This window comes from Myodes glareolus, chromosome 12 (genome assembly GCF_982192425.1).
Source record: "Myodes glareolus chromosome 12, mMyoGla1.1, whole genome shotgun sequence".
Classification (NCBI taxonomy): Eukaryota; Metazoa; Chordata; class Mammalia; order Rodentia; family Cricetidae; genus Myodes; species Myodes glareolus.
Window position 1 is genome coordinate 17404765 of NC_142037.1, and position 140582 is coordinate 17545346.

Sequence of the window (140582 nt, forward strand, 5' to 3'; positions counted from 1 at the left end):
AAAGGAAGACCAGGGCTATACGAAGAAACTGTCTTGAACGAATAGATAGATAGATAGAAAGATAGATAGATAGATAGATAGATACATACATACATACATACATACTTTACAGAAACAAAGCCAACCCAAAAACAGTAGACAGGAAGAAATCGTTAAAATCAAGGCAGAAGCTGAAATGTCACCTGTGGTGGGAATTGCTGGTGTTTTACTTCCATCTTCTCTAGTCAGAGCCTGGTACCAACTAAAAGCACAAGTGGGCCACGTTTAAAGATTCTCTACTACTATATAGCAGTCAGGGACAGTGAACATTAGACTTGGGGCACAAATCATATGAGCTGTCGGCATTACAGCAGCAGCTATGAGATGAGAAAGATACTCAATAAATACAGTTGTAGGTGCCAGACCCAGGAGGAAGATCAAGGCTATTGCTGCCACGGTACTAAAGTGGCCAAGACCATCGGATGTAGGAAAAAGAAATGATTTTTTTTTCATTTTTTTCATTTTTTTTCAAATGTTTGCCCAGGCTCTTGCTTCCAGTTTTATATATTGTCAAGAGTTTCTGCCTCGTTGAGAGATAATTATTTCTACTGACAAAGACCTAGGAAGACTTAAAATATGTCCTTGAGGCATGGGAATTTTCCCCCAGGAAGGATGAGTAATTGCATAAACCATTTCAATAGCTAGTGGAAACTAATAAAGCTGACGTTATTTCCATTAAAAAATCAGGGTAATTCCCAGGAACCACATTGTGGCTCACAACCATCTATATATAATGGGATCTGATGCCCTCTTCTGGCATGATGGCATACATGGAAATAGAGTACTCATACGCACAAAATAAATAAATCTTTTTTAAAATGTCAGGGTAGAAATTAATGAACTAGGAAAGAACAATATGGGCTGGAAAGATGATTCAGTGGTTACGATCATGTATTACTCCTGCGGAGGACTCAAGTTTGGTTCACAACGCACACATCGGACAATCACCTGTAACTCCAGCTCTAGGGTACAACTGCAGCTTGAGGGAATTCAACATCCTCCTCTAACTCCATGAGCACTTTCATTCACATACATGCCCACACAGAGACATACATGCAGGCAAAATACTCCCATACACAAAATAAAAAAATAGCTAAAACAAAGCTAGAGATGAAAACAGAGACATTGCAATAGATACCAACGAAACTCAAAATCATGAGGACATGCTTTAAATACCTATACTCCAATAAATTAGAAAACTTCAAAGAAATGGATTAGTTTTTGTATAAAATAATTTTGTACAAAATATTAAAGTTAAACCAAAAAGAAACAAGTAATTTAACTAGATCTCTAGCCAGCAATAAAATTGAAGCCATAGTAAAACATCTCTCAACTAAAAAAAAGTCTGGGACTCAGCCCACGTGGGTGAAAGACACCCACAGACCAGCCTGGGTCCTCACGGTCCAGGCTGGCCGAAGGCATTCACGGTCCACACCACCCCCAACCTGTGCCTTGAGGCACCAGGCAGGTAAGTGTCAATATGATGAGCAAATATATGGTGGCGAAATAGGAAAGAGAAGCAGAGCGGTTCATGTGCTGTGGAAAGAGGCAGAACCGAAGAAAGGGCAACAAGGAGCAGGCCGATGTGGGTCGCCTGTGTGCCATCTGGGACCAGGGTGATGTCTGGGCCTGGGCTGCTGCCAAGGGCCGTGTCAAGTTCATGGCCCTATCACAGTCAGGGTCTGTGCCAATGTCCATGACTCCTGTTACCACTGAGGGCCATGCAGGTGCCCAGAGTCTGGTCAGCCACCTGAAACCATGCTGGTGTCTGAGGGTCATGTTGCCACCTGGGCCACACTGATCTGGGTGGCTTGTATTGCCGCAGGAGTCATGGTGACAACCGGGCCTTAGCTGCCACCAAAGGCAATGTCTGGGTCCATAATTCTGCTGCATCTGGGGTCTGTGCTGATGTCCATGGCCCATGTTATCACGGGGGACCATAGGAAACGTGTGTTAAAATCTGAGGGCCATGCTGAGCTCACCCTGCCCTTCACTGGCCCTGGGAGAGCTGGCCCTGCCCCTCTCTGGACACTGCAGTGGGAGAGCTGGCCCCACCCCCACTTAGGAGAGATAAATCCAGCCCTCACCACAGGCTGTCTCTGCCCCTCACCTGAGGTGGGAGCTGTCCCAGCAGCCCAGACCGACCAGCTCAGGTACCAACCAGGCACACATCCTGGGCCATGGGTTGGCCCATCCAAACATCTACCCATCTATGACCTTCTAGAGCATGTGAAGGGACTGGTTCTGCAGACGGATAGCCGCAGAATCTCCATGACTCAGGACAGCAGCAGGACATCTGAGAGGAGTTCCACTGAGGGTCCAGTGATGATGGTGTGCCAGAAACCAGAGGCCTTGAACCAGATTAATGATTCATTGCGAGGCACAGCTGCAGGTGGGGCTGATTGGACAAGGGATACACTGTGTGACACACCATAGCTCCCCGTGCCACCAGGATGAAAGAAGGGGTGTTGGAAAGATGAAGGAGCAAGGTGGTTTTTTGTTGTTTTATTTTGTTTTTAATTAATTTGGGGGAAGTTCTTTGGGAAGGATTGCAGAAATGTGGGGCAGATATGGAGGAATGGGAGGTGAACAGGCTGGGGAGCCTGATTAAAAATTCCCAAAGAATCAATAAAGAATATAAAGGATATGTTATTCCATAAATAAAAATTAAAAAATAAAAGTTACTGAGGTCCTCAAAGATGCACAGCTTTGCCAGGCGGTAGTGGTGCGCATCTTTAATCCCAGCACTCAGGAGGCAGAGGCAGGCGGATTTCTGTGAGTTCAAGGCGAGCCTAGTCTACAAGAGATACTTCCAGGATAAACTTCAAAGCTACAGAGAAACCCTGCCTTGGGGGAAAAAAATGATATACACAACTTTGTATCATGGAGTATAAACCTTCCATGTGGGGCGACCCCCAAAGACAGCCAGTGCTCTACCCAGCCAAATGTAAGGCACTGTTAGAAATTCATGTGACTGTGTTTTGCAGGCTGTTGGGAGTTACTGTCCCTCTGAACCGTGGGTTCGAGGACTATTTTACTCATTTATACTCATGAGCAGGTAACATACGTTACATAGTAAACCATCACATGTTGCTTAAGCTCACTGAGACACTGGCTCTGAAGGCAAGTTTGGCCCCCACTTCAGACCCGAGCACATTCGATTTTTAGAGTTCCTTTCAAGTCCCCTTGTCTAGAAAGCAGCTGGACCCTGAGCTGTGTGAGAAAAGGAAAGGAGAGCAAAGATGGAAAATGTTGTGTCCTTGAGAGTGGGGGTAGCGTGAGCCATCTTTGATCCCATGGATCAGAGCCCCGGCTAACACTCTTGGTTCCTGGGGTTCTTCCTCAGTGGGTTGCTGAATGGTGGAAGGGTCTCATCCAGGGCTTGCTCTTTTATTTTTTTCACTCCTGCTTGTTGTACACTTAAGTAAGCTCACTCATGGGAAACCCAAAGTTTGTGGATCATTTAAATGATTTAGAATCGGCAAGTGCCACCTAACTCTTCTTCCTTTGATTCCAGAATATTATATTTCTTCTCTGTCCACTTTAGGAAACACTGTGGAGCTCAGCTGGTCTTTAGGAGGTCCACAACTTTAACAAATGAACATTGCTCTCAACCAAAGTCGTAAGATTACAATAGACAGCAAATCACATGGTGCTTTTCTGCCCCCCAGAGGCCATTTGACTTCAGGCCCGGGGTCAGGGGTGGTTAGAATTGAAGAGGCCTACCCATGTCTATCCTGACCAAGAAGCATTTTAGGAAGCCAACTGATCCCAAAGCCCTTCTAAAATGAGTGCTGCATTCCAGGACTGACCCGAAAAGTCTCTTCCCATTCCCCTCCAGCCAGACCAGTCTCGCTATGACAAGGTTCCTGCTTGCTCTGGGGAAACACTGATGAGAACAGAAATATAGAAAATCAAGACTTGAAGTGGCTCTGTCCACACACATCCAGAGTGGTAGTGGCTCACCCTTCACATTTTTTCCCCACCTGTTTTTATTGATTCCCTTCCTTTCTTCCCACTAAATCAATGGTTCTCAACCTTCCTAATGCTGCAACCTTATAGCTCAGTTCCTCATGTTGTGGTAACTCCCAACCCTAAAATTATACTTATAACTGTAATTTTGCTACTGTTACGAATCATAATGTAAATATCTGTGGTTTCCGATGGTCTTAGGTGACCCCTGTGAAAGGGTCGTTCAAGCCCAAAGGGGCTGTTGATCAACAAGCTGAGACCGACTACGCTAAACATAATTAACTCTCAAGCATTAATCACTTTAAGTTATAAAACATCCCAGCACAGTGAAATGTCTTCAGGTGCCAAATTCTTACTTTGAACATCTTGAAGAATGTGAGATTCTCACTAAGGAGATGGATGAGTATCAGGATGACTCTTCCTCTTTCCTTCACGTCCTTGCTTATTCTGAGAAGGAGGCAGTATAACGCAGAAGAGGCAGACACAGTAAGACAGGGAAGCAAAGCAGATGTTGATCGAGGAGAAGGCACTTGGAGCTAGACCATAAAAGTCAGCAAGTCAAAAAGAAAGCTGGAGAGGAAGCAAACCACGTGATTGAAACGCTGGTAATGTCCAGGAGGTTGAGAGCGTAAGACTGCTGTGGAGTAATCCTTTTGTACACTGTGAGGATGTGTCTCATTGATTGGTCTAATAAAAAGCTGAATGGCCAATAGCTAAGCAGGATTTCCAGGCAAAGAGGACTCTGGGGAGAAGAAGGCCAAGATGCTAGGAAACATAAAGCAAGCAGGTTTTACAGCATGGAGATGAGGCAATAAAGCCACAAAGCAGAAAGTAAATTAGTAGAAATGGGGTAAGTTATACGAGCTAGTTAGAAACAAGCCTAAGCTCGATTTCTCAGAAAATTAGGAAACAACCTACTAGCAATACCACTTTGGGGTATATACCCAAAAGATGCTCAATCATACCACAAGGACATGTGCTCAACTATGTTCATAGCAGCATTATTTGTCATGGCCAGAACCTGGAAACAACCTAAATGCCCCTCGACCGAAGAATGAATAAGGAAAATGTGGCACATTTACACAACGGAGTGCTACACACAGTAAAAAATAATGACAGCTTGAAATGTGGACAAATGGATGGATCTAGAAAACATCATATAGAGTGAGGTGACCCAGACCCAGAAAGACAAATATCATATGTACTCACTCATAAGTAGCTTTTAGACATAAAGAAAAAAAAACCTACAATTCATAATCCCAGAGAACCTAGACAACAAAGACGACCCTAAGAAAGACGTACATGGATCTAATGTACATAGGAAGTAGAAAGAGACACGATCTCCTGAGTAAATTGGGAGCATTGGGACCATGGCAGAGTGTAGAAGGGGGGAGAAAAAGGAAGGGGAGTGGAGAAAAATATATAACTCAACTAAAAACAAGAAAAGAAGAAAGAAATAAAGAAAGAAAGGAAGAAAGGAAGGAAGGAAGGAAGGAAGGAAGGAAGAAAGGAAGGAAGGAAGAAAGAAGCCTAAGCTAAAGTCAAGCTTTCATAATTAATGTAAGTATCCATGTTGTTTTCTGTGAGCTGGAAGCCTAAAGAAAAATCCGTCTATATAAGATAACATATGCGACACGAGTGCCAGACCTACTGATAATCAACACAGAAATTTCCATGAGTGGAACTGGAGAAGACCAGGAAGAAAAGCTGAAGCACTAAATTGGAATTGGAAGTATTGATGTTAGTTTATGCTTGGCAGATGATGAGAAAGATGGATAGAGAGGTAAATAGAATCAATGTGTGTTTGTGATAACCCTAATCACAATGAACTTTCTGAGCACTAAAGATTTTGGTTTATAAATATCATCCTCCAAAAAAAACCCTCAGAGAAATGACCAATGACCAACTCCAGAACTGGGATGTAAGATGAGCTTGAAACATCGCATCATCTTGAACAAGAAAGGCAATTCTCAAAGGAGGATGGGGAAGCGTTCAAAGGGCCTGGGACTCAGATTGACAGGATTTCACTGACTAGAACTGTCACAGTTTGAACCTCATACTAATTAATAATGAGAGTAACGATCCTAATCCATCAACTAACACAGAATTTGGGATATTCATGTTGATATGAACAAATTAATGAAGTTATTAAATAAGAAAACTATTGGGACTGAGAATGTAGCTCAGTAGGTGCTTGCCTAATAGCTCCCGCCAGTTCATTTTAAAGGTGAAATGGGGCAGCTGGAGAGATGGCTCAAAAGAGTATTAGCAGCTCACAGCTCGCTGTTACTCCAACCCAAGGCCTCTGATGCCCTCTTCTGGCCTCGGTGGGCACTAGGCATGCTCACAGTGCACATACATGCATGCAGGAACTCATGCGTATACAAAAAATAAAAATTTAAAAATCCGTTTTGAAGGGGAAAACATGGTGGCACATACCTATAATCTCAGCACCCCGATCATCCTAGGTGCAAGGACTGAGGCAGGTGAGAAATGTTTGCAGGGCGTCCTGGTTTCTTTCCGTTATTGCAGTAAACACTGTGGCCAGAGAAGCTTGAGGAGGTGAGGTCCTCTCTTCTCAGGTGACTCTAGTTTGTGTCAAGCTCGCAAAAAACAAAAACAAAAACAACAACAAAAGCAAAAACCAGCACACAGAACAACAGGATAGCGGCATACTCGTAAACTATTCCCACAAAAATAGTACTTAACTGCTCATGAGGAAATGAACTTAGCCAATAGCAACTTGACCAAGTGATCAAGGTTAACCTTCAGCAATAGGGAAGGTGAAGAAGATATAGAATCAACTGGGGGCCAGGGGGGTGGGCAAGCAGGGGTTCCTCTTGCCAAAAAAATTCATGACCTGAGACTAGAAATGAAAAAACACAAAACAAACCCCGGCTGAGTGAAAGGGTAGACTTTTTTAAGCTGCCAAAGTCATAAAAGACAGAGACAGAATCAAGAACTATTCAACACTAGTTGACGTGCCAACCTGGATAAGGTAAATTTCCCAAGACCTCACCATTAGATGAAGACTAAAGAAAAACACCTGTTTCTGAGAGCAGAAATAAGTCTTCTCCAAGGATGAGTTTCCTGATAAATTATCCAATTCCAAGTGGGTTGCACTAGACACATATACAAAGAATGCTGAATGGACTAGTGTGTGTGTGTGTGTGTGTGTGTGTGTGTGTGTGTGTGTGTGTGTGAAACAATAATCAAAGAAGAGGTCATGAACGTAAGACGGAGTAGGAGGACACAGAAGGAGCTGAAATGGGAGAAAGATGTGGAAACAATGTGAAAGGAAATGGTGTACGTGTATAAAATTCTCGAAAACTTTATTTAAAAAAAAGAATAAAAATGTAGACATATTTTTCTTTGGGCCACCAGCTCACAAATAGACACAGAGATGTATCATTAATTATGAAAGCTTGACCTTAGCTTAGGCTTTTTCCTAACTAGCTCTTGTAACTTAATTAACCTATTTCTATCAATCTACGTTCTATCACGTGGCTCGTTTACCTTTCCTCTGTACTGTATGTCGACTTGTTCTGTGTCCCGTCGTCGTCTTCCACATGCCTAGATTCTTCCCTCTGACTTCCCCTCTCCGCCTGGAAGTCCTGTCTTTTATCTCCTGCCTAGCTATTGGCCAGTCATCTTTTCATTACACCAATTACAACAACACATCTTCACACAGTGTACAAATAACGCACAACATAATTCTAAATTAAGAAAGATTAAACAGGGCTCTCAAGAGACATCCCAGTTGGTAATTTACTTGCCTTGCATACAGGAGGAGTTGAGTTTGATCTAGTCTTGCAGGCCATGCACCTGACTAAGGGACCATACCTTGGGAAGGGTAATCCACCTAACACCAGATACCTTTTTGTTATTGTTTTATTGAGCTATATATTTTTCTCCACTCCCCTCCTTTCCTTTCCCCTCTCCTTATACCCTCTCCCATGGTCCCCATGCTCCCAATTTACTCAGGAGATCTTGTCTTTTTCTACATTCCATGAACACTAGATCCATGTATGTCTCTCTTAGAGGCCTCTTTGTTGCCTATGTTCTCTGGGATTGTGATTTGTAGACTGGTTTTTCTTTGCTTTATGTCTAATAGTCACTTTTGAGTGAGTACATAGGACATTTGTCTTTCTGGGTCTGGGTTACCTCACTCAAACTGATGTTTTCTAGATCCATTCATTTGCCTGCAAATCTCAAGAAGTCATTGTTTTATTCCACTTGTAGTACTCCACTGTGTAAATGTACCACATTTTCCTTATCTATTCTTCGGCTGAGAGGCATTCAGGTTGTTTCCAAGTTCTGGCTGAAATTGCCTGGCACAAGTGAGAACGAAGCACGAAGCACACAACAAACAAACAAACAAAAAGTTAAGAGTTTATTAGAGACGTGAACAGGCCTGGGGAAGTCAGTGTGGAGAAAGAGAGCGTGAAGATGCCTAGCGCATGCGCACAGGGTTGTGGAAGGGATTGATGTAGCTACGTCATACACAGATGATGGAGCTCACACATGCGGGCACAAGGGCTTATGTAGCTGCGTCATACGTAAGTGATGCAACCATGCCGCACGTAGGTCACACAGGGCCTTTTACGGTTCCCCGGGGGGCTAAGTATTTTGCCTGAGTGCTTGTCTGCACATGTGTGGCCCTGGAACCTAGAAGTGCCCGCCATTGCTGTGTAGCTGGAATCATAACACTGGCTACGACAAAAAAAAAGCTGCTGTGAATATAGTTGAACACATGTCCTGTGGCACGATTGAGCATCCTTTGGATATATACCCAAAAGTGGTATTACTGAGCTGTTTCCTAATTTTCTGAGAAATCGCTATACTGATATCCTAAGTGGCTGTACCAGTTTGCACTCCCACCAGCAATGCAGAAGTGTTCCCGTTACCCCACAACCTCTCCAGCATAAGTTGTCATCACTGTTTTTGATCTTGGCCATTCTTATAGGTGTAAGATGGAATCTCAGAGTTGTTTTGATTTGCATTTTTCTGATGCCTAAGGGTGTCGAGCATTTCCGTGTCTTTCAGCCATTTTAGATTCCTCTCTTGAGAGTTCTCTGTTTAGGTCTGTACTCCATTTTTTTTATTGAATTATTTGTTCTTTTGATGACCAATTTCTTGAGTTCTTTGGATATTTTGGAGATCAGTCCTCCATCTGATGTGGGGTTAGTGAAGATCTTTTCCTATTCTGTAGGCTGTCATATTGTCTTGTTGACCATGTCCTTTGCTTACAGAAGCTTTTCAGTTTCAGGAGGTCCCATTTATTAATTGTTTCTCTCAGCCTCTATGCTACTGGGTTTATATTTAAGAAGTGGTCTCCTGTGCCAATGTGTTCAAGTGTACTTTCCACTTTCTCTTCTATAAGGTTCATTGTGGCTGGCTTTTTGTTGAGGTCTTTGATCCATTTAGACTTGAGTTTTGTGCATGGTAATAGATATGGATCTATTTTCATTCTTCCACATGTTAATATCCAGTTATGCCAGCACCATTTGTTAAATATGTTTTCTTTTCTCCATTTGTTGTTTTTTTCTTCTCTGTCAAAAATCAGATGTTCAAAGGTGTACTGATTAATATCCAGGTCTTCCATTCGGTTCCACTGGTCCTCCTGTCTGTTTTTATGCCAATACCAGGCTGTTTTCAGTACTGTAACTCTGTAGGAGAATTTGAAGTCAGAGATTGTGATGCCTCCAGAAGTTCTTTTATTGTACAGGATTGTTTTGGCTATCCTGGATTTTTTGCTTTTCCATATGAAGTTGAGTATTGTTCTTTTGAGGGCTATGAAGAATTTTGCTGGGATTTTGATGGACATTGCATTGAATCTGAAGATTGCTTTTGGTAAGACTGTCATTTTTACTATATTAATTCTACCTACCAAAAGAGCATGGGAGATCTTTCCATTTTCTGGTGTCTTCGTCAATTTCTTTCTTCAAAGATTTAAAGTTCTCGACATACAGGTCTTCCATTTGTTTTGTTAGAGTTACTCCGAGATATTTTATGCTATTTGTGGCTATTGTGAAGGGTGATATTTCTCTGATTTCTGTCTCAGCCCATTTATCATCTGTATAAAGAAGGGCTACTAATTTTTTTCAAGTTAATCATGTATCCTGCTATATTATTGAAGGTGTTTATGAGTTGTAGAAGTTCCTTGATAGAATTTTTGGGATCGCTTATGTAAACTATCCTATCATCAGCAAATAGTGAGAGTTTGACTTCTTCTTTTCTGATTTATATCCCCTGACCTCCTTTTGTTGTCTTATTGCTCTAGCTAGAACCTCAAGAACTATGTTGAATAGATATGGAGAGAGTGGACAGCCTTGTCTTGTTTCTGATTTCAATGGGATCGCTTTGAGTGTCTCTCCATTTAGTTTGATGTTGGCTGTTGGCTTGCTGTATATTGCCTTTATTATGTTTAGGTATGTTCCTTGTATCCCTGCTCTCTCCAAGACCTTTATCATGAAGGGATGTTGTATTTTGTTGAAGGCTTTTCAGTGTCTAATGAGATGTTCATGTGTCTTTTTTTTTTTCTTCAGTTTGTTTATATGGTGGATTACATTGACAGATTTTTTTATGTTGAACCATTCCTGCATCTCCAGGATAAAGCCGACTTGATCATGGTGGATGATTTTTCTGATGTGTTCTTGGATTCTGTTTGCCAGTATTTTGTTGAGTATTCTTGCATCAATGTTCATGAGTGAGATTGGTCTGTAATTTTCTTTCTTAGTAATGTTTTTGTGTGTGTGTGATTTGAGTATCACAGGTAACTGTAGCCTCATAAAAAGAGTTTGGTGATGGTCCTTTTGTTTCTATTGAATACCACATTCCTTTAAGCTGCTGTGATTTCCCTTCCCAGAATCCTGTTCTCTGTGCAGTCACTTTATGGAGCTTTGGTAAATCTTCCTGTCTTTTATAATGACTCAGAAAAGAATGCTTTCCTGTTTTTCTTTCTAGCTTCGTTCTTAGCATGCTTCCACTGACACTTTGGGATTCACTCTTTCTCTAAGTTTCATTGCCCACTGGATGTGTGCCTGACCTCCAGGCCAACTTGGACACTGTGGCTTTCTCGCCTCTTCTTCATCTTATCTGGGCAGCTGTTGAGATTTATTTGGCCTGCTCTGAAGTTCTTCTTTTAAATTCTAATAAAATTTTCTTTGATATTCTTTTGGTTCTGGTTTTGTTTTTCAAGACAGGGGTTTCTCTGTAGCTGCCCTGGATGTTCTGGCCTCAAACTCACAGAGATCCATCCATCTGCCTCTGCCTCCCAAGCGCTGGGATTAAAGACATGTACCACTGTCACCCAGTTCATATTGTTTTTGGTGGCAGGGACTGGGGAGATATTTTTATGTTTTTGCCCGTTTGCTTATCTGTGCACTGCAGTGCACACCTACATGTTTGGAGCCCACAAGTAGGCATCAGCTCTCCAGCTCACAGTGAGGGGCCACAGTGTGGGTCCTGGGACTCAAACCTTGACTTGTCTTCCACCTTGAACCATCTTTCTGGCTTTTTGATATTCTGGTGTAGGAGTTTGTGTGTTGCTTTCATTGGTTAACATTGGTTAATGAACAAAGAAACTGCCTTGGGGGCTGAAGAGATGGCTCAGCGGTTAAGAACATTGCCTGCTCTTTCAAAGGTCCTGAGTCCAAAGGTCCCAGCAACCACATGGTGGCTCACAACCATCTGTAATGAGGTCTGGTGCCCTCTTCTGGCCTTCAGGTGTACATAGAGACAGAATGTTGTATACATAATTAATAAATAAATAAATATAAAAAATAAATAAAATAAAATAAAATAAAATAAAGAAACTGCCTTGGCCTAGTTGATAGGGTGAAACTTAGGTAGGTGGAGAAAATAGAACTGAATTCTGGGAGGAAAAAGGGCAGACTCAGAGAAACCATGGATCCTCCGCTGGAGATGGACTCCAGTTAGACTCTCCGGTAAGCCACTGCCACATGGCGATACACAGATTAAAGGAGATGGGTTAAACTAATATGTAAGAGTTAGCCAATAAGAAGTTAGAGCTAATGGCCAAGCGTGTTTTAATTAATACAGTTTCTGTGTGGTTATTTCAGGTGTAAGCTAGCCGGGCAGCCAGGACAAACAAGGGGCCCTCTCCTTACAATAATATTCTTTTTTTTTTGCACATTCTTAAATTCTTTTATTAACAAGAATAAGAACCTCAAAAGGGGACCCCAATTTTCCTGGTAGCAAAATGGTAGGATCAAATGTTAGAGGCGGGAATAAAAATTCCTCTTCCATGTGACCCAGGAGCTTTCCTAGTGACCCTAAAGAAAAAGACTCTGAAGCCTGAAATCAACTTCAACAGAAAAAATAGTTCTTTCATCGCTATGAAGAGCAAGCAACCTTCCCAAGGACATGAGGATCCTACAACGTACAGACGGGGAAGCCAGGGTTTTAGAAGAGACGGGGATGGAGGTAGGAAGTAGGCAAGAATTTTTGTGGCTTTTCTGAGGATGAGCGGTTGGGTGGACACCTGAGGCTTTTCTGAACCTGAGGATTTAGTTTGGGTTGGGCTCCTTTATGAGAAAGGGCGGATATTCTTCTCGGGGGGGGGGGGGAGATAGGAGATCCCTGCACAGTCCTCTGGACTTCCTTGTCAGAAGGCGTGATCTTCTCTTTAGGGGAGAAAAGATTCCTTAGTTTACAGGGCCACACACACAGACCTTCAGGGATGAGCTTCATACATCATCATAAATCCATCATTGTACTTGCAAATTTTTGGCTTATTTTTTAATTTAACTTTATTTATTATTGTTAATATTTGCATGTGATGTGTCCACATAGTAAAATTCAAACTCCAAATTATTCAGTGCTTTCCCAAAACCTGATGCCATTTGAAAATCATTTTTAAGCTGATACTTCAATGAGGTGATAAATCAAACTCAGAGAACAATTAATCTCTCGGGTCATTTCACGGATTTTCCCACAGCCCTCTCCCCCAAGGGAGTGAGTTTCTTTTGTCTCACAATGAGAAGAATCACTCCAGTAGTGGTGGGGTAGGCATGACAGCAGAAACAACTTGACTTGTGGTCCCTGGAAGGAAACAGAGAAAAGGCAATGTCAGCCCTCAGCTGGATTTCTCTTTCTCCAGTTCATGAGAGGGAGCTGCCCACTTTTGGGACAGGCCTTTCCCTTCCAAACTTCCCAACTTCTCTGCAAAATCCCTCATGCACATACCCAAAGGTTTATCTCAGCAAGGTAAAGTCTTTCCTTACCTAACCGACGACCAAAATTAGCCATCACAAGCCAACTTGGCACCCACACACATCACTTTAAACCACAATATTCCACTCCTGACTCTTAAGTCTCATGTTTATTCCACAATTCAGAACACTTTTAATCCATCACTGGGGGTCCCTTAAGTTCTCACAGTTACACCACTATTCAAAAGTCTAAGTTCAAAGTTTTCTCTGAGATCCAAGATATTCTTTTGCTGTAAACAGTCTTCGTACACTATAAATATGTATTACTCTCAGTGGTTAATAAAGAGCTGACTGGTCTATAGTTGGGCAGAAGAACCAGACTAGGAGGACACTGGGAATAAGAAGGGTGGAGTTTGATGAGCCTTGGGGCGGCACACAGATTAATAGAAATGGGCTATTGAAGTTATAAGAGCTAGTCAGTGACAAACTTAAGTGATCAGTGGAGCATATATAATTAATAATAAGTCTCTGTGTGGTTATTTGGGAACTGGCTTTCTGGAAAGAAAAGTTTGTCTACATTCTTTTAGTTTCAAGTCCCTATAAAAATAAAGGTGTCACACACTTTTAATTCCAGCACTCAGGAGGCAGAGGCAGGTAGATCTCTCAGTTCAAGGCCAGCCTGATCTACAGAGCAAGTTCCAGACAGCCAGGGCTACACAGAAAAACTCTATCTCAAGAAGGAAAGAAAGAAAGAAAGAAAGAAAGAAAGAAAGAAAGAAAGAAAGAAAGAAAGGAGGGAGGGAGGGAGGGAGGGAGGGAGGGAAGGGGGAAGGGGGAGGGGAGAAAGAAAGAAAGAAAGAAAGAAAGAAAGAAAGAAAGAAAGAAAGAAAGAAAGAAAGAAAGAAAGAAAGGGAAAGGAAAGAAAGTTAAAGAAAAAAATCAAAATGCAAGAGTTACCTTCCGCAGAGCACAGGTTCTGACAAGACCATAAGAGGGTGTTGAATCCACCGGAGCAGCACTTACATAGGCATTGAGAGACAATTGACATGGGTGCTGGAAACCAAATTCAGGTCCTCTAGAGGAGCAGTGTGTGCTCTTAACCACTGAACCATCTCCCATCCTCAGGGCCCAGTTCTGTTGTCCGTTTAAGCATCAATTGGACAGAGCTGTGTGCCTTCAGGAGACGGCTTTCTAAAGACACTCTACAGGTTCTGTTATTGTTATTGTTGTTGTCATTGTTGCTTACTGTGGAATATTTATTTATACTGTGTGAAGATGTGTCACTGTGATTTGGCTTAATAAAAGGCTGAATGGCCAATAGCTAGGCAGGACAGAAGGGGCAGTACTTCCAGGGAGAGAGAGGACTCTGGGAAGAAGAGAGGTGGAGAAGCCAATGAGACACTGAAGAAGTCAGACATAGGATACAGAAGAGAGGTGACTAAACCCCGTGGCAAAACATAGATTAATGAAAGCAGGGTAATTTAAGTGATAAGAGTTAGTTGGGAAAAGGCCTGAGTTAAGGCCAAACTTTCATAGGTTATAAGTCTCCATGTCATTTGTGAGCTGGTGGAGCAAAGTTCAGTTATAAAGTTCAAAGAGAAAGTTTGTACAGTTGTAGTTGTTGTTGTTGTTTTGGGACACTATTGGTGGTTTTATCCTTTCTTTTTTGTCATATATTTTTAGGATCGAAGTGGTTATTTTAGGGTAGTTCTTCTTTCTCTTTCTCTTGTTCTTGAGACAGGGTCTGACTCTGTCCTCTAGGTTATCCTGAACTCCTTTTGCGGTCCAGGCTGGCCTCATGCTGTGGTGGACCTCTTTCCTGAGCTTTCCCTCCTGGGATTATAGGCAAGAGCCACCACACCCAACAGGTTTTCAGTTTTCACGCTGGAGCCTTCAGTGGCCAATGCCCTACCCTCAGGCACGTTCTCCCTGTGTAAAGCACAAATGTTCCCCTTAACTCACCAATATCTCTAAAAGTTACAACCACTATGTCCTCATTCACCACGTCCAAAACGTTGAGTTCACTCTCCTTTCTTTCTTTTTTAAATATTTATTTATTATGTATACAATATTCTGTCTGCATGTATGCCTGCAGGCCAGAAGAGGGCACCAGACCTCATTACAGATGGTTGTGAGCCACCATGTGGTTGCTGGGAATTAAACTCAGGACCTTTGGAAGAGCAGACAATACTCTTAACCTCTGAGCCATCTCTCCAGCCCCCCACTCTCCTTTCTTCACCAAACTGCACCTCTCTCTCTCTCTCTCTCTCTCTCTCTCTCTCTCTCTCTCTCTCTGTGTGTGTGTGTGTGTGTGTGTGTGTGTGTGTGTGTGTGTGTGTGTTTGTGTGTGTGTGTCCCCATTGAAAATCTGAGTATATACAATGAACAGTAACCATGCCACAGTTGAATGCTAAGCTGTCTTGAAAGACCCAACAGAAAGAAGTCAATCGTTTTGGGGGCTTTTTAATTTGCTAAAAGTAGATTCTGGCCTAGCTTCTAACAGAGTCCTTGCTCTCCTCCACAACCTCATGAGCAAACCTTAATAATCACTAAGCTGGCCTTCCAACCCTCCACAAAAATAGCCCATTAAGCTCTGCTGACAACCTTCTAATGCGTCTGTAGCCCACAGCTCCAAATTCTCCTGCATTCCTCCAAAAATTTAGTTTTGAAAGTCTAAGAACCTGGTTAGATTTATCACATCGGTGGCCCCACTTCTGCTACCAGTTTCCTGTTGGTCTCTTTTCTGGTGGCTGTGACTAAGTAGCTGACAAAAGAAACCTGAGAGGGAATTCATTTTGACTGACAGTTGGGATGACTCTAGTTCATCATGTCGGGAAGGTAAAACTAAGTGAGTGTCTCCGTCCATGAGGCCTTGTGAATTTTGGAGGAGATACAATTAAATCTATTCACTATTTTAAGAAATAATTGGTATGTTGTTGGTAACACTCAAGCAAAAAAACAGGGCAAGCACCTTGTTCTTAGACTACTGTCTTAGATAGGGTTTCTATTGCTGTGAAGAGACACTATGACCATGCATACTCCTTTTTTAATTTTTTGTTTATAAATTTATTTATTTTTATTTTATGTGCATTGGTATTTTGTCATGGGTGTCTGGTCCCATGGAATTGGAGTTACAGGCAGTCATGAGCTGCCATGTGGGTGCTGGGAATTGAACCTGGGTCCTCTGGAAAAGCAGTCAGTGCTCTTAGCCACTCAGCCATCTTCCCAGCCCCAACCATGCCTACTCTTATAAAGAAAAACATTTAATTGAGGGGACTCACCTACAGTTTCAGAAGTTCAGTCCATTATCATCCTAGTGGAACATGGCAGCATGCAGAAGACATGGTGCTAGAGCTGAGAGTCCTACATTTTGATCAGCAGGCAACAAGAAGTGAACTGAATGATTGGGTGTGGCTTGAGCATATATGGGACCTCAAACCCCGCCTCCACAATGACGCATTTCCTCCACAAGGCCATACCTACTCCAACGAAGCCACACTTCCCAATAGTACTATTTTCTATGAGCTTATGGGGGTCAATTACATTCAAACTACCACATTCCACTCTTTGACCCCCAGGAGTTTGCAACAATATCATAATACAAAATGCGTTTAGTCCACTTCAAAAGTCTCCATAGTCTATCCACAGTCTCAACCATGTTTTAAAGTCCAAAGTTCAAAGTCTCTTCTGAGACTCGTACAATCTCTTAACTGTAATTCCTTATAAAATCGAAAATCAGATCACATTCTTCCAAGATATAATGGCACAAGATATGCATCACCATTCCAAAACACAGGGAAGGGAGCATAGTGAGGAAATACTGAACCAAAGCAAGACCTAAAACTAGCTGGGCAAACTCCAAACTCTGTGTCTTCGTATCTAATATCAAAGCACTCTTCGGAACTCCCAACTCCTTTCAGGTTTGTTGACTGCAACATACTTCTTTCTCTTGAACTGGTTCTACTCCCTGTTAACAGCCTTCCTCAGGAGGCATCCCACACCTCTGGCATCTCACACTAGCTTCTCCATGGCAATCCAGACTTCACCTTCACTACTTCACACAATGGCCTCTTGAGGGACACCATTGACACATGCTCACTGGCCTCAGTGGCTTTCCTTAGTCATGGAGGAATATCCCATAATCCCTTTTTTCTGTACTTAAAGCCAGAACCATGTAGCTGAAGTTGCCAAGATCTGCTGCTTTCTGGGGCTGGATCATGGCCCTCTTGTTTAATTGCATCTTCACCATCTCTCTGTTTTCCATGCTTTCCATCACTGCCTAAGCTTGGCTGTCCTGGGAACTTGCTATGTGAACCATGCTGGCCTCAAACTCAGAGATCTGCCCACTGCTGGTCTCTGAGTGCTGAGATTAAATGTGAGTACACCACACCAGGCCCTAAACTTTTCTTTTAAAAAAAAAAAATATGTACTTATTTATTATGTGTACTGTATTCTGTCTGCTTGTATGACTGCAGGCCAGAAGAGGGCACCAGACCTCATTACAAATGGTTGTCAGCCACCATGTCGTTGCTGGGAATAGAACTCAGGACCTCTGGAAGAACAGTCAGTTCTCTTAACCTCTGAGTCATTTCCCCAGCTCTAATTACATGTGTATCATACCATGGATATTATTTCACAGCCCACTGAGTCTATGTATAAATTTTTAGTCTTTTATTCCCTGTGCCTTAGTTTAATGGTGTCTATTGTCTTCAAATTCACTTTTTTCTTTTATAGTCTAATGTGCTATTAGTTGATCTAGTGAGTGAATTATTAATTTTCAAGCATTCTATTTATTTTCTTTCTTTTTTCCAAGATATGTTATCACTACGTAGCTCAGACTGACCTCAAACTCACTACACAGCCAAGGATGACCTTGAAGTTTTGATCTGCCTGCCTCTATCCAAGTGATGGAGTTACAAGTACGTGCCACCATGCCCGGTATATTTAGTGCTGGAATCAAACCCAGGTTTTTGTGTATAATGGGCAAACACTCCACCATCTGAGCTATATCCCCAGCTATAACACATTGTGTCTTTGAGAGAGAGAGAGAGAGAGAGAGAGAGAGAGAGAGAGAGAGAGAGAGAGATCTTCTCTGTGTAGCTTTGGAGCCTGCCCTGGAACTAGCTCTTGTGAACCAGGGTGGCCTCGAACTCACAGAGATCCACCTCCCTCTGCCTCCCTGGTGCTGGGATTAAAGGCGTGTACCACCATCACCCAGACAATCTCTGCATTTTCCACTTAGTTTTTATTTAAATTCTCTGATTTTTGCCTTGGGCTCTCATTGTATTAATTTCTTTTAAATTATTTTGCTTTCATCTTGGTTTTTGTTTGGCTGGATTTGTTTTGAATTTGGTTCTAGAGAGTAAATCAAGAACCTCATACATGCTAAGTATGGTTTTGTCACCCTTTAAACTCTGAAACAGGGCTGTTTCAACATCATTTTCTGCTAACTCATTGTCTCTGTTATTTCTGGGTTTGTTTAATTTTCTCTGTTCCTATTGATATTTTGGATTTTTTAATAATTTATTTTTATTTCATGTGTATGAGTGTTTGCCTGTGTGTATGAATGTGTACCACATGTCTGGTGCCTGATGAGATCAGAGGAGGGCGTCAGATCCCCCAGAACTAGAATCAGACACATTATGACTCACTGTGTGGGTACTGGGAACCACACTCAGATTCTTAACCACTGAACCATCACTCCAGCCCTGGCCTTTCAGTCCTTTGTGTGTCTATTAAATTTTATCAGCTATAAAATAACATGAGCATTTTATTGTTGAGTGTCTACATTGTATTGTGTTGCTTAAAGTAATGTTCTGTTTTGGTTGGGGATTTTGTGTAGATCAGATTGATCTCTTTTTTTAAGAATTCGTTTTGTTTTGTTTTTGTGCTTGTTTGTTGAGCCAGAATGTCACTATGTATCTCTGGCTGTCCTGGAACTCACTATTGAGTCTGGTGTACCACGAATTCTAACTGGTCTCAATAATAAAAACCTGGAGTCATATATGGGGTAAATGCTGAAAAATCAGAGAAGTAAAGGAGCCTTTCATGAGAGAGACCTTTTACCTCTACCAAACCCTCAAACCGAAGTGAGCAAGATCCTGTCTCCACGAATCCTCAGACCAAATGCTCTGAGCTCCTATCTCCTCCCACCTTATATTCCTCTCTCTGCCAGCCTAGTGCTGGAATTCAAGGCCAGGTGTGATCCCAAGTGCTGGGATCACATTTGTATAAGCTCTGTTTCTCTTTTAGACAAATTCAATCTCAGTAGCCCAGGGTGCCCTTGAACTCACAGAGATCTGTCTGCCTCTGTCTCCTGAATGCTGGGATTAAAGGTGTGTGCCACCACTGTCTGGCCTCTATGGCTAACTAGTGTGGCTAGCTCCACACTCTGATATTCAGGTAAGTTTTGTTTGTTACAGCATGAACAAAATATCACCACATTCTGGTCTCCAACTCACACAGAGATACTTGCCTTTGCCTTCTGAGGATTTGGATTAAAGATGTGAGCTATCACATCTGGCTGAAAAAAAAAGTTTTTTGTGTATGCATGTTGTGCTTGCGTATATGTGTGTGCACTATATACATGGCCAGTATCCGCAGAGACCAGAGACGATATTAGATTCCCACATGGGTGCTGGGAACCAAATCCAGCTCCTCTGCCAAAGTACAATACTTAACCACTGAGCAATCTCACCAGCTCCTGTAGGACCTGGGTCTACCCTTGCTCCTGGGGTGTATCTTGAGGACAGTTTCTGGGTCTGTCAGCAAAAATCCTGTTTGTTCCTGTGCTCCCTCTGCCTCGCCTGGTGATTAGCTGTAGGGCATTGTTTCATCTTTGGTATGGTAATTTCCCACCTGCCTACACAGAAATCCTTGTGCAGCAGCTAGGTATATAAAGATTTCCCCAAAGCTGAATAAACGGCATTCGGCTGATTTCCTTTCGAATGACCCAGGTCTCTTGTGTGTTCTTTCAATCTCCAGGCCGTTGCCCAACTCGCGTACGGTACAGTGGTGTGCGAACTGTACTGAGGGGGTAACACAGAATTGGGTGTTACAAGTTCCTACTGATAAACTTGTTTATATTTATTTAGTCCACAATTTTAAAATCACAAGCATTGGTGAGTTCAATATTATTTTCTTGTCAGGTGGTATTATTAATTAAAAATGATCAGCCTATAGCTTAGGCTTGCTATTAACTAGCTCTTACAACTTATATACACTCATTTCTATTAATCTATATGCTGCCATGAGGCTCATATGATGATCGGAGATGTTGAGTTCAAGGTCAACCTGGGTTACGAATAGAGAGCTTGTCTAAAAGAAAAAGATATGTAATTGGGAAAAATAAATCATTGCTGAGAAAGGTAGGGTTGATCATTTGAGTTCTCCACATGCTACCAGACCGGAGCTGCTAATTCTCTGGGGGAATAAACACTTCTTTAACCTTTAGCTGATATTTAACACACACACACACAAACACACACACACACACACACACACACACACACACACACACACACACACACACGTTCTCTGAGGCCAGAAGCAGTCATGGGATTTCTCTGAGCTGGAGTTAGAGATGTTTGTTACATGCGTTCTGAGATCTGAACTCTCATACTCACCATGGAGAAGCAAGCACTCTTAACCACTGAGCCATATCCAGCCTCTAAATTTATTTTGTGACTTTTATTTTGGAATGTGTGTGCATGCTTCCTCCTCAGTGTGGGGGATCACAGGCAAGCAATGCCATGCCCGGCTTGCTTCACCTTACACTTTAAGGAGGCTTTCAGTTTCAATACACAAAGAAATCTACAAATAGTTGATAAGAAGCTCGAAGCAGCAGATCAATGACGTCATGTTCAACTTTCATCTTTAGTCTCATATCCTAGAAACTGCCTTCCCCACAGTTCTGTCAGATTCCAGGCTACCTTCGAATTTCACAGGATCTGTAATCACAGTATTATCTTACACTAAGAATCCCATGTCACTGAACAAGGGAAAAAACAAAACGTGCCAAGAAGAGATACGAAGGCTGTTGTTCTGTTATTTCTGGTCGGCGATTTTGCTTCTTTGCTTTCTTTTGGTGACAGGGTCTCTCTTTCTTGTAGTCTAAGCTGGCCTTAAACACACTAGGTAACTCAAATTAACTTCAAACTCCTGGCCATACTCCTGCCTCGGCCTCCCAAATGCCTGGGACCATTCCAAGCACGAAGGTTATTTTTAACCCAAGAAATCAGGGGATAATTACGGTTTATAAAATTTATAAAGGGCAACATAGGAAATATGCCATGTTTACTCTGCCACTAAAAAGAGGTCACCATCGCGTCTCTTAACTTCAATCTCTTCGCGATCTTGTAGCCGAGGTCCCCTTTTGAGGCTTCTGAACCACTTCAAATATGACCGCCTTAGCTTCATTCTCCCTCGCCGCTGTGACGTCATAGCAGACTTCCTGCCCATTTCCAAAATGGCCTCTCCCGCAGCTTCAAAGTTTTGAGTGCGCATGCGCGAAAGTAAGCGATCTCTTCCCGGCAAAATGGCGATGAGTTTAATATGTGGCCGCCGGGAGCTTCTGCGCCTCCTACGGCCCCAGCGTTCGGTAAGGTTGCGTCTATACAGCCGGCATGCTTCCCTGTTCCTGTCACCTGAGTTGAGGTCACTGTAACCTAAGTGTCGTGACCTCAGGTCGCGTGAGGACGCAGCAGGGTTACGTCCAGGGGTTGGTGGCCCTGTTTCTCTTAGCTGTCTGGGAGCTGTCTTCGACCCTGAGCCCTGACCTCTGAGCCCCATTGCCTGGCTTCAGGAACGGGGTGCGAGAGACCAGGGCCCGGGCTGCACCCTGCATGCTCCGGTGCACGCCTTCGGGGCCTGCAGACTGCTCGAGCAGAATTGCAGTGCCCCGACTGCTGCAGCAGGCTGTCTGCGGGACAGCGGGGACGCTGGGACTCAAGGGGTTCCCTTCTCCTTTCACACGGTCAGTTCCACAGCGTCGCAGGGTCCCTGAAACCGCTGGCCACCGAGCTCCTCATCGCAGCCCGCCTGGGTAGTGGGCGGCCACACTCTGCTCTTCTCGCCGCCCTAAGTCCTCGCTGCATCAGTACTTCTGCCACCTTCTTTGCAGAAGCCCAGGTAAGAAGTCCCCACGGATGCCAGGAGAGCAGCTTCTTGGCCAGTTTCTTTTGTTCTGTGTTTTTGTCATTTTGAGATAGAGAATGTGTAGCAGAGTTTTTTTTCACACTCCACGCGGTTCCTAATAATATTAGCCTCTCCGTTTGGAATAGAAATAGAGTCTCAGTAATTCAGCAGGAAAACTCTTGAAAGTACATGAGAAATTTGTGGGGCTGGTGAGATGGCCCTGCAGTGCAAATGTACTTGCCTTGCAACTCTGGGAACTTGAGTGCTAATCTTGGGACCCCAGTAAAGGTGGAGCCAGTTGTGATAGAGTCCCTGGAATCCCAGCACTTGGGAGGCAAAGGCAGACAGATCTCTGAGTTCAAAGCCAGCCTGGTCAACATAACAAGACAGGGCTACATAGTGAGACCCTGTCTTAAAAAAAAAAAAAAAAGTAACCAAGCAGTGGTGGCGCTCACCTTTAATCCCAGCACTCAGGAGGCAGAGGCAGGCGAATCTCTGTGAGTTTGAGGCCACCCTGGTTCACAAGAGCTAGTTCCAGGACAGGCTCCAAAGCTACAGAGAAACCCTGTCTCGAAAAATAAAAAATAAAAGAAGTAAAGGAGAAAAGCGAAAACTGGCTCCACAAAGTTGTTCTCTGACTTCCACACATGCCATGGCGTGCATGCCTACCCACATCATGCATGCACAATAATACTAAATTAATTTAAATTTTGTGTTATATCTAAGACACTGATTACCAGAGTGGTGGCAAGCCAATAATGTGAACTGTGATTATGGGTGTGTGTATTTACATACTAATATTTGTGATTCTGTGAATACTGTTTCTTAGAAAACTAGGTTTTGTTGATTTTTTTTTAAGATTGATTTTATTGTATGTATATGTGTGTGACTGTGTACATGTGATCATGGGTGCCCATGGACACCCAGAAGAGAGCAATAGAGACCCTGAAGCTGAAGTTATAAGTGGTTGTGTGCTGCCTGCTACAAGGGTGTTGGGAGCTAAAACTGGATCCTCTACCAGAGCTCTTAACCCTTGAGCCATCTCTTGGGGATATACTCTATAATAGAGCTCTTGGTTAGCATGCACAGGGCCAGCCTGAGCTGCAGAGCAATCAAGATCCTGCCTCCAAAACTCACCCCCACCGTCCCAAAAAAAGAAATTGAAAAAAAAAAAAAATTGAGTTGACTTAAAAGAGGAGCTGTGGGCTGCGGACTAACTTGGTGGTCTGTGTACTTGTCAGATGTGGGTGGGGCCCTGGATTCAGTGCCCAGCACAAAACAACAAAAAGAATCCCAAGCGCTGTAGTTTCAGAATATGAAAAGGATGGAATATCCCAAAGTCTGGGAAGCGGGACATGAAAAGCAATCTCCCTGCCTCCCCTGGGGGAAACCCTGAGACACTCTAGTTCTTATATACTAGTGGTAAAAGCAGGAGCGTGCAGACCTCCTTGGACATCTGGAAGAGCAAGAAGTCAAAGCAAGAAAATGTAACCCAGAACTGGTTAGTATCAGGGAACCTTGCCTTTTGTGCGTCCCACTTATGATGATACTTGGTCTCCTTTGTCACAGGTCCAAGCACCCGCTGTGGTTCCTGCTACCCCCGCCCCTCCTGCGGTACCTGAGGTGGCCTCTGGAGGAGCTGCAGATGTGGCCCAGGGCGCTGCAGAGCAGAGCTTCGCTGAGCTGGGACTTGGGTCCTACACCCCTGTGGGACTCATCCAGAACCTCTTGGAATTTATGCATGTTGACCTAGGCCTGCCTTGGTGGGGGGCCATCGCCACGTGTAAGAGTGCATCCTGAGGAGGGCAGAGGAGTGGGGGCAGAACCTCAACGATGGCAGTTCTGTCAGTGGATTAGAGACAGGTGCAGACAGCTAAAGGTCAGAAAAGTAGATAATTCAAAGAGAGATAATACGCCCAACCTTTATTTCCTAAAGAGCATTGGAAAGGCAGGTGTCATGTATGATTCAAAACATACAGCTATTTGAATGTGACCCGGGAGTTGGAGTAGGGAATCATATATATTAAAAGTAATGAAGCTACCCTGACTTAGCAGAATAGAAGGTTGGGTCAGGTACTTACACTCCCAAATTAGAAAGCTGTTCTCATTGCTCTTAAAAAAGCTGAAACTGTGTTTTCGTCCTGTTTCTTCCTGGGGAGACCAGTAGGACTTTTTATCATTAAAAACTAGGTTAAGTGTAGAAATGTAGCTCGGTGATAGAGCACTCGCCTGTTGTGCCCTAAACCAGCCCGGGCTGCATAGTAAGACCCCAGTGCTTGGGAGGTCAATGGGATGCAGGCGTCCTTAGTTAAATAAAGAGTTCAAGGCTAAGTCGCTGTTGCAGTGTTGTGCAGGGACACCATGATCACAGCAACTCTTATAAAGGGAAGCATCTAACTGGGGTCTTGTTTACAGTGTCAGAGGCTTAGTCCTTTGTCGTCATGGTGGGGAACATGTTATCATGAAGACAGGTGTGGAGCTGGAGAAATAGCTGAGAGCTCCATCCTAATCTGTAGGCAGACAAGAGAGAGAAGTCACTTTCTGAAACCTGAAAGCCCACCCTCAGTGACACACTTCCTACAACAAGGCCACACCTCCTAATGCCACTCAAATAGTGCCACATCCAATAAGTAAGCATTCATATATGTGAGACTTTGGAGGCCATGCCTGAGCCTCATAAAATTTAGCCTTTAAAAGGGTTTTTAAAAGCCAGGTGGTGGTGGCGCACGCTTTTAATCCCAGCAGAGGCAGAGGCAAGTGGATCTCTGTGAGTTTGAGGCCAGCCTGGTCTACCAAGCAAGTTCCAGAACAGCTAGGACTGTTATACAGAGAAACCCTGTCTTAGGAAAAAGAATTTTCAAGAACTTTGAGCTAGATGTGGTGGTATATACCATTAATACCTGGAGGAGAGGGGCGGAAGGCAAAGACTGGAGGATCTCTGTAAGTTTGAGGCCAGCCTGAACTATATAACAAGTTCCAAGCTAGCAAAGGTATTAGAAACCCAGGGAAAAGGGGGTGCTGGAGATGACTCAGTGGTTAAGAGCACAGCTGCTTTTGCAAAGAACCCAGGTTCTATTTCCAGCACCCACACGGTGGCTCACAGCTGTCTAACTCCAGTTCAAGGGGATCTCATGCCTTTTTGTCCTTCATGGGCATACATACCGACAGGCAAAACACCCATACACATTAAATAATACTTTTTTTTCTGTATGTATGCGTGTTTGTCTGGATGCATGCCTGTGCACCATGTGTGTGCAAGGCCTGGATGCAGCCAGCTTGCAGCTGTGAGGCAAGTGCTCTACCACTGAGCCAAATTCTCAAGCCCTTGGTTTTTGAGGGTTTTTTGTTTTTTTAAGATTAATTTTAAGCTGGGCATTGGTGGCACATGCCTTTAATCCCAGCTCTCAAGGGGCAGAAGCAGGCAGCCTGGTCTACAAGAGTTAGTTCCAGGACAATCTCCAAAGCTATAGAGAAACAAAAAAAAAAAAGATTTAATGTTATGCATGCACTAAATTTAATATTAAAAACCTCATGAATGTGTGTGCATGCATGCATTTGCCTGTATATCTGTACACTTACCTGCAGAAGCCTGGAACTGGGGTTACAGGCAGTTGTGAACTACCTCACAAGGGTACTGGGAACCAATTCAGGTCCTCTGCAAAAACAGCAGTCACTCTTAACCACTGAGCATTCTCTCCAGCCCACCTCCTTGGTTTTTTGAAGTAAGGTCTTACTGTGTGGGACAGTAAGACTTCACACTCTTGATACTCTTGGCCTCTCTGGTGCAGAGATTAGAAGCATACCTTCCGTTCCTGGTTTCAGTCCCTTCCGTTTATGCTAAGTATATAAACAACTTTCACATGCCTGTGTGTTCTTTGAGGGATCCAGTGAACCCACTTCTTTCTAGTCTTTGACCCTCAGCTAAGATGACCTCAGTGTAACTGCTGGTGATGGCATTGCTGCATCAGCTTTTCTCATCATACTTGATCTTCCTGCATTTGACACACTAGAGCTTGAAGACTTACCCTTTGGCTTTCGTGACAATCTTTCCTGTCCTCCCCCTAATGTCCTGTTTTCTAGCTACACTTGCCTAACTCCACCCTTCTTCAGGATGGTACTCCAGGTTGTGTCCTTGCTTCCACAGATAGCGTAAACTAAGCCTTTGTTGGTGTGGCCGGTAGTCAGGAGTGTGTAAGGAAAGAGGAAAGGTTAAGCCGCCAGAATGTGGTGGATTACTACTTTAGGGACTTGTAAAAGTGACTGGCCAGCTTTGTTCTAAGCTGGGTATAATGGCAAATAACTGTGCTTACAGCACTAGGGAGGCTGAGAGAGAAGGCTCATGAGTTCAGGGCCAGCTCTATACACCAAGACCCTGTCTCAGAAAATAAAATCATGCTTTATCCTGAGACTCAGTTATGCAGAGGTGCTGAGCAGGGTGCAGGTAAGGTAGATGTTCTGCCTTTATCAAGGGTGACTTCATTTGTGTATTTTCGTCTGCAGTGAACAGTTGAGGAAAAGATCTTCACTGATGATAGAAAGTTTGGAGCCTATTGAAATACAAAAGCAACGTTTGCTTGCTGGCAGAGGGTAGTGTTTTTTTCAGAGAAACAAAAAAAAAAATCCCTGCTCATCTGCTTAAAGAAGTTATGCTGAACTTCTGTGGCAGCAGTCTGAGCCTTGAAGAGCTGGGTGGACCCTGTCCTTACTTCTGGGCCCCTTGGGTGACAGCCTCAGTGTGGAAAAGACTGGAATAAGACTTAGAGCGAGGACCTGAACCCTTCATTCTTCTAGCTGCAGGCAAGTTTTCATTTCACTCCAAGCCCATGTTGTATTTTCCAGGTACGGTCCTCGCCCGCTGCCTCGTTTTCCCACTGATTGTGAAGGGCCAGCGAGAAGCAGCCAAGATCCACAACCACATGCCGGTGATACAGAAGTTTTCCACCCAAATCAAAGAGGCCAAGTTGGCAGGAGACCAGGCTGAGTGTGAGTCGGCTCCAGGGCAAGTGTGGGAGAGAAGCACATTTGATGTGAGACATTGTGCTGTGGGAGAGGGGCGGGTGCTGCAGTTGGGTGGTTCTGGCAAATGTAAAGGTTTATCCTTTCCTTGGGAAGGCCGTGGGCCCAAGATGAAGTTGTTCACCTTCACTGATGTCACTTAACCCAGTGACTCATTCCCCTCCCCTCCCAGTTTACAGGGCCACCATAGAGATGACACGTTATCAGAAAAAGCATGATATTAAACTCTTCAGACCGCTCATCCTACCTCTCACGCAGGTGAGCACAACTCTTCTTCTGCTTATCCATCCCGAACCCAGCAAGCTGCCTCCTGCTTCCCATGTCCCAAGATCCCCAGAAAAGCAGGGGATGGTGGTGTGCATGGCTTTTAGTAATGGTGTTATGAAAATGTACCCGTTAGATGTGTTGACTGTTTATCCTGTGTAACAGGCCCCCATCTTCATCTCCTTCTTTATTGCCTTGAGAGAGATGGCCAACCTGCCTGTGCCCAGCCTGCAGACAGGTGGGCTCTGGTGGTTCCAAGATCTCACGGTATCTGATCCCATCTACGTCTTGCCACTGGTAGTCACTGCCACAATGTGGGGTGTCCTTGAGGTAAGCTGGGGCTAGCCAAGTGTGAGACCCGCCAGTTACAGGGAGAAGGGATGAAGGGTATGCAGAATGTACCTTCCATTCCCTGGAAGAGTAGAGTTGACGGGTGAGAGATTGGAATTCACTGTTCTTTTCCTCGACCCGTTTTGGGCAGCTAGGTGCGGAGACGGGCGTGCAGAGCTCTGACCTCCAGCTCATGAGGAATATTATCAGAGTGATGCCGCTAGTGGTCTTGCCCGTGACCATCCACTTCCCCTCGGTAGGTAACGGCTTTGTGCTGCCTCCAAGTCCTTCTGCCTCGTGCCTCTGAACAAGCTGACTCGGCAGAGCTCTGAGCATCTTCTCTTCGCTCACGCAGGCAGTGTTCATGTACTGGCTCTCCTCCAACGTGTTCTCCCTGTGCCAAGTGGCCTGCCTTCGGATTCCAGCCGTGCGCACAGTGCTTAAAATCCCCCAGCGTGTCGTACACGACCCTGACAAATTGCCTCCTCGGGAAGGCTTCTTGAAGAGCTTCAAAACAGGTAAGGGGTATCAGGCGGGCGGTGTGGTGCAGTGAGGAAACCTGTAATCCCAGCAAGGAGGGAGCCGAAGCAGGAGTGCACTGCCTAGCCAGCCAAGCCTCCGTAGTGGGCTCCAGACCAGCCTGGCCTATGGAACTTGAGACTTTTCTCAACAAGGAAAGGGTGGGTAGGGAGGAGGGGAGGCGGGGGTCAGAACCAGGAGAAAGTGGCCTAAAAATAAGAGAACTTCTCTCCTCACACAGGCTGGAAGAACGCTGAACTGGCACATCAGCTCCGAGAGCGTGAACAGCGAATGCAGAAACACTTGGACCTGGCTGCCAGAGGTGAGGAAGCCCTTCAGGCTCGATTCTCTCTTCCATTTCTTCTTTCTCTCTGTTGACTGAGATTTGTTCTCTCTTCTCCCAGGTCCCTTACGACAGACTTTTACCCACAACCCTCTGCTACAGCGTGATCCGAGTCACCCTCCCAACAGCACCAGCAGCAGCCCCAGCAGCAGCAAGCCAAAGTCAAAGCCTTGGAATGACACTCTCGGCTGACTGCTGTCCTGTGCTCAGTCTGACAAGAACTGCATCTTCACAGACTCCTGCACACACACTTGATGCTGTGTCCTCGCCCCAAACCTGGGAACTCCAGGATTTGGAAGTGTCTGTTTTACAAATTGTTTCTACCACAGACTGAAGAGACTTCCTCCTGTGTATAAAAGAGCACTGGAGAGGCAGGCAGCCTTCTCATCCAGAGCTAGTAAAAGTCTGTCTTGTCTGGGCTTCTTGATGTTTGTTAAATCCGGAAGGGGAATGGTGCTTCAGAACCTCACTCGCTCTTGCTCTTGGGAAGGAGCGTTGGGTTTGAACCTGAGCTTCAAAGCTCAGACCTGCCTCCCACATTGTCCGTCTGCATCTGCGTTTACACTGTAGACATACGATAGGCAAGACTGTATGGCGGTCTCTTGTACTGGGGACTGACCCTACATCTCCAGCCCTGAGCCATGTTTCCTGACCTACCCCCCCAAGATTACCTATACAGTTTCTTTAAGAAGTAGATGTGCTGGAATTCTGAGTGGTGATTTGGAAGAATGAAGGGGGAATGGCTCAGCAGGTGAGAGTTCAAATCCCCAGCACCCTTGTGAAAAGCTGGGCGTGGCCCTGTTCTTACATCTCTAACAACCCCAGTTCTGTGGGGTGTGGAGACAGGAGGATTACTTGGGCTTGCTGGCCATCAGCCTAGCTCCAGGTTCAGTGAGAGACCCTGTCTCTAGGGAATAGGGTGGAGAGTGACAGACAGGACACCTCCTGTCTTCCGGCCTCTGCACATGCACCACACAAGAAAAGGGGAAGTTCTCATACACTAGCTTCTTACGTTTATAACACTGTAGTGTGACCGTTCACGTGTTTTTATAGAAATTGGCTTTATAACCTTTTGGCAGCTGGCTCCTGAGGGAGAACTTGACTCATTTACTTTCCTAGTCTGTCTTTAAACTGCTTAAGTACCCAGAGTCACTAAGTAGAGTAAAGCCACTCAGACTGTAGGAACATAACCTTTTTATTGTTTTGCAACCATGACAGTTTTGTGTCCCTCTAAAGGAGACAAGTTTGGAGCATTGTTGGTCCTTGTAAAGGAAAAGAGGAGTGGGTAGGCACACCCAGGCACTTCCAGAACCAGGCTCCAGAGGTGGCCTGCTTCCTGCCACAGTCTGCATTATCCCCTTATAAAGTCTGAAACAACACATAGCAAAACAAATTAATTTTCATCCCTCAAAAGCAAGTTCAAAGTTGAAGCTGCCGAGACTGGGCTCCTGGATGGGGACCTCCAAAGAGGTCCTGGCCAGTGGGACGTAAGAAGCACCCGTTTGTCCACATCTCAGAGTTCCAAGCTCTACTTAGACTTGCGACCCTGTTGCTTGGGCATCTCTCCATCTTCCAAATCCAGTTCTGTAGCAACCGACATGCAGAGGATCTGGAGGTACCGTGTGGTGGAAGCTACAAAGAGAAATCTGAGTTAAAACTGGAAATGGGTCCAGGGGGCTGAGTTCAGTGGCACCAAAGGGGGCCGGGCCTGAAACAAGTGATTCAGCTAAGCCGTATGGTTAATAACCGGTGCCAGTTGTGGTAAGGGGGACTAGGTCTGCAGGAAACGGCAAGCAACAACAAAAAGCCCAGTCTATTGAGGTAGCTGAGCAACTGGGAGATCCAGAGCTTACCTACGATCCTGCGAAGGCAGAGAGGCCGCTTGTGCTCGGGGACCCTGACGATGAGGAAGTAGAAGGGCAAGCCTGAGAGGGCAATGGCGATGCCGATGAGGGAGTTGATGGTGTCGCTGTAAAGCGGGACGGCCACCAGGAAGATGGTGCAGAGGCAGAAGACAATGGGGAAGAAAAGGCTGAGCTAAGGGGACAGAGAACAACTGTGAGTTAGCCCGGCATGCTCTTGGCTGTTGTTTGGAGGTGGTCTCACTTGGTGGCCCAAACCCATAAACCCATAACCCTGCCTCAGCCTGAATGCTAGGATTGTAGGCATGGGTTGCTACACCCAGCTTGGAACTGCCGACAACCTAGATAGTCCTAACCCCCTGAAGATGCAAACACTGAAGGGCTGGAGATAAAACGCCGTGGTACAGCACTTGCTGGACATAAGTACTCGGCCTCCTTTCTGTCGTGTGCTGCGGGCACCGCCAATTCCTAGCACTGTTTGTTGGTTACCTTAGGGCAGTGGGGTGAGACTGCAGAAGGTCCAACCAAGGCCTGTGCAAGACAGGATACACCACTGAGCTGGATCCCCAGTCCTTGCTAGGTTGTTTGTTTGTGGGGTTGTTGGTTCACTGGCCTTTACATGCTACCATGTCTGGTACCAGAGGAAATCAGAAGATACTGGATCCCTTGAAACTGGAGTTACATTTGTGAGCCTTCATGTGGGTACAGAGAAACCTGAATCAACTACTAAAGCCATCTCTCCAGCCCCTGTTGTTAGTTTTTTAAAGATTTATTTATTTTCAGCCAGGCAGTGATGGCGCATGCCTTTAATCCCAGCACTCTCGAGAAGCAGAGACAGGCGGATCTCTGTGAGTTCGAGGCCAGCATGGTCTACAAGAGCTAGTTCCAGGATAGGCTCCAAAGCTGCAGAGAAATCCTGTCTCAAAAAAAAAAAAATCTATTTTCATTTTATGTGTCTGAGTGTTTTGCCTGCACATATGTGTGCCTAGAACCCACAGAGGATCCCCTAGAACTAGAATTACAGACAATTGTGAGTTGCCATAAGGGCAGTGGGAATCAAATCCAGGTACTTTGCAAAAGCATCAATTGCTCTTATCCACTGAGCCGTCTCTCCAGCCCAACTCTTGATTTTGTTAAATGCAAATTTGGAACTTATTTATTTATTATGTACACCATATTTTGCCTGCATATAACCTGCAGGCCAGAAGAGGGCACCAGATGTCATTACAAATGGTTATGAGTCACTATCTGGTTGCTGGGAATTGAACTCAGGACCTCTGGGAAAATAGCCAGTACTCTCAACCTCTGAGCCATCTCTCCAGCTTTGTTTTTTTTGAATTGCAGATACATGCCACTGTGCCTGATGTAGGGAAAGGATAAACTCTTGGAAGGCGCCTGCAGCAGCAGTACTAGCTGCACTAAATGGAACAAAGGTAGGGTAAGGGAAATGGATTACCTTGAGAGGGCGAGGCCGGTCAGGTTCCTTCCAGCGCAGATAAAGCTGACCCACAATGGAAAGCCCCACAAAGAACCAGTAACTGAAGCTATAGTAGTTAATGAGCTGGAAAATGTCCTCCACACACAAGTAGAACAGTGCCAAGATGCCCTGTTGATGCAAGTCCAAGTCAGTTCCTCTCAGGCCCTGGTTATTCTAAGTGCCTTCTACCATGCTTAGCCCCTCCCAAGTCCATCCCAGGTCACATCTTCACAGTCTCAACGTTTGCCTTTTGCTCCAAACCCTGCAGCACCCTTGGTACTTCATTCCTCCTCTATTAAAAGAAACTTGTCTTTAGTCAGGTGGTGGTGGTGCATGTCTTTAATCCCAGCACTAGGGAGGTAGAGGCAGGTGATTCTCTGTGAGTTCAAGGCCAGTCTAGTCTATAGGAGTTCCAGGGCAGCCAGGGCTACACAGAGAAACCCTGTCTGAGGCAGGGTGTGTGTGTGTGTGTGTGTGTGTGTGTGAAAAGACAGGTGTGGTAGCACATGCCTTTAATCCTAGCCCTCAGGAGAAAGAGGCAGGCTACTTCACTCTGTGAGTCCAAAACCAGTCTGGCCTACAGAGTGAGTTCCAGGGCAGGAAGAACTGCTATACAGGGCTGGAAAGATGGCTCAGAGGCTAGGAGCACTGGCTGCTCTTCCAGAGGACCCCGGTTTAATTCCCAGCACCCACATGGCAGCTCAAAACTGTAACTCCAGTTCCAAAGAATCTGATGCCTTTACAGCAATGCATATAAAAATAAATATAAATAAATTATAAGAAAAAATAACTTATGCAGAGAAACCCTGTTGGGGTGGGGGACGGGGAGATACTTGCCTCTCGTCTAAATTTTTAGTGCATTCTTCACACCTTCACCCAGTTAACTCTAACAGTTCAAAGTCCACAGAAGTCTTGGGCAAACCCTCCCTGTAATGTCCCCAACTAACATGCCAAGTTCCTCTATGACAAAATTCCACAAAGCTTTATCGCAGGACTTTGAGATGCTGCCTCCCTTACCTAAAGCCCGTCTCGGCAACCCTAACCATCATACTCCATCTTAAAATGCCCTCCTCCACAGTTTTTTTCTCAGCCAACTTCTGCCCTCTTGCAAGTGACCATTTCTTCTCTTAAAGGGTGCATCGCAGACCATCATGGCAGTTAATCGTTACAGAGTATCTGCATGCCCTACTCCTCACCTTAGACCACAGGACTTAGCACCTCTCACAGAAGTTTGAGTCTAGGAACTTCATCAGTGATTGGCACAATGCATCAGTACTTTTTAGGTCAGAACCCCCTTTCTGGCTTCAAGAACCTAGAGTAGCTACGTCTAGTACTACCACGTCTTCCCGCAATCCGGTTCTCTGTGTCATCCCCGAGATCACTCACATTGAAGAGAAGAGAAGGCACTGGTGTGAACCGCTCAACATGAATCATAGAGATGGCATCAGGGAGGTGGCCTTCTCTTGAGCCCACAAATAAAAGCCTGTTGAGGTAAAATAAGAGAGGCTGACCAAACCGTGGGACACATAGGGCAGCCTGGGTCACCTGTCACCTTAGCCTCCCTCCGCAGTTCCTTCAAAAGGAGTGCAGTACGGAGCTTAGAAGTGGAGGCTGCTAATGGTAACAAGAAGAAAGAGACTGGGGAACACTGGCCACTGAAATGCCAGCACTAACGTTTGACTGTCTCCACCAAAGCTTTTCCTGATACCCTCTCTGTCAGCAATGAATGACAGTCCTACCTAGAAGCAGCCACAATGGAAGCATTGAGGCCACCAAAGCAGGACAATGCAACTGCCACCGGAATTGTCCAGTTGAATATTCCGAAAATCCGATCCGCAAAGGTCTAAGAGAGAGGCATAGAAGTCATTAGCAGATCCTAAAGGGGATGGAAATCACGCACAGGCGCGTGCCCAAATCCACCATCAAGGGCCCAGCGCTCGCCACAGTGAAGGCAGCAGGCCTCCTTGCAAGCCCGCTATCCTAAATGTACTCCTATCAGGCTCTCTACTCCCTTTCCAGGACGGAAGCTGGAATATTCCAGAAGCCCGCAACACACCCTCATCATGCTAGTGAAAATCCTTTACCACAGCAACAGCTTCACTCGCCAAGATGTCCTTCATGTCGAGCACGCTGTAATAGGCCACGTTGGTCAAGAGGTAGATGATGGTGACGATGGGCATGGAAATGCCGATGGAGAGGGGCAGGTTCCTACAGCCAAGCAAGCAGACAAAAGGATGTCAGTCCTACCGTTACCGTTTTATCCCCACCTCTCAGCCCTCAGACTCTGCCACGAACGCAGATGTCTGTGCTCCCCAGTTCCTTTGCCTTTGAGGTTGCCTGAAGCATTGGCGTAAGCTCTGAACTCTTAAAAACTAAAAAGGAGCCGGGCGGTGGTGGCGCACGCCTTTAATCCCAGCACTCAGGAGGCGGAGGTAGGCGGATCTCTGCGATTTCGCAGCCAGCCTGGTCTACAAGAGCTAATTCCAAGACAGGCACCAAAGCTACAGCAAAATCTTGTCTCATGAAAAAAAAAAATAGAAACTAAAAAGTAGTAGGGGGAAGAAATGCTCCTGTAGTAAAGTTATGCAGGAAAAAGTGACGTTGCATGCAGTGTTATTTGTAATCCCAACTGCTCTGGAGGCTGAGGTAGGGGGATCCCAAGTTGAAGACCTGTGTGGACAGTTTAGAGAGACTGTCTCAAAATAAAACAGGCTTGAGATGACTCAGTGGTTAAGAGCGCCTGTTGCTCTTGCAGAAGACCTGAGTTCAATTCCTAGCATCCATAGGGCAGCCCACATTCTTCTGTAACTCCAATTCCAGAAGAACTGAACCCCTCTTCTGGCCTCTGAGGCACTGGGTATACATGTAGTACACCCATCTGTGCAGAAAAACACCCACACGTAACTTTTCAAATAAAAGGGCCAAGGGTAGAGCTTGCTGGTAAAGAACTTGTCTGGCATGCCTGAGGTCCTGGGCTCAGGCTCCAGTGCCACCAAATAGACAACAACGAAAGGCAGAATTGACCCAGAGTTGTGCTGTATCCCAGCATAACAATACAAAGGTGGGCGCGGTCTGTTTCTATGACCAAATGGTCGGGGTCAATTGTCTCTGAGCACTGGGAAGTGTGTCTTCAAACTGAGAGGTAGAAGAAGCAAGAGGCAGGCTGTGGAATCTCACGTGTTCAGCAGAAAGACAGGGATGTCATTTCAGAGAACTCTAGGTACCATCCTAACTGACCGCCAAGAACAAGACACAAAGACCCCTCAAGGTCTCTCGAGCACCAAAAGATCACTGTCTATACAAATGCCCTTGACAATGAGACCGAACAAACCTGGACTGCATCTGGTTTCTGGAAGTGGGAATTGAATCTAGGCTCAAGGGCACATGCTAACAAATACTCTACGTGAGCTATAACCCAAGCCCTCTTTTTTGTTGTTGACAGAATCTCAGTTAAGTTTCCCAGAGAGGCCTTGAATTCACTCTATACCTGACCTTTGAACTTGGGATGCTCCTGCCTCAGCCTCCAGAGTGTTTGGGTTACAAACCTTCACCATGAGGCAGGATTGCCAATAATCCAGTCATTCCGCTTCTGGCCAGTAGGTGGAAGCACCACTCCCTAGCCTCCACCTGGATCTAGTAGCCCTGCTCCTCCATAGCCAGTAAATGTGTACCACGAAGGCTTTTTGTTTTTCAAAGTCAAAAGTTGATTGGTATGGGAACTGTTATAATTAATGGAAATTATTTCCTGGCATATTTTAGTTTCTAGGATCATAATATTTTAGAGTCAGGAAAGGCCATGGAAATTCTATAATTCAACCCCTTAATTTTGTATTAAAGAAGCAGGCAAGGGCTAGGGAAATGGCTCAGTCGACAAAGGTGCTTGCCTTGCAAGGAGGGCCTGGGTTTGAACTCAGAGCCCACAGGCAAATGCTGGGTGGGCTGTGGAGGATATTGTGCACTTGTAACCCCAGAAGTAGGGAGATGAGGATGGGAGGAACTTCTGGGGTCCCATGGCCAGCCAGCATAGCCTCATTAGCAAGCTCCAAGCAAGCGAAAGAGCCAGTCTCCAAAGAAAACAAAGAAAGGTGGAGGCCTGGAGAAATGGTTCAACAGTTAAGAACATGTGTTCTCCCGGGTGGTGGTGGCGCATGCCTTTAATACCAGCACTCGGGAGGCAGAGACAGACAAATCTCTGTGAGTTTGAGGCCAGACTAGTCTACAGAGTGAGTCCCAGGCTTCAAAGCTACAGAGAAACCCTGTCTCAGTTAAAAAAGAGAGAGAGAGAGAGAGAGAGAGAGAGAGAGAGGTTCTGTGAATGTTCATGGTGTGATTCACAACTGTCCATAACTCTGGCCTCTTCTGACCTCTGGATGCTCCTCCACCAATGTGGTACATACCCAAGCACTCAGGCACACAGATACATGTGAGAATAAATATATTTTTTAAGTAGACAGTACCTGAGGAATAACACTCACATGGTTTCCACAAGCATGTGTGCACACACGGCAGACACATACACAAAGAGAGTACCAGGTAAGCTGGGCATGGGCAGGAAGGTTACAAATTTGAGGCCAACCTGGACTACATACATAGTGAGATGATGTCACAGAAAGAAAAAAAAAAGAGTCTTAATAAAGAAAAAAGGAAGGGCCAGGCATGGTGGTGCACACCTTTGATCTGCACTTGGGAGGCAGAAGCAACCAGATCTCTATGAGTTTGAGGCCAGGGTGGACTATCTACATAGTGAGTTCTAGGCCAGCCAGGACTACGTTGTGAGAGCTTCTGTCAAAACAAAACAAAGAAAGAACATGGAACAGCATGCAGAAAGGAGGGGCAGTTGTTAGGACCTCTAACTAATAAAGGTAAGAAAGGGAAGACCGATTCCAAGACCTGAGGCCCCCAGTACAGGGCTCACTATTGTGCACGACTCTGAGGCAATGCAGAGCAACCCTGCCAGGGCGATCCGGTGAAAGGCTGGAACGATTCCACACTGGCGGTGTGAACTGGGGCAAAGAGAAAGGCTCAGGAGAGAGGCGGAAGAAGGAAGTCTATGACCTGAAGTTAGCTACGTGGGGATGAAGCGGAGTGGAGGTCTGAAGACAGATAAGGCATTGCGACACCATTCTCACAATGTTGCTCAAATTAGTTTACAAATTTGAGGGCAAAAGTAATCCTCTTGCTTCAGTCTTCAGAATAGCTTGGCAAGGACCTTGGGTGCTTCAAAGCAGATAGAAGCAGGAATATAACCTGCTTTATTTAACGTAGAAATCAATCAATGTACAAACTTTTTCCAAAAGGATTACAAAGCATCGGCAAGCGCACATCTTAGCCTAGCTACTACAATCATGGACAAGTACGTCTCTAGGTCTTGACTCTGTTAAAATCAGGCTGATGAAATGAATCCCAGAGTGGAAAAGGCATGAAGGCCAGCTTGGAGAAGCTCAGTCAGCGAGGGCTCGCTGGTCCGGAAGGGTGATGGTACGGTACCTACCGCTCAGGATTCCTGATCTCTTCGGTGACATAGTTAAGGGTGTCCCAGCCCGAGTAGGAGAACAAAGCTGAGTACAGCGCCAGGGCAATGTCTCCCATTGCAAACGATGAACCCTCGAAGGAATTCTCGAAGTGACTCGTGGCTCCTGGAAGGTGAGAACAATGCAAGACAAGAGTTAATGGCCAATCCTGTGAAGGGGAGAAGGCATGCGGTGATATCAGCAGATCCCCGCAAGGGGACCACCGAGGGGTGGCAACAGAAGAGCCATCAGCAGACAGCCGCCGCCGTGCAGAGAGCCATGGCTGTGGTCTTGCCAGGAAGAACTCGGGTGAGTCCAGGATAAGAAACTACCACAGAGCCGAAAGGGGCTGGCATTGGGTGTTCTGCTCTTTGCTGTAGGCTGCCTAGAGTCCTTGCCACTGTCTAACCCTAGACAGGGACAGCACGGGAAGGATGCCCAGGTCAATGGAGCTGTAGGACAGGCTTCACACCTGGAAACCAGGTAGGAGGGAGCACAAGGAGTGCATTTCTGACTGCTCACTTCCAGGAGCAGAAATGGCAGAGCTATAGCACTAGGCCCAGCAAGCTGTAAAAGCCATTCCCTGGGGCGAGGCAAGCAGCCTCCTTGCCAAGGTCAGTTTCCTGGAGGAGGCAGCAGAGTAGAAACTCAAGGACCAGCTTTGGAGTCAGTCTGTGGGGCACGTGTTTCCTGTCTTCTAATTTACCATTAGGAACTTGAGGAAGATCATCTGGGTAATCTGTCTGGGGGCTCTGTTGTTTTGTTTTAAAATAGGGTCTCACCGTGTACCCTGGCTGGTATGGGACTTGTTATGTAGACCAGCCTGGCCTCAAATGCAGAGATCCACTCTACCTCTGAGTGCTGGAATAAAGTACCCAGTTTTGCTTTGTTTTTATTTTGAGATAGGGTCTTCTGTGTCTCAGGCTGACCTCAAATTATCTATGTAGCTGAGTGTGATCTTTAACTCCTGCTCCTCTGACTGCTACCTCATTCTGCCCAGCATAAGACAGGTCATTCTGGGGCCTGTTTCCTCACCTATATAAAAGGAATAACAATAGTGCCTAACAAACACGGTATTTGGAGACTTAAATAAGGACAAGTTATCAGCTCCTAATGTTAAAGTAAGGCCAAAGTTGTAGATCTGAGATCTACGGCTTGCCTAGCATGGTCAAAGACTCTGGGTTTGATCCCCAACACTCCAAAGGAAAAGAAAAAAAAAAAAAAAAGGAAATGCTTAAAGAAAGGCTAGTTGCTAGTTGGGATTGTTTTCCTTACCCTGGCCAAGTGTAACAATGCCTGCAATGATAACCGCAATCAGCGCCAACACTTTAGCATAGGTGAAAATGTCTTGGACCAGGGTTCCCCACTTGACATAGGCACAGTTAATGAACGTTAAGAGACCTGAAAGAAAAAGAATACCGATGGTGACCTACTCTTCCCACCCGGAGGGCCTCAGACTCCAAAGCAACGTTTCTAGCACGAGAAGTCAGCTGTGTATCTGTGCTGGGCCTGTTCGCCCCCCATTAGCCTCAGTGTCAGCACTGCAAGGCTTCACTGAACATGAACACCTCCTCTTCCACAGCGACACTCCCAAACCCTAGGAACTCAAACTGGAGTCACAGAGCAAGGTGGCAAAATTCCTGGTCACAGACGAGGGAGGCACCTGGGAGTTGTACAGATTAGTGGTGTATTCTGGTCCTAGACTCTTTAAAATCAGTCTCTCCTTTCTATGCATGTGTGCATACACACACACACACACACACACACACACACACACACACACACACACACAGGTCTAGTACCCGACATTCGGCTCTATACTGTTGCTATTAACCCTGACAAATCCTGCTGTAACTTATTCAGTGCCTAGGCCAGCAGGTCAGTGTGCCTGTCCAAGGACTACGATGAAGACCAAACTTCCTGTCCCCTGACCACCGACCCCACTATTTGTTTTGTGCTTGGTAAAATTCTTGTAGCTAAAATTGTTATGCCCAAATCCGTGGGGTCCCCACAAAAGCCAGCAAAGGAGACTGAGTCCCATACGTAAAAGCAAAGAGCCTTTATTTTAATCAAGTTTGCAAACTCGGTCTCTCTGCGTTGTCCAATGTATTGGAATATCCAGAGAGCCCTGAGCTCAATTAGAATTGGGTTTTTATAGTAGTAAAGGTGGGGGTGAGGGAGTCTCTGAGGTTCAGGACCCCTGATTGGCTGATGTTTGTCTAGGGGTGTCCTGGTGAGGTGAGCTGGCAGGTGACCCTACCTACAGCGGTTGGAATGTCAGGCATTTCCTTTCGATGGTCTGCCCTTGGGTGGGGGTCAGGTTATCTCAGCTTGTGGTTCTTTCCTGCTACCAGGTATTGCTTCAGGGTAAACTACTGAGACTCAGGCCTCTTTAAATTTATCGAGAGTCCCAGGTGATAATGTTTGGAAGTAAAGAACTTCCTTTGGAAGACCTGCCCAGACTTAGATTATCATGGCTGACTCCCAAAAAAACAACTTCTTGTAGAAAGAGGGCCGGGCACTTTTCCTTCCTGGACATTCCTCCAGCCCTTCTACCCTTCTACCTGGATGAACTCAGAGAAGTTCACAGACCATCCTCTGAGTACGTGTTCGTAACAGGGCATGACAGTCTCTCACATTTCCCTAAAAAGAGCCAATCTCTTTCATCAAACACTCAGAGTAGTGGCAGGGGGTTCAGCTCAGTGGTAGACAGTGTGTTGAAATGCCTGAAGCCCTAGGCTCAAATCTTTTCACCCAATAAATAAATAAATAAGAATCTCAGAAAAATTCATTAGCCCAAAAGTTACAATCCAATACTTTGGAAGAAATTCAAGAAGGGAAGCCCACGCATGCTGTGAGGCTGGCTGGCAGCCCAGGGCTTCTGGATCCGGAGGAAAGAAAGGGCAAACAATCCAGAGACAGGGAATCAATGCACAGCTTCTTCTAGCTCAGCAACTGGAAACCCCCGCGGAGTACCCGACTGGCAAGTCTCCCCACCAAGGCTCTCAGAGAAAAGCTTAGCCTTGTCAGTGAAGAAAGGGGAACCCAACACAGGTCTTGTTTGATCCAAGCCATCAATCCAATTAAAACAACAACAAAACAAACAAACAAAAACAAACTTTCCAAGCACAAGGGCAGTGGCTCAAGGCTTTCAGCACTTAGAAGACTGAGACAGGAGGATTGCCTAATATCAGATCCAAAGGAGAATCGATTCCCCAAACTGCAAAAAGCTGTCCAAATATCCGGAAATGAGCTCAACCTGAACCATAGGAGGATTTCTGGAGGTTAGATAAAAGCCAACATTCCTCAAGCACTTGTGAAGCCAGTTCATGTCCACCAAAAGAAGTCATTTCCCCTACCTGTGGGACCTTATCAGCATCCTAAGGCCTCCAGGCTCCCTCAGTGTCTCAGGTACCTGTCACACATTTCAAAGTCCACGCAAGTATCCTAACTCTTCTCACTGTTCTCCCCTACCCTAAATTCCCTCTAGTTCACCTGCTTCCCTCTCCCTTCAGCTAGTTGTACTTCCTATAACTATTCTCGCTGTGCTCTCGCTCTCTCTCTCTCTCTCTCTCTCTCTCCTGCTTCTTTCACTCTTTTCTTATTCTATCCCCTGCTATCCCTCTCTTCAGACAGCCCAGTGTACATCCAGTCTCTACTCACATTCGGTCTACTTCTTCCTCTCTCTATTCTGGTCTCTCTCTCTCTCTCTCTCTCTTTCTCTCCTCTCTCTCATCTACAAGGAAAACCTTCCCCTTGACCACACCATGGAGCAGTCATGTTGTTAGTTTACACACCTACAAATTTTAACTTGAGGCCAGCCTGGATTACATAGTGAATCTCAAGGCAGCCTGGGCTACAGAGACCTTGCCTCAGAAGGAAAGCAACCTCAAACCCCTGAGTCCAGGCAACACCCTCGAGGTTTGCTGACTTCCTGTGTTTGTTAGCCTCCAGTTTCATTCTCATTCTAGCCCAGAGGCCAGTGCACTAAGAAGCAGGGAAAATTAGCCATCTTCTATTCCAATCTCCTTCTAACCGGTGTGTGGGTGTCTGTGCACGCACACGTGAGTGCATGCACATGTGTGCGTGCTCACTAATGCGGGCACATATGCAAGCCAACGTCAGGTGTCTTCCGCGATCACTTCTTCGCCTTATGTTTTATTATAATTATTTTTTTAAAGATTTATTTATTATGTATACAACATTCCATCCATGTATGCTTGCATGCCAGAGGAGGGCACCAGATCTCATTAGAGGTGGCTGTGAGCCACCATGTGGTTGCTGGGGATTGAACTCAGGACCTCTGAAAGAGCAGTCAGTGCTCTCAACCTCTGAGCCATCTCTCCAGCCCCCTTATTATAATTATTTTCATGTCACAGCACCCCATGGAGGGCAGAGGACGACTGAGGGAGACAGTTATCTCCTTCCACTGTGTGGCACCTAGGGATCAAACTTGGGTTTGGCGGCAGGAGCCTTTACTGACTGAGCCAGCTTGCCAACTCTCCGCCCTCCTTTGCGGAGATATTCTCGCTGCACCGGGAGCGCATCGCCATCTCCCCAACCTGGCATTTTCAGCAGGTGCTGAGGATCTGAACTCAGGTCTCCTTGCTTGAAGAGCAGGCACTCTGTCCGCCCGGTGAGCCGTCTCCCCGGAGGGGGCCCTTCTGCTTCCATTCTATTAATCACTTACATTGTTTTCTAATTTTACTGAGGGGCTTTCCAGTTCTATCAAATACATGTCTTCGTGCCTAATAGACATGACAACAAACAACCAAACCTTATCACAAGGCTGAGCAAACATGTACCCATCTCCAGGTCAGCCCAGTGCTAAGTTAATAATTAAAGGCACAAATGGACTGACTCTTCAGTAATCCCACAGAATGAAGTGCCTTTCTCTTGCGCTCCACCGGCCTGCCACAGGCTGATCTTCCTCAGCAGTCACCCAGCCCTTACTCCCCACTGGACTTCCACCCTCAGCTGCCTAGAGCAGGTCTCCCCGCCCTGTGATCTCTAATCCTTACCTTCAGGCTCTGCCCTGACTTAGAAACACAACACAAACCGGGTTTCCTTAAGAAACACCAAGCACATGTGCCATAGGCCTGACCGGGAGAGTGGGAGGGATCCCCTAGGACTGGAACCACCCGGCAGAAATGAGGACATTCTAAAGTGAAACTTCTGTCCCTCCCAACGTGGCTAGCCAACTATTGAAGTAATGGTCTCCAAGAAGTTGGAATTTCCCTAGGAGTTTCTCTCATGCTGGGAGAAGAAAAAGGCTGGGGCCTGGTGCCAACGGGAGGAAAATCTTGTCACTCGAAGAGATTTCACACAGTTCTGATAACTTCTCAGACCACTTTGCAAGAGAGACTAGAGCTAAGACAATGAGGGGCCAGGATGGACTAAATCACTCCATTACTGGGACCACTTAGCTGTGTATACCTTTTACCCTCTATTTAACTTAGCTGTGTATACCTTTTACCCTCTATGTAAGTCTAAACCTCCTGTTAGGATCTACTGGATCTCTTCACTTGTTCCCTTCCCAGTGCAGCCATATGGAGTCAGTCTCCTCCCTCCACTTCTACTCTTCCTGTGTCTCTTTGAGTGGCCTACTACAGACCAGGGTGGCCCAGCCTAGCTCTGTAAGGTTTCCAGGGCCCAGCATCTTCCCCTAGCAACTCTGGTAACATAACAAGTTCCTGGTTAGGCTGCAGAGTAACTATAGGTCACAGCATGGAACTGGAATAGATATAAGGGAATCGTTCTAGTTCACAAAGTCTGCAGTTCTACGCCACGGGGCTCTTGGTTCAGCTCTGTTCATGGACAAAAGCACAGAAAAGTAGCAACAGACAAGTCACTCCCCTTTCTCACTGCAACCCCTGCCAAGAGAATGTGGAGCAATGGTTCCCAACCTCCTAATACTGAGACCTTTTAATGCAGTTCTTTCTGTTGTGGTGACCCTGCAACTACAAAATCATTTTATCGCTACTTCATAACTATAATGTTGCTATTGTTATGACTGCAATGTAAATACCTAATATGCAGGATATCTGATATGTGACCCATGTGAATTGGTCATTCGACACCCCAGCCCACCCCCGCCGCGGGGGTCGTGACCCACAGGTTGAAAACCACCGATGTAGAGGTTGTTTCTGTTTTCATCCTTACTGCTTCTCCACCCATTCACTTCATCCTTCTTGTTACATCCATGTTCCCCCCCCACACCTTGCTTTTGTTTCAGCCACAGACCCAGCATGGTGCCCTGCTCTACTCTGTGGGGAGGGAGGCTCAGTCTGGATGCTATACAGAGAATGAGGCACTGAGAACTGCTGTCTTGCCCCTTCCACAGCTCCCTGCTTCCTCCAGAGCTCCTGGCCCTGGGAACAGGAAATGAATAAGGCAAGGCAAGCCTCGGTGGCTGAGCAGGCTCTTTGTCCCCACCCGCAACAGATACAGCTGACCAGAGTCCCCAGAGCTCGGCCAAACGCATGGCTCTTGGAACACAGCCCAGCCTCCTGCCTCAGAGTCAGAGACACGAGAGGAAAAGTGGGGGTAGGAGAACACAGATGTAACTACAAGTTAACCTCCAGACAGATGCCTGAAGCTTCTACCTCTGGGAGTAATTCAGTCCCCACCCAGCACTGAGCCGAGTCCATGGGAGGATTGCCTAAAATGACCTTTAACCTTGACCCAGCTGCTACACCATCCCTGCTTTAACTTCATGCGGGGGAGGGGGGAAGAAGCAGCTGCTGCACAGATGTTACCCCTGTAACCTGAAGAGGGACTCCAGGACAGGACAACCCAGCAGACACAAGGTCCCCAGGGAGGAGGCTGGCTCTGCCACTGAGGTACAGAAACAGCCCTAGAACAAACCAGAAATTCCTAGCTCAGGTTGTTCGTAAGAGGAACAAAGAGGAGCCTAGCAGTTAAGAGCACCTGCTGTTCTTGCCAAAGACCCCGGTCTGGTTGGCCTGGTTCCCAGCGCCCACACAGTGTCTCACAGCTACCCACAACGCCAGTTCTAGGGGACCACACACACTTTCCTGAGCTCTGCAGGTCCCTGCATGCAGGTGACACAGACACACACTCAGGTATACATAAAATACTTTTTACTCAAAAAAGGAACAACGCCTTTAGCTGCTGTGATCGACGCCCAGGTTTGCTCCAAATAGTCTAAAGTCCCACAAACACACTGTAAGTCCTTATCCCGTAGCGATGAACCCTGAAGTCTTTATAAGTTAAAGGTTAATGGTGCCTTAGATAAGCTTCAGGAGTCTCAGGGCAGCGGCGGCAGTGACGGTTGGCACTGTGCTCATCCTGCCATTGGCTCTGCGGCTGCATTGATACGTGTCTGCGTTTCTCAGTGACACGCCCTTCTTAACTCAGAGAGAGGCGGGGTCTGGCAGAATGAAATCAATACTAGCAAAGGATGCTCAAGGAGTCGATGCTTCCTTTTCCATTTTGTACATATTTTGTCAGCTTTATTAGGAAAGCAAACAGTTTTTTTTTCTAATCTGATAACGTGCCCCACATGCCACAATTCCAGAACTGCTCTCTGGTCCTGCATCTGCCCTAGCCTGTTTTCCTCGGCACGACTTGTCCTTCACCAGAGGCATTTATCTTCTCTAAAGTGTTTACTTCCTTACTTTTATATATGTGTGTATGTATATGTATGTGTTTGTATGCGTGACTGATTGTCTGCGTGGACACCACACCAGAACAGGTACCTGGGAAAGCCAGAGGATTGACTTACAGGCAGAGGCAAGCCTCTCATTGTAGTGTAAACCCAGGTCCTCTGCAAGAGCAGGAAGTGCTTGTAGTTACATCCGTGTTGTGCCCTGATTTTCATGCACAATTACAATAGCAGACCTGGTTGGACGTGATGGTGCGGGTCCTTAGTCCCACCACTGGGGAGGCAGAGGCTGGTAAACCTCTGATTTTGAGGCCAGTCCAGTCTACATAGTGAGTCCCAGGCCAGTCAAGGCTACATAGTAAGACCCTGCCTCAAATTAGAGAGAGAGAGAGAGAGCACTCTAGAAAAAGTGTTGCAAATGGAACCTGAGAGTCCAAGAGTGTTGTTAGTAACCCTTTTCCTTAAGGTAGGAAGACGCACTTACGAGGCTGGCATCTTCACGTCCCTCCTATGATATGGGCCACATCTCTTAACTCCCCGCATGCAGGCGGAGAGAGAGCTGGGAGTGCTCAGCGGAACTGCTCACTACACTAGTTAGAAAACAAAGAAAGAAGTAAAATCTCTAGGTAGGCCTCAGCATCTTGGCGTACTGAAATTTTCCTCTTGCCACAACCAAAGACTACAAATACGACCTCGACGGAAGGAGCGGGCACACCTTTTTCTGGTAGAGCCTCATACAAACCTCTCTTTCGGATCGTACACCCCAGTTCTAGCAAATCCATCCAATTATCGTCTCTTACTGTTCGACGCTAGCCGAGTACCAAAATGATTGCTAGTGTCTTCTTGGAGTAAAAAGTCAAAGATGCTTCTTGGTCTTGCTTATGGTATTTGTAGGTACAAGTCATCGGCTTCTTCCTGATTGACGGAGCAATTCCTCCTGCCTTATCCATCTTGTTGTGTAGCACCAGATAGCTTCGAAATACTCATGATTTGGGGCTAGGAGAGGGTTCTATGAGCAGGAGTGCTTGCCAGCATAAGGACCTGAGTTAGTCTCCAGCACCAACCTCAAAAGTCAGGCACAGTGCACTGCAACCATGCCGTGCAGGGCACAGCTAGGAGGACCCCTGGACTTCCGGTCACCAGGTCCAGGTTCAGTGGGAGCATGTTTGAAAAGCAGCAGGAAGTCATACAGAAGAAAATCTGCCATGGACAGGGCATGCATGCCCACAGACATGCTCACCTTTTTTCCTGCTTCTCCTTGCCTCCAATTTCAGTTTAACGCTCCCTTAAACACATCTCTTCTATCGCATCTCAGCTTCTTAGGTAAAATCAGATATAAACATCTCTCTATGCTCTATTCCCTGCCCCAACTCTGTCTGGCAGGAGGGCTTACAGTCAAGCACTGTGGGGGGGGGGCATCCTTTTTTCAGAAGAGGGCATCGGATGCCCTGAAGCTAGCCTTATAGGCTCTTGTGAACAGTCTGACAAGAGAGCTGGGAACCAAAGTCTGGTCCTCTCCGAGAGCAGCAAGCACCTTAACCACTGAGCCACCCTCTTTCCAGCCCCCTGCTCTGCTTTCTTCATTCCGTCACAAACACGTCCTTCAGCTGACAGGCAGGACAATGAACACTCCACAGAATTCAGTTTGGGGTCGTGAGTGTCAGCGCGACCAGTGGCTTTTATTATTTTTTTTGGCATCTTCTAATAGGTGGCATCATTTCCCCATAGTAATCTGCAGAAGGATTCTAGTCTACAGGCTTAGCTGTCCCGAGCACAGTCTCCATCACACTGTGCATCCCTCCACTAGGTCAGCTGTACGTGGAGTCAGAGAGCAGACTCGGGGAAGCATCCATGCCCTGTGTCTGGTATGGTCGGGCCTCCTGAACATTCTACATTGTTTTTCCAGAAGGCCTAACTTAAGCTATCTGGAAAAGCCTCGTCACTGTTTCTTTGACTGTCTCCTTTCCTCTGTTAGATGCATGCTTTCTTCTTGTTGTTTGTTTGTTTGTTTTGTTTTCCTCCTAATGCCACTTTGGATCTTGGGGCTGACCTCAAATTCACTGAGTCTGGCTTGACTTCCCGATGCTCTTGCCTCCATCTCCCCAGTCCTGAGGTTACTGCTTGTACCACCATGTCTGGCTTAAGATCACATTTTTCTTCCTGGCTTTCTCACATGATTTCCTCCCAGGTGCTAGCCCAGCTTCAGAAGAGTTTCACTGACTCAGGCCTCATAAGTGAAGAAGACACAAACACAAAATGACCATGGGTCACTGAATCAGACCCCTCCCCGTGTTCTTCCTGAAACTCAGTCAGCATTTTAACCCCCAAGGCTCTGATATCTCTGAGGAAGCAAGCACAGAATTTGTACATCCCTTTTCAAAGCAACTAGCGGGCAAGCAAGACAACTCAGTGGGTAAAGGTGGCTGCACCCAAGCCTGACAACCCAGATTTGATTCCCAGGACCAGCATGGTGGAAAGAGAACCAGATCCCACAGTTTTCCCCTGACCTTCACACCCTGGTACATGTGCGCGCGCGCGCACACACACACACACACACACACACTACATAAATAAAAAGCAATTTTTTGAAAGTAGCCTAATCCTTAATGTTTGCTGAGCTCTCAGTTCAGTTCAAATTCTCAGAAACCAGGCATGAGGCCTGGGCAGACCTAAGAATCACCTGCTAGATGGAGGCTCCTGGGGAGTTCTGATTCAGGAAATCAGGACAGGGTTTCCCAGAGCAATATGGTGATGGGGGGGGGACATCACATACACACACATACATATACACACACATACACACACATACACACACATACACACACATACACACACATACACACACACACACACAACTACTTTCCTTTTCATCCAACAAAATAATCACATACAGACCAACTTGGAGCAGAGCATGCCTGACCTCTCACTTACCTTGGGCCCCTCTGTCCCTGCACTCACTGCTGCCACTGGACAAGCTCAGGTGCCACCCACAGCAATGAAGTCAGATTGTTAAACCTCTGTGTCAAGTTGTTAAAGCTCCAGGTATCCATGACAACACTGAGAACTACTCTTCTGCCTCCTACAACAGGAGACCCCCAGCAGTGGTTTGGCTTCCTCAAGTCTTGTCTTCCCACAGACTCCCATCTTCTCTGGGCAGCTCAGATACTTTCAGGCAGGGAGTCAGCAAGGAATGCTTTGGGGTTTGTTTTTTTTTTTTTTTTTTTTAATTCTCTGGATGAGCTGAGAGTGGTGACCCATGCCTTTAGTAAGGCAGATCTCTATGAGTCTGAGGCTAGCCTGGTCTATATAGCAAGTTTCGGGTTACAGAAATGGCTCAGGATCACTAGATGCTCTTTCAGAGAAACCAAGCAAGTTTGATTCCCAGCACCCACATGGGAATTCACAGCCATCTGTAGCTTCAATTCCAGGGGGTCCCATACTCTCTTCTGGTCTCCTTAGGCACCAGACACGAACAGAGTGCAGAGATACACGTGCAGGTAAAACACCCATACACACGAAATAAGCACTTTTTTTAATTCTCTGGATAATTCCACTGTACCGCTAGGATTCAGGCCCACTGTCCCGAGCTCCTCTCTCAGCCTCCTCTAGACCATTCCCTTGGTACTTCTGAGGTGGAGACAAAGGTAACAGAGAAAAAAGACCAAGAATAAACCCCTAAGAGCTGTATCAGGGGCTGGAGAGATGGCTTAGAGGTTAAGAGCACTGGCTGCTCTCCCAGAGGTTGTGAGTTCAGTTCCCGGCACCCACATAGAGGCTCACAACCATCTGTAATGAAATCTGGTGCCGTCTTCTGATGTGCAGGCAAAACACTGCATACATAGTAAATAAATAAATCTTTTAAAAAAAAAAAGCTATATCAACCAAACTCTCGAACAGCTCTGCCCCTTCATTTCTGCTCCCAAATTCACACTGATCCTATACCAGGAATAACTCAAGACTCTGATGCCACCCTAATTGTTAAGGTGGCTGTGGGACATGACCTCATCTCTAACTTAAGATGGCTCTTGAGAAAACCTTTCCAAAATAGAAAAGTAACTTCCAAGTAGGAATTCAAGGGGCAAAAGTCAGTCAGATGCCCCACTGTCCCACCTTCATTAGTCACGAGCTCATGAGATCAGTCATTCTAGTCAGGAAAAACTGCACACATGGTCAAAGATCTCAGACAGACACGCACAGAGATCCGAAGTCCTTCACAGGGCACTGTCTGCGCCAGTCAGCTCCTGAGGAACTGTCTGCCCTCCCCTCTGCCAGTCCACTTCCACAGAAGCCTCAGGTCTCAGTCCGACTCTCAAGAGTTCACAGCATGAACTGCCTTGTCTCAAAGGTGCTGAATCTCAAGTTCTATCTTCTGTATAGTCAACAAACCACATCTCCTGGAGCTTCTATTAGCACATACAGTTAGTTCAGTAGGGCCAAAAGTGAGGCACGCGTAGGGCCAAAAGTGAGGCACGCAAAGACATCTGCCTGCTCCCCAAAGAACGGTAGGTACCCTGTCCACGGCCCTCAGCAAACGCTGCTGGATGACTGGGGCAGTAGGTGAACTAAAGACATGTCCTGTTAACAAAAGGGGAAAAGCTAAACCAAAATAACCAGTTTACAGTGAGCGAAAATAGGCTAACAGTAACCGGAGCATGCTAGCTCTGAGAAAGGGCCAGTCGGACAGGTACTGACTTCTGGGTGCTCAGCCCAACTCGGCCGAGAGAAAACTCCACCTCTGCCTCTTCTGCAAAACTGACAGAAGAAAGGCTTCAGCTTTCTTTTCCTCTTTTTTTTATTGTTGTTGTTGCTGCTGTTGTTTGTTTATCAAGACAGGGTTTCTCTGTGTAGCCCTGGCTGTCCTGGAACTTGCTCTGTAGACCAGGCTGGCCTTGAACTTACAGAGACTCACCTACCTCTGCCTCCAGAGAGCTAGAATTAAAGGCGTGTGCCACCATGCCCAGCTTTCCTTTTTGAAATTATTTTATTATTTTACATGTATGTGTGTTTCACCTGCATGTGCACCATGTGTGAGCCTGATACAGTAAGCAACAAGAAGAAGGCACCAGACCCCCGAGAACTAGAGTTACAGACAGTCATAAGCCAGCATGAGAGTGCTGGGAATTGAACCTGTGTCTTCTGGAAGAGCAGCCAGTGCTCTTAACCACTGATCCATCTCTCCAGCCCCCTCTACTTTCTTTTCTGCTCTCTGGGATAGTACAAAATTAAAACTGTTTTTAGGTTTTAAAAGACAGAATGCAGAAAATAAAATTTTTAGACACTAAAAAAAGTGGATGGCATGCCTTACTACCAAGTATGTTCCAGGCCCAGTGAATATGTACACATATTTTCTAATTTAGCCTGACAATAGATTTTACTTTTAAATTATTTTTATTGCATTTACTTGCTAGGGATGCATGCATAACACACATATTTAGGTCGAGGGCAATCTGCAGGAATTGATTCTCTTCTTCTACCACATGGGTCACCATCAAACTCAAGTCATCAGGATCCAAGGCAAGCTCTTTCCCTGGCACTGAGCCTTCTTGAGATCCAGTTGTAAGCCAGGCGGTGGTGGCGCACACCTTTAATCCCAGCAATTGGGAGGCAGAGGCAGACAGATCTCTGTGAGTTCGAGACCAGCCTGGTTTACAAGAGCTAGTTCCAGGACAGGCTCCAAAGCCACAGAGAAACCCTGTCTCGAAAAAACAAAAACAAAAACAAAACAAAACAAAACAAAAGAACAAACAACAAAAAAAAAACCCCAAGAGATCCAGTTGTATTGTCATTATCTTAATGCTGAGAAAAATCACATCTTTCAGTCAGCAATCAGCCCCAAGTCTATGTCCCTTTCCCCACACCACATTCTCCCTTTTGTACAAACATGTAGGCCTAGAGGAGGAATTCTATGATGATGCAGACTGCACCTGCGGAGAACCACAGCAATCCACACAGCTCTGAGAAACCAGAATAGCCACCCTCAGACGGAGCTGATTGAAAAAGTAATCCTTTTTAGTAGCCTGAACTGGACTAAGAATTCAATGATTCAACAAGCATCCATATTGAGTTCCCACTGTGCTTCAGACATTGCAAACCTGGCCTTCACAGAAAAACAGAACACAGGCAATTCTAAGAACTGAGCACCAGGAAAGTCCCTGAGAGCAAGCCTCCTGTCTGGAGCTGCAGGGCATAGAAGCCGCGGCATGCGTCAGTATTCCTCCCAGAGCCACAGCATGTCACTACCCCGAGGATGGAATCGGCAGTGAGTAAAGACACCCACTCACCCAAAAGGCTGCCCAAGCCATAAGCAGCAAACAGCTTCAAGTTCTATTAGCCATACCGGCCTGTGCCGCAACAGTCCCACGGGGGGACTGTGCCTGCCAAGGGCCAATAAGGAGCAGAAATTCAGTTTGCTGTTTTGAAATTATTGCTGTCTGAATGGGGAAAAGATGAAAATGCAGTTGAAATACTGGTCATGCCTCCAAGAGATAAGGGCCTTATTCTAAGAAGTGAAAACCCCAAACCAATACAGTTGGCTTAAGATTAAGCCCAGTCCTGCCTGACTCTTTGCCCTTAACCACTATGCATGGATACCTCCAAAGGGAGGTGGCTATCTCCAGACCATTCCAAGAAGAGCAATTACTAAGGGCACCCAAAGCCCAAGGAGGTCTTTATTCTTCCCACTGACGGCCTCCTTGCTTTCAGAGCCAATTCAGGTGTGGAAGCAAGGGGCTGACATCAGGTGTTACTTCTGGTGATTTCCACCCTATGTCCAGGGACTGAGCCATCTCTCGGCCTTTCCTGGCAAGCCAGGCTGGGTCCTTAGTCATGAAAGATCTCTACTGATCAACCATACGCCTAGCCTCTCCCTCTGCTCCACCCACCCCACCCAAAGCACACACACACAGACATACACATATTCACATCTTTAATTAAGGTGGTGCACACCTTTAATCCCAGCACTCAGGAGGCAGAGGCAGACTATCTTCATTCCCTTCCCTACAAGGCAGTCTTGCATCACGTGTCCCTTGTCCATCAGGCCAAAGTTTCCTTGAGCTCCTGCTTGGAATCCGTTCATTCCAAACGATGCTGCGTTCCTTCCTCACGCTCCTTCCTGAAAGACTACTCCGAGTATGAACACACCACCTGTCCTTAGAGCACGCTGCCCTTCCTCTGTGTCCCTCTTTCCCGCACTGCCACGGTGGCTTAGAATGGTTTCTGTATCCACTATGAGCTAAATAAAGACGAGCCATTTAATGGGCCTTTGCCTTCCCTGGGCACGGAACAGAAGCAAGCACACAATAGCACTGAGTAGTAGATGAATATTCTGAAATCCAATTCCAGCCTCGCTGCCTCGAACCTGCTTTAGGAGAAAGCCCACGTGGGACGACGTCACCAGTGGGCTCCCTGTCACTCACTCTTACCCAGCTCAGGCTCTGGGAGAATCAGACGCTGCTGCTCCCTGGCTGTTTCTCAAACCCCTCTCTCCAGTGCCATCTCTCTGTCTCCCCTCTGGACAGGTTGTCCTGGGTCATCATTCCTTAGATTCTGTTCTTTGTCCTCCCTTCCTACCACCTGGCCCAAGGTCATCTCCTCTGTGCCCAGGGTTTCTATTACAACATGATAAGTATAATAGCAGCCAGCTACCGTGATCCTAGAAACATGATGAGTCAATTACTGCTAGCAGGACCGGAGAGACGGCTCAGCAGTTATGAGTGCCTGCTGCTCTTTCCAAAGGATCAGCGCTCAGGTCCACTGGGCAGCTTACGACTGTTTGTAATACTAGCTCCATGGGACCTGACACCCTCTTCCAGCCTCTGAGTGTACCCAAACCCATGTAGCATACATTTATACAGACACACATACATAAATTTAAAAAAATTAAGCTTTAAAAATAAAATCACTACTGGATGGTGCCGGGCACAGCATCTCCTACTCAGCATATTGAGAACTAATCCCATCAATTCTCTCGAAATTCCTCTTCCTCCGATACGTGATCAGCATCAGCACTCACCGTTTGTCACCCTCAGCCCCAGCCAATATCTAACCAATGGCAGATCTAACCAGACCCTTATCCCCAAACCATGATCTTAGGATTCTAGTCCAAGCCACAGGATCAACTAGCATACATAACTATCTCTGCTGTGGCCTGTGTACTTAAAAAAACATCACAGATTCAAAAGTACAAAGTTTCAGGCTGGAGAGATGGTTCTGTGGTTGAGTACACAAGCCGCTCTTGCAGAAGACCTAAGTTCAGTTCCCAGCACCATATCAAGAGGCTCACAACCACCTGTGACTCTGGTTCCAGGGAGAACCAACACATTTGGCTTCCACAGGCACCTGCACGCTTGTGCACATACCCCACCACACACACACACACACACACACACACACACACACACACACACTTTTAAAATAAAATCTTAAATAAATAAACTAAAAACTTTTCATGATAAATTAAAGAGAGGCTGGAGAGCTGGATCCTGAAGAGGAATTGTGTCTAGCTCTCAGCACCTACAGGGCAGCTCACAAACATCTGTAACTCCAGTCCCAGGGGAGTTTGACACCCTCTCCTGGCCTCCGTGGACACCAAGCATGTACATGGTACACATACATACATGCAGGCACTTACTCATATAAATACTATAAAACCCCTGGTGCAATAGTGGCACAAAGGTTATGAAGGTAACCAACTGCTTTATGATTGAATCTGATGCCTAGTACTATGAACCTAGTCAAAAGCCCACAGCTGAGGTGGTCACAGGCCCTCAAGTGGAACCTACTACTGTTGTCCTACTAAATGGTCAAAGTGCTGAAAATAGGTGACTACTGAGTATTCATTTTTAAATGAGATAGCTGCATCAATCCCTCTTCCCAAGGTCAAAGGAACACCAAGGAAGAGGGGGAAGGAAGAATGGAAGAGTTGGAGGTGGAAGATAAGGCTGTGAGATGCTGTCTTCCGGTCACGACATGGACACTGTTCTCATGAGGTCTCTGAAGCTATGGCTGCCTGCACAAGACCTGGACAAGCTCCATCATTCCAACAGACAACACTAACTGGACTCCCTGGCTTACAGAAAAGAGAGAGAGGAGAAGAAGAAGGGGAGGCGATGAAGGGAAGACAAAGACGTGTGTTCCTGAGGGGAGAGGGGGCTGGGGTTAGACGGGATCAGACACATTGTTTACACATATGAAACCGTCAAGGAATTAATCAAAGATATTTCATTTAAAAACACTAACAACGGTTGGAGAAATGGCTCAATGACTAAGAGCATTTGTTGCCTTTGCAGAAGACCCAGGTTCAATTCCTAGCACTCTTATGCCAGCTCACAACTGTCTGTAACACCTGGTCCCAGAGGCTATGATGCCTTTTCCTGGCCTCCTTGGGCACCAGGTACACACTAGTTAGTGTTCACTCCTAAAAAAATAAAATAAAATTAACAAGCCAGTTGTGGTAATTCAGCACTCCAAAAGCAGAGACAGACGGATCTTAGAGCTCCAAGTCAGCCAGGACTATACAGTGAGACCCTGCCTTCAACATAAAAGCAAACAAGCAAAAGTTGTTTACATATATGAAATTGTAGAATAATTAATAAAAGACACTGCAAAACCCTCACTGGTTGCACTAATTACAACCTCTAAACTGCTCTCAGAGCCATCGTTTCTGTCCATCCAAGTGCCATTTCCCTAGCTCAGGTTCTCTCTCTCTCTCTCTCTCTCTCTCTCTCTCTCTCTCTCTCTCGTGCTTGGGTGCTTTTCTGTTGGCATATTTGTGTACCACATGCATGCCTGGTGCCTGTGGGGTCAGATACCTGGATACTAGAGTTTGGCAGCTGTGAGTCACCGTAGGTGCTGGAACTAGAACCCATGTCCTCTATAGAGTTTGTAACTACTGAGCCATCTCTCCAGCCCCTGAGCTTCCTAATGGTATATCTGCCAATGGCCTTGCCCTTGTTCCAGGTCAGCTATATTGGTCCCGTTTAATCCTTGCCCACCCCCATGCTTTAGGGTAACTCTGACCCCTCAGGAAGGTTCAAGCCAAGTTCTAGCCCCATGCTTAGTTTGCTCCTTCTATCCCACAGTCTCCTATAAACACCCATACCCTACACTTTTTCTCACCTGTGTGTCTTTCTACTACTGCCTTACCCTGTGTCTAGAAAGTCACATACCCCCTTTTTCAAAAGATTTAATGAGTACCTAGAAGAAGAAAATGCTAGAGAGCCAACAATAACCAATACAAAGTTCTTATTCCCATAACGTTTGCATTGTAGAGGAAAAACCAGACAATAAACAATAAATCTTTGATGCCTGGTGGTAATGAGCGGCACAGAGAAAAATGAAACAGAGGGCTGGGGTGTGGCTCAGTAGGAAAGTGTTTGCCTGGCATGGGTCCCAGTCCTGCAAAACAAAACAACAAAAAGACGAGGAGATACAGAAAGAAAAGAGGGACCCAGTGAGATGGCTCCGTGGGTAAGGGCATCTCTCTCCACGCCTAATGACCCGAGTTTGAGCCCCAGAATTCACATGATGGAAGGAGAAAGAGAACTTATTCCTGCATGCTGTCCTCTGACCTCCACACACGTGCTATGGCGTGTGTGTACATACACACACAACATCGATAAGTGCAATCTTAATTTTTTTTTTAGGGAGGGGCTAGAGAGACAGTTCAGTGATTAGGCACACTTGGTGCTCTTGTAGACTTGCCATTCAATTCGACCCACCCACATGGCAACGCATACAGCAGCCTGTAACTCAAGTACCAAGAGGTCTGATGCGTCTTGGTATACCCTCTGAGTGTACCTGCACACACTTGGCATTCACACCACACACACACACACACTCAAAAATAAAAATACTTAGTACAATGTTTTAAAGAAAGAGAGTGAAAAACAAGACAGGAAGGGAAACTGAGGTGTTCCTCTTATTGTGGTTGGTTGGTAGATTTCTGGTGTTGAGGGTCAGACCTGGGGCATTACACATGCTAGACGCATGCTCTACCACTGAACTTCACCCCAGTTCCACAAGAAAGATCACTATCACAGGTCTCCGGAAAGGTAATATTTGTACAAAGCCATACATGGAGTGGGCCTGTGCACATCGAGGGGGAAGAGCCTTCCTGGTAGAAGGAATGAACCAAACCCAAAGCGGAAACACACTAGGTAGCATTCAGGGAAAGCAAGAAGAGAAAGAAAAGTCAGGGAAGCCAGGCAGCGCAGAACATTTAGGTCAGGGTAGAAGAAACCTGAGTGCTTCAGCCTAACTTTGACCTCCCCATCTTTCAGGTGTGTGCCACCACCATCCGCACCACCCCACCCCCCATCTTTCAGGTGTGTGCCACCATCATCCGTACCACCCCGACCCCCATCTTTCAGGTGTGTGCCACCACCATCCGCGCCACCTCGCCCCCCATCTTTCAGGTGTGTGCCACCACCATCCGCGCCACCCCACCCCCTATCTTTCAACACAGATGCAGACACCATGCTGTGAGTCTCCACCCCTTCTAGAGCCTGCCACATAACCTGCTTGACATAGATTTGCCTGGATTCTCTGCCACACTGCCAGTTGCCTTTCATCTCTGTGTTTTATAAAGCCCACTACATTCAATGTGTTTGTCAGCTCAGATTTTCACTCGTTGTCATGATTCCATGATCGGCAAGCAGCTTCCTGATGAAGATTTTGTTTCCCAGTGACTATGGCTTTCAGTCCGCTAAAGGAAGGAAATGTCTTCACAGGGAGCAGACGCATTTGGTCCCTAGCAATTATACACATTGTGGGTGGCTTGAATAGGTATGGCTGGCCCTCGCAGACTTACGTGTTTGAATACTTGGTCCACAGGGAATGGCACTATTAGGAGGTGTAGCAGTGTTGGAATAGGTGTGGCTTTGTTGGAGGAAGTGTGTCACTAGGGAATGGGGCTTTGAGGCCACAGAAGCTCAAGTCTGCTGCCTGCAGACCCAGACTCAGAACTCTCAGTTCCTCCCCAGCACCACATCTGCCTTCACACTGCCACGCTTCCCGCCATGATGAAAACGGACTAAAACCTCTCAAACTACAAGTTAGCCCCAATTAAATATTTTCCTTAATAAGAATTGCTGTAGTCAAGCTAGAGAAAGGGCTCAGTGGATAAGAGGACCCAGGCTCAATTCCCAGGAGTCACATGGCAGTTATGGCAGCTGCCCATAACTCAAGTTCCAGGGGATCTGACACCCTCACACCAATGCACATAAAATTAAATAAATTATTTTCTTTTAAAAAAAGAGTTGTTGTGTCATGCTGTCCCCTCACAGCAAAAGAAACCTAATCCAACATGCTCACCACTGTAACTAACACCTGACGCATCTATTTCTTTTGAAAGCAAACATGACTCAGCTCCCCAGAAAATGACCCAGCTCTGGGTCATAGTGACCCATAAGGCATTGCATATAGAAATAAGGCAGGATCACAACTCTATAGGAAAAGGATTTGATTAGGGCTAGATAAACAGCTCTTACTCCCTATAGCATGGACTAATGTCACCCTATGATATCTGTGACATGGTCTGACCTGGCTACAGAATCAGCAATTTCTTTGCTCGCGTGTCTAATGACTTAATATGCACAATTGGAAGAAAAGGTCCATTTGGGACAATGAAGAGAACTCTCTTCGGGTAACCTTTCAGCGTGGATGTTATGGGCTTCTTCCACGACAACTCACATATATAGACAGAGAACCAGAAAAAAAAGAAAAAAAAAAAAAGAAAAGAAATAAGGCAGGATAAAGGATTGGGGGAATGAAGGGGAAATGAGACAGAAGCAGCCCTCACTCCAGAGTCTGGTTGAGATCCCTCACCAGCTGAAGGTTGAGAATTTTGACACGACTGAGAAAATTGACCACAAAGATTACCTAAAGGAACAATATTCTTTCCAAATAGAAATAATTCAAATGTTAAAATAAAGCTGGACCATGCTTACACAATCTTTTAATTTAACCTCTTTCTTTACCCAGATGCAAACCTGTCATTTTTTTAGGATCTCACTAATAAGATTATTGACTTTGTTTATAACCAAAACACACTTCTTAACTCCCTTGCAAGTCATGAACCACCCTATGATCTCATTATCCAAAAAGGAGGGGGAAGTTCTTGGCAACTCTTTGAACCATGTAACTTCAGAAACCATGCAAATTATATAAATGGATACTGTTGAGAGCTCAAGAGCAAACTCTTCTGGAGAGGTCCACCCACATCTGGGTAAATAACCCCTTTTCCTGAGCATCCTTCCCTCCCTGCAATGGTCACGCTCAAACCTATGTTAAACCTTTTCTTTAGAAACTCCAACTTTAGGGGGAGGGGGCTGGAACAATGACTCAGCCGTTAAGAGCACTGGTTGCTCTTGCAGAGGACCCAGGTTCGATTCCCAGCACCCACATGAAGGCCCACAACCACCTTCAACCACTTTCAAGTCATCTTCTTGACTCTGTGGGTACCAGGCAAGCAAGTCGTGCACTTTACATACAAAACAGACAGGAGAGATGGCTAAGTGGCTAAGGGCACTTGCTACTCAATTATAAGGATCAGAGTTCAGATCCCAGCACCTACATCAATTGACTCACAAACACCTCTAACTCCAACTTCAAGGTATCTGACACCTTCTTCTGGTTTCTATGGGTACTTGCACATACATCTGTGTACACAGATTTACACACACACACACATATACATAGACACACACAAATAGATAAAAAAAAAACAAATGAATGAATAAATGAATGAAATCTTTAAGAAGAAAAGAAACTCCAACTTTCAGACTGGGGAGAGGACTCAGGAACTATTGTGTGTGCTGGACTTCCAGGGACCTAAATGTTATTCCCAGTACCACTTCAGGCGCCTCACAACCACCTATAAGTCTGGGTCCACAAGGATCTAATGCCTTTGGCCTGTTTGGGTACCTGCATACACACGTATCTATCCACATATGTAAACCCACATGCACATAATTAAAAATAAAATAAATCTTTAAAAACATATTATTATTGTATAGCGAAGAATAAAAATACACACACCTTTAATCCCAGAACTCTGGAGGCTGAGGCAAGTGCACTTCTATGAGTTTGTTTGAGCCTGGTATATATATATATATATATTTTAAATTCTGTATTCCAAGCATAGTATCACATCTTTAATCTCAGCACTCAGGATACAGAGGCAGGTGGATCTCAGTGAAAGAGAGACCAAGATGTGTGCATATATATGCATGTGCACATATATGTATGTGTGTGTGTGTGTATACACAAGAAACGCCAGCTTTGCTTCATACTGACCCATACTGAATTACTTTCCATGGTGAAGCTGAGAGTCCTGGCTCCACCTGAGTGGAACTCTGCAAAGAATTCTCAGACTACTGCAGCTGCAGTGTGAATCTTACATATTGCAGTATGGATCTGAAGAACTGTAGGAGCCCAGCACAAGCCTGGAAGCCTCTACTTCATCACTTAGTCCACCTCCCTTACTTCAACAAGTGTCCCCACCACGCTGACCTGTTCACGGCCAAGCCCCTTGTTCACTTCTGAGAGCTCCCACACATGTCTCATTAAAGAAGTCCCAGCAGTTTATCCAGCCCTGCACCTCTGTCCCTAAGACCACTCCTTTTCAGTACTCTCCATGGGAACTCAGGTTTCTTTTTTTTAATTTTATTTCTTTTATTTTATGTGCATTGGTGTTTCACCTGCATCTATGCTTGTATGAGGTTGCCAGATCTTAGAGTTACAGACAGTTGTTAGCTGCCATGCGGGTGCTGGGAATTAAATCTGGGTCCTCCGGAAGAGCAGTCAGTGCTCTTAACCACTGTACTATCTCTCCAGTCCCAGGACTCAGGTTTCTAGTCCTAAACCTTTCTCCCCATCGTCTGCCTCACATTCTTTCCAAAAACACTCTTCACATAGCTACCAAAGTTCTCCTTGGAGCCAACTGCATTCATTTCAGTACCTCCCTCCTCCTTCAACTTCATTGGCTTCGAGAAACCAACAGCTCCCTTACCGCTGAGACTGAGCCCATATTGGGCACCAGGCAGAACCATCTTCACCCTGAGCCATCTCCTTGGCCAGCCCACATTCCAACTACCTAGGATTCTCTGAACATTCCACAAGCTGCAAATGCGGTTTTCTCTGAGAAGCTGTGTAGCTCTTCAGCTCAGACTCGTGTCTGAACTGAGCATTGTTCTCTGAAAAGCCTTCCTAAGTTCTCCTCCCACAGAACATTCTACCAGGAATGGTAAACACTTGTAATAACCAGCAATTGGGAGAGCAGCCTGGGCTACATAGTAAGACCATTTCAAAGCAAAAAGCAAAGCTATGGTTGTCTTACTGGCTTCTCTCACCTCTGCCACCACACTTCCAATACATGGCATGCTATATGACAGCATCTGTCTCCCTCCTGCCATGTGAGTTCTTGATGAAAGGGTTATGCACCATTATCCTTTCCCAATACCAAATAAAATATCTAGCACATAGTATGCTTACATCATGCTTTCTGAAGAAGAGAATGGATGAGAGCTGTATATTAAAGCCTTTCTTGTGTTAAACATGAAGATTTAGCTTGAGTTTTCACATAGGCTAACCAAAATGTCCTTCCGGGCCTCTGCTATGGGATAATCCTTTTGTCCACTGAGAAAATTTGTCACTTGAATTGGTTTAATAAAATGCTGACTGGCCAGTAGCCAGGGAGGAAGTATAGGCAGGGCAACCAAACTAAGGATGCTGGGATGAGGAAGGGCAAAGCCAAGGGAGACACCAGCAGACACAGAGGACATAGAATGTGTAGAAAACAAAGTAGCAAGCCATGAGCCACGTGGTAGAGGGTAGATAAGAAACATGAGTTAATTTAAATGTAGGAGTTAGTTAGTAACAAGTCTGATCTATTAGCTGGGCGTTTTGTAATTAATATAAGTCTCAGTGTGTTTATTTGGGAGCTGTTGGTGGGACAGAAACTTCTGACAAGAGGCCTCAGCAGCTGACTTGCACGATGAGCTTATGCAACAGTAACTGAAGAACTGAAACCATGAATCATGTCAGTAAATTCTTACTCTCTGCCCTTCTGAACCATCTTCCCAATCTGTATCTCTCCCTGAACAAAGTCCAGCTGCTACCTGTAATGGTCTGCTCTGTCCCTTTAAGAGACAAGCCATGCCCACTCCTCTCTCCCATCTGCCAAGGCAAGCTGATCTTTAGTTTCTAGCCTGAGTCCCTTCCTTTTCCATCTCCCTCTCAAAGAGGCAGCTTCTGTCTCTCTCTTCTCCCAACTTCTCCCCTTCTCTCTCTCTCTCTCTCTCTCTCTCTCTCTCTCTCTCTCTCTCTCCTCTCTCTCCTCTCTCTCTGTCTCTCTCTCTGCTCTTCTCCCCTTCTCTTCTTTCCCCTCCATAACCCACTAAATAAATATCCAACCTCATTCTGCATGGTGTGCCTATTCATGTCTCTGTCTCTTGCCTGTTGTGTGGCTCCCTGCCCAGGACCAGCTTCCTTCAGAGACCTGTGGTGTGGTCTCATGGCATGACCATCCGTCTGCCTCTCCTCATGGGACCAGATGCCCCATCGAGGTCTTTCACCCACCACGCAGCTCCTTGCCTGGAACTGGCTGCTCTCGGGACCCTCTGCCTGCTGCCTGCCACCACTTCGGGGACCTGCAGCATGGTCTCAGGACCTGCTGCCTGCTGCCTGCTGCAGCCACTTGGGGATCAGCAGCATTTTACTTTTACCATAAAGCTACCTATGTAGCATCTCATGGATGGGACCACTCTCAAACTGCAGGAAAAGTCAGTGCCTACAAATACCTGACAGTAGCTTCAATCATAATAAAAATCAATACCATACACCTGAGTTCAACGTATGGCTTTCATTGAATCTTTCTTACAGATGGGTTTTGCTTTTGTTTGTTTAGAGACAAACTATCACTCACTGTGTACCCTTGGTTGGCTTAGAACTCACTGTGTAGACCAGACTGGCCTTGAACTCACAGAGTTCACCTGCCTGTGCTTCCAGAGTGCTGGGATTGAAGGCACACCCTGTTTGTTTTGGGTTTTTTTTGTTTGTTTGTTGGTTTGGTTTTTGGCTTGTTTGGTTTTGAGACAGGGTCTTGTTAGGTATTCTGGGCTGACCTTGAACTCATGAAACTTCCATTTTCACCTTCCAAATGTCGAACTGGGAGACAAGTGCCACATGCCCAGCTGTTTTTCACCAAATCTCTGAAATATGTTATTGAGAATCCATGGGCTCAAGTAGTCATCCTGCCTCTGTGTGTGGACAAGTGACGTCACAGCAGCAGGATTCCCTGACTCTCAATTCCTTCTTACCTTGTACTGGAGGCAAAGTCACTTCCCCTTACACCTCGAAGCACACGGCTGCTGAGCTCAGCCTCAAACACACGTGGAGCACACTCTTCACTCTACAGGGTAGTCTTAAAAGCACGCCCTGAACCCACATGCAAACCCCGTGCCTTTTACTCACTGGGGAAGTCCAAAGATTCTTCGTAACTGTGGCTGCTTTGCATGTTTTCTTGTGCATGTGTGTGTGTGTGAGGGTGTTCAAAGGTTTGAGGACATTTCTATTCCTAAATTAGAAACAGCAAATTAGAGGGGAGTGACAGATGTAGGTGGGCATAATGCCAAAATCAAGGAATGACAGGCAGCTGTCACAGACGGCATACACAGGAAAGATTAAAACCCAGAGGACTTTAAAGTGAGGCCAGCAGTCGGTAGCCACTGAGGAAGCAAATGTTCTTCCCTACCAAGGGGCCTAAGAAGACCTCACAGTTAGAAAAGAAAAAAAAATGAGATGTGTTTAGGATCACCCTTCGTTATTTAGCAAGTCCCTGTCTTGAAAATAAGGGAGGGAAGAGGGGGAAGCTGTGCAGTAATAACCCTGAGTCATCAAAAGAAATGTCAAATTACAAAGGCAAGCAAATGCACCACTGGTTTTAAGAAGATGTCAGCAAAAGTGGTTAAAATAATAGCGGCCTGGTGCTTACAGTGATGCAGTCACCTTAAAAATATCACTTACGAGAATAACCCTCTCTACACAAGCCACGTTACTTTATACCGCATTCAAGGAGCCTGAGACCAATAAAAATTGAAAGGGGTTTCAGCAGTGACCTACCAGATCACATGAAAGTGACACAAGAGAAACCACAGGTCACATCTGAGGCCTCGGGACAAGGCTTCCTTCCCCAAGAGTGCCTGCCGGCCTTCCTAACACTTGCCTTGCATGACAAACATCCCCATGCAGGGATCAGTGTCTGCCACAAACATGGGTATGAAAATTGTAAGAAACTGTTGGTTGTAAAGCAGGGGAATGGAAGAAGCTGGGGAACGAGAGCAATGAAGCGAGTGGAAGAGAAGAGAAAATAAGAGTTGGGCTTTTGCTAATTGTGCAACAGGGGTCAGCCCAGGGAACAGCTGCACTGGTGTAAAACTCCCGCACACGCTGGGCTGCTGCTGCTGTTGCTGCTGCTGCCGCCACCGCCGCCGCTGCTGCTGCTGCAACTGACAGAAAGTCTGCACTTCACAGCTGGGGATCAGAGCAATCTCCAAGGTCCTAGGCTCACCCAGGCTGTAACAAGGGACCAGGGCAGCGGTTTTCAACCTTCCTGATGCTGTGACCTTTAAATACAGTTCCTCATGTTGCGGTGACCCCCCCCCCAGCCATATAATTATTTCTTTGCTTTTGGATCAAGATGTGAGGTCTCAGGTGTTCCTGCTACCATGCCTTTGCTCAGCCATCATGGATGGTAATTCTCTGAAATCATATGTCCGATGAAGTGCTTTCATTTATATTTTGCCTTGGTCACGGTGTTTTGACAACACAGCAGCAAAGGAGCTGATGTAATCTGTCAATCTGAAGTGAGTCTTCAGGAGTCAGTTCAAGACTATATCCATCTAGCGGAATAATAATAGTAGGGCACCCCAAGGCCATTGGTCTCTCCAGTCAGAGGTCATGGCTCTGATAACAGTACCATGGGATAGGTGTTTTTTTTTCAAATGTGTATGAGTGCTTTGATGTATGTCTGTATACGGCATGTGTGCCTGCTGCCCATGTAGGTCAGGAGAAGGCCTCAGATCCCCTACACGGTTGTTTGTGGAGCACCCATGTGTGTTCTGGAAATCAAGCCTGGGTCCACTGGAAGATCAGCAAATACTCTGAACTGCTGAGCCATTGCTCTAGCCCTGCAGATCAGGCTTACAGCCAATCAGAAGGTAGCTGGTTATTCCTATAACACTCGTGCCACTATTGTACCATGGGCTTATCTTGCCAGTCAGATTGTACTGTCGCTCTCAGGCTCATAGCTGGGTAAGACTGACCACTATTTCTCCCCTCCTGGAGTATGCCATACACCTTCCAGCCCTGCTGTGGAATAATCCTTCTGGACACTGTGAAGATGTGTTGCCCTCGTTGTTAACATAAAGCTGACTGGCCGACAGCTAGGCAGGATTTTGGGGGCAGAAAGAATGTCAGGAAGAATAAGGGCAGAGTCGGAGGGGAAGCCACGAGACAGAGAGTGAGCGGGATGGGAACTCTGTAGGTGAGGGAAACAAGCCTCAGGGCAGCACATAGATTAATAGAAATGGGATAATTTAAGTTATAAGAGATAGCTAAAAACACACCTAAGCTACTGGGCAGGCATTTCTAAATAATATTAAGTCTCTGTGTCTGTGTGGTTATTTGAGAGTGGACTGGCGGGACAGAAAATTCCACCTACACCGCACTAGGAAAGCTAGCCTGCAGAGACGGAAACCCCCTGACACTGCATGCAGCGACTTTGGCACTGGTGTCTTACCATCGCATTCTGAAGGCAACCAATGTCATTGGCAATAGCCTGGAATGTCGGGAAGTCTACTCTGCTCACTAGCCAACAACTCCAAAGGCATAACCCGTTCCTAACATTGGGCTTTTTGTTAGCTTGTGGTATCTAGCAAGGACTAGACTAAATAAGACAAAAAGAGAATCCCAAATAAGTGAAGTCAGAGATGAAAGGAAGACACTACAAGTGAAATACAGAGGGTCATCAGGGATCATTAGGAATATGAATTGGAAAACCTAGAAGAAAGCGGATAAATTTCTGAACGCATATAATCTGCCAGTGGAATTGTGAGGACATACAAAACCTAAGCAGACAGCTAACCGATAAGAAGATTGAATCACAGATTAAAAAGTCTCTCGAGAAAAAACTCCTGCCCAGCAAAATGGTGCTGCTGACCTGAGTTTGATCCCTGTGACCCACATGGTGGAAAGACAGAACAGACTCACACAAGTTGTCCACTGACCTACATACACACACAAACACACACACGTACACACACACACACACACACACACACACACATTGAATCACTTTTGAATATATTTATATATAGAAAGAAGGAATGCAGCCCACTAGTAGACAGTTTTGCTGCTAAGTCCTGCAGAATCCAAGACTGCAAACATACTAAGCAAGTGTCCCACCTCTGAGCTGCCCCCTAGACCGTCACCGGCTGGTTTTGTTGCTATTTGTTTGAAGGAGACTGCAGTACCAAGGATTGAATCCAGCCCCTCACAAATGCTGCCCAAACCAACATTCGAGCACTGAGTCACTCACTCAGACCACGAACATGGTGGTGCATGCCTGTAATCCCAGTACTCAAGAGGCTAAGGCAGGAGCAAAAGTATCACCAGTTCAAGGCCAATTTATGACTGCACAGCCTTTGATATGTCAAAAAAAATTTAATTTAAAAAAATAAAAAAAGTCAGACATGGTAGCAAACACCTTCAATCCCAGAACTCAAGAGACAGAGGCTGGTTGACCTCTGTGAGTTCAATGCCAGCCTGATCTACATTCCAAGTCCCAGCAAGGACTATATAGTGAGACCTTGTCTCAAATTAAAATTTTAAAGATTATAGACAATATCAAAGGGTAATATACAAGGCTGCAAAATGTTTTAATATATACAGTATACACTCAGGCTGGGGATACAACTTAGTGGCAGAGCAGCTATTCAGCATGCACAAAGCCCCTACTCCAGTTCCCAGTAGCAAAATAGAAGAGGGCAGGGAGAGACGACTTAGCAGGCAAAGGGACTTACTGCTAAGCCTGAAGACCTGAGTTCCATCCCCAGGACCCACAGGACAAAAGCTTACCAGCACACACATACACATGCGCACATATAAAATAAACAAATGTAAAATATTTTAAAATCTATACAAATCGGTACACCTGATATCTCAATCACATTAATAAAGGGAAAGATTAAAAGTACATTAACCATTCAATCAATGCAGAAACCACCATGATTTTCTAATAAAATCCTCAGAGTCGGTGATGAGGGGATGAAGATATAGCTCAATAACAGAGCACAGAGTGGAAAATAGCTAGGTTTTAGTTAGTAAAACCTGATCTCTAGCACCTACACAAAACAAAACAAAAATCTGGTGCGGGGCTGGAGAGAAGGCTCAGCAATTTGTGAGAGCACTTGCTGCTCTCAAAGACGACCCAGATTCAGTCCCAGCACCCACAAGGTGGTTTACAACTGCCTGTAACTCCAGGGGATCTGACTCTGCTTTCTGGCCTCATTGGGCATAACACACATGGTGCACTTATGTGCATGCAAGCAAAACACTCATGTGCATAAAAATAAAAACATCCAAAAGAACAGAAAAGCAAATGAGGTTGTGGTGGTAAACACTTGTAGTCCCTGCACTGGAAAGTTGAGAGAAAATAGGCCCTGGAGCCCCCTGGCCAGACAGCCTAACCTAACTGGTAAGCTTACATCTCATAAAACAAGGGCAGGAGAGATGGCTCAGGAGTTAAGACTGGGTGCCTTTTCAGAGAGCCCAGGTTCCATTCCCAGCATCCACATGGCTCACAACTGCCTGTCACTCCAGTTGCAGGGAATCTGACACTTTCTTCTGGCCTCCTCCGAACACATATGTATATGCAAATAGAACAGTCATCCACACAAAATAAAATTAAATCAGGCTAAAAAAAAAAAAAAACAGAAAGGCGAATAGCTCCTGAGGAATGAAACCCAAGGTTTATCCCTGACCTCCGACCCTCCCCCCACGCACACACACGTGTACACACACATACACACACGGGGACCAGTGGGGGAGGGGAACATGTTATTTAGGCCGCGCGCACACATGCACACACGTACACACACACACACACACACACACGTACACATGGGGGGGCACACACATACACACACGGGGGCCAATAGGGGAAGGGAGCATGTTATTTAGGCCAGCCAGCGCTACTTAGTGAGAGATTCCAGCCTAGACCGGAGTTGCAGGTTTCCTCACCCCTGGGTAGTTTTCATAGTCCCAGAAGGTGCCGTATCCACTGCTGGGGAAGAAAAAAGTCATCAGTGATCTTACCCAGCTGTGAACCGTGCCTGCTACAAAGCCCACCTACCAGGCAAGCTGTCCTTCTGGCACAACAGTGGATGTGACTGCTGGGTGGTTAACCAACCACTTTGTGATTGGATTTGAGGCCGGTTTTATGGGCGGGAGGGGATTCGTGCCTGGTACTGTAACCCTTGTCTACAGCCCATGCTACGGGGGGGGGGGGGGGGGGGGGGTCGTAGGCCTAAGGGGAAACCTACTACTGCCGTGTTGCTAAATAGACATGGTAGCCAGCTGCCTTCTGCATATTAATATGCATACGCGTAGATTAGTGCCGCTCTCAACCTTGGTCGGAGAAGCTTCTTTTGCTCTGGACAATGATTAATGCAGAGACTCCCAGCTGGTCAATGTCCATAGGACAAGTGGCTGTGAGTGCTCAGCCCAAATAGGACATCTATGTCACCTGCTCCAAGGCTGAAGGAACATTCAGAAGAGAGGGTGGGGAAAAAACGGAAGACCTGGAGGGTGGGGAGGGCTGTGAAATGTCTGCCCTCACGAACTCCCTCCGAGCAAGAGCTGCTCAAGGTGAGTCAGTCTACAGGGCTCAGGAATAGGGAGGGCTCGGGTACACCAGGCGCCAAAGCTGCTGGAGGAGGAGGGGCTCCTTACTTTCTTCAGTGGTCTCGCCCCTGCACCAGTAAATAACTCCCCACGAACGCTCGTGCAAGCAATCCTTGTTAAACTCGGAAGGTCAGAAACAAACAAACAAAAAAGATGTGAAGTGGGAAGGAGACTTGTTGAGAAAGAGACGAGGTTCATAAGAGTGGGCGGGGAGGGGAGAGGGCAGCAGAGAGTGAAAATGACCCAACTGTGTTAATTAAATGTATGGAATTATCAGAAAAGTCACCCTTTTAAAGACATGTTCTTCTCAAGCAGATGGCGAAAACCAACACCTGATTTGTCCTCTGACCCCACTCACAAACTGTGGCACAGACACACCCACTTCACATGTGAAGGTGAACACACACACACACCACACACACCACACACACACTACACACACACACCACACACACACACCACACACACACCACACACACCACACACATACACCACACACATACACCACACACATACACCACACACATACACACACACACACCACACACACCACACACATACACCACACACATACACCACACACATACACACACACACACACCACACACACCACACACATACACCACACACATACACCACACACATACACACACACACCACACACACCACACACACTATAGATACACGTATTATTGTGCTTGCAGCCTAGGTCACAAAGCAAACTGAGGCCAGGCTCCACTACGTAGTCAGACCTCATCTTGAAAACATGGACGACTTTGAACTCCTGATCTTGCACACCAAGGACTGGGAGGGATTACAGGCATGCACCACCATGCCTGCGGGCTCTTACAGAGGGCAGAGTGAGAAGTAAGGCCACAGAAGTCAGGCAAGTGAAGGAATGAGGAGCACTGAAACAGGGTAGAGGAAGTCAGACTGTGCTGTTTGCACACGACACTAGGCCACACAGAGAAAAACTCAGGACTCCAGCCAAAAGCTGTTGGAACTGACAAGTTCGGTAAGGTTGCAAAATATAAAACCAGCATTTTAAAAATAATTAGCTCTTTTATACACCAATACTGAAATTGTTGGAAGACAAATCAAGACCCATTCCCATTCACAATAGCTGCCGCAAATAAGGTCCCTGGAATAAATGTAAACAAGGAAATTAGTGATTTCTACAATAAAAGTCACAAAACAACACTTAAAGCTAAAGAGAATACACACACACCATACACAAGAGGAGCCGGGCATGGTGGGGTCTTGATCCATTGATCCTAGCATTTGAGCACAAAGGCAAGTTGATCTCTGAGAGTTTGAGGCCAGCCTGGTCCACAAAGAGTTCCCAGATAGATAGGGCTACATTAAGGGAGCTTGTTTAAAAAGAAAGAGGTTCACAGACTGAAGAACAGCGCTAAAATGTCTGTATTACCCAAACAACCTACAGTGTCAGTGCAGAATACACAATGACGTTCCTCACAGGAGAAAAACAATCACAACCAGTAGGGAAATAAAGACCTGAGTTCAAACCCTCAGAACACACACACAAATCCGGGCATGGTCACACTGTCGGTGGCAGACACAGAAGCATCACTGGTCTTCTGTGTCTGCCATCAGAAAGTCACCCTGTCTCTGTGCATCTCAGTGGAGTACAGTAGATGGGAAGAGCTCAGAACACCTGACATCTCCCTCAGGGCTCTGCTTGTGCACACAGCTTTTGTGTTTAAAACACAAAATTCTTGAGGGGCAGGGGAGGTTTAATAACTAGAGCAATTCGGAACATAAATGAAACTTGGGAGACAGGCGCAGGTTTGGAGCCAGCCTAGTCTGCACAGCAAGTTCCAGGCCAGAAAAGGCCACACAGTGAGACCCTGTCTTAATTTTAAAAAATAAAAATAAAAAGGATAATAGAACATTGGTGGGAAAAAAAAATAAGAGGAGGAGGAGGATTCCCAGAACCTAGGGGTAGGAAGACTGATAGCACGGGGCAGAGTGGAGAAGACGAATAACTTCTAAGGTCCTACAGCGGTCAGACCGCAGCTGACAATGGTTCGCTGAATGTTTCGGAACAGCTGAGCATGATGACATGCGATGAGATGCAGAAACACCAGCTACCCGGCTGATCGTCCTTGCCGTGCACACAGATTACAATGTCACAACTGGGACTGGAGAGAGGCCTCAGCCCTTAAAGGTGAGGCTCATAGCCCAAAACATAAGACGCCATACACGTATCCCATAATACATACAGCCGCTATGTGCCACTATACATGGAAGCAGGCACAGTGGCACGGGCCTAAACCCGTGAAGATCCCAAGTTCCAGGTCAGACTGAGTGGCGTGAGTTCAAGGTCAATGTGTGCTACACAGCAAGGCCCTGTCTCAGAAAGAGGAGCAGGAGGAGAGGAAGGAAAAGGGCATAAACTAAGCGGGTAACCACTGCAGTACACCATTACCCAGGACCACCTGCAAATCCGAGAAACTGGAACTGGAGTACAAGGCCAAGAACAGGACCGGCAGCTAGGTAATCTGATAAAGGCTAAGAATTACAGGTACGATCGTATTGTCCTACTTCATTAAAGGGAAAAAAAAACTGTTCTTGAAGGAGAACAAATAGGAGCACCTAAAAACATGCCAATTGCGATAAGCAATCAGAATTCGGGAAAGGAGAGGTGGGCTGCTTTCTTCTCTTTTGTTTTTTGTTTGCTTGCTTGCTTAGTTGATTGATTGGTTGATTGGGTTTTGGGTCAGGGGCGTTGAGGAGGTTCTTTTGCTTTGTTGAAGAGGTTTGTTTTGTTTCTTTTTTTTTTAAATATTTATTTATTTATTTATTATGTATACAATATTCTGTCTGTGTGTATGCCTGCAGGCCAGAAGAGGGCACCAGACCCAATTTCAGATGGTTGTGAGCCACCATGTGGTTACTGGGAATTGAACTCAGGACCTTTGGAAGAGCAGGCAACGCTCTTAACCTCTGAGCCATCTCTCCAGCCCCGGTTTGTTTTGTGTCTGAGATAGGATTTCTTTGTGTGGCTTTGACTGACTGTGCTGGAACTAGCTCTGTAGACCAGGTTGACCTGGGATTCAAAGAGATCCGCCTGCCTCTGCTTTCCAAGTGCTGGGATAAAAGGCGTGCGCCACCACCCAGCTCTTCCTTTACTTTTTAATACTATATTAAACTATTTGCTTGCTTGCTTGAGACAGGGTTTCACGGTGTAGACCGAGCTGGCCTTAGAAAGCTATCTAGCTGCCTTCTGGAATTAAAGGTATGCTCCATCATACCCAACCAGTTTGTTTGCTTTTTGAGACAGAGTTTCTTGTATGCAAGGCTGGCCTCAAACTTGGAAAGAAATGACCTTGAACTCCTGACTCTCAAGAGGCCTCCCAGTTGGTGGGGCTACAGTTTCCACCACACACAGTTTACACAGTGCTGGGGATCAAATCCACAGCCACAGGCATGCGAGGCAAGCTCTGTATTGACTGGGCTACCTCACCAACCCTTAAACTAAGATGAACTGAATTTTCACACAAAACTTTTTAGGGGTAGTACTGGGTGTTCAATTCAGAGTCTCCATTTGAGGGCTTATTAAGCCAGACTCCCATAGTATACATTAATTTTTTACAATTAAAATAATTGTCATGGGCACACATTCCCCAACTCCTTCTTCTTGATTGGGCTCACACCCCCACTTCTGCCCAGTTCTCCATATCCCCATTCCTGTCCCATCTCTACTTACAGATACAGGCAGCAGCCAGCAGGCGGGCAGCAGCGTAGGGAGCAGCACAGCTCGGGAAGAGGGGCTGCACCATGTAGTTGGCAAAGGTGATGGCAATGACGGCCTGGCTGGTGGGTTCAATGATGAGCAGAGATGTCCAGAGGCGGATGAAGGCAAGAAATCCTCCGAAGGCCTCCAGGATATAAGCATAACTGGCCCCAGATTTCTTAATGGTGGTACCCAGTTCGGCATAACAAAGGGCCCCAAAGACGGAGAAAATGCCCCCAACGGCCCAGATGACCAACGAGAGGCCAAAAGAGGCACTGTACATGAGTACACCCTTGGGGGAGACAAAGATGCCGGAGCCAATCATGTTCCCCACTATCAGGGACACGCCATTAAGTAGTGAGATCTCCTTCTTCAATTTTACCTGCTCGGCCACTGGGCTGGCCCCATCTTCCAGAGCAGAGGTATCTGCCTCATGCTGGGCAGCCACTTCATACTTGGTACTGTCGACCATGGTGGAGAGGAGCAAGGCCTTCACCAGCTTGCTTGCATTGCCCTCTAAGGAAGAAAGAAGGCAGGGTTGGCAACCGCACAGCATCTCTCCCTCCCACTCCACAGGGTCAGCACCCACCAATTCAGAGACCTTTCTCGCTTCCGACTTCCCTCAAACCTTGTCAAAATGACCCCAACTCGACTTTTCCCCCCAGAAGAAAAGCATCCCGGTCTCGCAATCCCAAGTCTCTTGTGACACAGGCCAGGCACGAGGCAGTTGAGAAGCTCTCCCTCTAACCATAAAGTGGTTTGAACCTTTTTCTGCCTCCCCCGTCCCACAACTCCCAAAGAAGCCTATCTTCCCTCCGATTTCAGTTTCAGATGTCACTCTGCTGAGACAGACGCCTGCATGAGGAACCAGCCCTGCAAGAGACTAATTTGCTGGATCCTCTTTTTGCTGATACGATGCTTGCTCCCCTAAGGACTCCTGTGAGAGTCTGAAGCTTTCAAAGGGACGCGCAGCCACCTCCCTACTTGGGAACATCCATTAGCAAATGGTCAGCAGGCATCTTCGATGTTGGCAAAGCCCAAGCAGCCCCACCCATCCTGAAAAAGGACGGGCAATTCTCTTTATGTTGCTTTTCCATTTCCAGATACCTGTCCCAGCCTCTACCATCCCAGGTTCCTGCCACCAGATTGCTCACATCCACACCAGCCAAAAAGTAGGAATGACCTTTCAGAAGAGTGGCCCCAATACACAGCAGGACCCAGAGGGGACCAGAGGCAGTGGGTGGTGGCCGCCCACCCACCACAGAACTGCTGGAGACATACCAGCCCAAACCAAGGAAAAGAGCTAAGGCCGGGGAGCAGATGCCTGGAAACAGAGCTAGACAGCTGCACAAACTAGGAAAGCTTAGTCAGACAAATGGGGAAACACTAGAGCAAGAGGCTCTGGAGCTTGAGGAAGTGACGGGACATGCAGAACAGCAGAGAGGGGTTAGCAAGGGGGCAGGGTGGGGCACACTCACTCCCTGGCTCTGGATAGAAGTGGGTTCCCACAGCAACGGTCAGCAGTAGGCAAAGAGGCGCGCACCCTCCAAGGACAGTGGTCTGGCCTGCTCCTCCTTCCTCCAACAGTAAAAGGTAAGCCTAGACAAATGCCTACCGGATTTAAGTCAGGTCAAGAAGGGAGGAGGAGGTGAGGGAGCTAGAAAAGGAAGGGGTGAGGGAAAGGGAGAGGAGTGTTAAGCAACCTTCTGGGTCCAAGGTTCACAGGCCTTTCACATCTGCGAAAGGGGCAGCTTGGAGCTCTTGGCTCAGCACTTTCTGTGATAAGAAGGTGCTCGCTCAGGAGTCTCCATTGTCAGCTCTGCCCCAGGACAGGAGGCCCAGAGGGAAGGGACAGCCAACTGGGTGTGTTCTCTACAATCCTGGAGTGTCCAGCAAGTTAGCAAGGGCAGAGCAGTGGCACAGACTCCGGGTCCTCCATGTCCCACCCAACAAAATAGGCAGGAAGGGCTATAGAATGCGACCATTGTTCATATGCTGAGATTACAGGAAGTGTGAGAGCGGCTCAGCCGCCCTGTGTGGGCGTCCTAAGAGAGAGCTCTGTAGACTTCCCCATGCAGGGAGAAGGGCGACAGCCTCTAAACTCAAGCCATCACCCTGGATGACAGCTTGCGTCTCAAGCTATTTCCAAGGAAATATGATTCAGAAATGAGATCAAACTTCTGGGTACAACTCCATCCCACCAGTGAGCTCTTTCGTCCTTAGGGAAACACACTAAGACCTCTGGAACATCCAAAAATTTCTATGAGGGGCAGTGATGGTGCATGCCTTTAATCCCAACACTTGGGAGGCAAATCTCTGAGTTCAAGGGACGCCTGGTCTACAGAGTGAGTTTCAGGACAATCGAGGCTATGCAGGGAAACCCTGTCTCAATAATAATAACAAACAATAAATGAATTAATAAGCGTATACATATCTACAGAGGGCTGGGTGTCACCAGTGGTAGAGTGCTAACCTACTCACACACACAAGTGTGCAAATAAGGTTCCACATTTTGAAGATCACGGTTTATTCTGTCTTTAGAATCTACTTTAAATGTGGTATTGAGTCTTTTTTGACACCGAACTGTCTGTCCCTTCTTCTATCCTCCTATCCCTTTTTGATTATTCTACAAAAATATTCTGAAGGTTAATCTCCACGGTTCACCTTCCCATTCTGGCCTGTTAAAATTTTTAGATAAACCAAGAGGGAATGCTGAGCATAGGCCTTCCACAGACCATGCTGGAGGATGGAGAGATGGCTCAGCAGCTAAGAGCCCTTGGTCCTTCTTGAGAAGACCAGTCTTCAGTTCCCAGCACCCATACGGTGGCTCGCAACTCAGTTCCAGCTCTGATGCCTTCTTCTGGACTCTGTGAGCACTGTGCGCACACATGGTACCAGACATATGCAATCAAAACACCCACATATGTAAAAATAAAATTAAAAATATTTCTCATGTTTCTCACAAGACAGCCCCACATATGTCTGAAATTCACCCAGAAGACACTCTCCTTTTCTCCCAGCATCCCTCAATGCTTTTTATGTTTTCCAGAAAAACCGTGTTAGCATTGCTTGAGTTCGTGTCCAGATCAGACATGCGGCTTGCGTATTTCAGTGCATTGTCTCACTGAACTGTAGGCACCCCCATGAGGCAGGGATCATACACTCTGTGGGGTGCCAAAACAGAGGGGAGGCAGCAAAGATCACAGAGCTGTGCTATCTTCTCAGCTTCCAGCTCTTGGCCCCTGCAGGTCGCCGGTCGCAGGAAACCACTCCAGGTGGTTCCCTAATGAGTTACCTAGAGAAATCGGGGATCAGATTGAAAAGAAAGCCCCTGTGGTCTCAGGCGGCAGTGTGGGGGAAAGCACTGTCATTGCCTTCAGCTGCTCCTGTCTTGAACATTTAGGGAGTGATGTGACATCTAGGGTGCCCACTACTACAAACACAGAGAAACACACATCCTTTTAGGATCAAAATGCACTGGAACCAATGGAGTATAAACCCAAATCTATGATGATGATGATGATAATAATAGTAATTGTAATAGTAATAGTGATGATGAATTCAGAAAAGAAGAAAGGAGAAAAGGAAGTGTACGTATGTGGGGGGCGGTGCACAAGACTGAGTTCATGGCTGGCCTCAAAGTGAAATCCTCAAGGAGCTGAGCCAGGTCAGCCCGGGACAGAACCCACACACCCCAGCAAACAGCATGCCCTAGTGGTCTCACCAGGAAGTACTACAAATGGATTCATCTTCCCAGCCTGCCAGTCAGGCAGGCACAGAAGGCTGCCATTCCTGGAAACGTCCCTGCTTTTCTCAACCACTGCCTAACACCAAAGAAGTCGGCAGGGCTGGCAGCTCACATTCCTCCCTGAGACCCTGGCTCTCAGAGTAATGCTTGCCCCATTCGGGCAACCTGGTAAAGCAGCGTTCCCCGAGGCTCTCCTTGTAGGAGCTCAGCCAAAGCAGGTTTCCCAGAAACCTTCAAATCCCTTGTCATTTTCCCCGTCCCTTGGTGTGCTCATCTCTGAGGACATCATGGCTATCAGAAAAACATACGCTCATTCTATAGCCTAGAGGAGTTTTCATTCGCAAGTGGATACCGGGCACGGAGTGCCTCCCAGAGCAGCCAGCCAGTGTTGAACGACCATGCTCCCCGCTCCAACAGCAACACTAAAACACTCCTTCTCTTCCTCCAGGAACCTGCCCACAGTTCAGAGTCTTGACTCCTCAACCACCACTCTCTATGAGCTACGATAAGAACACACTTTCTGCCTGAGACCCCAGGGCTTGCCTTCTGCTAGCCAACGGGTTCATCCCTGGGCCTCCCTTAACAACAGAAACAAAACAGATACAGACTGCTGCTGTTAGAGTCCTCATCACTCCACAATAGCTGCTCAGCCCCTCCCTCTCCAGATCTCCATTTGTTTTTCTGTATCCCACTTAACTAAGACCGTCCCTTTAAAAAAAAAAATGAATTAAATAAAGAAACTGTTTACTGTTCTGCCCAGGACTTCCCAGTAACCAAAAGCTGAAGTCTCTCGACAGAAGGCTTTACCTAGACAGGGCCAGGGCTGGGGCCAAGAAATAAGTATAAGTCTCTCCTTGGGCAATGTTCAGGTAGTCCATCCTCCTCCTGGGCTTCCCCACACATTCACTTTCCCTGCTTCCCCGCCTCTTACCTGTCTGGAGACCTTTGAGCAAGTGCAGGGAGGAGGGGGCTATCAGCACACTGGGGTGAGGGGTGCAGTTAAGAGAATCAGGGGTGTGATTTCAGCAGCTGCTGACTCTGAGAAGCAGAAAAGGCAGAGGGTGACGGACCGAAATGGAAAACAGGAAAACACATGTGCGACTCTGGCCGGCAGTGGGGAGGGGCCAGAGGACGGGCTGGAGCTGAGGCTGCCTGGTCAGACTCAGAGAACCTCCGAGCCTGCTGGCACCTAGGCATCCTCTCCTCTCCTCTGTTGGGCTCCTCCTCCCCACATCAGCCCCTGGTCTTCCTCGTTGCCCTAGCTTGCCAATCTCTTCAGTGCAGCCTGCAATGTTAAGTGCCCTCCTGAGCCCCTCCCTGCCTCTCCTTCATTCTGTTTCCTAGCTCTCCTACCCTACCTACAGGCTGTGCTTATGGCATTTGGTGTCACAATCCCAGCGACAGGCCAGTGAAATTCTTCAGTCCTGTCTCAAGAGTCGGGGCCATGTCAGCCTCTCAAACAAACCAAGGAAGCCAAGGCATAGCAATGAAGGCCACCTGTGGGCACAGCCAAGCCTGTACCCAATATCATAAGCCCACTGGCAGCTCAGATCCCTAACTGGCTGAGGAGTTGTTAACAATGAGTCTGAGCTGCTAGGTAAAAAACAACTAGGCTTGTGCCACCCTAGGCACATTCCTAAGTTGGCAGCCTTTCAAGCCACTGTTATTGAAATATCTGCTGAATGTTTACTTTGCAGAAATGGGGGAGAAGTGATCTTGGAATAAAAAGTAGAAGAGGAGCGGGGAGATGTTTCTGCAGGTAGAAGCGCTCGCCTTTGAAACCTGACGAGCTGATGCTAGCCCTGGAGGCTGCGGGAGAAAGGGAGCGTGACTCCTGAAAGCCGGCCTCTGGCTGGGTGTGGGGGCACAGGCTTTAATCCTTTAATCCCAGCGCTTGGGAAACAGAGGCAGGCAGATCTCTATGAGTTCAAACCCAGACTGGTCTACATGAATTCCAGGACAGTCAGGGTTACACAGAACTTGTCTTAAAGAGAGAGAGAGAGAGAGAGAGAGAGAGAGAGAGAACTGTCTTCTGGCACATTTGCTCTGTGCCATGCGTACCCTGTACACACATACATTCACACACAGGTACCTAACACTAGTAAAAAATAAAAATGTTTAGCCGGGCGTTGGTGACACACGCCTTTAGTCCCAGCACTCTGGGAGGTGGAGACAAGTGACTCTCTGTGAGTTCGAGTCCAGCCTGGTCTACAGAGCAAGTTCTAGGACAGGCTCCAAAGTTACACAGAGAAACCCTGTCTCAAACAAACAAACAAAAATGTTTAAAAACTATATGAGCCTTTTTATGTTAGCGATGTCATTTGCATCTCTTGGTAGGCGTAGTAAACCACTGAAAACGTAGGAGTGCCGCTTCACAGCACAAGAAGCATTTGCACAATCCCAGGTGTGACTGCTGACTTTAGGCAGCCATCAGCTTGCTGGTCTCCAGTTCACACCTTGAAACTTGCACCTGTGTCCCGCCAATTACTCCTGATACGGTCCGGGTAAGGGCCCGATAATTCTGACTGGGAACTGTTGAGAGCACGCACTGCTATTCCAGAGCCACCTCACATGTCAGGCAGCTCCTAATTGCCTGCATCTCCAGGACATTTGACACCCTCTCTGGCCTCTGCAGGCACTCGCGTTCGTGTGCCGGACTATACACAGTCCGCACACACACACAAGGAATAAAATAAATGTCAAAAGTAATTCCGGCTGCATCACGAGACAGAAGCCAAATCACACGCTACCAAAAGGCAGAAATCAGAATTCACTGGCACCAAATCAGAATTATTCCAAGGAAAATGCAATATCCTTTTAGAGCCAGGCTGCTCCTTGCCTGACCGGCCCTTTAGTCTTACTCTGGGGACAGGTCCAGGTTATTGGGAGGGGGGAGGCAGTTATAAGATGAGAGACAGAGTTGCCCCTGCTTTCTATCACAGAAGTCTGGCCTCTCTCCTGGGACCACACAACAACCTCACTCCCACCAAAGAGCTTTGGCAGCGTCTGTCTGACCGTTCTTCCTGCTAGGAACATTCTTTTCTATGACATTTTTCATTCCTGGTATTATTTGTTAGTCATTACTTATTGGTCAGTCATTAGGAGATTAGCATCAGAAGAGCTCAGTCCACCATTGTACCCTGTGGGGGAGGGAGGCTCACACGAACCACCAACAGACATTTGCTGGATAAAGAAGTCAAAAGATGAACAGTGCCCCTCTCTGATTTCTCAGCGGGCTCCTGGGTGGGTCCTTGAACTTGTCCTCCAGGTCACTCACTGTGACCACGTTTAGGTTACTTAGAGTAAGGACAGTTCAGAGACACTTAATCTTTTCCATCTTAACGGCCTTAAGGGGAGGAGTGTGGTTTTCATTTTCACAGGTCTAAATAGAGTTTGAAATTTACTTTTAGGGCTTGGTGGCTGAGCACTTACCTAGCATGCACAAGATCCTGGGTTCCTTCTCTAGCAGTCAGTGGGTGTACAAGAGTTTTAGGGCTAATCATGGTAGCTCAAGCCCAGCATTTGGAATGTGGAGGCAGGCAAAAGGATCTGGAATTCAAGGTCAGCCTTAATGAGTCTGAGGCTAGCCTAGACTGCAAAGATCCTGTCTGAAGAAAAGAAGAAGAAGAAGAAGAAGAAGAAGAAGAAGGAGGAGGAGGAGGAGGAGGAGGAGGAGGAGGAGGAGGAGGAGGAGGAGGAGGAGGAGGAGGAGGAGGAGGAGGAGGAGGAGGAGGGGAGGGAGGACTGGCAACTGGCAGTGGGTGCTGGGTGCAATGGCTAATTAACTAAGATTGATGACTACCCAAGCAGGCAGAACCTGAGTTCTAATCCCAATGCCTGGCCAAAAAAAAGCTATTTTGGGTGGAGACAGGAGGATTGCTGAGTCTTGCTGGCTGCCAGTCTAGCTCCAAATGGGGAGAAAGACCTTGTCTCAAGGGAACCGGTAGAGTGATCGAGTGTGCATACCCTGCATCTTTTGACTCTGGCACAAGCACCCCCATACACGTGCTCATATACACCACACTCAACATACATGCACACCAGAAACGAAATTGGCTTTTGTTTAGTTAATGGAAAAACTAAAAGGCCCATACCTATGGTTCTTTCCTGGGACCCCATCTAGATGCGGCCCATCCCCCTCTACCAGCTGTCTCACCTTTGCCTCTTTCTCCCACGCTCCCTCCCCAGCCACTCTCACTTCACTGGGGCCCCGCCAGCACCTCCCTTTAGTTGGCTCTTCCTTTTGGTCTGTAGCGCTAAAATCTGGGCCGCTCAATACCTGACCTAGCCACAATGCCCTCGATGCCCTCGAATGAGCAGGTGCGGACCAGCGCTCTGTCGGAGTGGAGACCAGAACTCCACTCCACCCTACCCGGCGTCCCTTCTATTCCCTTCCCTTGAATCTAAGATACTCTAGAAGAAGGAATTGTGGTGAATGAAAGAGAAGGCAGCAAAGGTCTGGGAACCCCAACACACACACACACACACACACACACACACACACACACACACACACACACACACACACACACGCCGCCTTAGTCCGACCGGGCACCTGCAAGATTAGTCCCCGAGAAATGACCGCGGATACCCTTAGAAACGTGTCCTCTGCTCAGGCACACTCAGCTTCCTCTTCCCTCCCTCCCAGTCCAGCCAGAGCAGGAAGCCAGACCGCGGTCTAACCTAAAACCCCAACCCCAGACGGCCTCAGCCTCCAACCAAGAAGCAGACCAGGCCGCGAAGCCCCGGGGACAGCCGGCGACAGGGCCAGTGCCAGCCCGCAGCCAGGGGCGGGGTCTCCCGGACTTCTCTGCCAGCCTTCTTGTTCAGACTCTCCGCCCCCTCGGGGGAACTGTTGCATCATCTTCAAGATCCCAAATTAAAATGGCCAGGTTGCCCCGAAGGCGTCCTGAGTAGTCGCCAGGAGGCAGCACTTAACCAAGAGTAGAGGCAGCAAAGGGTGCCGCGAAGACTGAACTTCGCAGTGCACCTTTCATCAGACCCAGGCCCAGACAGACTGGGAATCTGAACCTGGCGATGTGGCAAACGCTTGTAATTCCGGCACTCAGGAGGACCAGAAGTTCAAAGCCATCCTCGCCTATATAGCAAATTGAAGGCCCGCCAGGCTCAAAAAGAAAAAGGCTGACAGAAAAAGGTTTTTGAAGGACCAAAAATATAGTTCATCGGGAGTGCTTGCCTAGTATACATGAGTTCCATGTTCAACTCACGGAGGACATGATAAAATTTGTGTCTGTTGTCAGGTGGTGCTGGTGCCCACCTTTAATCCCAGAACTCGGGAGGCAGAGGCAGGAGGATCTCTGCGAGTTCGAGGCCAGCCTGCTCTACAGAGTGAGTTTCAGGACAGCCAGGGCTACACAGAGAAACCCTGTCTGGGGGGCGAGGGGGAGTGTCTGTGCTGAATGGCGTATGTATGTATGAACCTGTGTGTGGGATTGGGTGGGGGTGTTCAGACGAGCAGAGACCGGAGTACCTTAGGTGTCTTCCTCTACTGCTATCCATCGCGTTCCCTTGAAACAGGGTCTCTCGCTGACCTGAGGCTCGCCAGTTTTGCTAGGCTATCTGGCCAGCAAGCTCCCAGGACCTGCCTATTTCTGTTCCCCCGTACGAAGATAACAAACAGACTCATGGAGCCAATCCTGGTTTTCTGGGGGGTGCTAGGGAACACTGAAGGGAACTGATCAGTTACATGACCTACTCTCCCAGCATCAGTCCAGGATTCAGGGACCAGGGTTGTGATGTCATAATGGCATCATGATTGCCATGATGTCCACCTACATCTGATGATGTCAATCCTGGCATCTAGTCCATCGAAAATGCTGAACCAAGCACAAATGGTTCCCAGTTTTTCATCTGCATGTCCTACGTGCCCATATGGCAGGGATGCGACCTTTCTGGAAGGTGAAAGCTGGCGTGAGCATTGCAGAAGACACGGAGCGCTTTCAGACCAGGGACAGCAAGTTCAGCAAGAGGCTCTCTGTCACCCACTGGAAACGGCTCTGACACGTGGGCGTGTGTGCATCTAAACCAGCAGGCCAGCTCGCAGTACCCTGTGATCGCTGCACTTGCACTGCAAGCCTTTGGTTTTCATATTCTCCTCCAAGTCTAACTGGGCGCAAAGTTAAATTCTGATTATGAATAAAAAAATAAGTAGCCAGCCGGTGGTGGCACACACCTTTAATTCCAGCACTCGGGAAGCAGAGGCAGGCGTTTCTCTGTGAGTTCGAGGCCAGCCTGGTCTACAAGAGTTAGTTCCAGGACAGGCTCTAAAACTACAGTGAAACCCTGTCTTGGAAAAAAAAAAAAAAAGGCAGCAAAAGGGGCATCTGATTTCACAGAACAGTGGACTGGAGCAAAAGTAACAGTGTCTAAACCCAGAACAGACAGAACAGAGAGATATTTGGATAACACTGGGCGCACGGGGGGGGGGGGGGGGGGGACGGGGGTGCAGAACAAAATGCAAAAGCTAAATTTGGAACCTGGTGTCCTTGACTTGAATGGCAAAGGAGTCTAGGAGAAACACAGGAATCTCAAACTCAATTTTCTATAGCGCTTGATTCCACTGTTCTCAGATGAAGTACAGAGGACATTCAGTGTGACAAGACAGCCACTTTCCTGTGGTTGATATGGCTAAGTAAGTCAGTAGAGAGGACTGAGCCAATGCCAGACTCAGCTGTTCCATAATGTTCCAAAGCTGGTGGACTAGAGAGATGGCTCAGCAGTTAAGAGCACTCACTGCCTTGCCTACGGACACAGGTTCCATTCCCAGCACCCACATGGCAGCTCATAACCACCTGTAACTCCAGTTCCAGAGGACCTGGTGCTCTCTTCCGACCTCCAAGGGCTCCAACACATGCACGGTACACATACGTGCACTCGGGTACACACACAGTCATAAAAATAAGCTTTTCTAAAAAGAATGGTGGCAGCAGGTGTGAGGGCACACACCTTTATTTCCAGCACTCAGAAGGCAGAGGCAGGCGGATCTCTGTGAGTTTGAGGCCAGCCTGCTCTACAGAGTGAGTTCCAGGACAGCCAAGGATACACAGAGAAACCCTGTCTAAAAAAAAAAAATGGTGGCAATGTTAGCAGTTTATTTATTGATTGATATTTCAAGACAGGGTTTGTCTGTGTAGCCCTGGCTGTCTTGCAACTCCCTTTGTAGACCAGGCTGGCCTCAAACTCAGAGAGCTGCCTGCCTGCCTTTGTCTCTCAAATGCTGAGATGAAAGCCTTGTGCGACCACCTCTCAGCCGCAGTCTATTTATAACCAATGGATTGCACCTCTATTAATCAAGCTAATCATGTCAAAAGCTGGACTTGCCTTCCCTTTCTAGAGTTTCTCTTCCATATTTTGGAGTTCTGATTAAACTTCCTATCCTGTCCCTCAAATCCTCTAGGTCTTTCTCTACTGAATGGCCACACGTGGCTTTTGCTGTTTCGTTTTGTTTGACAGGATCTCACTGTGTAGTCTTGACTATCCTGGAACTCACTATATAGACCAGGCTGGCCTCAGATTCACAGAGATCTGTCTCTGCCTTCTTCCACATGCTGGGATTCAATGTGAGTGTTATCACACCTGGCACATACGCCCATTTTTCCATGTGTTATTGTCTATATTATTATTTCCCAAGGTGATTGTATGAAGATATAATCTTTCTTATTACTGCAGAATATTGACTTTTGCCAAAGGCTTAGTTAACAAACTTAAGAACAGCATCATGGGGCTGGAGAGATGGCTCATGAGTTAAAAGCACTAGCTGTTCTTCCAGAGGACCTGGGTTCAATTCCCAGCACCCACATGGCACTTTACAGCTGTCTGTAACTCCAGTTCTAGGGGATCTGATACCTTCACACCAATTCACATAAAGTTAAATAATTTTTTTTAAAAAAAAAAAGAGAATGATTCAATCTTTTTTTAAAATTTATTTATGATGTATATAGTGTTCTGGGCACTATATTATAGATGGGTGTGAGCCATCATGTGGTTGCTGGGAATTGAACTCGTAACCTTCGGAACAGCAGTCAGTTCTCTTAACCTCTGCGCCATCTCTCCAGCCCGAGAATGATCCAATCTGAAGAAGAAGAAGAAGAAGAAGAAGAAGAAGAAGAAGAAGAAGAGGAGGAGGAGGAGGAGGAGGAGGAGGAGGAGGAGGAGGAGGAGGAAAAGAAGTGTCATTCAGTCCCTATTCTGACACTACCTGCAAAAACAGTAGATCCATGGTCTTTTTCTCCGTGTATGTGTGTATTTGTGTGTGTGGTGTGTGTGTGTGTGTGTGTGTGTGTGTGTATGTGTGTGTTGCTAGGGCCTCACATATGGCAAGTGCACACACTCCTAGTGGGCTACAATCCCAACAGTCACATTTCCATCGATCTCCTGGGCCTTGAAAACATCAAGAAAAATTGTGTGATGGTTGCTCCAGCACTGTCTAATCAATCTCCTTTGTGGGAAAAACATATGTCAGTGAGGAAAACATATAAAAGTACTTATGTAGAAGTGATCTGAAAGATTTATTTTTATTATTTTTAATTATGTGTATGTGTGTCTGTCTGTCTGTATGTGGGTGGGTGGGTGTGGGTGGGTGTGTGCATTTGAGTGCATGCTACATGGGCCAGAACCCCTGAAGCAGGAGTTACAGATAATTCTGAGGTGCCTGATATGGCTTCAGAGACTCAAACTCAGGTTCTTTGCAAGAGCGGTAGAAGTAGTTTTGAAAAGTAAGGGTATGGAAGGGGCTGGAGAAACAACTCAATGGTCAAGAGTGCTGGCTGCTCTTCTGTAGAAGAAGTTTGTTCCGTTCCTAGCACCCTGTCTTAGTATTCTGTTGCTATGAAGAGACACCATGACCACAGCAACTCTTATAAAGGAAAACATTTAATTGGGACTGACTTGCAGTTCCAAGGTTCAGTCCATTATTGTCATGACAGGAAGCAGGGTAGCATGCAGGCAGTCATGGTGCTGGAGAGGTAGCTGAGTTCTACATCTGGAATCACAGGCAACAGGACGCGCCAGTGAGTCACTAGGCCTGGTTTGAGCTTTCTGCCCCTTCTCCAACAAATGTCACATTTCCTCCAACAAGACCACACCTACTCCAACAAAGTCATACCTCCTAATAGTGCCACTCTCTGTGAACCTACGGGGGCCATTTCCATTTAAACCACCACATAGACACACACAATGACTGTCATGTTCTGGAACTACAATTCCAAGGGATACTATGACTTCTTCTGGTTCCCCTGGGCACTAGACATACATATGGTATACATACATACATATAGGCAAAATATCCATATACATAAAATAAATCTTTTAAAAAGAAAGAAAAGAGGGGCTGGGGACATGGCTCGGTGGTTAAGAACAATGGCTGGTCTCCTAGGGACCCAGGTTCAATTCCTAGCACCCACATGGCAGCCCACAACTGTCTGTAAGTCCAGTTCCAGGGAATCTGACACCTTCACACCAATACACATAAAGTAAATGTAAATAAATTATTTTTAAAACGAAAATAAAGAAAAATAGGTGTATGGAGCTAACAGGTAGAGTTCATACCTAGCATGTTCAAAACATGAACTACAAAAGAAAAAGAAAGGGGGCTGGAGAGATGGCTCAGTGGTTAAGAGCATTGCCTGCTCTTCCAAAGGTTCTGAGTTCAATTCCCGGCAACCACATGGTGGCTCACAACCATCTATAATGAGGTCTGGTGCCCTCTTCTGGCCTGCAGACATACACACAGACAGGATATTGTATACATAATAAATAAATAAATATTTAAAAAAAATTGTCCTGGAATCTCCTTTCAATATTGCTGAGATTCCCAACTCTTGTTGCTCTTGTATTAAAAAAAAAAAAAGAAAAAGAAAAAGAAAGACAAACTTATATGAATATACACTGAAGCCAGGTCTCTAATCCTATTTATATTTGGGAGACGGAGGCAGGCCACCTTGAGATACTAAGCTCAAGGCCAGTTTGAGCAAACTAAGTGAGACTCTGTCACAAATTTCAAAGTGAAATAAAGGCTGGGGTCAGGTATGGTGGTCTCACATGGAATCTCAGCATTCAGGAGGACGTCGAGCTAGACTGTCACTGCAATGCTGAAGTCAACATGTACTACACAGTGGGCTCCAAACCAGCCTGGGCTTCACAGACTCCATCCCACTCCAAATAAAATTTTTAAAAAAAGATCATGGAGCAATAGTAGAGTAGTAGTCTGTGTCTGTGCCTTATTTTGCTAACTTTGTGTAGTGTTTTGATTTTTCCATTACCACAGGCTGGCCTTGAACCCCTTCTCTTATTTGCCCCCCCCCCCCCCCGTGCATGCTCTGTCACCACACCCAACTCTCTATTGCTTTATTTTGTTTTGCTTGAGGCAGGGTAGCAGTCTGGGACATCTAGTTAATGTTCTTTTGTTCGCATCCCCTCTTTTTAGTTCAGTCCCATCCTTCATCATTCTTGTTATCAGATTTTTACTTCTTAAATCGGGATCCACCTTTCCCTTCTTTCAAAGTACAACTCAGAAACATCTCCAGTACAAAAATCTCCCAGTCTTACAGAAGGAAACGGAAGCTTGAAAATAGACCGTTCTACCACTCTCTTATGTTCTTGTCCTTGCCAGCACGTGTTTGTATCTGTAACCCACTAATGGGTACATTTGTAGCTTTACCATAAGGGACTTTGACTTACACGATCACCCTGAGCTCAAGAGTTCTAAATCAGTCTGGGTTACATAGCAAGGCTCAAAATGGAAGTGGGAGAGGCTAGGAATGAGGGAGGGAAGAAGAGAGAGAGGGGGGAAAAGAAGGGAAAATGACTTCTTCAAAGGCTGAAATAAATAAATATCAAAAGAAAATAAATGAAACCAGGTATGGTAATTCAAAACTCGTAATCCCGGTATTCTGAGGGGTGATACTGAAACAGCTAGGGCTACCTAGCAGGTACTGTGTCATCCAGAGCTACATAGCAAAACCCCATCTCAAAAGCGGTGGTGGGCAGAGCTAGCTTTAAAGGTTAAGGATCCTTTATTTGAAATGCTTGGTATTGTTAACACCTAGGATGTCTTTTTTTTTTAATGGGTAAGTGTTCTGCCATATATACCTGCATGCCAGAAGAGGGCATTAGATCCCATTACAGATGGTTGTGAGCTACCATGTGGTTGCTGGAAATTGAACTCAGGACCTGTGGAAGAGCAGCCAGTGCTCTTAACACCTGGACCATCTCACTAGCTCCCGGTTTTGGGCTTTTAAAGACGGTTTCTCAGTGTATTCCTGGCTGTCCTGGAACTTGTTCTGTAAACCAGGCTGGCTTTGAACTCATCTTCCTACCTCTGTCTCCCAAATGCTGGGAATAAAGGTGTATGCCACCTTTATTCCTGGCTAGGCATCAAGGGATCTTAATCAGCTTCATTTCCACTGCCAGTTACGGAATTAAAACTCTGAAAACTCAGAAAAATCTCAAATGCAACAGGTAGCAGCAGAGAAATCTCCACTGTAGTAAACAGACACAGACAGAATCAGCAGTTAAAGATGGGCTTTTATTGGGGTGAAGAAACACAAGCGTCAGACACACAGAGGGAAGAGACCCTATGCAAAGTAGAATGGGGGGACTCAGAAAGACGAAAAATCCAGTGTCTTCGCCAGGTCTGGGTTTTTGTTTGTTTTGTTTTTAATTCTCTGAAGAATTTTCCTCCCCTAATTTAGGGTTGGTCAGTTTGAAGACAGGATGGATAACTGACCCACAACTGCTTTATAGCGTGTCCTTATCTAGCCTTGAATTGATAGAGCCAGTCCATCAGGCCTGCTAGCAGGAAAAAAAGGCCATAAGGCCCTTGGGTTTTTGTTTTTTTGTTTTGTGTGCTTTGGCCTTTTCCCTGCATGTATGTCTGTGGGAGGGTGTCAGATCTTGGGGTTACGGACAGCTTTGAGCTACCATGTGGGTGCTGAGAATCGAGCCCAAGTCCTCTAGATGAGCAGCCAGTGCCCTTAACCACTGAGCCATCATCTCTCCAGGCCCAATGCCCTTGTTTTAAGCTGCCAAGCTTTTGGTTTTTCGAGAAGGGGTTTCTCTGTGTAACAGCCCTGGCTGTCTTTGAACTCACTTTGTAGGCACCAGGTTGGACTTGAACTAAGAGCGTTAGCCACTGTTGTCCAGTTACAACCATGTTATTTTTGTGTATGTGGGGAATGAACCCAAAGTCTAAGCACACTAGACAAGTACTCCATCACCAGCACCATTACTAGCCCTTAGCACACCTGGTTTTTGACTAAAGTTTCTTCATAACACCAGGTGTGGAATTTTCCATTGTAGCAAGCTATTTGGATTCAACAAGTTTGATTTTGGAGCACTTCAGAGCCCAGTTTTCAGGTTGGAACCTCTCAAAGTATACTTAACTCATGAGAATGTATTTTGTACACTTTTTAAAAAGAGGAATCAGAAGCTGGGTGATGGTGGCACAAACCTTTAATCCCAACACTCAGGAAGCAAAAGCAGGCAGATCTCTGTGAGTTCAAAGTCGGCCTGGACTACAGAGCGAGTTCCAGGACAAGCTCCAAAACTACACAGAAAAACCCTGTCTCTAAACAAACAAACAGGAACCAGAGACAGATGTTGATGGCACATGCCCTTAATTCCCCTGCACTCAGGAGGGTGAGGCAGGTCTATACAGCCAATTCCAGGACAGTCGGAGCTACACAGAGAAACCTGTCTCGCGAGGGGGAGGGGGTGGACCAGAGCTGCAGCCTTATATCCTAGCATTCTGGAGGCAGAGTTCAACGCCAGGTCTACATACTAAGTTCCAAGAAAGGAACAGTTACATAGGTTAACTCTCAAAAAAAAAAAAAAAAATTAACACCAGTACAACTTCCTAACAGTGTCCTCTGCGTCCTGTTCCCATAAATGTTCTCACAAATAACATGCACTTTTCCTTCCCAGCACTCGGCTGTAGTATTAGTCATGTCTGTGACCATATGTCTTCTCTAGATCCAACGCTCTAACTGATAAACTGGTTTAGCTACCCTTGCAATTTCCTAAACCCACTCACTACTTCTTCGGTTTGGTTGGATGAGAAATAAATTTTTCTGGTTCGTTCTATACTTGATCATGTCTTGATCCGAAAACCAGTGTTAAAAACCATGCAGAGTGCTGCACAAAGAGGTTCGCTGGAGGCTACTCTTCTGAATTATCCCAAAATTCCAAAGCCTGGATGCACGCGCGGGATAGGTCCTCCTGCCCAAAACGCGCAGCCCGCAACTGGCCCCGACTTCCGTACGCTGAGCCAAGATGGCGGGGCCCGCGATTGAAAACCACATTCAAGATGTCGGCTTCCGGTTTGCCCCGCAGCGTCGCGCGTGGCCATCGGGGCCACGCCCACATCCGGTCCCTTTGCCACGGCATGGCTGCGTTGGGGTCTTGGCTGTCCTGTGAGTGACTGTGGGGTTGGGGACCCGGGGTCCCGGGGGCGGGCTGCCCTCTAACTCCCGGCTCTTGCAGTAGGTGTCCGGAGGTTGCACTGCAGCGCAGCGGCTCGGGCCGGCGGCCAGTGGCGACTTCAGTGAGTGCCGGGCGGGGGCGCGACGGGACCTGGAAGCCGGCCGAGCCCTCACCCCCTGTGTTTCCCCACCCAGACAGGGACTGGCTGCCAACCCTTCCGGCTATGGGCCCCTCACGGAGCTTCCTGACTGGTCTTTCGCCGGTGAGCCTTGATGTCAGGTTTTTTCCTTTTCCTCCAGGAGACCACCCCTGGTAGGGATTGGGGGCGTGTCTGGGAAAATATCAAACCTTTTACTTAGGCAAGAGTTTGAAGAAAGGAACTCTAATTTTGTCTGACTACAGAGCTGGGTGTGGCAGTTCACACCTGAAATCTTAGCTTTTGGGAGCTGAGGCAGAGGGATCACTGTGAGGTCAATGCAAGTATGTGCCTCTGAGTGAGTCCCAGATTATCCTGAGCTACAGAGTAAGGTCCCGTGTATAAATAAATGAATGAATAGTAAGTTGGCTAAGGAAGGTGAGTAGGGGATCATGACTTATAGATATAATTCTAATTTAGGCTGTCCAGGGGCTGGAAGGGTGCGTAGCTCTTTGCAGAAGGGGACATGTGTGGTAAATGCATTTTTAGAATTTGACTCCACATACACAAGGAATTATTTGGAAAGATGCTGAAAAGAACGCCAAAGATCGCTACCAGACTGAAGATGGCAGACTCAATCCAGAAGTCTTTTCTCTTTTTTAAAAAAAAAAAAAATGGTTATGCGCTGGAAAAGACGCCTCAGAGGCACTGACTGTTCTTCAAGAGGAACTGGGTTCTATTCCTAACCCCCACATGGTGGCTCACGACTCCTTGTAACTCCAGTTCCAGGAAATCTGGTGTCAGTCCCTCTCACTTCCACCTGCACCAGGCACCCACATGGTGCAAGCAAAACACTCACTCACATAAAAATAAAACTTTTTTTTTAAAACATAAAATGAGGAAAGAGTAATGACACATGCCTGTAGTCAGAAGGCAGAAGCAGAAGGATTGAGAGCTAAGGAACAGCCTTGGCTGTCCAGGGAGTGAGACCTTGCATCAAAAGTGAGCCAGATGGTGGTGGCGCATGCCCTTAATCCCAGCACTCTGAAGGCAGAGGCAGGCGGGTCTTTGTGAGGTCGAGGCCAGCCTGGTCTACAGAGCAAGTTCCAGGACAGGCTCCAAAGCTACACAGAGAAACCATGTCTCAAAAATTCAAAAAGCAAAACAAACAAAAGCAATGAATTCAGCGTTGTAGATGACCCTAATTCCATGCTAATCACATGACTAAATGAAATAATAGGAACACGCCTTGGAACTCATTTTCATGGCTGTGTTGTACCTCACTATTGAAGATGCTAGATGAATTTTACAAAAGCTAAGCTAGAGTGGTTGTGAACTGGTTTCCTCTTCGGTATTATTTTTGATGGCCAGTGCTGGGACTTGAACCTGGGCCTTACATGCTAGCCCCCACCCCAGCCCTGGCGGGTGTGAACTGGAAGGGGGGAGCTAGAGATTGACTCTTCTATAGTTCCTGTCACATCATAGTATTTGGAGAAGATGGCCAGACCACATTTGCCACTTGCCTTTTCTCTCCTCTGTCTGTAGATGGCCGTCCTGCTCCCCCAATGAAAGGCCAACTTCGAAGAAAAGCTCAAAGGGAGAAGCTTGCAGTGAGTAGCTGGAACTGCAGCAAGGCCTGCATTGTTTATAATTGGAGGAGGAAAATTTAGATCATCATTTATCCTTGTTTTCTTTAAGATTGACTCTTATATGTATGTGTTTTGCCTCTATGAATGTGTGTTCACCACATGTGTGCCTGGTGCCTGCAGAGGTCAGAGGAGGGTGTCAGATCCCCTGAAATGGAAATTACAGATGGTTGGGAGCTGCCATGTGGGTGCTGGGAGTTGAATCTGGGTCCCATGTAAAAGCAGAAAGTACTCTTCACCACTGAGCCATCTCAGTTACTATAATATAATTTGTTCTAGGTTGTGGTGTGCCTGAGCTACTGTTTGGCAGTACTTGGGAGGAAACCCAGGGCTTCCTGGGCGCTAGACAAGTGTACCACCAGCAGCCACATCTCCAGTCCTGACAGTCGATAACTTACTTATTTATTCATTTAGGCACGATATATAGACCAGGCTGACCCATCTCGAACTCACAAGAGATGGGCCTGCCTTTTTCTCCCTAGTGCTAGGATTAAAGGATGGACCATCCTACCTGCCCAAGCCAAATGTTTTAATGGCACTGTGAGAAGGGGTGACTGGAGTAGGGGGCTTGTGGCAGAAACCAATAAGACATTCCCTTCTGTCAGGCAAATTGCTGGTCTGATGCCAGTCAGCAACATCAATATCCAGCTGAAATCCTTTGACTTCTGGAGAGAAAGGATATCTGCTCAAAGGTCCGGTCCGCTTGAGCCCCAGATGTTACTTATTCTTTTCCTGCCGTTTCAGAGACGAGTTGTACTGCTGACACAGGAAATGGATGCTGGATTACAGGCATGGAAGCTCAGGCAGCAGCAGTTGGAGGAAGAAAGGAAGCAGGAACATGGTCTCAAACCCAAGGGGATTTCACTGAGAAGTCCACTTCCACATCAATAAAAAACAGCTCCATTCACACTTTCCCAGACTCTCTGCCTTTCTTTTCTGTCACCAAATGCTTTATCCCATGCAGAATGAAGTCATTTTTCCCGCCATTTGTATTGACAGTAAAAGACCTCAGGCACCAAGAGGAACTTTAAAATCACTGCCTGGGAGGCTTGGCCCAGTGCCCTTAGTCCGTGCTCCATTTCATTTCAGCCAGATCTTGCTCTGGGGCTATTATTTTGCCCCTGGTGTAGAGAACAAACCCAGAGCCCTGCAGAAATTAAGGACACCACCACCCTACCACTTAGCCCTGTTGCTCTGGGACTTTAATCTCTGCCATGCTTGCCATGGGCCAACCCATCTAAAGAGCAGTGACTGCTCTGTGAAGGAAAAACGGGGGACAGTACCAGTTTTACCGATGTCCTTGAGTCACAGCTTAGCCCATAAACAGCTCATTTGTGTGCAGTTGGCATTCAATAAATGTTTTGATGAAAAGGGCTTCCCAGGGGCTGGAGAGATGGCTCATCAGTTAAGAGCACTGACTGCTCTTCCAGAGGACCCAGGTTCAGTTCCCAGCACCCACACAGCAGCTCACAACTGTCTGTAACTTCCTGACACCCCTGGCAAAACACCAATGCACATAGAATAAAAATAAAGAGGAAATTTGCTGTAGATTTTTTTAAAAAGAAAGGCTACCCATCTGAGGTCATTTTTTTTTTTCTTTTAGAGATAGAGTCTGCCTATAACTCCACTGGCCTGAAACTGGCCGTGTACACCAAGCTGCCTTGCACTCCCAAAGATCCGCCTGCCTCTGGGTTTAAACCATGTGCCACCATACCTGGCAGAAATCTCTTAACCATCAACTAGTGTCCAGAAACACGGTTCAGGAGGCACCCACTCTGGAAAGCTGACCTAGGAAGAATTGAACTTGTATATTTAATCTTCTGCTGAAGGAGTTCTGTTCTGACTGAATTCCAGAGGTTGGTTGAAGAGGGTTCTGTACTTCCTCACCCCTAACAATGCCCCTGTGGCACTGATACCCACTGTGCACCTCCTGGAAACTGCCTGGCAGCCACTGATTTCACTGATCATGAGCCCTCCCCTGGATTCGGAAGGCAAGGACTTTTGTTCCCACCAGTACTGGATGCTGGGCTTGCATCTTCCCACCATAAACCCGGTCTGTAGTTGTGGATTTCAGGAGCTTCCCACCTGGCCTGATTTCTACCCTTCTGTTTTACTGCTTCCCTCTACTGCCTTCCCTCCCTTCCTCTCCCCACTACCTCCTTCCTCTCGCTGACCAAACGCAATTCTTGGATCTTACATTTCGCTGATGGTCGAGTTTTCTGTCTCCCACTCTTTTCCTGCCTCTGTCCCACTGCTTGGTATTTTTCCAGATCTAATTCTCAACCTCTTATCTATCTGCCTTTCTCACTGCCAGCTTCAGCCTGTCCTCCCCTCCCCTGCATACCTCTCCTTTTGTTCTCCCAGTCCACCAGCACGGAAGCTGTACTCTAAGAAACGGTCTCCAGTGTAAAGACTTAATGGAACAGCTAGATTGCAAAAGCCATTAATAAAGGAGTGGGCCCCCAAGTTTAAAGTAATTGTGATTTTTGTTTGATAATGGCTTCTGTTACAGTGTAAGTTTGGGGCAGAAAGAGGCTGTCCACAGGTCTCAGCACACACACCCCTTGTTAGTAAATGCCCCTTCCTCTTGAGGCATTGAAAATGTCATGTCACCACCGTCCCTAGCCATCAGACCTCCCAACACTTAACACTCTTGAAGTGAGACGTGCTGAATACTACGGGAATCAGGCCACCCAAAAAATGCTTAGGAAGAGAAAGTCTTCCGCATCCGTCCCCTGGGACATCCAGTCTCCTAGTTAGTTGTCAGCTGTGGCCTCAACCCCTGCAGATGGCAGCCTGCACCACAGAAAGACACCCCCCCCCCCCCCACCCTCTCTCCTGCTCTTGGCTGTAATTGGATTCAGGCTGAAACAACCACGTCCCCACCAGGAAAGGAGGGCATTGGGGCGGGGGCGGAGGAGAGGCTGTGGGAGAAGGGAGGGACCAAAGGAGAGAGCAGAGAAGGCTTCCAACTCAGTTCGCCGACTAAGCAGAAGAAAGATCAAAAAACGGAAAAGAGAAGAGCAAACAGGCACTTTCAGGAGCAATCCCCTCACCTCCAAGCCGGCTGCCCTCTAGGAATCCAAATCCTGTGCCTTCCGAAGACAAAGGCGCCCAAAGAGAGCGGCGGCGCGACCCCAGGGCGTGGGCCCCGCCGCGGAGCCCGCACCGCCAGGCGCCCCGACGCCACGGACCATGTCTCCCACCCCTCGACCCTCCCGCAGCCTCCTGCTCCCCCTGCTCACGCTCGGCACCACGCTCGCCTCCCTCGGCTGGGCCCAAGGCAGCAACTTTAGCCCCGAAGTAAGTGAGCTCCTCCCGCCCTTCCCGGGGTTGCGCCCGCCGGGTAGGCGAGTCCGGGGGTCTCCAAGGGGACAGCCCCGCTGAGAACCCCCCCCCAGCTGGGGGGGGGGGTCCACTCTGCTGCTCCGGCCTTTCTTTTCCCTCCTCTTCTGCAAACTTGCAAGTCGATCCAACTTTTTGCCTGCCTCCAGCCAAACCCCTCCGCCGCCGCCTCCTCTTTCCCATTCCTCCCTTCCCTGGAAGAACTTTGCAGCCGGGCCCGGGCCTCGCTCTCCCGGGTTCTGCGCGCACCAGGCAGGAGCTTCACAAACACTGGACTCTGCTCCAACCCCATGCCGTCCGGGCCAGTGTCATACGCGAGTTGTTCCCTCAGTTTGGCAGCGCTCAGGTGCCCGCGGCCCTGCACGGGCGCATCTGTACCAAGTGGGGCGTCGGGGGCGGCCGATCGCTACCCACCTCCCCTGGACCGCCCTCGGTGCGGGCCTCGGGCCCTGACGTCTAGGATCGCGGCGGGCAGAACTTCCGAGCACACAAAGCTCTTCTTGTGAGCCGCGGGGCTCAGCCTGGCCACCACCTCCCCGCGTCCTCACCCTAACCGGCGCCTTGCTGGGGGGGGGGGGGCTTTTTGTTGCTAATTGTTTTTCTGAGTTAATTGCGGAGAGAGTTGGGGGGGTGGAGTTGCTCGACGAGTGAGTGTGAGTTGAGGGCGGGCCTGGGTCACCCTCAAGCGTCCCGACTTGCTTGGGCGCCCCCACCCCCATCCCCAACCCTCCCATGACTGTAGCCCACCCCGGTCCTGAAGGAAGCAGCGTGGGAGTAGTCTGAGGAAGTTTTCCCTCCCTCTCTTATTTTGGGGTGAAGGTGGGAGATGGATTTAATCAGCTTCTTATTTTGGGCCATCCAACCCACTCATCCTGGTAAGGACCTGGGTGTGGTAGGGAAGGGCAGGGAAGGGCCCAAATGGCAGGATATGGTCTGATTTGATTCCCTCTGCCCTAGTCCCAGGCCCAGGCTGGATCACACCCTCCGAGGTGATGTCTGGGGTGGGGGGTGGCACACGGGGCACACGTTGCCTGTGCCCCTGAAGAGACCTGGGGCTGAAGGGACAAGTGTGACCCTAGAAGTGGGGCCACACTTGTGCATAGAGACTAGAAAGAGTAAAATCCTCTCTGAGACTGGAGACCAAATGCATTTGTCAGAGCGGAGGTGACTTTCCCAGGCCTGAAGCTCCCATCTTAGCCCCAAAGAGAGTGCCTAACAAAAGGAACCCCTGGAAGACTGCCCACTGCCAACTTCTTTTTCTCCTCCCCAACTTCCACTAGGTTCCCTAGGGGAGGGGCGGTAGCCCTGGCTCCTCTTTAAGTGGGTCATGGTCGTCCCAGAGCCAGAACCACCATTTGCTTCTGGAACACAGTAGGGTGGGAAGCTGAGGGAGGGCGGGGCAGGCCCAGAAGAGGCCAGGATCCAAGGTTTGCTGCCGAGCTGGAGAGCCCCCACCCTCTTGGCCTCCTACAGTGGGAGGTGTTCCTTGACTTTCTCATAGGGAATACCCTGCACTTACTGATCAAGACAATGCCAGCCAACTAGGTTCTGCCACCCAAGATAGTTGTTCCTTCTCCAGGCCAAGCTGAAGGGAGGGGAGAGGCAGCCCTGGCCTCGGGCAGCTCGGTCGGTCCCTTTCACCAGGTCCCCATAGCTCCATACTACTCAGGGACAGTGCGTCTGGGGCTTCACCCTTCCCCCACGCAGCCGCAGACACCAGAGTCTTCTCCTGCGGTTCCAGGCTCATACTCTGTGGTTCTTGCTTTGCTCAGAGCCTGGCTCTGTGAGATGGAGAAAGAAACTTGCCCAGTCCGGGAAAGGAAAAAAATGATGGGGACGCCTTCTTTCCTGGCTTTGTGATACTCTTCCGGGGAGTCCTTCTCCTGACAAAGCATCCACTTTTCTCCACAGGGTACAGGGCAGGGTTTATGAGTGTGCTTATTTAGACCTGCCTGTCTCTTGAAAGGCCCGCAGGAAAGGGATTTACCCAGAGCTCCTGGCTGTGATGTTTCTCCCACCAGTTTCTCCATCCTCCTGTAGGAGCATTCCTTCTATTTGGCTAAAAACCCTCCACTCCTCCTGACTTCCAGCTATGGGGGGAGGGAGCAGGCCACTCCCATCCTCCCCTAAGCCCTGTGGCAGCTGTTACCCTAGCAGGGGTCAGAGTCTACAGGTGAGACTAGGTGCAAAGGGAGTTTCCTGCATACTTGGCACAGGCCACAGCAGGCCTCAGGAGGGCACTGTCTATGGCATCAACCAGCACAGGTCAGGGCAAGCCTTCAGATATGAGGGAACAGCTCGGGACTTACCCACCTTGCTAGGCCCTCTGACATACAAGGGGTTAAAAACTCCAGCACCCTTAGGAAGGGTTTTGATTAACAGGTGACGCTAGGGAAGTTTGGCCAGAGCTGATTGGCTACGGGAAAGGCTGGGTTGTTTACAACTCAGGCCCTAACTCCGTCAGCCTTGAGGGGAATCACTTCCTGGAACTGTGTTGCAATTCCTGCCCCTGTTGGGCTCAGGTCCTAAGTCAGCTGCTCCTGAATCACCCCCAGACCCTACACAAGAGCATTGCTCCAGCACCCATGCCTAGCACAGATGGAGAAGCGTCATGTGGAGATAAATCCACCCTCATGACCACAGGTAGGAGATGCAGGACCCAAGGCAGCTTTACCCCTTCCCTTCCAAATGCCCATTCTAGGCAACTTGAAGCCCCCCTCTGAACTCCTTAAATAAGGTAAAACTGGAGTAGGCCCAGCTCTACCTGAATCATGGCTCCCTACAAAAGAATCCAAGCATCTTCATAGTCCATACACAACATGCCTTGCTTGACTTTCCAAGCCTAGATTGCTAGGTCATAGAGTATTTATTTGGGGGTCCTGATTAGCTACCACCTCCAAAGAGCCCAGCTTTCCCGTCAGCATCCAGCCTCAACCCTGGCTCCTTTCCTGGACTCCGTCAAAAGATTTCTGCTGAGGGCCCTAGAAGTGTGGCACCTCTGGTGCAGGAACCCCCTCACCCTGTTCGACTCCACCGTTCTACCTATTGTGGACATAACTCACTTTCAGATGGGACATGCCATCCTTGCAAGGACTGACAGAGGAGAAAAGTGCTGGGGGAAATGCCAGCTCTAAGAAGACATTCTAGAGCATGGCCGGGGCTTGGTAAAATGCTTGTGGCAAGCTTACGGACCTGAATTTAAACCCTCACACCCATGTCAAACGCCAGACAAGATGGCACATACTTGTAATCTCAGTGCCAGGGAGGCAGAGGCAGGCAATTCGCTGAGGCTTGCTGGCCATCTAGCCTGGCCTAATAGGTGAGCCACAGAGTCTAGGGAGAGACCCTGCCTAAAAAACAAGGTGGACAGCTCCCAAGGAAAACACCAGAAGTTGACCTTTGACCTCCACATGCATGTAAGCACAAACCAAAAACATCCTAAGACTCTCTCAGTCCATTAATGCTCTCATTTACTAGAGTGCTATAACCAGTCAGGACCATTGGCTCTCCAACCTTATAGCTGTCTGCTCCCCATCACCGTTGGGGACAGGCATACTGGGATCTAGGCTATAGATCAATATAAGTCAAACGTTAGCCTGAAAGTCCCCGGCAGAACCAGAATATTTCTCATTAAGCCAAGGACATCTGCCAGGCACTGTGGAGAGGCAGGTGAGTCCCCTGGACCAAGTGGAAAATTCTCTAAGCCACATTCCTCTCCCTACAGGCCTGGCTGCAGCAGTATGGCTACCTACCTCCAGGGGACCTGCGTACCCACACACAACGCTCCCCCCAGTCACTCTCAGCTGCCATTGCCGCCATGCAAAGGTTCTATGGTTTGCAAGTGACCGGCAAGGCTGATTCGGACACCTTGAAGTAAGTTCCTAATGTCCACTGAGCACACTGAATACCAGAAATGCTGCCACTTGAACCTGTCCCTGTGCCAGTGTCCCAACCGTCTCCCATTGGTATCATTGCCTGGCCTTTCCCTACACTGGCATATACAAAGCCTTACCCAACACTGACCTGGGGGCAGAGGCCAGGACCCTGGGCCACCTGTGGCGCTCCACTCTCTCCCCTTGAAGACTCACTTGTTTATTTGTTTGCTTGTTTGGTTTGGTTTTTCGAGACAGGGTTTCTCTGTAGCTTTGAAGCCTGTCCCAGAACTCACTCTGTAGACCAAACTGGCTTCGAACTCACAGAGATCCGCCTGCTTCTGCTCCCGAGTGCTGGGATTAAAGACGTGCACCACCACCGTCACCCGGAGCTGTTTTATTGTATGTACTGTACTGACCCCGTTGTTTCCTCCTCAGGGCCATGAGGCGCCCTCGCTGTGGTGTTCCAGATAAGTTTGGTACTGAGATTAAGGCCAATGTTCGAAGGAAGCGCTATGCCATTCAGGGCCTCAAATGGCAGCACAACGAGATCACTTTCTGGTGAGTCCGACTGCTAGAGATTGTTCTCACATCCACTCCCCTTCCCTCTCAATTGTATAAGGTAGAGGCGGGGTGGTCGTATATTCTAGTCCCCTCTATTCTTAGGGAATGGGAAGGAAAATAGCTCTAACCTTGCAGAGAAGCGCAGCCATCTGGGGGATACACTAGTGCCAACACCCCCAAGCCTTTGGTTCTTGGGGCTGAGACATCGAATATGCAGTAGCAGGGACAGCAGGTCTGGCAAGGTGGCCGGGCAGTTCGGTCAGGGCTGGGAGAGCACAGGGAACTTTGCCTCATTTATCCTAATGCTTCCCTTCTCTACCCTCATATTTGGGTGTCAGCATCCAGAACTACACCCCCAAGGTGGGCGAGTATGCCACATTCGAGGCCATTAGGAAGGCCTTCCGAGTATGGGAGAGTGCCACGCCACTGCGCTTCCGCGAAGTACCCTATGCCTACATCCGAGAGGGTCATGAGAAGCAGGCTGACATCATGATCTTGTTTGCTGAGGGTTTCCACGGTGACAGTACACCCTTTGATGGTGAAGGGGGCTTCCTGGCTCATGCCTATTTCCCAGGCCCCAGTATCGGCGGGGACACCCACTTTGATTCTGCTGAGCCCTGGACTGTCCAAAATGAGGACCTAAATGGTGAGTAAGGGAACCCTGAGTTCCACCCTGGGTAGAGTGTGCTGTCCCTTGTTTATCAAGGGGTCTCCTTCCAGAAGCTAAGCTAGCAGTATGTAGTAGCCAGCCCAATCTGCATAGTAAGTTCCAGCCAGCCAGGGCTACAATAGTGAGACCCTGTCTCATAAATCAGTAAAATTAAAAAGGAAGTCTAAGTGCCGGGGCAGCAAAGCTATGGTGGCACAGGCCTTTAATCCCACCCAGCACTCAGGAGGCAGATGCAGGATCTCTGTGAGTTCAAGACCAGCCTGGTCTACAAAGCTAGTTCCAGGATAACCAGGGCTGTTTCACAGAGAAGCCCTGCCTCAAAAACAAAACTAAAAAACCAACAACAGCTAAGTACTAGCCACATAAGCCAAGTGTGAAAGCAGGAATTACATTTTAAGCTATTTATGTCTGTATATTTGGTCTGCTGCCACTGCCTTGCCAATCACAGACTTAAAAGTTTCCTTCTCACCCACTTCTCCAGGCAAACATGATGCCTACCTAGCTTTTAGAGGCAACTAAGATCCACAAGATAGGTTTTCTTGGCATTGGAATCCTGCCCCAGGGCGCCGCGCCCCGCCCCACCCCACCCCACCCCGAAGAGGGTACTGACTGAACCAAACAGGAAACCGACCCTCAAGATTTGGTCACTTTAGGTGGGAAACATGACCCCGGCAGGCTTATCTGTGAGCCTGAGGTCTCTGGAGGGGAAGCAGGGAGCCTAAGAAGGAAGCCAAACTCTCACCATCTCCATCCCTCCAGGGAATGACGTCTTCCTGGTAGCTGTGCATGAGCTGGGCCATGCTCTCGGCCTGGAGCACTCCAATGACCCCTCTGCCATCATGGCGCCCTTTTACCAGTGGATGGACACAGAGAACTTTGTACTGCCTGACGATGACCGCCGCGGCATCCAGCAACTTTACGGCAAGTTATCCATCCGCGTACCTGCTCCTCTGCCTCTGCTCTCTGGTCTGCATTTTCCTTCCGGCGTGCCGTGAGGTCTGTACGGCGTGCCGTGAGGTCTGTACGTACATACGCACCACCTTTCACTGCCTCTCTTAGCTCCGACTCTTTTAAGTTTCTTTTGTATAAGTGTATTGCAAATATATATGTATGCATGTACCACGTATGTGCCTGGTGCCCACAGAGGCCAGAAGAGGGCATTGGATCTCCAGAAACTGCCCTGTGAGTGCCGGGAACGAAACCTGGGTCCTCGGTAGGAACTGCCAAGTGCTCCCAATTAGTCAGCCGCATCGCCAGCTCCGCAGCTCCCACTTGGCGGGAATACCTTTTGAACATACCCAAGCTAACCTTCTCCAAAAATCTATTCACACTTAAAAAATATATATTTGTTTTTATTAGAGGTGTGTATGTGTCCACAGAGGCCAGAAACATCCAGTTTCCTAGAAGTGGGGTTCTAGAAGTTGTGAGCCCCCAGATGTCAATGCTGCGAGTCAAAACTCATATCCTCTGGGCTGGAGAGATGGCTCGGCAGTTAAAAGCACTAACTGTTCTTCCAGAGGACCCGAGTTCAATTCCCAGCACCCACATGGCAGCTCACAACTGTTTGTAGATCCACTTTCAGGGGATCTGACACCTCCACACCAATGCACATAAAATAAAGCTAAATAAATCATAAAAAATTATAGAAAAAAAGCTCATATCCTCTGCAGGAGCAGTATGTGCTGGAACCACTGAGCCATCTCTAGATCACCCGCACTCTCTTCGTGCTTTCTAAGGGTGCTGTCTGTTTATCTGTCTATCCTTCTATCCTCTACCTCAAAATCTGAAGTGTCCTATTGTTCTCTTCCTCAGGGAGTAAGTCAGGGTCTCCCACCAAGATGCCCCCTCAACCCAGAACTACCTCTCGGCCCTCTGTCCCTGATAAGCCCAGAAACCCCAGCTACGGACCTAACATCTGTGATGGTAACTTTGATACCGTGGCCATGCTCCGAGGAGAGATGTTTGTCTTCAAGGTGAGAGGACCAGAAGAAGCGAAAGGGAAGAAGGAAGAGGAAGAGGAGAAAGGGGGCAGAAGGACTCTCAGCAAGGAAGCCGGGTGGCAACAGTAACAGGAGGAATGAAAGCTAGACACAGGGCTGAAAGCAGTGGGGGCGGGTGCTTTGGGGGCTGCAGAAGAACAAAGCATAGTGTGATCCCACCTTTACTGGTTTCTAGGAGCGATGGTTCTGGCGGGTGAGGAATAACCAAGTGATGGATGGCTACCCAATGCCTATTGGCCAGTTCTGGAGGGGCCTGCCTGCATCCATCAATACCGCCTATGAGAGAAAGGATGGCAAATTTGTCTTCTTCAAAGGTAACCAGGCATTTCATGAACTGGGGAAGTTGGAGGGTCTCCGTGAATGAGCTGATTTCGCTTCATTCCCAAAGACATCAGAGTCAAGTTGAGTCCAGATTCTTCCCTTCTCTCTTTTCCCAGGGGATAAGCATTGGGTGTTTGATGAGGCTTCCCTGGAACCTGGATACCCCAAGCACATTAAGGAGCTAGGCCGAGGGCTGCCCACTGACAAGATTGATGCAGCTCTCTTCTGGATGCCCAATGGAAAGACCTACTTCTTCAGGGGAAATAAGTAAGATCTCCAACCCTTCCCCCCAAGCCTCTCCACTGCCACCCCAAATATCCTAATCCCCAAATTCTGAAGTAAGGCCCACTTTCCCCCACAAGGTGTGTTGCCCTGGAACTGACTGAGTCTTTATGTTGCCTAGCAATAGGCAGTTTTTCTTAGTGCTGCGTGCGTGGGATGTGACCCGGTCACCATTTCAGACCTGGTCATTTGATGCCTCCTGCCCCCAGCACTGTGTCTCCACCCCAGCCACCAGGCACTGTCATTAAGGGCTGCTGGTGGCTCCTTACAGCCTGGACCCTCCCTTCCACCTCCTCCTTCCGCCTCTTTCAGCTGCAGGCCCTCATTACTCAAAACCCCTGTCCCCAACCATGTCCATAGCCACCCTTTGTTCCCCAGTGCACTCTGTCACGGGTCTGCTAACCTCTGAGGGCATGCCCAGTATCCAGCCGATTCGGGTTCTCTTCCCCTCCCACAGGTACTACCGTTTCAATGAGGAGTTCAGAGCAGTGGACAGCGAGTACCCTAAAAACATCAAAGTCTGGGAAGGAATCCCTGAGTCTCCCAGAGGGTCATTCATGGGGAGCGATGAAGGTGAGTGGGCAAGGGAAACTGTAGCGAAAGAAGGACACGGGGAGCCGAGGAAGAGAAGAAAGACAGGGTCTAGTGGAAAACATTGATGATGCTTGCATATGTCATACCACCCTCGGTCTGGTCACTTGTCCAACCTGGTGCTGTGATCAGCTCCATTCTCCACTTGAGGAAGCAAACGTTGAAAAAGACTGAGAGGTAAGCCTACCTGCCCATCACACTAACCGTGCTTTCTTCTTTTCTCTCTTTGGGGCCGTTATGGACTCTGCCCATCCTGGTTCTTGTCACCTTTCGCCGTCCTCTCGGTGCCCTTCAGTCTTCACCTACTTCTACAAGGGGAACAAATACTGGAAATTCAACAACCAGAAGCTGAAAGTAGAGCCAGGGTACCCCAAGTCAGCTCTGCGGGACTGGATGGGCTGCCCTTCAGGGGGCCGCCCGGATGAGGGGACTGAGAAAGAGACAGAGGTGATCATCATTGAGGTGGATGAGGAGGGCAGCGGAGCAGTGAGCGCAGCCGCCGTGGTCCTGCCTGTGCTGCTGCTGCTCCTGGTGCTGGCAGTGGGCCTTGCAGTCTTCTTCTTCAGGCGCCATGGGACCCCCAAGCGACTGCTTTACTGCCAGCGTTCACTGCTGGACAAGGTCTGACCCCCACCGCTGGCCCACCCGCTTCTACCACACGAACTTTGCCCCTGAAGGCCAGTGGCAGCAGGTGGTGGCAGGTGGGCTGCTCACACCCATCCTGAGCCCTCTCCCTTCGGCCTCCCTTCTCAGTCCCTAATTGGCCTCTCTTACCCTCACCCAGCATTGCTTCATCCATAGGTGGGTCCCCTGAGGGCTGAGCAGGAAGGTGGTCCCTTCCTGCCTCTGGCCCTCAGGGGAAGCCTCACAGCTTGGTGTGTGTCCAACCCTATTTGAATGTTTTCAGAGCTCTGCACTTGAAGGCAAGACCCTCTGACCTCATGGGCAAAGGCCAAATGAGGTCATCCGCTTCTTTTCCATCCCCTAACTGCATACCTTAAATCTCTGAACTCTGACCTCAGGAGGCTCTGGGCATCTGAGCCCTCTAAGTACCAAGTGTACCCAGTTGGCAGCCCTCCCACCACTGACTAAAAGGAACCTGAGAGTGTGTGTTGGAGGTGGAAAGATTGCTCGGCTACCCTAAAGACTTTGGTTTTTTTTTTGTTGTTGTTTTGTTTTGTTTTAAATCACTCAATGAGGGTCTTGGTGGCTCGAACAGCCAAGTTTCTCTCCACAAAGATCTGCCTCTATCCAACCCAACCTGGAGAACATCCAAGGAGCCTGAGCCATCTAGGACTAAATGGGTTTGAGGAAACTTTTGGCAAACTGGCCCCTACTGAATAGCCTTGGATGTCCAGTTCAAGGTCAGAAGAGCTGAAAGCAGGGGGAACGGGCCCAGGTACAGAGCGGTCAAGGGGAGACAGCGGGTCTGAAACATGGGGGAAGGCGCCTGATGGCTCAGAGTAGAAAAAGACCGGTTTCACATGCAAGTTGTTGGGGCTGGGACCCAAAGACAGCAGTCCGAGGGGACAGGAAATGAGGTGTGGTGGTAGCAGTGTATGCCGGGAGTCTGGGCAGACTGCAGGGCACATGCATGACACTGTGGCACCCAGGAGCGTGCACATTGTATTGGGTCTCTCAGAGAGGGCTTTAAGGAAGCCGCACTGGCCTCTTTTTTGTCTCCTTGCTTACTGACTGTGGACGGGGAGGATAAGGGTGGCTACAGGAGTGAAGAGCCTGTAGTACAAGGACTGGGGACTCCGTAGAGACCAGACCAGGCTGGCAGTGGCCTAGCCTTGCTCAGTCTGCCTCGCTGCACTAGTGAGGCAGGTGTCTGGGTGCTCCTGGGTAGGGTGGGCTCCCCTCCCTTTCCTGATGCAGGCACTCCTCAGCCCATTTTACCTGCATCCTGCCCTTCCTCTTCCCCACCCAACCAACCCATTTGAAAGTCTCCTTCAGCCGCTGAAGCTGAAGGTGGTCATGGTACTGGGGACTCGGGAGGGAGAGTGACACCCTGTGGAGGGGGTGAGAGAAAAGGAGTGTCTGGGTGGGGTTTGGGACCAGGGAAAACGGGGTGAACGGTGCTGGAAGCCCAGCTAAATATCTGTCTTGTTTGGGTTTTTTTTTGTTTTGTTTAATGTATATTTTTATTATAATTATTATATATGAATGCCATTCAAATCGTTCCTTTTTGTTAACAAGGGGCATGGGGGAAGGGGTGGGGGAGGGGGGCAGAGGCAACTGACCTCAGAAACCTGCAGGGCGGGGCTGGGTCAGTGCCCTCTAAGGACATTTTTGACCTTGTTCAACCTTTCCACGAAGAATAAACTGTGTTTCACATTCTTTGTGTGACTATAGCTTGGTGTAGGGGTGAATTGGATGTGGCCAAGCAGAGCTAGGAAGAGCAGGCATTGAGAAGAGCATTTCCCATGTTGTAGGGGGCTTAGCATGGGTCATAAGTATTTATTCTTAGTGGACCGGTGAGATTTAAGAGCTGGAGTTGGGAGAAAGGCATGCCCCACTAGAGGTTAGAGGAGTGATTGGCAGAACCCAGCGTCCTTCCCCCAAATCCTTAAAGGTCTACCATTGCATGTCAAAGCTGCCAGAGATAGGAGGAAGTGGTCAAGCTGAGACTGTTTGGAAAAATCTTCCTAAATTGCATTATTCTGCCGTGTGATCTGGCCACAAACACTCGAGTTTGCTCATACATCTGTCCCCGCAGCAAGGGTATTCCCACGGTCACACTAGACTGAAACTCAGTGACAGACAGGCCCAAAGAGCCAAGAAGGGTCTTTAAAATCCGGGCATAGTGATGCACACCTGTACTCTCAGCCCTTCTGGAGACAGGCAGGCATACTGCTGGGCCCGCCCAGTCTACATAAGAAAGCTCTAGGCCAGCTGGAGCTACACAGTAAGACCCTGCCTAAAAAAAAAAAAAAAAAAAAGAGGAAAACGTGGTGGTTCCTACAGGCCCGGGACTCTGATGTTGGATTAGGAGATCAGGAAGGTGGGGGGAGGTAGCCCCCTCTACAAGGTGTGTCCTACCGCTGGTAGGCACAGTGTTTATCAGCTGCCCGGGAGACCCGGGACCCTCAGGTTGCAAGGGTAGAATAACAAGGCTTTGTTTCCACTTTCCATAGAAACTGCTGCCCTAGACAGGGTTCCCAGGCTGCTGACCCTCCCTTCCTCCGAAACCAGCCTGAAGGGAGGGGTCAACTCAGTTGCTGAGTCAGCTCAGCTGGAGGAGAGCAGCCCCGTTCTCCCGCCTTCCCTTCCTGCCTCAGCCCAGGCTTCACTGGGCTTCTGCCCAGGTCCTCCACAGCCTGCCTTTCAGAGCCTGGCCCCACCTATGCCACCCCTCTAGCCAACTGCTCTGCAGGGTGGCTGGCATGATTACTTTGGCAGATGGGGTACCCAACCTTCCTGCCAACCAGCAACCTTGACCCCAAGCATGGTCACCTGTGCCTCCCCTGCCGACAGCTGTTTGGCAGGGCCTGTGTGTCTCAGTGAAGTTAGGCACAGTCCCCAACACCACCGTCACCATAAGGGATTGGAACTGAGAAGATGGCCCTGGGGGAAATCAGGGGCATCTAGGGGTAGTCAAGTCCGTGCATGTGACAAAAAACTCAGAAGATGAGCTCATGGCCCTTTGTGTTTTTGTGGTCCACATATGGAGGCAATTACAGATGTTGTCCAGAGGGAATTCTGCAAAACACAGCTGGAGCCAGTGGAAGAGCCCAGGAGGGGGGACTGCCAGAGGGAAGAGGAGGGGAGCCCAGGGCTGGAGTGCGGTTTCCCCATCACGAGGAAATTGTTTGGCTAGGATTCTGGAATCACAAGATGCTCTCTGCAGCCAAGGGGAAGAAATGGGAATGCAGAACTGGAGACAAAGGGGGCTGAGCTGGAAGATTGATTCTGCACAGACAGGACCGTGGGGCGGAGGCAGAAGGGTCTGGTGCTGATGATACACTTGGACCTGCCCACTGGACCCCGTGAGGTTGCCCAGCGACCTTGGAAGGTGCTGTAGCGGTCATGTGAGTGAGTGAGCCACCATTCAGGAGGCCGAGGGCCCTCTGGCTCCCAAGGACCTGCAAGCTGCACTGGCCTGGCCGATTCGTCTGCTGGGCCTGACCCAGTTTCTATGGTTCCAAGTTCCTTTATTCGAAAGCAGCACTTGTGCGCTGGGGCAGCCAGAAGGAGCCAAGTGGAATATGTGAGGAGGCCTGGGCGGCGCTGGGGACACTGGTCTAAAAAGATACTGGAGTGGGAACAAAGGAGGAGCAGCAATTTGTCCACCAGCACACCCCGCAGCCTGAGGTGGGGTCCTCTCTTTCCATCGCTCCCCTTTTCCAGGGATCCTGCCACCAGCTGATCCATAGCCTCCTGGGCTGCCAGCCAGGTGGACCAGAGAAGGGAAGACCTTGGAGGAGCCACTCCCTCCAAAAGAGAGTATGGGCAGAGGGGCATTGCCACCCTCTAGAATCTGGTTAGCCTGCTGGTTCTTCCCTGCCTCTCTCCCAGTGCCTTCTCCCCACAGTCTTAACAGATGTCCCAGCCATCTTTCCCCTCTGCATCCTCCTTGCCCTCGCTGCAGGCTGGAGAACAGCAACTGCTGAGGCCTTCACTGTACAGAGCAACGGAGACCCAGACAGAGGAACTAAGCCCTGCAGGTCACAGTTCTTTAGTCCAAATTTAAGCCCCATCTTAGGGACTAGGGCTGGACTCAGTGGTAGAACATTTGTCTAACACGAGCTGTACTGAGTTTGGTCCTCGGTACTGCCAAACAACACTAAAACCCAAACCTCACTGGGTTGTTTGTCTATGCGAGCATATTCTGACTAGGTTTCTTGAGCATCTCTTCCCGTGTGGACCCAGCAGCTGGGTAACTTCACGGGCATGTGTTCTGGGGAACTGTCAGTATGTCTGTGCTTGCGTGTTGTGCCACGCAGCAGTTGAGTGGAGGCAACCAGAGTGGGGAAGAGGAGGATGGGAGAAACTCCTCCAGACAGGAAGTCCATTTGCAGCCCACCGCTTTGCTGCTCAGGAGCAGGAGCTGGTGTTCTGAAGGAAGGAAGGTGTTGCACACACTTTGGACCCAACTCCAATCTACATTCATCTCCTTTAGGAGACCTAGTCCTACCCCTAGGACTTCCTGCTTTCTTTCCCCTCAGTCTTGGGGAGTTGGGGAGATCCAGTGGCAACCTGCATTGGGGCTAAACAGCTAAGGCCTGGAAGGCAGGCAGGCCTGACTGGACAGAAACCAGCTTCCCAATGAGCTCACACACATACTTTCCACGCTGGCCCAGTGCCAATGGCTTAGTTCCTTCCAAGCCTGCCTTCCCCAGCCAGGCTCAGCCCTCTCTGTCCTCCCTTGCCACTAGTCCTGGGGCTCCACAGCAGGACCATTAGATACTTCAGACCAGTGGGGCAGCTTCCTCTGCATCCATGATGAGGCCAGGTCCCCCACAAACTACTTATCCTCAGTCATTGAGACCTTCATGGTTTAAAAGAGATCCGTTACATCTAGCTCACAAAGACCCACTTCTAGATAGGGATGAACCTCAATAGGAAGAGGTCTCGCCTTGCCTGAGTTGGATTCCGGTGCCACATAAAATAAGGTATTATGGCATATATCCATAATCCTAGCATTCTGGAGATGGAAGCAGGAATATCAGAAGTTTCAGTTTGGGTTACATGCGACACTGTCTAAAAACAGAGACCTACACCTGGGTAGAAAATAACAGTACAGGCCAGGCAGTGGTGGCATATGCCTTTAATCTTTGAGAGGCAGAGGTAGGTGATGTCTGTGAGTTCAAGGTCAGCCTGGTCTACAGAGAGAGCTCCGGGACAGGCTCCAAAGCTACACAGAGAAATCCTTGTCTAAAAAAAAGAAAGAAAGAAAGAAAGAAAGAAAGAAAGAAAGAAAGAAAGAAAGGAAGGAAGAAAGGAAGGAAGGAAGAAAGAAAGAAAGAAGAAAATGACCATAGACCATGCAGACAGAAGAGGCGGCACTGTGGATGCCGGAAGGGCATCCTCTGAGTGTCTGAAGTAGTTCACTGACTCAGGGACCAGATGGGCCTCAGTATGGGTCATATCCTGCTACTCACTGGATTTCCCATCTTGGCACTTCCCTAACTCCGGGAAGGATGGGGTTCAGTGTGGAAAGGCCAGGCTGCCCACAAAAGAGAGGGGGGGGAAACAGCTGGCTACATGCAAGTTAGAGAAAAAGAATAAATGACAATATGCCTACTATATCACTTCAGAAAATAGAGCCAGTATCTAACTTTTTTATGTGCAATGGCGTGAGGTGTCAGATCGCCCAGGGACTGGATTTACACACCCTTACGAGCTGCCATGTGGGTGCTGGAAATTGAACCCCAGTCCTCTGGAGAGCAGTCAGTGCTCATAACCACCCAGCCAACTCTCTAGCCTGAGCCAATATCTTTAAAGGGCCCCTGTGTGTTTCCCAAATTCCCTCCATAGAGGTACTAAGTCCTTGAGTGTTGTGATGTTTCCTTGCCTTTCTTTCTTTTTAATATTTATTTTTATTTTACGTATATGAATATTTTGCCTGCATGTAAGCATATCACATGTGGGCCTGATTCCCACAGAGGCCAGAAGAGGGCATGGGATCTCCCGGAACTGGAGTTACAGGCAGTTGTGAGCCTCTGTGTGTGTTCTGGGAGCTGAACTCAGGTCCTCTGTGAGAACAAGCAGTAACCTTAACCACTGAGCCATCTCTCCAACTCTGAGGCTTTCCTGGTTCTCTCGATGGGCTCCCCATTGTTTGTCTTGCTCATTCTCTGTTGTTTTTGAGCTTTGCTCATGACGGTATGTGTAGCCACGTCTCATTTAATTACTGTATCCGATTCCCTTGTACAGATATCTCAGTCTTAGACCTTCATATTTTCACTGGGATGTGGATTCACCAGGCTTGGTCACCGTAATGGGGTGGAGCAATCGTTCAGTCATTTTAGTTTGTGTTTCTGTAAATTCTAATGAGGTTAAGCATCTTTTTTGCTCATTCATTCTTTGTTTTGTTTTGTTGAGATAGGTTTCTCACTATGAAACCTAAGCTGCCCAAGAACTCTTGATCCTCTTGCCTCAGCCTTCTAGATGCTGGGACTACAGGCCCGACTGCTGCACGTGTGCGTGCATACATGCAAGCTTAACGGGGGTGGGTGTGTATACACAGCATACAAGAGGAGATGGCTCTCTCCTTCCACCTTTGCATGGGTTCTGGAGATCAAACTCAAGACGCCAGGCTTGCAGAGCAGGTGCGTTTATCTCCTGAGCCATCTCATCTACCCCCTTTATATATTTTTAATGCGAATCCTTCCTCGGTGTTGAAAAAAAGCAAAACACAAACCTGACGCCTCAGAAGACTTAGAAGATTCATGTTCATGCCCCGGGCTCCAGTCACTTCGGTCCTTTTGCAACGAGAGTCCCCTTCACTCAGCATCCAGTGACATGTAGCAGTGGGCCAAAGGACAAGTTCAGTCCCCAGAAACTGTTTTCTGTATCTGTTCAGTGTCTGGTCTTATGCTAGGAGCATGATTGCCCTGAAGATATGTCTTGGACACAAGAATGCCTCTGTGAGTATATTCAAACAAGGCAGAGGATTCTTATCTATTATCTATCTATCTATCTATCTATCTATCCATCTACCAAATTAAACAGGCTCTCAAGTAGGCCCAGGCTGGCCTCCAAACTCCTTGTGTAGCCAAGGATAGCCGTGAATTTCTGATTCTACCCTTTTTCTGTTCTCTTGAGACAGAATCTGACCTGCAGCTCATAACATGAGCTCCTGCATCTAAATCAATACATACATACATACATACATACATACATGGGCCTGAGGGTGTAGCTCAGTAGTAGAGCCGTTGCTTAGTATGAGGAAGGGCCTTCTTGGGTTGGGTTCCTAGGATGGAAAAAGGAAATATAACAAAAAGAAACAAATCCAGGTAGAAGCTTACACCCTACTCTGTGACTCCAGGATGTAACCCCTCCACCCCTGGCCTGTCCTTAATCTGGGAGTTAGGCTCTGTTGACCCAGCTCTTGAGGAGATTTCATACCTTCAAGTGCCACAGCCAGCCAGTTCTCACCCAACCCTGGAGGGCCAGCAGAGTTTCCCTTTCCACATTCTTCTAACCTGTGTGGCAGACATCACCAACTGTCTCACTACCCTGTGCTGCCCTGTGCCACAGAGGCCAACCCTCCCCCTACCCACCTTGTACAAAATTGCAAGTTCTTCCAGAAGGGAAGCTGGGAAGGGAGCTAGGGGAGTACCCATCCCACTCTGTGGGGCCCGCCCATTTCTACAGCAGAAACCAACTGGGCAGGGTTTGCAGGGTGGTATCGCCCCCTTGTGTTCGACGTTAGGACTGGAAGTCGACCTTGGGGAACTCAGAATTTAGTCAGGGTAAAACTGGTCGGAGTCAAAGAAACCACCACCCTCCCTCCCACTTTCCATGTTTCCGCTCTAGACACCTGTACTTAAAGGGGTGGAACTATGGGCCAGACGGTGCCCACTGCTGTTCTTAGCCTCGCAGCCACCGAGACAAAGGGTCAGAGTTTCCGTCGCTGTCCTGTCTTGAGTCCCGGTGCGGGGGTTGATTGGCAGCCCTCACTAACTCAGGAACAGAGTGCAAGGGGTGAGGGCATAGGTCAGTGGGAGGAGGCTCTTCTGCACCCTCCTCAGAGCTGTTACATTGACCACCCCCTGTGAGCTCCATAGAACCTGATCATTCTGCGACATCTGTGTCTGGGACCCTGGGGTCAGTAGTCCACTTATGACTGTATTCCTGAACCCTCTCTGGCATCTAGCACAACTTGCTTCATAAACCCCCCCATTGACCTTGTCTTCTGTGAAGCTAGACAATCCTGTCACCCAAGAGTCACCGAGTTGAGAAGGCGCACCAAAGACCCCGACAACAGGTGTCCTAACCAACCTAGGCCCTCAGCTTTTCTTTCTTTTTTTTTTAAATTTATTTATTATGTATATAGTGTTCTGGGCACCAGATTTCATTATAGATGGGTGTGAGCCATCATGTGGTTGCCGGGAATTGAACTCAGGACCTCCGGAACAGCAGTCAGTTCTTTAACCTCTGCGCCATCTCTCCAGTCCAAGCCCTCAACTTTTCTACCTCATCTTCAATGAGCAACTAGTAATACAAAGGGTGTACTATCGGATAGATGAAAAGACATCATCCAAGAGATGCCTGTGACCAGCAGCCTCTGACTTGCTGATGGATGCATTCCTTTACTTGTTCACTTGGCAGGTATCCCCTGCACACCGTCGCATGCATCACTCATAGTAACACAGACATAACAGAAAGCAAATGATCTCCATCTCCTGGGACAGTTGTTCGTGAGTGAAGCGAACAGCAAATGTGATAAAGTATGAAAATATAGAGTGGACTGGGTGGCAACCCCGTGAGGGGACATCTGAGACGGGGAAGGGAGACATTGATTCAAGGCAATTTTAGACGGTGTGGCTAGAGATGGCTCCACTGGAATCTTGGGCTATCAGCAAACAAGGTTTGTGTCAGTTCTCAGGAAGACCCTGCCAAAAGCCTGCGATGACAGCATGGCTCTCGTGAAGTCCACAGGGAACAAGGCAGTGTGGCTGGACAGAAGGAGCAAGAAGAGTGGAGGTCAGAGGGGCACCAGGGCGAGAGACCAGAGTGCCTTGTAGGTCACTGGAAAGAGTTTGGCTTTAGTTTGTTTGGTTGGTTGTTGGTGGTGTTTTGTTTTGTTGGTAGAGGGTCTCTGTGGGGCCTGGGTCTGCCCCTGCTCCTGGGGTTCATCTTGAGGACAGTTTCTGGTCAGCCAACTAAAACATTCTGTTTGTTCCTGTGCTCCCTCTGCCCCGCCTGGTGATTAGCTGTAGGGCATTGTTTACTCCATCTTTGGTGTGGTAACTTTCCACCTGCAGGGTGTGTGTGTGTGTGTGTGTGTGTGTGTGTGTGTGTGTGTGTGTGTAGGGGGTGGATCCTTGTGCAGCAGTTAGGTAGATAAGGATTTCCCCAAGGTTAAATAAATGGCCTTCGGCTGATCTCCTTTCGAAGGACCCTCTTCTTCTGTGTTCTTTCAATCTCCAGGCCTTTGCCCAACTTGTGTTGGGCGTGTGAACTGTACCACTGTACTGGGAGGGTAACACAGAATAGGGTGCTAGAGGTCTCATGTACCCAAGATTGGACTTGAACTCTGGTTTTTGTTTTGTTTTGTTTTTTTAATATTTATTTATTTATTATGTAAACAATATTCTGTCTGCAGGCCAGAAGAGAGCACCAGACCCCATTACAGATGGTTGTGAGCCACCATGTGGTTGCTGGGAATTGAACTCAGAACCTTTGGAAGAGCAGGCAGTACTCTTAACCTTTGAGCCATCTCTCCAGCCCCCTTGAACTCACTTTGTAACTGAGGATGACGTTGAACTATTCCTCTGGCCTCAGACTCCTGAGTGCTGGAATCCTAGGCATGCACCATGATATCCGGCAAAAACTTAGGCTTCTTCTGACACATAGGAGCCTTTGACGTGGAGGAAAGGAAGGAGAGGCCGTTTTAGCGCTACAGAGAATATTCTATCAGTGAGCCAGAGCAGTCTGCCGGGAGCACAACCACCGCTGCCACAAAATGCTTCCCATAAGCCCAGACACTTAATTCTCTGACTTCCCGTCTTCAGAAGCTGAAGACTGAGAGCAGGGTTAATGAAAACCTATGTGTCTGTGAGTAGCTTTAGGAGATCTGCGATCCGTGATGGCCTTCACTGAAGACTTTGAGGGGGAGGGTGGAGCTCAGTAGTTAAGAGCACTGACTGTTCTTGTGGAGAATCTGGGTTGTTTTCAGCCCTCTCATCTGCCTGCCTCCAAGGACCCAGTGCCCTCACTCTTCTGGCCACCACAGACACCTGCATGCATGCCATATGCATACATACACCCAGGTACACACATAAGATAACATAAGTAGGACCGGAGAGATGACTCAGAGGTTAAAAACACTGGCTGCTCTTCCAAAGGTCCTGAGTTCAATTCCCAGCAACCACATGGTGGCTCACAACCATCTGTAATGGGGTCTGGTGTCCTCTTCTGACTTGCAGGGATAAATGCAGACAGAACACTGTATACATAATAGAATAATAAATAAATAATTTTTTTAAAAAAAAGATAAAATAAGTAAATCTTTTGCTTTTTTAAAGGCAGAAGTGAAAATTTATAGGAAAGGGGGACTGCTTTGAGCAGGAGGAAAGGCTGTGCTTGTTATTCTGGAGTTGTGTGGGAAAGAAGGAAGGTAGCTATGAAACTGAGGAAAATTCAAGTAAAGTGTTGTGGGCATCTGTGCCTGGTATCTGCCCTGGCCCAGGTCCTTGCATTTGACCATTGTCCTGATCTTAGCTGGACCCACAGTCTTCTGAAGGCTGGCATCCAGAGGGTTCATCCCTCCTGTGCCAGGCAAGTTTTCTCTGGAAGTGGTGGGAACTTCTGTTCCTGAACTGAAGATCTGTTGGGTTTCTTGAGCGTCTCAGAGCATGGCAGCGAGCTATCCTCAAATGAGCAATCCCAAAGACAGCAACGTGGAAAACCATTGTCACTTGTTCTGTATTACTCTTGGAGTATGCTGTCACTTCTGCTAGGTCCTATCAGGAATGAGTGACCGAGTCCAACCCATATTCAAGAAAAAATTAAAGCAATAGGTATTGGAGAGATGGCTCAATGGTTAGGAGCGCTTTCTATTCCTCCAGATGGACCCAACTTCTTTTCCCAACACTTGCTTTAAGTGGTTCACAATCACCTGTAACTCCAGTTCTATGTCAATTGGAGCCTTTGATCTCTATGAGTGTGTGCACACACACACATACACACAATTTGAATAAATCTTTTAAAAAAGAAGAAACTGAATGGGGCTTCGAATGTATCTCTGAAGTAGAATGTGGGCATTGCATGCATGATTCCCTAAGTTTAGTCTCAAGCACCACCCTTACCACCATAAAAAAATAATCTGAACATCACTGCTCTTTAGAATTCTCAGAGAAGAGAAATTATCCCAAGGACTTTTGTGGGTACAACTTTCTTTTAGCAGAGCCCCAGTATGATTCATGGGGAATCCACACAAGTTTTGTTAGAAGTTAAACGGTTTTATTTTTGTGTATGTGTGTGAGGTGCACACAGTGTGCGGGTTTAGGCTAGAGGACAACTGTGGGAGGCGGTCAGTTCTCTGCACCCAGCGTGCAACTCCCGGGGCTTGAGCTCGGGGTCAGATTCAGCAGCGGATGCCTTCACCCACTCAGTCATCTCACCAGGAAAAGATCACAGACATTTGAAAGAATTATTTGGCAGAATCCCTGCTGGTTTCACTTGAAAGAAGCAAAAATGATACAAAATGAGAAGCAACCTTTAGACCACTGAGTTTTAAAACAATAAAAGGAGGTTGAAAAACCTCCCAGAAGACAGAGACTGAAGAATCCACTATTGGAGGCGGCAAGCACTCTGAAAAATTATGTTCAGGTCTTGAAATCTAATATCAACAGCCAAGCTGTTTCTTCCTGGACTTGGAGTGTCTCTGGACTAGTGAATGGGAATACCCATGGAAGTTTTCCTGTGCTTGCCTTGTTTCTGCCGCTAGGTGTTGGTAATGGGTAGGAGCAGGGAGCACAAGGATTCTGTTGTGTTCATGGGTCTTCAGCTCACCACAGTTGGTAACTAACGAGCTGTCCATAAGGCACTAATCAAGAATCCACTGAGCCTAGGCTTATTCTAAATAACAAGATTCTGGACTTCAAATTGATATGATGATAGCTTGAACCTTTGGGTGCCTCGGGAGCGCTATGCTCATCTGTGTATATGGGACATGGATCTGTGGGGAACTGAGGGTAGACTATGGCAGGCAGCCTGCCGGGTGGACCCAGTGACCTGGATGCTGTGAAAATGACAACATATGGTATTCAGTTTGTTCATTTTGCTTTTTTAAGACAAGGTCTTCCTCTGTAGTCCTGAATAGCCTGAAACTCACTATGTACACTAGAACAGCCTTGAATTAGTACAGATCTGAGATCCACCAGTCTTTGCCTCTGGAGTGCTGGGATTAAAAGTGTACACACCACACATGGCCATCTTAGTAGCTTCTTTTTTAATTATTTATTTATTTGTTTGTTTGGGTTTTGTATTAGTGTTTTGCTTTTTTTGTAACAATTTCCGTTAGCACGATCCTTCTCCTTGCTCTCACCTGTAAATACAAACTGTATTTATGTTCAGTCCGAGTGGGAGCTAATGGATGTTCTCACTGTCAATCACAGATGGACTATGCACACTTGGTTGGACACCCAGACCTTAGCGGTTTTCTATTGCTGAGATAAAACACTGACCAAAAGCAACGTGAGGAGGAAAGGGTTGTTTGGCTTACACAGCCCACCCAGGTCACAGTCTATTGAGGAAAACCAAGAACGGAACTCAAACAGGGCAGGTACCTGGAGGCAGAAACCTTACATGTAAGATGCTTACTGGCTTGCTCCTCAGGGCTTTCTCAGCCAGCCTTTAAACAACCTAGAACCAACTGCCCAGGGGTGGCACCTCCTAAAATGGGCTGGACCCTCCCACCCAATCACTAATCAAGAAAATGTCTCCACAGACCTCCTACAGGCCAAGCTGATGAAGGCAATTCCTCAAAGAGATCCCCTCCCTCCAACTATGTCTAGGATTATGCAGAGCTGACTGAAACCAACCATACCACCAGGAAAACATCACTGAGCTGCATCCCCAGCCTTGGACTATGATTGCTGAGGTTGATGTTAGGGACGTTGTACTTCACTTTGCTCCCTTGTGAATTCTTCATTTTGGAAGAGCCAGCTGCCACAGCGTGAGGACACTCAGCCTGTGAAGAAGCTCACACGGAAAGGACTGGGTCTTCCTGCCAGCGTCTTGCCTATTTGTCAAGCCCAGAAATGAACTCTCTTGGAAATGTAGTTTCCAGCCCCAGTCAAACCTTTAGATGACTGCAATGAAAAACAAAGACAGGCTGGCTGGCTCCAGAGTCCAGTACTATTTTCAGTATGTTAGCTTGTGTGTGTGTGCACATGTGTGTTACTTTTCTACTGCTACTGTCATAAAACACCATCACCAAGGCAGCTTAGAAAAGAAAGTGCTTCATTTGACTTTTGGTTGGTTTAGAGCCCATGATGGTGGAGTGAAGGAGCAGCTGAGAGTGCACATCTTGTTCCATAGCCATGAGGCAGAGAAAGAGATACGGGATAGCAACGGAATCTGCTGAAGCCTCAAAGCCTATTCCCACTGGCATGCACCCCTACAACAAGGCCACACCCGCTAATCCTTCCCAGACAGTTCCAGCAACTGGGGACCAAGTATTCACACAAAGGAGCCTCTGGAAGCTGTTCTCATTCAAACCAATGCAGTGTGTCTCTGTGCCTGTGTGTGCTGCATGTGGCCAGATCAGAGGTGTTTGTCCTCTTCCACTGTCTCCACCTTATTTCTGTGTCTCTTAGGAACCAAAGCCCACCAATCTGGTTAGCTGGCTAACCAGCGAACTCTGAGCATCCACCTGTCTCTGCCCCCCAGTCTTGGGGTGACAGGCCTGAACTGCAATGCCCAGGTTTTTCTGTGGGTGCTGGGAACTTGAACTCAGAAGAGCAAGTGTTCTGACCCACTGAGGCAGAGCCCCATGTATGCCAGACTGGACTCGAGCTTCTGACAGACACACATCTTGTTTGGCTTCTGGGGTGCTGAGGTGAGGAACCTAGGCCTTCATGAGTACTACTTGAGGCATTTTACTTTCACAGCCCCTGCTTTTGCTTTTGTTCTGCAGCAGGTTCTCACCATGTTGTCCAGCCTAGTCTCCAACTCCTGCGACCAGGTGACTGCAGTCCAGCCTCCCGTGTGCTGGGACTGCAGGTGTGCGCTGGCACACCCAACTAGCACGTGAGCTCTCAGGCAGTCACTTAAATGCATCACTAACTTGCCTCTCTTCCTTCCTCTCTTCCTTTTTTTTCTTTCTTTCTTTTTGGTTTTTTGTTTTGGGTTTTTCTTTGTTTGTTGCTGTTTTTCAGGACAGGTTTCTCTGTGTAGCCTTGGTTATCCTGGATCTCACTAAGTATACCAGGCTGGCCTTGAACTCAGAGATCCACCTGCCTCTACCTCCCCAGCACAGGGATTAAAGGTGTATGCCACCACTGCCTGGCTTCTAACTTAGTCTTTTTACAAACAACACTTAAGCCATCTGACCTTAATCTTTTTTTTTTTACTTTTATCTATTTTTTGAGTGTGTGTGTGTGTGTGTGTGTGTGTGTGTATAAATGGACATATGAATGCAGATCCCCACAGAGGTCAGAATATGGTGTCAGATCCCCTGGAGTTGGATTTACAGGTAAAGTACCTGATGTGGGACTGGAAACAAAATTCAGGTCCTCTGGAAAATAGAGTTGGTGCTCTTAATTGCTAATCTATCTTTCCAACCCCTCAGGCCACCTTTTAGTAAACTGGCATTTTTTTATAACTAATTATTATGTATTAATGTTTCTCCTGCATGGACACCTCCATGCCAGAGGAAGGCACCATATTTCATTACAGATGATTGTGTGCCACCAGGCGGTTGCTGGAAACTGAACTCAGGACCTCTGGAAGTGCAGCCAGTGGGCTTAATAGATGAGCCAGCTCCCCAGTCCCTAATGTTTATACATTAATTGGCTCTCCTAATTGGCATCAATTCTAATGTATTTACTCTGCATACATTGTTCAACCTAAGACTGTTACTTGTGCTATCATTCAGCCCATATCTCCTTTCCTGTTGGCTAGAATCAGATAGTCTTAGTTTATGATACTACCCAAGTAATACTCCCTGAAAGAGAATGATTTTAGAATGTGTCTGTGAACTATGCCACGTTCTAGCAATGACCACCACTGGTCAAGGAAACAGACATTCAGACATTCAAATTAGTCCAGTAGAAGAAGCTTGGGCTCACACACTTTGGTTCCAAGATGAGGAGAAATCAGGTTGGTACTGAGCAGAAAACATCCTCCCTACTGGGTAGCTTCCATAGTCCTGGAAGGTGTTCGGCACACGGCTGTGGCTAAAGTCATATCTGTGATCTTGGCACTGGGGTGGCAGAGGCAGAAGATGAGGAGTTCAAGGCAAGGCTCAGCTGCATGAGACTCTGCTTCAAAACGCTAAGAAGAAGAAGGAGTTGGAGAGATGGCTCAGCCGTGAAGAGGGCGTGCAGCGCAGCACCCACATCTGGCCACTTACAAGAGCCACAGGGGATCTGATGCCCTCTTCTGGTCGCTGCAGGTCTTCACACATGGTGGCACAGACCCTCCTAGTCATATCCGTAAATAACTCTACGTCGTGGGTATAAAAAAAGAAGTGGGAAGTGTATGGGAGAAATATGGACAGATAAGGTTAAATTGCTAAAACCCTCAAAGGAGATAGTCAGAGAAGCCGAGGGACCAAGGAAGGAGGTGGTGAAAACCAGAGTAGCCAGAGGCTAAGCTACTCAACCAGAGCTGGAACAAGGACAGCTCCTGCCGCATCCAAACTGACGCAGGGGTATCGGGCACATCCTGGATCCTCCTTCCTCCTCCCTGCCCCGGGCTTCCCCCGGTAGCTGAGACAAGACCAAGATTATTCTGAAAGGAAGCCTGGGAAACGCACTTTGCACAAAGAGGTAGAACAATGAATCTGAAAACAGTCAGTACTTGACAGATTACCTCTTGCCTTATTCACAAAGCAGTCTGGGTTTTCTGTTTATTTGTGGTTGAGTCAGGCTCTCCTCATGTAGTATTAGCTAGCCTGGAACTCACTTAGGTAAACCAGGCTAGCCTCACACTCACAGAGATCACCTGCCTGTCTCCCGAATACGACTAAAGACTGCACCAATGTCACCAGCTGTTTAAGATAGAATCTGTCCTAGAAAGTAGTTAGGTGGTAAAAATCATCCTTCTAGCGGACGGTGGTGGTGCATGCCTTTAATCCCACCTCTCAGGAGGCAGAGGCAGGCAGGTCTTTAAGAGTTCAAGTTCAGCCTAGTCTACAGAGCGAGTTCCAGGACCTCAAAGGCTGTTAAACAGTGAAACCCTGTCTTAAAAAACCAAAAACTAAACAAATAAACAAACCTTTGTTCTAGCTACAAATGGTGATGTGTCTATAGTCTCATTATTTGGAGATAAAGGCAAGAGAATCAGGAGTTCAAGGCCAGCAGAGGGTACAAGAGACCCTTCCTAAGACAAAGTCTTTGATCTGAAGATTCTAGAATGTACCATGTCGTGTTGTACAGCAGGAAGCCTGGTACAGACAACTTGACTGAGTTTTTGTTGACTGAGTATAGCTCATGCTAAGAGTATGATTTAGAACAAGTTACTGCAACTATGTCTGACTCAGTTTCCTCAATTATAAAATAAAGATTAAAAATAACACTGACTTCCCAGAGGTGTGGTCAGCTGTCATTGAGTAAATATATGTAAAATGCTATGAGCAATGCCTGGCATATGTGAGGAATCCCTAGGAGCACTGAAGATATTTGTTGACATTTATTTCTATTATATATGTGTACTTGTACGTGGCTGCATGTTTGCCACAGCACACAGGTAGATGGAATTCCTTCATGCTTCATATACACCTTGCAAGTAGCCTAAAGATAAATTTAATCAATATATTTCAACAATTCTGCAGATGGAATCTCTCATCTGTGCCACTCTGTTGGTGCTCAAATAATTTAAAATTGTGGGAGTGTTTTGGATTTTCAGATTAGGATGTCCATCTTGGGGAAACTTCTCCATGCCTACATGTCCTTATCTGTAAAATGGAAGTCACCACCGAATTTACCTACCAGGACTGCTGGCTGGAGGAGCAGACATCTCCCTCTTAAGTATTTACTCTGTGTGTACTAAATTTTTACTTAGGAATAAACCTGAAATGTGGAAATCCCTCCATTTGTTCGTCTTTGTAAATATTACCCACCTGGGCCACAGGAAACCGGCAACCTTAAGCCCACAAACTTTAATAACACCTCCTGTGACAGAACAGCTGCTATTGGATCGGGCACTTCACTTCCTATGTCTGCCAGCGCGCTTAGGGCTCCATCTACATTATTTCCCTAAGTGTTCACAAGTACCATAGCAGGGAGTTGCACTATCGTGAACCTCGGTTTTGTAGGACTGCTGAATGGAGGAGCAATTTTCTCACGTTCACGGAACCAGCAAATGATGAAGCCATATTATGTATCTACCATTTATTGCGATCTTACTGAGTCTCAGCAGGGGAATAAGCCACACTGTTAGGAAAAAGGTACACAGTCTAGGCCCTAGCCTACAGGAAGTGTCAGTTTCCAAAGCTGAGGCGGGGGCGGGAGTGTTGAATAAACACTGTAAGAGATAATTACAATAGCGCCTAGTAATTGCTACAGTAAAGGCCAGAAGGTCCACTGGATCTCAGGCGCTGGGTCAAGAAAAGTACTGAGAATTTAAGTGTCCAAAGACACTTAACAACTACGGGTAAAGCAGGCATCCTTTGACATAGCGTTACAGGACGCGTCCCGAAAAATAACGCGGGCCGCATGCAAAGGGCTAAGCAGAGAGCGACTGCAAAAGGAACCCGGAAAGGGGCTGAGCGCGGGTGGGCGGGGCCGCGCGGTGACTGGCAGGGGTGGGGCCAGGCTGGCCGCGCCCCTCGTCGCCGGCTGCTGGGCTTCGGCCGGGGTCGACTGGGTACCGTGAGCCGGGCAAAGCCGCCTTCCCGCTCCCGAGGGCCGCGGGGACCGAGCAGCGCGCGGGCTCGGAGACGGACAGTCCACAAAGTTTGATTCGCGGAGAACGCAGCGTCGAGCCCGGCAGGTGCGGCTGGGCCTGGCCGGGGCGCTCGCGGCCTTGCGGGCGAGCACGGCCGGGCACCGGCGAGGAGCGATCAACTCTGAAGTTGGCAAGAGGTGACGCCCGTGCTCCGCTCCGCCGCGCGTCCAGCCCTGGCATCTCGAGCCCGGGTCGCTCCGGGGCTATGCAGTCCCCGCCAGGCGGCCCGGCGGAGCTCCCTGCCAGGTAGACGAGCGGCGCCCCAGGACCCCGTCGGCACCCCTGCTCGGCCCAGGATGTTGCCGGACCTCCCCCTTTTCCTCCTCCTCCTCCTCGGTAAGAGTCCCCGCCCCGGTGTCACTGCCCGCCGTCCTGCACCCTCCAGGCGACCCCCGCCCCCTGCGTCCGCCTGCCCGTCGAGCCTTGGCCCGCCGGACTTTCCCACACCGTCCGTCCCACCCACAGACGGGGAAGGCGACCTTTCGACGAGGTCACGCACCTCCTTCCGGCTCCTCTACCTCTCTCTTCCTATAAACTACCCGGAAGTCTCAGCTGGGCCTCCCTCTGGAGTTGCCCAGGTGAAGAAAACTTGTGACTCACTCTGCTGCCCTCTCTCGATCCCCCTCTAGGAGGTGCTCTGGCCCGTCCAGACCGGATCACTTTCCCAAGTCCTGGTGAGTAGAGGGAGCACCTAGTGTTTCCTAGTGTTCTGGGGCTTGGGAATGAAGATGAACCCCTGAATACTGAAATAGACTGTAATTTTAGAATGGGAACCATCCATTGTTTTACAAGAGGGGAAACTGAGGCCCAACGCACCTGAGTGCGCACCTGGCAGTTGTTATGAACCGTCTCAATTTTTACGTGTTTTGTCTCCATAATTAGAGTAGGGTCTTCCTGAGAGTAGAAACAGTATTTCTTCTGCCTACTGGCCCCATGGCTGGCACAAAGGCTACCTCGACATTACTTATGGTATTGATATTTAACACGAGGTATGAAAAGGAATGGGGGTGGCCCACTCCTGTAATTCCCAGCACTTGGAGACAGAGGCAGGAGGATCAGTACAAGGGCAGCCTCAGCCACAGAGTGACTTTGAGGATAGCCTAGGCTACGTGAAATTTTGTCTTTTAAAAAAAGAAGGATCAGCACCACTGCAGTAGGTACTATGATTGTTTGGTGGGAGGAAATGAAAGCTCAGAAGGTAACTAGCCCACCACTCCACAGCTAGAAGTAGGAAAGCAGGTAGCAGTTTGACACCACAGCCTTGATCTTCACCATTTCCTGGTAGTTCTCATCCAGAATAGTAACACAGATGAGTAAAAAAGATAGCCTTTGGATAGACATCTAATAAAATAGGAGTTCCTATTAAAAAAAAAAAAAAAGAAGGAATGTGGTGACGCACACCTTTAATCCCAGAGGCAGAGACAGGCGGGTCTCTGTGAGTTCAAGGCCAGCCTGGTCTACAAGAGCTAGTTCCGGGATAGGCTCCAAAGCTACAGAGAAACTCTGTCTCGAAAAACAAAACAAACAAAAAGGAATGGAGGGAAGAGAGGGATCAATGGGCTGTAACTGATGGGCAAAGCGCTCTCTCTACCTTCTTGAGGCATCCAGAGGGAGGGAGCCTGGGGAGGGGCCCGAGTGTGAAAGAACTCTACCAGTGTCCCCACCTTCTCCCTCCAGCTTGTGAGACACCCCCAGCAGTGCTCTTGGAAGTACAGGGCACTTTACAGAGACCTCTGGGCAGGGACAGCCGCAGCTCCCCTGCCAACTGCACCTGGGTTATCCTGGGCAGCAAGGAACAGACAGTAACTGTCAGGTAAGAAAGAAGGGAATCCCCATCTCTCTCTCCTGCTCCTTCTGTCTCCCTCGGAAAAGATCACTGCTCTGTGGTGTTTGCATCCTTGTCAGCAGAAGACCAGATCTGGGTTTGGTCTGCTGCAGAAGCTTGGCTCCTGGGTCTGCCGTGGTCACCTGAAGCTAGACCGTGGTGAGATGTTTAGCTTGGGCCCTGGCCGTCTCCAAAAGACTCTAGAAATTATTGTGGGCTCAACTAGGTTTGTGATGAGTCCTTTGATCCATAGCATAGCCTACTTGACCTTCCTCGGGACCGTGTTACTAGCTCATAGGGTGTGCAGGGATTCAGCCAAACGAACCTTCGAACCTTCCCCAGGTCTGCGTTTCCATATCGCTCTGCTCCATCCGCACTCTGGCTTTCCCCTCTGTCCTACGCTCACCATTCTCCTGGACTTCTTGTCTCTTCCCTCATCCCTCCTATTTCCCCTTGCCCAGTATTTTTTTTCCTTTCTTCCTCTTTTTTTTTTTTTTTTTGGTTTTGTTGTTGTTGTTGTTTATTTGGCTTACAGTACTAGGATACAACTCAGGGTTTCACACCCCCTAGGTGGGCACCCTATCTCTAAGCAACAATCTCAGCCCCTTACTCAAAATATACTAACGTTCTAAGTCTCCTCACTGGGGCCCATGTCAACTGGTGGTTTGCCTTTAATCTCCACACTTGGGAGGCAGAGTCAGGCAGATCTCTGAGTTCAAGGCCAGCCTGATTTACAGAACTAGTTCCAGGACAGCCAGAGCTACACAGAGAAAAATCCTGTCTTGGGAAAAAAAAAAAAAAAGAATATATCCAGAAAGGTGCGTGAAGAAGAGAACAATCTAAAGAAGCTGTTGCAACCCAGGGGACAGCCATGGAGAGCTCAGATTTTACCTCTCAGGTTGTAGAGCTGAGTTGTTGTGGTTAATTGAACTACGGTATGGCATTGTGTCAGCCAGCTGCTGGGCACAGTACTTGGATGCTGGTGTTGCAGCAGCTGGAGAGAGGTCTTATTACTTTTACTACTTCAACAAGCCTGGTCAGTGTCTGAGCATAGTCCGTTCTCTCAGGAGGTTCTAGGAGGGGTGCTGTGGCCTGATGGGGCCTCTGGCCTCGGTTGGAACTTTTCCTGTTGATTGTATTTACTGCCGAGGGCTCGGCTGATTTCATTTGGATCTTTGAATCATGGCTAAGCAAGTGTTTGTGCTTCTTGGGCTGCCAGGGTCCTGTCATCAAGAGGGGAGGGAACTAGCAAAAATCTAAAACCTCTCATGTCTTGCTCTCCTTTCCCTTATAGGTTCCAGAAGCTGCACCTGGCCTGTGGCTCGGAACACTTAGTCCTGTACTCCCCTCTCCAGCCGCCAGTGTCGCTGTGTGAGGCTCCTTCTAGCCCTTTGCAGCTTCCAGGGGGCAACGCCACCATCACTTACAGCTATGCTGGAGCCAGAGCACCCATGGGCCAGGGCTTCTTGCTGTCTTATAGTCAAGGTAGGCTAAACGGGGAGTGCCCTGGGACCATTAGGAGTCGGCGTCCCTTGCCGGGCGGTGGTGGCACACGCCTTTAACCCCAGCACTCGGGTGGCAGAAGCAGGTGGATCTCTGTGAGTTGGAGGCCAGCCTGGTCTACAAGAGCTAGTTCCAGGACAGGCTCCAAAGCTACAAAGAAACCCTATCTCTAAAAACCAAAAAAAAAAAAAAAAGAAGAAGAAGAAGAAGAAGTGGGCATCCCAGAGAAGAGGCCAGGATCCTGGGAGTTCTGGTGTTTCCCAGTCTCTTTGATGCCTCTGCAGATTGGCTCCTGTGCCTGCAAGGAGAGTTTCAGTGCTTGAACCACCGCTGTATACCGGCCGCTAAGCGCTGTGACGGGATCGATGCCTGTGGTGATGGCTCCGATGAGGCGGGGTGCAGCTCAGATCCATTCCCTAACCTGAACCCGGCCCCAGCCCCAACTCCACCCTGCAATCTCACCTTGGAGGACTTCTACGGGGTCTTCTCCTCCCCTGGATATTCACACCTGGCCTCAGTCTCCCACCCCCAATCCTGCCTGTGGCTGCTGGACCCCCACGATGGCAGGAGGCTGGCAGTGCGCTTCACAGCCCTGGACTTGGGCTATGGAGATGCGGTGCATGTATATGATGGTGCCGGGCCCCCTGAGACCCCTCGACTGCTACGCAGTCTCACCCACTTCAGCAATGGCAAGGCTGTCACCGTGGAGACTCTGTCTGGTCAGGCAGTTGTATCCTACCACACAGTTGCTTGGAGCAATGGTCGGGGCTTTAATGCGACCTACCATGTTCGGGGATACTGTTTGCCTTGGGACAGACCCTGTGGCTTGGGCTCAGGCCTGGGGGCCAGTGAAAGCCTAGGTGAGCGCTGCTATAGTGAGGCCCAGCGCTGTGACGGCTCCTGGGACTGTGCTGATGGCACAGATGAGGAGGGATGCCCTGGCTGCCCACCCGGGCACTACCCCTGTGGAGCTGCCGGCACCCCTGGTGCCACAGCCTGCTACCTGCCTGCTGACCGCTGCAACTACCAGACGTTCTGTGCCGATGGAGCCGATGAGAGGCGCTGCCGGCATTGCCAGCCGGGCAACTTCCGGTGCCGGGACGAGAAGTGTGTGTATGAGACGTGGGTGTGTGACGGACAGCCCGACTGTACTGACGGCAGCGATGAGTGGGACTGCTCCTACGCCCTGCCCCGCAAGGTCATCACAGCAGCAGTCATCGGCAGCCTAGTGTGTGGCCTGCTGCTGGTCATCGCCCTGGGCTGCACCTGCAAACTCTATGCCATTCGCACCCAGGAGTACAGGTCAGTCGGAGTGAGGCTGTGGTGGAGTGGGGATGGAAGGTGAGGTGGGGCCCGTGCTGTTCCCGGAGACTGAGCAGGTCCAACCTGAGGAGCGGCTCCTATGAGCAGTTTGTGAGAGTAGTCTCAAGGAAGGAAGGGACATGACTTAGGACAAGCCATAGCATAACTCCATCTGCCCTGGCCTGGGTGTAGATCAAGGGAAGAGGCCTTCTAGGCAGAGGTGCATTGCCCTCATTGGGAGGACTAGTGACTAGAGCGATCCTCCTTTCTTCTAGCATCTTTGCCCCCCTCTCCCGAATGGAGGCTGAGATCGTGCAGCAGCAAGCACCTCCTTCCTACGGGCAACTTATTGCCCAGGGTGCCATCCCACCTGTAGAAGACTTCCCCACAGAGAACCCTAATGATGTAAGTAACTCCTCCAAGCTTGGACCTATGATGCCAGCCTTGTACCCTACTGTGACTCCAGCCGTTTGACCCCCTGCTCTGATGTCTGCCTCCTGTCCTTGCAGAACTCTGTGCTGGGGAACCTACGTTCTCTGCTCCAGATCTTGCGCCAAGATATTAGTCCAGGGGGTCCTTCAGGAGGCCGCCGTCGCCAGCGGGGCCGCTCAGTGCGTCGTCTGGTTCGCCGTCTCCGGCGTTGGGGCCTGCTTCCTCGAACCAATACCCCAGCTCGGGCCCCTGAGACCAGATCCCAGGTCACAGCGTCTGCTGCTCCCTCTGAGGCCCTGGATGACAGCACAAGCCAGACCTGTGAGGCTGGGGCAGTAGGAGGGCAGGATGGGGAGCAGGCTCCTCCACTACCCGTCAAGCCCCCCATCCCAACCCCAAGCACACTTCCAGCCCCTGCCACTGTCTCTGAGCCCCCAGGACCGCTACCCTCAGTGCCTCTAGAATCCTCACTGTTGTCTGGAGTTGTCCAGGTCCTACGAGGCCGCCTCCTACCCAGCCTGTGGTCCCCAGGACCCACTTGGACCCCAGCTGGACCTCACACAACAGTCCTGGCCCCAGAGGATGAGGATGATGTGTTGTTAATGCCACTGGCTGAGCCAGAGGTCTGGGTAGTCGAGGCAGAGGATGAACCACTGCTTGCCTGAGGGGACCTGGCCGCCGTGGGGCTCCAGACACAATGCTATGATCCTTTGGAAGTGGCTCGGCTTCTGCACTGTTGTGTCTAGCACAGGAAGTTAGGTGTCCCTCAGGCGGGGAGGAAGCCCCCTGGGAGCCTCTTCTGTGTGTGACTAGAAAGAGACTCAATCACCACCCTCTGCCCATCCTCCTGTCCACGTGGCTGTGTTAGGAAAGCTTCCCAAAGGATCGTAGGCTTGGACACTCCATCCTTTCCAACTCCCCACCCGAAAGTGGCCTTAATATCAGACTGCAGCTGCCTAGAGATCTTCTAGCCCCTAAGGGGAGAATGTGGCCAGGGTGATGGGTTTGCCAGCCTCCATCTTTGTGGTGCCTGGCCCACTTAGAGAACACAAGTGCTTTTGTCTGCTCGCTGCATCATTGCCCAGGAAATCAAGGAAAAAATAAAAATAAAAAAAATCATAAATTTCAGCCTTGGTAAATTAGCCATGAGCTCCATCTTGCCTCTGCCCATCTCTCCCTCTCACTTGCTCCTCCTCCAGAGGCTGTGGATCATCCTTCTACCTTTGCCCTCTTCCTATTTGTTTTTCAACCGCCTGCCTTTCGTTTCCATGCTACTTAGGAGGCAGCGTGATTCAAGAACGGTGAGGACTAACCGTCTCCACCTTCAGCCTCTGGCCCAGCCCTACACTGACTGATGTGAGGCTCGGCAGTAAGCCTGACCTCACTGCAGGCCAGAAGCTGGAGCCAGCTGAGCACGGAAGTCAAGAAAGGGTCCATTTATGGAATACTCCAGCACAGAGCACAGCAGCAGTCTGTTCCCTGACAAAACCCAGGAGCCATTCTGGCTCCACCCCAGCCGGGCAGGGGGTCTTCCTGGAGGAGGGTCCAAGCTGCGTTCTCCACCGTGCTGCCAGCAGTAAGCTAAATTCTAAGCAGGACAAACAAATTAAACATGGAGGCTAGACCCCAGCCTCCATGGAGCCCAAGCTGTTGGGGATGGTAGATGAGGGGATGAAATGGGGGGTGTTGGAGCCCTGCCTCTGGTAAGCAAGCTGCTCCATAGTTTCCCCTCTTAGGACCCTCAACAACTGGGATCAGGGATGCCCTAAACTTTGACCTCTTCCTCAGCAGAGATAGCTGTCATCTGTTCTGCAGCAGCCACCTCGGACCCTGCTGACTGACACCTTAATCCCTTGGCCTCCTTCAAATCCTTCCTGGGTATTCGCAATGCAAAACTGGACAGAGATTAAGGTGAGGGTGCTGGCTTAGGATGCACCCACACATTGACTAGAACCCTTGAAAGCAGAGTTCATGGGGGAGGCCTATAGATCAAATACCTGGAAGAAGTGTACCCTGTTCTGGTACAAGCAGGAACTGACCTTGTACAGACAATATAGGAAAACAGGAAATGGATCCAGTCACTAAGTTCCCTTTTTAATAATTTTTTATGTATGTGAGTGCTCTATTGACTTTATACCAGAAGAGGGCATCAGATCCCACTATAGATGGTTGTGAACCACCATATATATGGCTGCTGTGAATTAAACTCAGGACTTCTGAAAGTCGCCAGTGTTCTTAACCACTGAGCCATCTCTCCAGCACACACGCACGCACACACACACACACCACTTTTTTTTTTCTTAAAAAAAAAAAAAAAAGACTATCTCAGATCCACCAAGAGCTGGAATCACAGGCAAGTAACCATACCAGGTATATACAGTGCTGAGGATTGAAGCCTGGGCTTCATACCTGCTAGGTCTGGTTGGTGGTTAATCTGTGTTACTGTAGCAAACAACAGAGACAACCAATTTACAAAAAGAAGGTAAGAGTGTGCATGCATTTAATCTTAGCTCATGCAAAGGAGGCAAAGGTAGAATCATCATGCGTTTGGGTTGGAGAGATGGCTCAGTGGTTAAGAACACTGGCTGCTCTTCCAGAGGACCTAGGTTCAATTCCCAACACCCACATGGCAGCTCACAACTGTCTATGACTCCAGATCTGACACCTTCATACAGATATATATATATAGGCAAAACACCAGTGCACATAAACTAAAAATTAAAAAAATTGTCATGCGTTCAATGCCAGCCTAAGCTAATGCAGCAAGACCTCACCCAGTTACTTTGTCTTGCAGTAATCTGGAGAATTTGCTCTAGGATGCTGCCTGATGAGAGGAGTACCGCATCATGGCCGAGACTCAAGGCATAGTAAAATCACTCACTAATGTGAACTGCAGGGCCAAGGAGGAGGCCAGGGAGCCGCACCTCCCTTGGAGGCTGTCCTAGTTAGGGTTCCCATTGCTGTGATGAAACACCATGACCAAAAGCCAGTTAAGAAGGACAGGGTTTATTCAGCTTACACATCCACATCACCGTTCATCACTGAAAGAAATCAGGACGCCGGGCAGTAGTGGCACATGCAGCAGTCATGGGGTGGGGTGAGGGGGAGTACTGCTTACTGACTTGCTCCTCATGGTTTGATCAACCTACTTTCTTATAGAACCCAGGACCACCTGTCCAGGGATGGCACCACCCACAATGGGCTGGGCCCTCCCCCGTCAATCACTAAGAAAATGCTCTATGCTAGGCGTTGATGGCACACACCTGTAATCCCAGCACTCAGGAGGCAGATGCAGGCAGGAGTTCTAGGCCAACCTGGTCTACAGAGTGAGCTCCACAACAGCCAATGTTACACAAAGAAACCCCGTCTCAACACTCCCCCTTTCCAAAAAAAAAGAAAAGGAAAATGCCCTACAGCTGGACCTCCAAGACTGGTTTGAGGAGGCGGCAGAGTCCCAGTGGGAAACTCACCAGGGTATACAACTTTTGACTCACCCTTAGAAGTACCAAGGAAATGATTGTGAGCACCCAAGTGAGTTCTGCGGTAAGTAAAGCTCATGTCTGTAGGGTGTCTTCTGAATTTAGTGTAGAGACAGGGTCTTGCTGGCTAGGCCAGGCTTGATCTCCCAACTCCAATCCTGCCTCAGCCTCCAAAGCAGTGTGTTCCAACCTGTGGGTCATGACCCCCTTGAGTTGAATGACCTTTCAGAGGGGTTGCCTAAGAGCATTAGAAAACACAAAATACATTACAATTCATAACTACCAAAATTACTGTTATGAAGTAGCAATGAAAATAATTTGGGGGGCTGGACAGATGTCTCAGAGGTTAAGAACACTGGCTACTCTTCCAGAGGTCCTGAGTTCGATTCCCAGCAACCACATGGTGGCTCACAGCCATCTGTAGCGGGATCCGATGCCCTCTTCTGCTGTGCAGGCAGAGCACTCATACACATAAAATAAACCTTAAAAATTAAGAAACTAATTTTATGGCAGGGGCAAGCACAGCATGAGGAGCTGTACTGCAGCGCCAGTGGCAGCATAGGAAGGCTGAGAGCCACTGTCCTGGCAGTACAGGTGCCGTGCGGCCCAGCGACTTTAAAACCAGAGCTAGAGAAGCCGCTCAGTGGCGTCAGGCTTGTCTCACATTTATGGCATCCTAGGCTTGATTCCCAGAACTGCAGTATATATACATATATATATATATGTGTGTGTATATATACACATATATATATGTGTATATATATACACATATATATATGTATATATATACACATGATAAGCCGAGCTGGTGAGATGGCTCAGCGGGTAGAGGTGCTTGCTACCAAGCCTGACGACCCCAGCTCAATCCCCAGAACGCACAGTGGAGGGAGAGAGCAGCTCCCAAGTTGTCCTCTAACCTCTACATGAATGCAGCTGTATATGTGTGTCCATAGACATACACAAAAAGTAAGTGCGGAAAAGAAAAACATCCAGACATGGTGGCACCTGTGTCTAACCCCGGCACTCAGGAGGTGTGTGCGCACGCGTGCGCAAACACACACACACACACACACACACACACACACACACACACGGTGGAGGAGGTTAAGAGTAAGAGCACCAGAGGACCTGAGTTTGCTCTCAGATCACAACAGCTCCAGGGCATTTGACACCCTCTTCTGGCCTCTGCAGGCACCTAAGTACACGTGGCACACACACACACACACACACACGTCTGGAATGTAAGACTTTCCAAAGGGCTGCAGATCTGGCTCAGAAACCCAGGGCTACCAAGGTCACTGCTCCAAGTGTGCCTCCATTACAGAATATACTTCGTAGACCAAAGTTGTGGATAAAATAATTGTCACATCAGTTTCAGTTGTCAAAACGACATACCTGGAGCCAGGCGGTGGTGGTGCACACCTTTAATCCCTCTGGAGGCAGAGGCAGGTGGATCTCTGTGAGTTCGAGGTCAGCCTGGTTTACCGAGCGAGTTCCAGGACAGGCTCCAAAGCTACATAGAAAAACCCTGTCTTGAAAACCCAAAACAAACTAACAGGGGCTGGAGAGATGGCTCAGTGGTTAAGAGCATTGCTTGCTCTTCCAAAGGACCTGAGTTCAATTCCTGGCAACCACATGGTGGCTCACACCATCTCTAATGAGGTCTGGTGCCCTCTTCTGGCCTGCAGACATACACACAGACAGAATATTGTATATGGAATAAATAAATTAAAAAAAAATGAGACACCTGGAAAGAGGAACCCTAACCTAAGGGATTGTCTGACAGTATGGTCTGTGGCCACATCTGTGGGATCCTAGCCCACTATAGGCAGTGCTCTCCTGGGCAGGGGCCCTGGACTATATAAGAAAGTTAGCTGAGCAGTCCAGTAAGCAGCTTTCCTCCATGAATTCTGCCCAAGCTCCTGGCTGTGTTCCTGCCTTGGCATCCCCTGGTGATGCCCTGTAACTTGTTTGCCAAATAAACTCTATCCTCCCTGGCTTGTTTTGGGCTCTATCGCAGCCACAGAGAAGCAAGCTAGAACCAGAAGCTGATCGGGTGCCCTACGGAGTGCAGTGTGCTGCGGTAGCTCCTTCAGATCCTGCCCTGGGGCTGATCTCCAGATTAGTGGCACTATATGTATTTTCGGGATTGCTACTCGCTTCTTCCATGGAAAACTCCACTGAGAATGCCAAAATATATCACCAAAGAAGGTTGCAAGGAGGCACCGGAGAGATGACTAGCGGCTAAGAGCATGGGCTGCCCTTCCAGAGGACCCAGGTTCAATTCCCAGCACCCACATGGCAGCTCATAACTGCCTGTAACTCCAGTTCCTGGGAATCCAACACCTCACACAGACATATATGCAGCCAAAACATGAGCGCACATGAAATAAAAATAAATCCTTTTAAGAGGTTGCGGATATTACAGAGAAAGCAAGCAGCTTTATGTAGAATTGGGGGTGGGAGTTGTCTTGCCATTGAGAAGATAAGGATGGGAAACCTACTGACACTTGTCTGAGTGCTTTGGGGACAGGCCCCCCACCAAACCACTCTAAACCTTTGTCACGAATAGGAAGAGTGTTAACAGAAGAATACTTGGCAAAATAGGGCGAAGCAGCGAGGTGACTGGGTGCTTAAGGAGATGCAGAACCCGAATGGGAAGAAGAGTCAAGGAGTTGCCTGTTCCCGTAGACGCCGTCCTCCAGGTTGCTTTGTCTCTGCTTCTGCTGCTGGCTAACACTGGCTGCATGGACCTAGCGGAGAGAGAAGGTGAAGGCAAACCAAAGCTACACAAAGAGCTTCCTCAGAGCTCTCATCTGCCTGCAGACTTTTGTAGCTCTTACTCCAGAAGAGGCAGAGTGAAGGAGGCATGCCCCAGCTTCGTCCTCTCTTGACCCGTTTCTTTTTATCAAGTTAGCCTTTAGTCAGTCTGGCACCCTCTTTTTATCCACTAAGCACCCACCCTAAGCTGGACAGCTAGATGGGGGCTGGAAACAACAGACAAAGTGAATATAGTCTTGGACCCTGAAGCAAAAGTCCTTTGGCTCCCAGGGTCCCTGCACCCTGCCACTCTCAGCTCCGCTACCCACAGCCCCCTTCCTCCGCGCTGCCCTCTGAAATCTGCTCTTCTGCCCCTATGGCTGCTCTGTTCTGCTTTAACCAGGCTGTGCCTGTGCGCTGAGTCTGCTCCCAGAGGGAAGTGACACAAAGAAAAAGGAGGGGGACAGAAGGAGGGAATCCCGCTTACATCACTCCTCATTAGCATATGTGACCTCATCAGGAGGCGGGACAATTTCCCCAGGTGTCTGGGGAGGGAGGGGAAAGGGGGGGCGGTATTTAAAGGGAAGAGCTGACTGTGCTGCTGAGTGAGGGACCGGTGCAGGGAGCCTCGGGGCTGCACTCGCACAAGCACACCGATGCACACGGACCTTGACACCAACATGGACACGGACACAGAAACCACAGCACTTTGTTCTTCCAGCAGCCGCCAGGCCTCCCCATCAGGGACACCCACACCAGGTGAGGGCTAATCGGAGTAGAACGTGGCTGAAGCCCTGGGTGGGGAAGCTGAAGCTTTGTGGGAAGGTCAGTGCCAAGGTTCATTGAGAAGGGAAGAGTCAATGCAGCCAAGGAGCCCCCTGCACTTTTGAGATCTGGACAGCCAAGGGGGAGGGGGAAAGCTGCCCAGGTGCCCCTCCCCCAACACGCCCAGGGCTTTGCTAGAGAAACTAGTACTTGGCCCCTAGGTTAACCTCATCCCTGATGAAGCAGAGCGGTCCAGGAAGGAAGGGGAAAGGAAAAGAGCAGCCCGCAAACCTAGGAATCACCAGTGGAGGGGGCTTCCCTGGGGACCTGTTGTAAGGGTTTCTTCTAGCTCCATCTTTGGCTGCCTGCCAAATATTGATCCTGTGCTATTTATAGCCTGCTGCATCCCCCTTTGTTGTGTCTATTGTTGTTCCGCTAGTTACCCCAACCCTTGGGTTGTCATCTTCCTCACGGGCACACTCTCTCCACCTCTACCTCCCTACAAACACAATTTTCTCTCCCACTCACTGGGACAGGCAAAAATCCAGGAGGGTTCTCCCTCACACACAAACATGTGCTGGGGATGCCCACCTACCTGCGGGGACAGAGGAAACAGCACACTCTCCTTCTCCAGCACCCAGCCCTGCGAACACAGCCCCTGGAAAGTTTGTGATGCTGCCCACACCTGCCAGCAGCTCCGTTTGAGGACTGCGGTGCAGGAAGCCATAGGAGGGAGGGCCCAGCAGTGGAAGGACGGCTTGCTTCTCAGTTCCACCTGGTCCAGAGGCCTAGCTAGGGTGTGCCTACGCCAGGGCAGGGTGTGAGTGGTGTGTAACCCTGTGCACAGTGCCTCCCCCACGTGGCATACCTTTTGAACAGGCTGTGGTCGGAATCTACAAGGGGAAACCATCATGCTAGCTCCTTGAGAGTTCCTCACTTTGGGTTTCTAGGTAATTTTGGTACAAGAGACTGGACTAATGACTCTCAGTTCTTCTGGGACCCTGGTCTTTATCTGCTCTGAAGAAGCAAATAAACTTGGCAGCTACCTGCATACACCTTACTCCTAGCTTCGTTTTCTGTCCCTCCCTAGAAGCAGACACTACACTTTTGAAACAGAAGCCAGAAAAACTGTTGGCAGAGCTGGACCGGAGTGGGCCCCCTCCTGTCCCTGGGGCCCCCAGACGAAGAGGAAGTATGCCTGTACCCTACAAACACCAGCTGCGGCGGGGACAAGCTGTTGATGAACTTGACTGGCCACCTCAGGCCTCCTCCTCTGGCTCCTCTGAGTCCTTGGGCTCGGCGGACACAGCCACCGCCCAAAAGGATGGTGTCTTTAAGGTCATGCTCGTGGGGGAGAGTGGCGTGGGCAAGAGCACCCTAGCAGGCACTTTTGGAGGTCTCCAGGGAGACAGTGCTCACGAGATGGAGAACTCAGGTATTTGGGGGCACCTCGAAGGGCTGAAAGTGTTTCTGGTACGAACAGGCCCCGGAGGGGATTCCCTGCTGTTGGGAGCTAAGGTGTTCCTGGTTACCAGGCCTCGCAGGTGTCATTCCCTCTTTCCCAACAGAGGACACTTACGAGAGACGAATCATGGTGGACAAAGAAGAAGTGACTTTAATTGTTTACGACATCTGGGAGCAGGTGAGATGCAGGGACTGGGGAAGGGTATTACCGATCCCGACTCCAACATGGATGACTACATGTCTTTGCACTGGCCTATCTCCTGGAGCAAAGGCCCACCCTGGGATGCTTTTCATGGCTCGTGGTTGTGACACCCATTGTTAGAATCTGAATTTGACAAACTCTTCAGCATCCAGTCAGGGTAAACACACAGAAACGGACCCATTCGTAAATACGGCAGCCTGGAAGGCTGATATGACAGGAAGAAGGGCTCCACATTATCAGTAAAGGGAGGAGAATTGGGTGGCTTCTGAGTGCTTGAACATGTTTCTATGGAGAAAGAAAAGGCGAGGTTCTGCCACTTTTAAAACTTTTAGCTCTTTAGTTTGGGGAACAAGGTCTCACAGTGTAGCCCAATACTGGCCTGGAAGGCACAACTCCTTTTCTTGCCTCAGCCTACTGGGTGACGGATTATAGGTTTGTAACAAGCTAGGAATCGAACTCAGGCCTTTCTACACACTAGGCAAGCACTGTACCAGTGTGCTACACCAAGCCTTTCCATATTCTTCTACTCGGAGATCCTATTTCCCCAGGTCTCCCACGTGGGACTCACATCACTAACTTCTCCATTCTCCCCAAGGCCCCTGGGTATCAAAATTCTGCCATTAACTAGCTCCCAGTACCAGGCAAGTGGCTCCCCTCACATTCGGATTCCTCTTTGCTGAGATGCAGGTGCAGCTCTAGCATTTCATGGCTCTCTGCTCATCTGCAGGGGGATGCAGGAGGGTGGCTGCAGGACCACTGCCTTCAGACGGGGGATGCCTTTCTCATCGTCTTCTCAGTCACAGACCGACGAAGCTTCTCCAAAGTTCCTGAAACCCTCCTTCGTCTCCGGGCCGGAAGGCCCCACCACGACCTACCTGTCATCCTTGTGGGAAACAAGAGTGACCTGGCCCGCTCCCGGGAAGTGTCGCTGGAGGGTGTGTATCCTGGACCCATTCCGTACTTAAAATCTCAAGAGATGATTCTCCTGGTTATCCTTCCCCGGGAGGCCTTTTACCCACACTGGTGCACAAGTTCTTGCATTTAGTCTCTGAGTCAGGGAAAAGCCCCACTACCCAGCTCCCCACTACTAGCCTTCATTGCTCCTTCTAAGCACCTTGCCCTCCCCTTTGCGCCTCTGTAATTGGATCCCAACCCAGTTCTCAGTTGGAATTTGGTGGTCCCACCCCCATCTCCTGCCCGACCTGTGTATGCCCACCCCAGACCCGGGCAAAGCTGCCCATCGGGCGGGCGCCTGAGCTGCTTCCTTCCTGCAGAGGGTCGCCATCTGGCCGGGACGCTGAGCTGCAAGCACATCGAGACCTCGGCCGCACTGCATCACAACACTCGTGAGCTTTTCGAGGGCGCTGTGCGCCAGATCAGGCTGCGGCGGGGCCGGGGCCATGTCGGGGGTCAGAGACCCGAGCCTGGCAGCCCCGACGGCCCCGCGCCGCCGACGCGCCGCGAGAGCCTCACCAAGAAGGCTAAGCGCTTCCTCGCCAACCTGGTGCCACGCAACGCCAAGTTTTTCAAGCAACGCTCCAGGTCGTGTCACGACCTTTCCGTGCTCTGAGCCACGGTCGCCATGGTCACTGCAGTCGCCATGGTCACCGTGCCCTCCGCTCGCCCCCTCACCCTACTCCTGTCCGTCTAGGAAACCAAAAATTCCCAGGATGCCCTGGTGTGAGCGGGAGGCGGGGCCGGGTGGCTGGTCTGTCCACCGCCTCCACCGCCCGGTCTGAGCCGCCGAGCGCCCACAGCGCCTCAAGACCTGCAAGTCAGGGAAGAAATTCGTGCTGCAAGGTATTTTTTATTATTATTATTAACTCGCAGGAGGTCACCTCTCCTGGCAAGAGACTCCAAAAACAAGAACTGGAAAAGTGCTTTGTAGCACTTTTACCAAGGCGCTGACCTCCTTGGTACTCTGAACATGCCTTACCTTTAAGCAAACTTTAAAGGTAAAAAACCCAGAGATGACTCTTCCAGAGATAACTGAAAATGTTCTCATATCCGCCGCCCAGATCTACTTTGCCGTTAAGACGTTCTTAAAGGAAAGAGCCTGGAAGTTGTTCTTGAGATTGGACTCTGATTTACTATTCTACTGTGGCACGTTCCCTCCCTTTCAGGTTATTGAAGTTAAGGTGTGGGCAGACTCTTTGCCTTTAGATGCCCTAAAGTAGAGTTGAGTGCTGGCAAACCCCTTTAGCCAGGGCCTAGAAGGCACCAGCAAGGGACCCTTCTTTCCAATAAAATTCTTTTCTATTGCACTGTGTTGATCTTGGCTTTCTGTTCTGGTGGTTCCCAGAGAAGGAGATGTGAGGGGAAGCTTCGGTAACAGGCAGGAAAAGTGAGGACTGGACATCTTTAAGAAAGGTCTGGAGCAGACTTGGTCCTGGGGCAAGCCCTCAACACTGAGACAACAGGCCTGGAGAGAAACACTTAAGTGATAACCAGAGCCCCACGCTCCAGCTCTGGGTTCCAACTCTATCCTACCCCATCCTACAGGGAGCTACCAGAGTCACCCAGCTTTGACTTGGGTTGGTTCAAGGTATAGACGGTGTCCCCCAGGGATGCCCATTAGCTGGGGCATGCTAGGGTGGGCTTGTGCCTTCGCTGGCAGGGCCCTACAGCTCCAACTGTCACCTGCAAAGCCCGTGTGAGAACTGAAGCTGTCACTGCCTCCCCTGGGGACACCCACGCCTGCTGCTGCCTGAGCCATGAGTTTGAACAAAGAGAGCAGAGGCAGCAGCTCTCCTCACCTCTAGACATTTAGTTCAGCTACTTGAATGCTGGCGAGCCAGGCCTCCAACCCACCACAGGCAGCATTCTAGAACCTGGTAGAAAAAGATGAGGAGCTTGTAGTTAGGGAGCAGAGCAGCCTAGCAGAGGATGAGATAAGAATACAAATAATGAAGTTATCCTTAGGAACAGTTTTAACTTTGTTAATTCTTTAAAGACCTTCTAAGGTGTGTCTGTCTGTTTACAGTGAAGGGAACAGTTTCAGCAGCTTGCCTGCAATTGCCCTGCAAACATTAGGGCGCGGTCTCTACCTGTGAGCTGCTTTGATTCTAGCTTTAAATCTGCAGTTCAACAGCAGAGAAGACGCAGGGACGCAATAGGCAGAGCCATGGGATGGCCGTGGTGAAAGTCAGGGGTACCGCCTGGCTATAGCAATGGTGCAGTGAGAAGACCTGGAACTCTGGAGACCATAAATAGAGGAAGTTCAGATTTTAAACTGCAGGGAAACACACAGGGCCAATAAGGGACCAGATGGTTGTGCATTTGGGTTGAAACCTCAGGGACATGAAGAGGAGGGTAAGAGATGAGCATGGAAAGATTTGGAGCCCGACCACAAAGGACCTTAAATGTCAGCAAAGGAGTTTGTGCTTTACTGCAGGAAGTGAGTCCCTGAAGGTCTCTGCATATAGCATGTTTGCTGTGGTCCTTGGAGAATAAGAGGCTAGTAGAGTTGTGCACAGACTGGGACAGCAGTGAACGGTAAGATCTGTGGAACTGACTTCAGGGGCTAGAAACAGTGATGCACATGGAGGTGATGCTGGACCACCCTGGGGCTAGAAACAGTGATCCACATGGAGGTGATGCTGGGCCATGCTAGGACTAGAAACAGTGATCCACATGGAGGTGATGCTGGGCCACGCTAGGGCTAGAAACAGTGATCCACATGGAGGTGATGCTGGGTCACCCTGGGGCTAGAAACAGGGATCCACATGGAGGTGACGCTGGGCCATGCTAGGGTTAGAAACAGGGATCCACATGGAGGTGATGCTGGGCCACGCTAGGGCTAGAAACAGTGGTATTCATGGAGGTGACGCTGGGCCACGCTAGGGCTAGAAACAGTGATACACGTGGAGGTGATGCTGGGTCACCCTGGGGCTAGAAACAGTGATCCACATGGAGGTGATGCTGGGCCATGCCAGGACTAGAAACAGTGATCCACATGGAGGTGATGCTGGGCCACACTAGAGCTAGAAACAGTGGTATTCATGGAGGTGACGCTGGGCCACGCTAGTGCTAGAAACAATGGTATTCATAGAGGTGACGCTGGGCCACACTAGGGCTAGAAACAGTGATCCACATGGAGGTGATGCTGGGCCACGCTAGGGCTAGAAACAGTGATCCACATGGAGGTGATGCTGGGTCACCCTGGGGCTAGAAACAGGGATCCACATGGAGGTGACGCTGGGCCATGCTAGGGTTAGAAACAGGGATCCACATGGAGGTGATGCTGGGCCACGCTAGGGCTAGAAACAGTGGTATTCATGGAGGTGACGCTGGGCCACGCTAGTGCTAGAAACAATGGTATTCATAGAGGTGACGCTGGGCCACACTAGGGCTAGAAACAGTGATCCACATGGAGGTGATGCTGGGCCACGCTAGGGCTAGAAACAGTGATCCACATGGAGGTGATGCTGGGTCACGCTAAGTGGTGTCAGTAGAAAAGCACAACTATCGTGGGCTAGAAGGTCCAACATTATGGTACTTAGTCCAGCACTCAGGAGACTGAACAGGTGGATCATGAGTTTAAGTCAAGCCTGATCTATGCAAAGCCAAGGATTGCCTAGTATCCTAATCCCCCTGCCTCTACCTCCAAGTATTTCAATCACAGGTGTCAACTACCAGGCCTGGCTTTTTTAGGTACTGTGGATTGTACCTGAGGCTTCATGCATGCTAGGAAAACATTCTCTCATCTGCATCCCCAGCCTTGGTTTACTTTTTAATTGGTTCCCTTTTAATTGGAACTGGAGAAACGGCTCAGTAGTTAAGAGCACCAGCTGCTCTTCCTAAGGACCCAGGTTTGATTCCCAACACCCACATGGCAGCTCACAGCTGTCTGTAGCTCCTGTTCCGGGGGATTGGACACCCTTGTCTGATCTCTGTGGGGACCAGGCACGCAAGTGGTACAAAGGCATACAAGCAGGCAAAACACTCATGCACATAAAATAATAAACTAATAAAATGTATTGTTTTGTTTATCTGTCTGCTGGGGTATAAGCAAACCATGGCATGCATGTGGAGGGCAGCTCATAGGAGCTGCTTTTCTCCTTCCACCGTAAGGGTCCTTGGGACTGACAGGCTGTGGCAAGTGCTTTACCCTCTGAGCCATCTCAGCAGACCCTAGTTTTGCTTTGAGACAGGGTCTCTCACTGCACCCTAGGCTGCTCTGTTCTTCCAGGAATCCTCTTGTCTCAGCCTCCTGGAACAGCAAGTATGAACCACCACATTTAGTTTTGGATTTTTTTTTTAAAAAAGTATTTTATTGTTATTTTCTGTGAACGGGTGTTTTGACCAAATGTATGTCAGTGCATCGTATGCATGTAATGCCTGTGGAGGCCACAAGGGGGCACTAGATGCCCTGGAGCTGGAGTTGTGGACAGTTATGAGTCACCATGTGGGTGCTAAGGACAGCATCAAGGTCCTCTGGAAGGGCAGCCAGTG

At 48.1% G+C, this 140582-nt stretch overlaps 6 protein-coding genes and 2 long non-coding RNA genes across 12 annotated transcripts; 6 read left to right on the forward strand and 2 right to left on the reverse strand.

Annotated features, from left to right (window-relative positions):
• Positions 1 to 21639: 21639 nt before the first annotated feature.
• Oxa1l (OXA1L mitochondrial inner membrane insertase) lies at positions 21640 to 29214 on the forward strand. The gene is made up of 10 exons (XM_048445165.3): positions 21640 to 21786; positions 22167 to 22316; positions 23892 to 24105; positions 27162 to 27305; positions 27511 to 27596; positions 27768 to 27932; positions 28084 to 28188; positions 28288 to 28450; positions 28693 to 28773; positions 28856 to 29214. The coding sequence occupies exons 1-10, from the start codon at positions 21691 to 21693 to the stop codon at positions 28984 to 28986; spliced, it is 1335 nt and encodes a 444-aa protein (XP_048301122.3). The 5' UTR covers positions 21640 to 21690; the 3' UTR covers positions 28987 to 29214.
• Positions 29215 to 29971: 757 nt separating this feature from the next.
• On the reverse strand, positions 29972 to 76851 carry Slc7a7 (solute carrier family 7 member 7). Its single transcript, XM_048445105.3, has 10 exons — positions 76669 to 76851; positions 71963 to 72505; positions 38919 to 39044; positions 37625 to 37769; positions 34218 to 34341; positions 33873 to 33976; positions 33520 to 33616; positions 32113 to 32262; positions 30648 to 30831; positions 29972 to 30426 (listed from the first exon to the last, which is right to left on the reverse strand). The coding sequence occupies exons 2-10, from the start codon at positions 72459 to 72461 to the stop codon at positions 30323 to 30325; spliced, it is 1533 nt and encodes a 510-aa protein (XP_048301062.3). The 5' UTR covers positions 72462 to 72505; positions 76669 to 76851; the 3' UTR covers positions 29972 to 30322.
• Positions 73448 to 76490, forward strand: LOC146892245 (uncharacterized). Of its 2 annotated transcripts, none has more exons than XR_015739391.1 (2): positions 73448 to 73582; positions 76186 to 76490. It is a non-coding gene; the product is annotated as an uncharacterized LOC146892245 (long non-coding RNA). The 2 variants fall into 2 exon arrangements; XR_015739392.1 differs by lacking the exon at positions 76186 to 76490 and adding an exon at positions 74684 to 74954 and having other exon boundaries at positions 73456 to 73582.
• Positions 76852 to 88962: 12111 nt separating the features above from the next.
• On the forward strand, positions 88963 to 93432 carry Mrpl52 (mitochondrial ribosomal protein L52). Of its 4 annotated transcripts, none has more exons than XM_048445053.3 (5): positions 89016 to 89167; positions 89238 to 89298; positions 89372 to 89439; positions 90859 to 90923; positions 91704 to 91871. In XM_048445053.3, the coding sequence occupies exons 1-5, from the start codon at positions 89062 to 89064 to the stop codon at positions 91848 to 91850; spliced, it is 447 nt and encodes a 148-aa protein (XP_048301010.2). In that variant the 5' UTR covers positions 89016 to 89061; the 3' UTR covers positions 91851 to 91871. The 4 variants fall into 4 exon arrangements, with proteins under 4 accessions (XP_048301000.1, XP_048300992.1, XP_048301010.2 ...); XM_048445062.3 differs by having other exon boundaries at positions 89070 to 89167; positions 89241 to 89298; XM_048445043.3 differs by lacking the exon at positions 90859 to 90923 and having other exon boundaries at positions 88963 to 89167; positions 89241 to 89298; positions 91704 to 93432.
• A 441-nt stretch (positions 93433 to 93873) lies between these two features.
• Positions 93874 to 104947, forward strand: Mmp14 (matrix metallopeptidase 14). Its single transcript, XM_085698509.2, has 10 exons — positions 93874 to 94262; positions 98029 to 98177; positions 98615 to 98737; positions 99079 to 99386; positions 100170 to 100335; positions 101227 to 101383; positions 101586 to 101724; positions 101848 to 101998; positions 102471 to 102586; positions 102900 to 104947. Exons 1-10 carry the CDS (start codon positions 94155 to 94157, stop codon positions 103229 to 103231), a joined length of 1749 nt encoding a protein of 582 aa, XP_085554635.1. The 5' UTR covers positions 93874 to 94154; the 3' UTR covers positions 103232 to 104947.
• Positions 104948 to 121598: 16651 nt separating this feature from the next.
• On the forward strand, positions 121599 to 127586 carry Lrp10 (LDL receptor related protein 10). The gene is made up of 7 exons (XM_048445012.2): positions 121599 to 121732; positions 122026 to 122070; positions 123074 to 123209; positions 124516 to 124706; positions 125009 to 126026; positions 126302 to 126431; positions 126536 to 127586. Exons 1-7 carry the CDS (start codon positions 121693 to 121695, stop codon positions 127121 to 127123), a joined length of 2148 nt encoding a protein of 715 aa, XP_048300969.2. The 5' UTR covers positions 121599 to 121692; the 3' UTR covers positions 127124 to 127586.
• A 4773-nt stretch (positions 127587 to 132359) lies between these two features.
• Positions 132360 to 134557, reverse strand: LOC125407418 (uncharacterized). The gene is made up of 2 exons (XR_007234208.3): positions 134058 to 134557; positions 132360 to 132690 (listed from the first exon to the last, which is right to left on the reverse strand). It is a non-coding gene; the product is annotated as an uncharacterized LOC125407418 (long non-coding RNA).
• On the forward strand, positions 133258 to 137392 carry Rem2 (RRAD and GEM like GTPase 2). Its single transcript, XM_048444987.3, has 5 exons — positions 133258 to 133456; positions 134553 to 134897; positions 135031 to 135104; positions 135856 to 136063; positions 136403 to 137392. Exons 1-5 carry the CDS (start codon positions 133354 to 133356, stop codon positions 136696 to 136698), a joined length of 1026 nt encoding a protein of 341 aa, XP_048300944.1. The 5' UTR covers positions 133258 to 133353; the 3' UTR covers positions 136699 to 137392.
• Positions 137393 to 140582: the final 3190 nt, after the last annotated feature.

Bases quoted from the DNA above. Each gene is read 5' to 3' on its own strand.
- Oxa1l (XM_048445165.3), top strand. From the start codon at position 21,691: ATGCGCGAAAGTAAGCGATCTCTTCCCGGCAAAATGGCGATGAGTTTA. The intron at 24,106-27,161 runs GTAAGAGTGCAT...TGTATTTTCCAG, and splicing joins GTGGGGGGCCATCGCCACGT to GTACGGTCCTCGCCCGCTGC. The intron at 28,451-28,692 runs GTAAGGGGTATC...CTCCTCACACAG, and splicing joins CTTGAAGAGCTTCAAAACAG to GCTGGAAGAACGCTGAACTG.
- Slc7a7 (XM_048445105.3), bottom strand. From the start codon at position 72,461: ATGGTCGACAGTACCAAGTATGAAGTGGCTGCCCAGCATGAGGCAGAT. The intron at 39,045-71,962 runs GTAAGTAGAGAT...TTTTTCTTTCAG, and splicing joins GCTGGCTGCTGCCTGTATCT to GTCTCTTAACGTTCATTAAC. The intron at 33,977-34,217 runs GTAAAGGATTTT...CCTCTCTCTTAG, and splicing joins CGAGTGAAGCTGTTGCTGTG to ACCTTTGCGGATCGGATTTT.
- Mrpl52 (XM_048445035.3), top strand. From the start codon at position 89,062: ATGTCGGCTTCCGGTTTGCCCCGCAGCGTCGCGCGTGGCCATCGGGGC. The intron at 89,299-89,371 runs GTGAGTGCCGGG...TTCCCCACCCAG, and splicing joins GGCGGCCAGTGGCGACTTCA to ACAGGGACTGGCTGCCAACC. The intron at 89,440-91,703 runs GTGAGCCTTGAT...CTGCCGTTTCAG, and splicing joins TCCTGACTGGTCTTTCGCCG to AGACGAGTTGTACTGCTGAC.
- Mmp14 (XM_085698509.2), top strand. From the start codon at position 94,155: ATGTCTCCCACCCCTCGACCCTCCCGCAGCCTCCTGCTCCCCCTGCTC. The intron at 99,387-100,169 runs GTGAGTAAGGGA...CCATCCCTCCAG, and splicing joins CCAAAATGAGGACCTAAATG to GGAATGACGTCTTCCTGGTA. The intron at 102,587-102,899 runs GTGAGTGGGCAA...GGTGCCCTTCAG, and splicing joins ATTCATGGGGAGCGATGAAG to TCTTCACCTACTTCTACAAG.
- Lrp10 (XM_048445012.2), top strand. From the start codon at position 121,693: ATGTTGCCGGACCTCCCCCTTTTCCTCCTCCTCCTCCTCG. The intron at 121,733-122,025 runs GTAAGAGTCCCC...ATCCCCCTCTAG, and splicing joins TTTCCTCCTCCTCCTCCTCG to GAGGTGCTCTGGCCCGTCCA. The intron at 126,432-126,535 runs GTAAGTAACTCC...CTGTCCTTGCAG, and splicing joins CCACAGAGAACCCTAATGAT to AACTCTGTGCTGGGGAACCT.
- Rem2 (XM_048444987.3), top strand. From the start codon at position 133,354: ATGCACACGGACCTTGACACCAACATGGACACGGACACAGAAACCACA. The intron at 133,457-134,552 runs GTGAGGGCTAAT...GTCCCTCCCTAG, and splicing joins ATCAGGGACACCCACACCAG to AAGCAGACACTACACTTTTG. The intron at 136,064-136,402 runs GTGTGTATCCTG...TCCTTCCTGCAG, and splicing joins CCGGGAAGTGTCGCTGGAGG to AGGGTCGCCATCTGGCCGGG.